General features: G+C 34.6%; 2 protein-coding genes and 1 pseudogene across 3 annotated transcripts; 1 reads left to right on the top strand and 2 right to left on the bottom strand.

The window, feature by feature from the left end:
• Window positions 1-10,533: 10,533 nt before the first annotated feature.
• Window positions 10,534-12,699, bottom strand: LOC138308073 (uncharacterized; annotated as a pseudogene).
• Window positions 12,700-14,152: 1,453 nt separating this feature from the next.
• On the bottom strand, window positions 14,153-92,588 carry LOC138308072 (interferon-induced protein 44-like). The gene is made up of 9 exons (XM_069249020.1): window positions 92,440-92,588; window positions 91,995-92,043; window positions 65,948-66,081; window positions 61,135-61,315; window positions 60,288-60,334; window positions 59,097-59,279; window positions 18,227-18,355; window positions 16,622-16,778; window positions 14,153-14,433 (listed from the first exon to the last, which is right to left on the bottom strand). The coding sequence occupies exons 4-9, from the start codon at window positions 61,142-61,144 to the stop codon at window positions 14,153-14,155; spliced, it is 807 nt and encodes a 268-aa protein (XP_069105121.1). The 5' UTR covers window positions 61,145-61,315; window positions 65,948-66,081; window positions 91,995-92,043; window positions 92,440-92,588.
• Window positions 92,589-92,772: 184 nt separating this feature from the next.
• Window positions 92,773-98,659, top strand: LOC138307525 (uncharacterized). 2 transcript variants are annotated; one of them, XM_069248321.1, is made up of 4 exons: window positions 92,773-93,059; window positions 95,932-96,123; window positions 97,218-97,275; window positions 98,037-98,659. In XM_069248321.1, the coding sequence occupies exons 1-4, from the start codon at window positions 92,972-92,974 to the stop codon at window positions 98,173-98,175; spliced, it is 477 nt and encodes a 158-aa protein (XP_069104422.1). In that variant the 5' UTR covers window positions 92,773-92,971; the 3' UTR covers window positions 98,176-98,659. The 2 variants fall into 2 exon arrangements, with proteins under 2 accessions (XP_069104422.1, XP_069104421.1); XM_069248320.1 differs by lacking the exon at window positions 97,218-97,275 and having other exon boundaries at window positions 92,802-93,059.
• Window positions 98,660-122,257: the final 23,598 nt, after the last annotated feature.

Genomic DNA, 122,257 nt, shown 5'->3' with positions numbered 1-122,257 from the left:
AAACGAAAAAGATTGTCTAGTTAAATGTAAATATTGACAAAGTGTCGGGTTCCGATTTAAACATAAAATATAAATGATAATGACAGTCGGCTTTATTTGGACACGCTTAATTATCACGCCTGATTGCACTCGAATGTCACAATTTAACGTACACAACACAAAGGGTGAAAAGACACGATATACGATTAGCTAAATGTAGCGTGCACTTCAGTTTAAAGTTAACAATTTTCAACACACACAGATCTCGCCAGATTATCCTTGAATGACCTCTGTTGAAGGTTTATGTTGTTTCACGTCCCATAGACTAGGGTAATTGCACGTGATAGACTATCCTGCCTTAATATTCCGAACTCAATATACCTATTATTTTAGTGCATTCCCTCTGCCCTTGTTTTATCTATATGGGGGAATAGTTGGTGGTAATGACGTGAATTAATTATTTTAAATACCTTTATAATCCCTAAATGAGTTTGTAACTAAACACAATTATTAAGATCAAACGTATCGGAGCAAAAAACGAAATGGACAGCTTTAATTCAGTAAAATGTGAAAAGATGTGATAAAAGTGTTTACAAGGTAGAGTTTGTTATTAACTTATTTATAAAGTTTCTCCCTTTACCAATCTTTTTCTTTGCATCTAGAAACTGATAGAAATATCGATATAAGTTATCATCGACAATTTACATAATGTGATAACAAGGGTATCGAGGACTAGGGTATAATTAAATTAAAATATTATTGAGATATTAGCAGACGCTTCTCGATTTAAAAGGTGTGGAACCACTGTCTGTCCGCTATCAGTGTACTATGTCTGGGTTGACGTGACTGTTCGATGCCTTCGACGGCGCGCTTCAGTGAGATAGTTTTTCTACAACAAGGAGACATAAGAATATACAACACCTCCCAAGACATTGACATTTACACACAACATCACGTTGCACAAATGGGAGTCTGCCCTTAATTAACCCTTAATCGTTTGTTTGATTGATTAAATTAACGTCCTCTTAACAGCCAGGGTCATGTAAGGACGGCCTCCCATGTATGTGATGTGTTGTGTGTGTAAACTAAGTGTGCGTTTTGGGAGACTGCGGTATATTTATATTGTATTCTCTTGTATAGTGGAAATCTTGCCTTTTGTATAGTACTATGTCACTGAAGCATTCCGCAGAAGACACCAAGCAACACACCCCACCCGGTCACATTATACTGACAACGGGCGAGCCAGTCGTCCCACTCCCTGTATGCTGAGTGCTAAGCAGGAGCAGAAACTACCACTGTTATAGACTTTTGTGTGTCTAGGACAGGGGACAGGAACCATAGCCTTCCTCACTGGGGCTAGCACTCATCCAAATGCCAAACGATGTGGTGTCAAGGGAGACGTTGGGAAAGAAGAAAAAAAAAAAAAGAAGAGAAAACAAAAAAAAAAAGAAAGAAAAGGTAAGGTCTTAAATTTAGTCGCCTTTTACGATCATGCAATATGGGCAGTAGGTACAATTCTTACGCCTTCTTGCAGGGCTGTACAAATCATCAGATATTTCCCATAATTATAAAGCTAATTTAACTTTTTACTGTTTATTGTATGCACCTATTTCTTATGTTTCATTTTACATTGTATATAATATAGATATTTCCCTGATAAAAGATATTCAAAGACAGAACTGAATTGACAAAAATCAGGTATCGTTTAACTACATTGAACCTTGTATTATCGCGATATCGAAGAAGACACGAACAAAGCATACCGATCAGGTTCCGAAGGGGCCACAAAAGTAATACGTAAGTAATCTTGGCACATGTTAATGAATATCTTAATCAAAATTAATAGAACAATACTCAATGCCATAAATGCATAGATACGTCTGTTTAAATGATATAAATAACATAAAAACAATAGCGACCTTAGTAGGGTAAAGTACGACACATTATGTTTTATCCTTATACCTGTAGGTTACGTCACATGTTATCACACACGCAATCTTTTGTTTTGTGATCCGCTATTGTTTGTCTGTATCGTCCCAGCTCTAAACAGTTAATTGTATCTCGTCCCTATGATGTGCACTCATATCCGCGCTGTAATCAAAGGGTTATGTCTGCTGTGGTAGTATGTTCTCGCATTGAAATTAAATCGATGGCTGATATGAGCCTGACAAACATGTGTATCAATACAATAGGTTACGGCCAATTTCAAGATGTGTCCGGCACATTAATATTACGAGTTTACAAAACGGTCTGGCAAAAATATATTACGAAAATGTAATTGTACCTGGCATTTAGTTTTATTGGGAAACGATGCTGTTAAATTACACCACTACACCGTTGTTTAAAATGCATGTAGAAGTTGTCAAACATAGGTAAACTATTTTAGATTTAAAGATGATTAGTCTTTCACGATATATCGATGTCCTAAGACGAGGTTACAACACCAAACAAATGCAGTACAGATATTTTATTTCCACAGCCAAAAAGTGATATGTATATATATTTGTGGTATAGCAACAAATATATGCTGTATTTTGATAGGGCAGCCAGGGCTCGGGCGTCCTAGGTTCAACTCCGCGAACAATATTGTCCTCACACAGGAGGGCTCTCGCACAGTATACACAAACATTAACAAAATTATGACCCAAACTAGTTCTAATGATTCCATTGTTTTTGAAGTATAATCATTAAATCTTGAAGGCTCTATTAATGAAGTATAATTAAAGGGACATAACTTTTGAAATATGAAAAAGCAATTGATATTTTGCTAGCATAATAATTTGCGATTGGTTGTTTTGGTTCAGTGTTTGTAGCAGAGAGAAGAAAATATTTGTGTAAGCAAACAAAAACTAGCACAAAAAGACACTCTCACACACACATCATAGACATTAAGTACTTCGACATAAATATGATAGAAACATTCTGATTGGCATGTTTCAATTTATCCATATTTGATCAAATTTCTCAATACAGCCATTTTTAATTGACAGCTGTTTTTCATCAGATATTTTGTATAAAAAACCTCAAAATACTTATGGGACTCATTTTAGTATTGACTCACCAAATAGTACTGCTTCTAATATAAATTCGACAATATTATCAGTATTTTTCATTTTCCCCCATATATTTCTCTTTTCATATCTTCCCATAATTGAAAGGATATTTAACAATACCAAAATATGTGTTTTGTGGTTTCAATTTCTGTATTACAGATATTATTTTCTGAAATATTTATGGTTTTATGTAATCATTCAAAAGAAGAATACGGTGTTGTAGTCGATACTGAAACCATTGTATGGATGTGTCTTTGTTAAATTCTTAAGGCATTGTTAATATCCATTCCTGCTCTGATGTTATCAAACATCATTTTCAAATAAACACAAATACATGTCTTTACATCCTTAATATTTTTAAATAAAAAGAATATGGCCAGGTATGAATGGTGTTTCTATTTTGTTCAACAATCTAAGGTTTAAGTTAAGATTTTTTTACACATATTCTTGATGTAATTACATATACTTAGGTAAAACAAAAACAAATTTTGATTCTATGCAAAATCTTTGAAACCATTAAATGAAAGGAACTTATTCTCATTATCTAATAAATCACATATATTTCGAACACCCTTATCAAATCATCTTTAGTTAAATCATATTAATTATCAATGAAAAAATAGGGTTGTACCGTAAAGGAATTCTTAAAAATACAGAGGAAGTTCTCACCTGTACTACTTCAGAAACCCTAACCTATGCCTGGAAATGTATTATCCGTTCTATAATTTTTGAAAGAATTAGTTCGTAAATCCGATATATATGAAATTAGGAAGTGATGTGCTTCATAAATAATAATCCAGCATTTTCTTTTATTTCTAAGTAGCCTTCGCATTCACGTAGACTTTGGAAAATCAACCATTATAAGACCATTAATTTCTTATGGTTGTATCAACTGGCGATTGTCAAATGTAATTAAATAATCAAGTATTCAGCTTTTGACTGAAAGCGATTCCAGGAGTAGAAATAGGTATCAAAAAATGATTGAAATTAAGTTTAATAATTGATTTCAAAACTACTAATCTTTCAATATGTGTCAGATTTCTGCTGACACATGACCTATGATTTTTTTGTTATTTTTGTACTTTTGTGTATTTAAGACTGGTCATTTCATAGAAGTTAACTGAGTAAACAATACTAAGCAAATTGAATTTTGTTTCACCCCATTTGCGTAAAATATGGTAAAAGTGAAGATTAATTTAGCATTTTTTGATGTCTTGCGTAGTGATTGTCTTGCGTAGTAATTGTCAACTAAGTTAATTAGGGCGACGCACGTCATGAAAATTAACAGTTAATTTATTTTCATACAATTGTTCAGAAGGTGTTGTAATTTAGTATTTTACGTTAAGCCTATGACTTTGCATCTCTACAAAGTTTTCAATTTCATTTTACATTTCCAATTTTAAAATAAAAAAAACAACATTTCTGAAAGGTAGTGGACCTTTTGGGCACTCCGGTCAAGTTCACTTTTGTTTTCGTGCGGCCTGATGAAGTGGAAGCAGTGAAAGTCCAAGAGTAAAATAACGTTACGACGCTGATATAATATAAGTAAAATACCTACATGTCTTATTCTGAAATTTTCACTCTCGTAACGTTTGCATTTTGCTGAACATATTTTATTCATCATAAATGCGGGGTGCAGATTAACATTGCCGTAATATATTTTTTCTGGCATTTTTTAAAAATTTTTGAAAAGGCAGTTTTGTAAACTTTGTGTCTACCAGACACTTTTTAAAGTATGCCTGCCATTTCTGAATGTGTGCTGCAGGTTTTTACCTGTCACATGTCTGCAACCGTGCGCCCTGTCTACAACTAATCGATGAATCAACATTTTGTTAAGTTACTTAGAGTGCAATGGTGTAATATAATAGTTTAAATATTATCGTATCGCCATTGTTTATGAGAAATATGGCAGTTAAGCATATTCTTTGGTATCGTGCCAAACAATCAAGGTCACCGGATGGGTAATAATTAAAAATAAACAATACTCGTCTTTCAAAGACTCAAATATAACTCGTTCCTATAATGAAAACCCAAATAATATCATATGTTTCTATCTGGTGTCTGAATGTTTTTTTCACCTTGAATACCCTACTAACATTATTAGATTTATAAAGAGTGTAACGTAATAAAACCTCACCATAGAGTTCCATGTTGAAACGCATCGATTGAGCGCAGTAAAAGTCAATCAATTATATAAAACAGAATTAGTTTCAAGCTACTTTGGAATTGTAATTATTTACGTTTTCAGCTACTATTGATTTAAAATCGGTAGCATAGTCAGACCAACGACGTTATATTCCATATCATGAAAAATAAACTGTGTTTTACTTAAAGGTCTTTATTCCTTATCTTATCCGAATTGTTATTTGCTTATTAGTCCGATCCCCTGCCGGTGAAACCGGAGGGAACTATAGTATTTGTTCCTGTCTGTCTGTCTGTCCGGATTTGGTTTCCAGATGATAACTTGAGAACAAATTGATGGATTTTGATCAAACTTCACACAATGATAGCATATGAGAGAATACAGCTTCGGTTGAATTTGGAGTCAAAAGGTCAACTACAAAGGTCACTGTTACTAAAATAGATTGTTTAAAAAAATTATCGTTTCCAGAAGATATCTTGAGAAAACATCAACGAATTTTGCTCAAACTTCACACAATGGTAGCATATGAGAGAATACAGCTTTGGATTGAAGTTGGGTCAAAAGGTCAACTACAAAGGTCACCACTACTAAAAATAAATTGCTTCACAAAATATTCGTTTCCGGGCGATAACTTGAAAACACATCAACGGATTTTGATCAAGCTTCACACGATGATAGCATATACAAATGTAAGTAAATACAGATAGGGATTTAATTTGGGGTCAAAAGGTCAACTACAAAGGTGTATGTTACTAAAAAGAGAATGTTTCAAAACTTGTAGTTTCTGGATGGTAACTTGAGAAGACACCAACAGAATTTGTTCAAACTTCATACAATGATAGCATATAATAAAATAGAGTTTTGGATTGAATTTAGGGTCAAAAGGACAACACCAAAGGTCACTGTTACTAAAAATAGATTCTTACACAAAGAATTAGTTTCCAGACGATAACTTAAGAACATATCAACATAAAGTTTGGTTAGGATTGGACTTGAACTTTTTGAGAAACAGAGCTAAGCGCAAAACTTTGAAGTGAAATGTTAACGACAACGCCGTCGCCGGCCGCCGGAAAAGTATCACCATAGTATTGCCTTCGCGAACTATCGTCGCGGGCGATACAAAAACGATCTAATACTAAATATGCATGGAATACCGCCGAGGTTCCACTGAAACTGGTGTGTGTACTAACCGCGTGTAATATATGTACATCGTTATGCTGATTTGCTAAATTTATAGACATATAAAAGTGACTGATTGTTTACGTGCTGGTCGCTTTCCATTTTCACACGACGAATATAAGTTGATAATTTAAAAAATTTGAGTGGTTTTGATATCATCAGTTTTAAGAATCAAGGTAAAATAAGTTAATTATGGGTATATTGGAAGTGTGCCACACTAGCTCGGGATTCATATTATTCATTATATATGTATATAAAAAGTATCAACTACATTTTTTTCAACTCGGTTTGGAGTGATGGCGTGTTATATAAGCTGTGGAAATTAGGCTTTTGCGGCAAAATAAGGCGATTACTCCGCGACTCGTTTAATATGGTAACGCCACGTGTACTGTTCAGAGGACACCTATCAAAACCCTATGACGTCATGCAGGGCGTCGGTCAAGGCCGAGTTATATCTGCCTGGCTATTTTTAGTAATGATAATTGACCTTGCTGAAGAACTCGACCTTGCTAGGAATGGACTTCTCATAGGTGATATCCACATACCGGGGCTATTCCTTAAGCATTAAACTGCTTTCCGAGCGGTTCATGTTATTTTCCTGTAATGCAGTGGTGGTTCAAATGCCTATGATCCGAAACGTAAAGCAGTTTAATACTTATATTTACATTTCAACCACTTATCGTGCATATTAAAAGTACAACGTTTATAAAATATTAAAAAATCCCGCCAGTAACGTCCTGAGTGATGATCAAATGGAACAGTTGACTAGCGCATGATCTAGTTTTTTCAATTTTTCAATTAAATTTATTTAGTTTTAATGTTTATCTTTCTCAAGTATAATTATTAAAACATAATTTAAACAATGTAGTCACATTCAATTGTTCATTAAAAAATTGATGAATTAACTCCGCGGAGGAAAGTCTCGGGCAATTCGGTCACACAACATTACATGTTGTTACCCGCTTACTGATTTAGGCCGGGATCTAGGGGGGGTCTACGTGCACCCCCCCCCCCCAACTTAACGAACCAATGTTTTTCTGAAGCCTTATGACCCACTGATAACGAAATCGAGAGGTAACATTGTATAAACTGGGATGAACTTCCGGTTATGACGTCATCAAGATGGCCGCCATCTCTCAAATTTCACTAAAGATTGAAATATAGTCATAACATTGACATTTTTCAACCGAAGAAGACAAATGAGGCATCAAAATGACCACAATAGAACAAAAAATACATATCAGGACCATATAATCCAATATATGTAGTTAGTTCTACGCAGGAAATGAAAAAAACGGATTTTAAGCTCAAAAATGGTAATTTTTTAGCAAATTTTTCATATTTGGCTTGACGCAGCAAAACTGTTTGCAAACAGCAAACTATTATTTCTAATCAGTTATTTGACCTCTTATCAATCAGTAAAAACAACAACAACAAAAAAAAACAATGTTAACATTGTATAAGCTCCGGTTATGACGTCATCAAGATGGCCGCCATCTCGAATTTCACTAACAATTGAAAAATAGTCATAACATTAACATTTTTCAACCGAAGTAGACAAATGAGGTATCAAAATGATCATAATAGAACATCACAGTCATATCGGGACCATATAATCCAATATATGTAGTGATTTCTACGCAGGAAATGAAAAAGATAGGATTTTAAGCTCAAAAATGATAATTTTTTAGCAAATTTTTCATATTTGGCTTGACGCAGCTATAATTGTTTTCCAACAAGAAACTATTATTCGTAATCAGTTATTTGACCTCTTGTCAATTAGTAAAAAAATCAACAACAACAAAAATATATAGAAATGCAAAAGAGAATTATTGTTATACCATCATTTGGTTTACAAAACATCACCGGGTGCGTATTCAGGGTATATGATTGCTGTTTTTTTCAAACCACTGACACTACAGTTTCCGGATGTCTTTGAATTTCCTGAAGATAACATTGGCAATTGACGATTCATATCTTAACACATTTGAATTTTAAGTTGGCTTAATATCTAAGTGGGACTTGACAATTTCCTAACAAAATCCATTTTCATGTTCGAAAGTTTGTAGACTAGTAGCGTCTCAAAATGAATTTTTACTGCACAACGCCAACTAATAGGGTATCAAATTAAAACTGAAGAAAGCTTTTGTTTCCATTAATACCACGACACTTTCCGAAGTTTGTTTCTTTTAGAAATAGCGCATCCACTGTTAACTTTATTTTTCTGTGTATAACGTAAGGAAATGTCAGATGGTTACTGCAGTATCACATATTTCTTTCAATAGTTCTTAATGATAAGCGTTATCTTTGTGCATGCTTTCTCGCCAGAGTGTCGATGAGCTGATGAGCTGATGTGATATTACATTACCGGTTTACCGTCGTGGTTCTAACTTATCAACCGTCCATGGCCAGAGATAACATCAAGAACATCGGGTTCGCGGATGTGGGAGCTCATCCTGTTTTCAACCTAGTGATTCACATATCGTATATGATGTTCCAGACCTCTCCGGTAGGATGGAAAATACACCAGAGCCACATTCTGCGAAGGGTTGAGTTGCATCTCCTTAATTCGTATGAAGCACAATTCCTCATTCTTGTAAACCCTCAGTGACCATAGATGGCACAGGTGAATTCTTTGAGGCCATAAATGAGGTCTACAGTGAAATTCCTCTCTTTGCCAAGTGTGGAGAGCACTGTAGAAAACTTTTTTCTGGAGAGTCTTCAATGGTGTATCCACGCATACACCAGATGCGACACAACCAGTGCCTTCAAGGGACATGGGAAAGTCTGACCAATGAAAAACATTTAACATTTATGACCTCATTAAAGACCTCGAGGATATCACCTGTGCCATCTATAGTCGCACGAGTGTCCACAAGGTTGATGAATGGTGCTTGAATCATTCAACCATTCGAAGAATCAGGATCTGGTGTAATTTCCCGAGAAGTCTGAAACAGCATATCAATGTGTTAGAATCTGAAGGAGATCCCACATCCCTGAACCTGTTGTTCCTGATATAAACTCTGGCCATGGATGGGCCATGAAAGATGTCAGGCTAGAACACCACTGTTAATGTAGTGACACATCATCTCATCGACATCGAAGACGACGCTCTGGCTTTCGAGGAATGGGATACTGATATTTCGATTACTCTGATTTGGACTGCATGTACCAGCTACCAGACATGCCGAGTCACGTCAGAGGATAGTGCAGTGAGGTGGGAAAGCACGCACAATGATAATGGTTATAATTGAGAACCAGTGAAAGAAATATGTGACATTGTGGTAACTATCTGACATTTTGCAAATAATATGCACAGGAAATAAACGAAACTGTGACTTGTCCTACACGAGGCTAAATATTCTGTCAACTTTACATTCATGTTTCCTACTTCGCTACTAAATCGCCAATAGTCAAACTTATTTAAGGAACTTATAATACACCAGGAAACTGTAGTGTCAGCGGTTTGGAGTTAGAAACATAGCATATACCCAGTACAAGCACCCAGTGATGTTTTGTAAACTTAATGATGGTATAACAATAATTCTGTTTTGTATCTCTATATATTTTATTGTTTTACTGAGTGATTAGAGGTCAAATAACTGTTTACGAATAATAGTTTGCTGTTGGTAAACATTTTTGCTGCGTCAAGCCAAATATGAAAAATTTGCTAAAAATTATCATTTTTGAGCTTAAAATCCGATTTTTTCATTTCCTACCTAGAAATCACTACATATATTGAATTATGTGGTCCCGATATGACTGTGATGTTCTATTATGATCATTTTGATACCTCATTTGTCTACTTCGGTTGAAAAATGTTAATGTTATGACTATTTTTCAATTGTTAGTGAAATTCGAGATGGCGGCCATCTTGATGACGTCATAACCGGAGCTTATACAATGTTAACATTGTTTTTTTGTTGGTGTTGTTTTTACTGATTGATCAGAGGTCAAATAACTGATTAGAAATAATAGTTTGCTGTTTGCAAACAGTTTTGCTGCGTCAAGCCAAATATGAAAAATTTGCTAAATAATTACCATTTTTGAGCTTAAAATCCGATTTTTTCATTTCCTGCGTAGAAATAACTACATATATTGGATAATATGGTCCTGATATGTATTTGTGTGTGTGTGTGGGGGGGGGGGGGGGGGGGGTAGACCCCCCTAGATCCCGGCCTAATTGAAAGAGAAGTTGCAGTTATTGAATGTTGAGCTTGTGAAGAAGCCAGGGGTTGACATGATATTACTGCTGGTTGACTGCATTGTAAATGCCGGTATTACAGATCTATTTTCTGAATTGGAGTCAGACGACACGGACACCGTGGCCGAAGCAGGTAACGTTATCGTTTGAGGAGGACGCGACGATTCTGTTGGCCTACAAATGGCGGAAAGCGAGTGACTTAGTGCCTGTTTCTGTTTAGACGACACGGATCTGTTATATGGTCTCAGAGAAGACTCGTTCTGTGGTTAGACATGAACATGATGTGTCTGGCCTGAAAACCTACATGATCAAGATGTTCAACAGCTGTAGCACGAAGGCAGTGAGGCGTGTATTTCCTTTGAACCCTGGCGGCTTTACATATGTTTGGCAACATCCTTTCAAATGACCGTTTCCCTAATGGTTTCGGTGTATACCAAATATCGGTCCTCAACGGGAGAATTGTGGAACTTTTGGATTATTGGTTGAATAGATGTGTAGCCTGGGGATCCGTTTTCTTTATCAAAAGTTTCAAAATTTTGACAGGGCAACATGTTATTTCTGGGTCCGCGTACATTCGTTTGTCAATTGAGGACGGCGAGGACGTCATGCCTCCCTGGTGATTTTGTTTGTTGTGTTTCGTGTTTAAGTGTTACGTATTCGCTTGTGTCATCTTCATGAAATTCAAATTAATTCAGGTGTAGTTGATGATGAAATTTCAATCCCCTGGATAAGAAGTGTACAGATAAAAAGTGTACCAGACGGACTGTCGAAGGATTATCGGATTCGAGCTGGACAAGTCAAGGTAAGCCGATATCTTTTTCAAATCTTCTGGCTCGATTATCGCCTTATGTCGAGTGGGTTCGGATTGTCCTAGTCGCGTTCTCTCCTTCAACAAACCATCTAACACTCCGTTAGAGGTTTTAAATTGTACATCTCGCACTATGTCAATGTTTCGTTTTAAGTCCGCCAAATACCTATTTATAGCGCCTCGTATATTTATGAGGGTATTTCTGTGATACAGGGATGTTGTGTCATTTTCAGCTTGGGCGGTGGATTTTGGTTTGGGTCTTGCGCTACAGTAAAATTTAGTAATTGCGTCTGCCAGTGTTGGGCATCTATTGTCTCCATATAAATTTGATCCCCATTGGTCTCAATACTCCAATCTGAGAACAAATATTGCAGTGTGTGAACAGAGTACTTTGTGTAATGATCGAAACAATTATATGCTTGCTTACTAAAATATACAACAAAATATTTGTTTTGGTGTTTATTCAATGTTACAGACATCAATTTTACACATGGTACTAGAATTTCAAAAGAAGATTTGTTAATGATTAGTCACGGTCATAAGTGGAATATCTTGTGTGAGTTTGGACTGGATTGGACCGGCGATGTCAGAGGAGATGTTGAAAATATAATTGTTGAAATTAGTAGAGGAGATCTGAAATTTCTATGGAAGCGGATTCTTAATGGTCGTACATGTATGTGCGATTTCGTCATTAATGAAGCTATGACGTCATGATTTATTCTGGATATCGTTAGGCTGCACAAGAAGTATAAAAATAGTAGTTTCTTTGACGATTTCTTTCTTTATGGAGACACGACTAGGAAATTATATTGGAAACAATTTGTTACAAACGTAATTCACTTCACCCAAGAGGAACAATCGAGGGCTATACTGAGTGAGCTGCATGAACTTAGTTTCTACTCAGATATTCAAACCAGCACCCGTTTTGGCAAGTTGGCGAAAAACATCCAAGGTTCATTTGGAAACTGGCAGAGATGATAAGGCTGTCGTTTTTATATGTCAACCAAATGATGATGTGTAAACTATGTGGACAACAAGGCAGTAATGTAATAGTTCATTTCTTACTTCAATGTTGCAAGATTTTTGAAACTAGAGATATATTATTCGATTTTGTCATCAACATACTTGTAACAACGGACTATGTTACATTCTGAGACCTGGACGAAACAAGCATGTCAAAAGTCATACTAGGCAGTAGACAATATCTTGATGTCGAAGATAATGTCTGGGAACAGTTCATGCTCATGAACAGTGTCAGAATTGCAGTTATGATAAAGCTATTATATGAGAGACTGTAATGTAAATTACATATCCTGGTAATTTCTATGGCCATGGTGCCATCAGTGTATAGTAATCAGTGACAATGATATTTTACATATAATGTTCTTCTTTTTCTAACTTAATTTTGAATTATTTATGGAGGAATAAAGATATCTATCTATCCGTAGACAAAAAGTATCAATTACAATTTTGGATTTAAGAGTTGTTTTGTAGAAAAAATGGTTTACTACGTGCACTCAATGGGACACAGAGAGTGAAATATACCAAGTTATTCCTTGTTCGGCTTCCTCCATTTATTTGTAATTGTAAGTGTCAGATAAGTATAACACTGAATGGAAGTTTGCTTTACAAGTTATAGCTGTTATTATTTATCATTTTTTTGTTGGTATATATATAGTCTATATATACTATAATTGGAATATATACTGGAATGGAACGTTATGGTTTTTATTGCGTCTAGGTCACATGACCTTTGGTGCATTTCTGTTAACGGGAAGTGTGTTGTAGTATTTCCTAGGAATCTGCGAGAATCAGAACACAAAGATCATACATGTCATTTTAATTACATGGTAGACTATGCTATGAGTTGTATGACCTGGTGAACCTTATTATCACACAACGCCATGGGTACAAATCAACGAACTTTATCTGTCCGAGGTGTGTTTAAAAAAAGTTGAGTTTTAAGAATTTGATGTAATTCACATTTGCCTCTTTACTACCTAAAACAGGAGGTGTAAACTCTTAGCAAATACAGGAATTCATATAATTTAACTAGGTTCTATTCATACTTATGGTCATGCAGACATAATCATAACAAAAATATATTAAGTGAATAGATGACATTGAAAAATATGTTTAAAGTTAATAGAAGAGATTGAATTTTTTCTCAGGACCAAAAGTAACAGAAAGAAAAACCAGCAGCTAAATTCAAAACACAATTTATTAATATATACAAAATTATACAGAGATGGTTTTCAATATCTAAAGTACTTGGTGGTGGTACAAGAGTAATACGATGATTTAAAGTGTTACTTATCTGAATGTGAATCTCCTGGTATAATCCTTGATTCCTCTAGGTTTCGAATTAATAATGATCACAAATCCACGAGGATAATGAAAGTCAACAGATGATTAATAAAGTTCCAGTCAATATGAATAAATTCACACAAAATGTTGTAATAATCCACAGATAAAGTCACAATAGCTCTCCCAATAGAATCTTATATGGCGCTGTACAATTCTTGATATGTATAATTACAGGTCTCATTACAGTTCTGATTAGCCTTGGACAGCTGGAGTATATATAGCTATACCCCAATTCAAGAATATTGGAGAAACTACTACTTCTAGAAATATCTAACTAAAACAGTAAACAAATAAAAACACAGAACTTTCTGGAAATATATCATTCTAGATCCCTGCTTATAATCAACATGTTAACAAACATGTATGTTTATACATGATAATATTCCAGAAAGTTAAAATTGAAAATATAGCTACAGGAGTTATGTTCTGTTGTAACTGGTGGTCCGTTTTTTCTTTTTCATATCTTCCAGTCTGTCCAGCATACAACGTACGGCATTTAGGAGAAGTATATCCATGTTGATGATAGTTTTATGCTCCGCTGAATAATTTTGTACTGGGTATATATTCATGACGTCAACTCCTGTCTTTCTTTTGAGAACCTCCATCACCTCCCGCAGTCTACTGCCGATATAAATCTCTGACAGTTCTTCGTTTTCTCCCAGCTGATCAATTTTTGTTAGCAAAATGACCATGTCGAAACCTTGATGAAATGATAAAAAATAATATACAAGATACTTTACATGCCATTATAAAAAAAAATACTGTAAAGGAACCTATTTAGTTTTTGGTTTCTGTGTCTTACGGTATTTAATTGTACTTATGCTAAGGGCATTTTTGCGACAATTTAGTTTGGCGGTTGTTTATCTGTCGCGAATTTATTTGCACGTGAAAATGAACTGGATTATCGTATTCCGTAAAGAAATATATACCGTATTTAATCCAATAAGTGACCCAAATTTATAAACGTCCTTTCCCCTTTTTAGGCCTTAATTTCACCTACTTTGAATAAGATGCAGACTGCAAATACGAAAATAGTGTAGGCATCCATGTATAGATTATTTTCTGAAATAATTTTAGAAAAAGCTTGTCCAAATTTGTGTCTAAGTCTAATAAGCGTCCTCTTGCTTGTTCATTTTCAAGCTTCTAGGGCTTTTCCTGGGTCGGTAATTATTACTTCTAACATTTTCACTTCATACACGCATCACACTACATACATGAGAGGCCGTCCTTACATAACTCTGGCTGCTAATAGGACGTTAATTTAATCAAACAAACAATTTAGGGTCAATTACGTAAGAGCAGACTCCCTTATGCGCAACGTGCTGTTGTGTGTGAATGTCTATGTCTCGGGAGGTTGTTGTATATTCTTATGTTTCCTTGTTATAGGAAAACTATTTCCCTTTTCATAGTGCTTTTGATGAAATATTTCTCATTTAACGTATTATTAGTGATTCCTTGTGCTTATCTTGCTAGGTGGATATTTTGACTTTCTACCACAATAAATAGGCGGTGTTATTCAACTCCCATGGTATCAAATAAACGATGCAGCTGTTGATTAACAATTTGTTTATACCACTACTTATTTCTCAGTGCAATGCCATCATTTGTCAACGTCATCAACAATAATCGAGTGACGTCATGTTTCAATGTATGTTGTGATCCCCGCCTGACGTTAATACTGCTATTGGAAAGCATACAGTATGCGTCGTGGTGGTGGTTGTGTCAAAAACGTGAGTTTTTATGTGAAGTATAATAATCTGTGTAACTCATTTTGACGGAAAATGATCTTAATACTGGAGAGTTTGGTAGGGTAAACTAATAAACGGACTTGAACTTGAATACTAAGTCCGACAATGCGTGTTATATTGTAAGTAACCTTGAAAAAAAATTAATAATACGTTAAATGAGAAATATTTCATCATAAAGTTGTTCCCAATTCAAAGACTTTTATATGAATGGTTCTTTATCAGAAATACTTTTGAATGTTAATTAGTGCCTTGTTGTTGATGAAAATATCACTACATATTATTTGCATATCTTGGCAAACACACGTTACCTTATCTTCGTCGGATTTCTATCGGCTAAAAACGGATATAATTGTGGTAGTAACAGTTCACACGACTCGTGGTTCGTTGGATATGAAATTTATTCCAAACTCGTAATTTATTTTTTAAAAGTTACTAAAGACATGAGCTAAAGCTCATGTCATTAGTAACTTTTAAACAATAACTCACTCGTGTGGAATAAATTCCATATCCAACAACCACTCTTTGTGTTACCTCTATGTATTCGTAGCTTTTTTATTTTCAAAAGTGTTATTATTATTATTATTTAAAAAACATGCTTTATTTACTCCTGTTAATGCATTTGCATTAGTAAAATATATATTTACTGTGGTGAACATGAGTACCGGAGCAACACATCAACCGGAACAGGTTAAACCGGAAGTACGAAAAAAAATAGGCATCCATGCATGCAGGTCATTGATCTCAGTATGTACTTTTCACGATAATGGGTACATCACGATAAAAGGTCGCCAGCCAGTATTCCATGTGATTGTTTAGCAACCATTACAGTATGATTCTTGGAATTTACTTCATGCATGAATCTTGAAAATTATACTATATTTACCGACTTCCACACAGTTCACACCTTTAGATTGGTACACGTCATAGAAGGGACGGACGGTCTACGTTAAACGTAAATTCTTATGGCGCAATGTCCTCCAATAAATACTGTTATAATTTGGAATATAAGAGTGGGTGTTTTCATATCGGGTTGCATATCTTGTATATATAAAAACAAACTATAGATGAACTTACAACGAATGGACTGAAGTGAACCAATACTATAGAGCACCGGTATCTTGATATTAAAATTTAACTGACCTAATCTCCTAGCCCAGATTCCTTGATCACGTATTCGATTGTAAAATTCAATAGGTAGTACGTCAGTGTCCATGCAGTTGTGAACATAAACAACACACCATGTTGCATTCTCCATGTCTCCTGAACCGTTGGCTTGTCCTGATTTCCAAGCTTCGAGCTAATAAAATGATAAAGTTGAAATGTATTCATATAGGTTTTACTAATGGAGAACTTTGTCTTCCCTATGATTGATATAACATTGTTTTTTTTTTGCCATAGATCAATATTATATTTACGGAAAGCTAGCAGTACATCTGCAAAGGATCTCCGTGCGGCTTACTAAGTAACACAAACTGTGCCGTATGTAGTTCTCCGATAGTGATAGGATGGACACATTATATTTTAAACTTAAGGTGTAACGGTACGGACTTAAGTCTTTCACAAATGTCCGTGTCTCTGCGCTGCAGGTAGATCGCAAGAAATGGTACCTGCTGTCCCTAAAGCATGATCGTAAAAGGCGACTAAATAGGATAGTATATTTTCTTCCGACATCCAATGTATGCGATGTACATGGAGTATCGAGGATGCGACCAGGGGGTAGAACCGAGCGACTACCTCATATGGGGCAAGCGCTCAACCGGAGGCCGAAAGTAAGACGGTGTTAAAGCCACACTATACGTAACTATCAACAAAAATTCAAATTAAATTCGACTCCGATATTGTTAGTATTTTTGTAGATGTAGTTAAAATTAAGATATATTAAAGAATATTCATAATGTTTTTTTAATAACTTTGGTACAGCAGTTGTTGAAAGTCGATACATGTAAACATGCCTTCATTTTAAACTGGTCGCCATAGAAGTTACGAGTATTGCCGAACGGAAGTCGGAAAGTTCATGACCCGTTTTCGGAAGAGTTCGGACAGACGTTACGTAGTTACGGTAGTCACATGACGTTCTCGGCAAAGACGTTACATTGTCGGCTAACTTCGGCTTGTTTGACTAAGTGGGACCCATCTAGCGATAGTTAATATTTATTTGATTTTTAAAAAAATATTACGAATCATTATCGCTCATCTTGACTTCGATTTAGTCCTGTCTCTGCATGATTTACAACAGGATTTTTTTTTTCAAAATTCTTCTAAATCACGAAAAAAAATAAGAAAGATACGGATATTGGGCCTTTAATGGAGACATTAGGAAGAAGAGACAATATAATATCCTAAATTTAGTCGCATTTTACGATCATTAAAACGCCTTAGAAATAAAGATTGCTGAACATCTTCTTTATCGAGAGATTAAACGTCACCTGGCCTTTCACATGTTGGTGTATACTTTATTCATATTAAACAGTCGAATTGTTGATCTTGCAATATATTATTGAATTGTATAATAGTATATTTCAGAAAAGATGGCGTGACGTCACAGAAAGTTTACATCCGGGTCCTCAAAGGTACAAACTCAGTATGGCGACTAATAAAACGTTAATAGTTACGTACATTCCTGCTACACAATCGATACTTTGACAAAAGTCACATTACTGTTTAAGATAAAGAGCAGGTGCGCTTAAACATGAATTATCTAAATTATCTTACCTACAGGCAGATACCAGAATGGAAACAACGTACCTCTGTCCCGTCAGGAACCATATTACCCATGATATCACGCATTATCAAGTCATCAGAAGAGTCCTCTCGGTTGAATCCTGGTACATCGACAATCGTGACAGGCAGGTCAGCAATCTTTATGTATGAGACCTTCAAAATATAAATCAGATGTAGAAATATCATCGACAGTTTGGCCCCTCTGACCGTAAAATGACTATCAAGGTGTTCATTTGAACAAACGTTCATAGCCATATCCTTTCGACTGGCGGTAGTATTTGAATTTGGCTCAATCTTGATAGTATGTTATAACAAATGCCATTTTGAAAGTAGTCTGCATCTAGATTTCGGTTTAATGATATTTGTTTTTGATAATAACAAACAGTACTTAGGATAGCAAGTAAAAACTTTCACATTGCACGGGTTTGTTTTTTTAATCTGTACTATTTTCACCTTCCTTTTCTTTCTATTTTCTCTTTCTTTGATATCTCCTCTATCGTTTATTGTATTGACAATGAAGAACAAACTAAAAAGTTCAAAGGTGATTTCTTACGTCACTAATGCAATGACCGAATCGATAACGACACGATATATAGTGATGTTAGTTCTCTAGGCAAAATATTTATTGGAAATAAAATGTTTAACATTCTACTCTAACATTGAATAGAGTAGGTTCGTTAAGAGGTAACTCATATATGTTGTGAATGAAGGACTCAAAAAAAGGAATAAAGATATTCAAGTTTATCATGTTTATGGAATTGTAGTACATGTATATACTAAGTATGCAGTGTTGAATTTTGGAGTTAAACAAAAGATATTTACGGTAAACCGTATTTATTTTGTAATATTTAAAGTTGTTTCAAGAACAATAGACTGAATAACTAATTTTCCTGAAATAACTGAAATGAATTGTATATAGAAATTTCTTATTTCTGAAAAAACAACTTCAACACCAATAAATCCAGTCGGAATCTGAGTGCCAGTTTTATAAGTACATGTAATTAATCAATTCTATATTCATATCAATTTTATCAATGTCTCTTCAGAGAAAAAAAAAAGAAAAGAAAAATAAGTTAATGTATCCATATCTTAATACCCACTTGATATTTAAGAATAATTTCGGAAAAACAAGAATTCCACGGAAGTGGATGTGTTGCCTGCACAGCATCACAAAAATAGTTATTTACAGTTGAAACTATTGTTAATAATTAGGTGAAGTTATCAAGTCCCGTAACTCTTGCAAATATTGATGGATTTTGACCAGTATCGAACCCATATAAGATCTTATTGATTATTAAGCATTGCAATCGGACAATAAATACTACATTTATCGAGCGGAAACCATGGATTTCACTGTTTTGACGATTTTAAAGTCCCGTAACTCTTGCAAATAATGACGAATTTTGACCATTATCGAACTCATTCGAGATCTCATTGATATAATAAAACAATTTATAAAATTTGGTTGAAATTGGACGATAAATATTTAAGTTATCGAGCGGAAACCATGGGATTTATTTGTTTTGACGATTGTAATGTCCCGTAACTCTTATAAATATTGACGGATTTTGACCATTATAAAACCCATCTAAGATCTCATTGCTATAAAGCAATATACCGAATTTGGTTGAAATCAGAAAATAAATACTAAAGTAATCGAGCGGAAACCATGTTTTGACAATTTTAAAGTCCCGTAACTCATGCATTTTGATGGATTTTGACCAGTATCGAACCCATCTAAGATCTCATTGATACAAAGCATTGAAATCGTACAATAAGTACTAAAGTTATCGAGCGGAAACCATGGATTTACCTGTTTTGACGATTTTAAAGTCCCGTAATTCTTGCAAATACTGACGGATTTTGACCATTATTCAACTCATCCGAGATCGCATTGATATAAAGAATACAAAATCGGACAATAAATACTTAAGTTATCGCACGGAAACCGTTTTCCGGACGCCGACGCAGACGACACCGACGCCTACGCCGACGCCAACATAGTGATACAATGTACCTTAGTGTCGCCCTGGCGTTGCAGGCGACACAAAAATAACATTAGAAATATTACCATTTCCGGATATTTTCCGATCAGTAGCATGATATATTTTGGTTTCCTTAACTTGCCTTTATATCACTTTGCTTTGCCGATTTTGACTTATAAATCATGTCCAGATGCTTTTGCCAAATGAAAGGTACGATATTTGGTAACGTACAACACTCAAATTTCTTTTGAATTCACAGTCGCTATAGTAACATCAAGAAAACATCATGCAATGCATCGGACTTCAGCAAGTCTTCGTAAGGCTACCGTACAGTGCACTGCATTTACAAGTTCATTTGTCCCTTTTAGTTGCTCGTACATATATATATCATTCTATTCTATTAGTTTATTTTCATAAATTTTGTCCTTATGTTTTCCTTTCAATATAACGCAGTTGTCGATTAAACAAAAGACACAAATCCCAGTGACAAAACAGGGGAGGAAACTCTTACTCCAAACTGTTAACCTTTACTGCGCAATAATATCATGAGATATAGTTCGTCAAAGTAACAAAAACAAAAAAACTTTATAGACGTTATAAGAACTTTCTCTTGCAATTACCTTCCTAACATTTGATTACGATAATCGATCAGTAGCATGAATTACGTAAAATTGAAATAGACATACACAATCCAAAATCGACCAAAAGTCTGCCGCGGAGGAAGACAGCGAAGAAGGCGTTGTTCGTTATATTTAAGAATACACAGATCTCGGGGTAATACAGAAATCATAGAGTCCCAACTGAACAATTATAACACGCCGTTCATGGTGCATATGTATGTACAAATTCAGTGTTTTGTATTTTTAATATTGGATTTTGATTTATTCATACCATCAAGTAATATGTGAAATGAACAAAACATCATTTAATTTACACCGCGGAGGTTTTTTAAGCTACCCCCCCCCCAAACAACAACTTTATTCCCCAGACATGGTAAGCATATATGACTGCCAGGGTTGGGACCATGGATTCAGCATCCGTACAGAATTGTTCTCTTGCAAGAGGGCTCTCATTCAACATTCATTTCCCTTTATTCTCTCTAATCTTCCAATCATTCACTTATTCTTTCTTATTCTTGATATTATTCATTGATAATTCATTTTGTGAATCTTTCATACTCATATATTACATTTTTTTCATTCTGAATTCATCCTCGCATTTTGTAGCTCATTTCATAATTATTAAATTTATCTAAAATATTCTTAACATAATTTATTGATAATTTTTTTTTCTTCGATTTTATAAACATTTCTAAATTACATAGGAATAGGTATTGGACTCTCTTATTATATATATGATCAACAGCAATTTCTATTTTGTTATACTTGGTATCATTTCTACAATAATGCTGTATTGAGAAGAACTGACAGATAATCAGAAATCCCAAAATCACAACATCTGATGTCAGCATCTCTTCTTTGAATTCCGGAATGGTTTTAAATATATGTACAGAACAGATATTCAGAATATTTCTGACAATACCACATTCAAAAAATAAATGTACAATATCTTCAGTTTGCGTTTTGCAAAAATGACACTTGCCATTCGAATTACCAAATTTACTTATTTTTTGATTGTGTATATATAATGTTGTGTATACACTTCCTTGAAATTCTATTACTTGATTTGTTGTAACGATATTTTGTATATTTTCCCATACTAATTCCCGATTAAACTGTTTTTGAAATTTGATTTCCCATTTTAATTTGCAGATGGCTAAATCTTTCGAAATTTGCCCATGCTTCAATAAGATTTCTGCAGAAAAGTGGAATTTTCGATGTGTCAATAGGACGTATGTCTCATAATTTACATAGAAAATAGGTTACTCTAAATTTTTCATCCATATAGCTTAACCAGTATTTACCTATTGCATTCCGTGAGTCAATATCATGTTGCATAATTTTATACAGTGTTTTTATTTGCTTACTGAAAATGAATTCTCTAATAAATTAATCTCCATTCCCCCATCTTCGAAGCTTTTTAATTATAAAAAATAAAAAAAATCTTTTTAACGTGTACACGTTTAAAATAGCTCGGAAGTATCCGAACTGTTCCGATCTATTCCGATCTGTTGAGCACAAGATACGGCTCGGGAGGTTCCGATCTATACGGGTATCGCCAATGTCGGTCACGTGATGCAACTCGGTTTTCCGATATTACCCGAAAGTTTTAAACATGGCGTTGACTGTGGCGGTTCTTTCAAAACGTGTGATATTTTATACGACTTTACCGCTATGTCAATAGTATATTGGTGTTTTCATGGATTTGAACTATCATATATAGGCATTTTTATTCACACATTGTATGTTTAATGTGAGTTTGTGATGGTGAAATTTACAAGAAATACAACTTTAATTACCAAACTCTTACCAAATAGTATTAAATTTTCTACTTGTTTTTGTTTTTCTTTCTATATGGAATTTTCATAGAAAACATATCCATGATGGACTCCTAAGTTTTCGACCAGGCTAGTTAATTTTTGAACCAGAAGCTGATTTGAATATACCTAAAATATTGAATATTTCTACAATTGAATGTTCGTCCCTGACGAAGAATTGTGTGTCGTCTGCTACATGTTAATAGTAGTTTATTCGGAAGTTTTATACCTTTAATATTTTCGCTTTGCCTTATAGAGCAGCTAATGGCTCAGCTTGTAGGATGTATAAAATCGGAGCGATTGGACAACCTTGCTTTGCTGATCTCGATATCGGGAAATATTTACTTACATACCCATTCGTTTTAATACATGTCTTTGAATCTATTAAAAACATTGTTATCCAGTTTTGATAAATGCGCCAAAATTAAAGTGTTCTAAGCATCTGTTAACCCATGACCCTCCTACTGTATCGAAAGCTTTAGATTGATCTAGGAAAATTATCGCTCCTTCTGTTTGTTCTAAATCCGTATATTCAAAAATGTCATGAATAAGTCTATTTTCATCTGAAACATTTCGACCAGGAACGTAATTTTTGATCCGAATGAATAATTTGTTTTGATAAGGTTTTATTCTTTTAGCCAGAACCTTTGCAATAATTTTAATCAACGTTAAGTAAAGTTACCGGTCTCCAATTTTGAATAAGTTCTCTTTCTCCCTTTTTATATAAAGTAATAAAGTAAGCATACCTTTAGACTGAGATTCAGATGTATTTGAAGCAAATATTTCTGTTAAAATTTCGAAGAATTCCCTTTTTATTACGTACCAGCATTATTGATAAAATTAGGATATAATGCCATCTTCGCTTGGAGATTTCTTTTTCATTTGACAAATGCTGTTATGTGTTTCATCTTCGTTTATGTCTCCTTTTAATTCGCCCCTCTGATCATCAGTTATTTTAGCATTGACGTTTTCAAGAACAGAGTTTGCTGCATCTCTATCCCAACCCTCAGAAGAAAATAACTTTTTATGAAATTTTGTTTGCTCATCTGAAATATCAGATATTCCTTCTATAATTACCGTCGTCTGTTTTAATTCTGTGCTACAACTTTTCCTTTGCCTTAGTTTTTTACCAAATTAGAAAAATACTTTGAAGGCGTTTCATTATCCTCATAATTTTCCATTCTACAAATTATTTTATAACCATTAACCTTGTGTTTATAATGAGCCTCAATCTCTCTAGTTAGTAAATCGATTTGATTATTCTGATATTCTCCTATTTTAATCATTTCTTCAAGCTCGTGTTCTTTTTTCCTTATTATCTCTTCTCTTTTATTCATTATCTTCGAAACGTGTATGGTTAGTTCTTTTATTTCAATTTTTGTCTTTCCAACCACACTGTATTTCCAGTATGACAGAAGGTTTCGGAAAAATCTTTAACAAATTCTGATTGTATAACTGATGCATTCATTTTCCATACGCCAGGACCAATTTTTGCCTTGTCTATTTTCAATTCCGCAGTCACCATATTGTGATCACTATATATAAACGCGGAATCATTTTTGCATTAACCATATAATTAAACAATTCATTGCCTACCAAAACATAATCTATTCTAGATAGTGATTTCCTCCTTTTAAATGTAAATTCTCTACTTTCGGGATTTCGTTCACGCCATAAATCTTTCAGTTCATATCTTTCAATAAGTTCCCTAAGTTATCGTGTGGTTGGATCATTAGTGTTTGTTGTTGGTATCCTATCATATGTATTATTTAACGTACAATTGAAGTCACCAATAACTACTTATTTCACTCTATTTCTGTTTTCGTCAATGCTGTTCAGTGTAACGTTTTTTCCGTGTGTGTGCTTATTTTGCCAAACCTTATCTGATTATCTTTAATCAGAATAAGGAGCACAAAACGTTTTTAGGAGATTCGTCCCAGACTAAGCGTTTCGACCAAAGGCAAAACCAGACTCAAGATATTTTGTTTTAAAGATATTTTATTAATTTGAAAACATTAAAATACCAATGATGAATCCACCAACTTTTTCTAGTAATTCAAATTATTATGGAGATTTGTCTTGTCTTTCTTTAGTGTATTAGAACCCATTCCCAGATTTTTCCAATTCTGGTGAAGTAGCATTACCATGGTTGCTCTTGGTGAAATATTCTGGTTCTGATAATGACTATAGACACTGAAATGAAATTTAGATACCACTTATTTTTGGTAAACATACATTAGCAATATGTATAGATGTACTGGTCAATTGGTTTAAAACCATATATAACCAATATTTATTCCTTTAATTTTAGTGATACCGGATCCGGTTTTGTTACCAGTACCGGTTCTGTAACCGATATCGGTTCTCTGTTAACCGTTACCGGTTCCCAAGTATTTTCAAGGAATTTTTACAAAGTAGATAAATTATATTAATTTCATTATTTAGAAATTGAACAAATACTGGTTATCTGGTAAAAATTACCAATACCATAAAAATTCCAATAGAGAAATTAATTCTCTAAGATAGTTTTTGTTGGTAACCGATACCGGTTTACCTGAGTTACCATTAAAATATTGGTAAAGAGTAAAACCACATATTGGTTCTAATAATAAGAGCAACCTTGGTGTAACAACTAAACCAGGATTGGAAATAAGACTCGTTTTCTATTTCCTTACCATTTCCGATTCGTTGTCAACCATTATTGTGGTTTTAGATCATTTGCTTTTGATTCCTATCAAGTCTGCGGGCTAAGCTCCGTCTAAGATTGGAATGCCTTGATAGAAGGGAGGCAACCGTTATTTATACTTTTCGCGGCAGCGCGTGCGATCGACCTTTTTCGGTTTCACGCACAGGAGAGTTCCAACTGTCGTTGTTGTTGACTGCCTTTCGTCGTGAGTGGACTATCATTAAAATAACCATCGGAAACTCTTTAAACAAGGTAAATACCATATGATTCGTTCAATAAGGTTTCCATGTATGTTCCGTTGCCGTAGTTATTGTATAATTGTCATATTTTACTTCGTTTTTACATCCGAAGCGTAAAGTAAGCAGACTTCAGGGTTTTGGCACCCTGCCAATTTACCGGACAGCTTCAACTGGATTTGACCTTATTTACTCACTTCAGACTTGTTAATACATGACATCCTGTATATGAGTGAATTAATTACCCCTTTTAACATTTGTCAGATGTATTAACTTCTCTTCCGTGGTCAATTATGGCATATAAACCAGATTAAATTTCTGCCATGTTATGTAACATGCGTACCGGTCAAAACCGTTACGTCAGTCAAATATTTCGATTCATTCACATTTCGACGACATTGTCTGTTTATTAAGGGAATCTAATATTCGTAACATCAGAAATGGTTTTCTCTCTGCACATGTGCTTGGTGCGTATATATTTATCATGCTAAATAATGGTACATCATCTTTATTGAAGCAACACTCTAAAAATCTACTATCTCTTTGACGTTTTGATTCAGTGATAGAAATATTGATCGTTGATTTGGTCAATGTTGCCGCCCCTCTTGACGCAGAAGTACTACCATACCATATAGATACATTCCCACCCAAACTCTTCCATTCTTTACTCCATATATATTCAGCTGCTTTAGTACAGTGAGTTTCCTGTAAAGCTATTACATTGAACTTCTTTTTTGATAACCATAAGAAAAATTCTTATCGTTTTGCTTTATCTCTTAAGCCAATGATATTAATAGATTCAATACATAGAGATGACATTTATATAAGATATGAATAAATATTTCAGGTATTTTCATAATTTAGAGTGGTAATTTCCCTATGAACTATCAGTTTTGCATATCTTGCAGACTGTGGCGTCGTTGATCTGTCGCTGACCGTTCTTTTTCGTGCGCCCGCGGGTTTACCAGGATCCACTCAAAATGGAGCCGTTAACTGGATTTTGGCATTGTCGATGTACTTTCGCACCATAATTGCGTATACCCGGTTCACTGACACGGTGGATACGCAATCGGAACACCTCGCCCACTTCTTCGAATATAGGCTCGGACCTAACTGTATGAATAGTATTGAATACACATGAAAATGATGTATTTTGTGATCCGCCGGACAATGGCCAAATTACCGCTACCCGTAGGACTATATCATAGGGGGTTACCTCCCTTGTGAAACATACAGGGTTATTTTTGTCTGCTTCAAAGCTCTATATATACCACAAAGAAGAACTTAAAACAAACTCCCTGATTTATACTATCTAAATTTGTGGTTTACAAGACGTATGAGATATATTTATTTGAATGAACATGAATGCTCGAACAAGAATCATCAGTCGAAAATATTTTCTTCTAACTACATATAAAATATAAAATTATTTTTAGAAAATTCATCCAACGGTAACCTTTTATGAATGGAATACATGACTTAATACATTATACTTCTTTGAAGAATGTTCATAAATTGTACCTCAGTTCGTGCGTTATTTAAACCATTAAAAATGCTATACCGCTGACCAATGGTATTTTTTCTATAGTATAAAAAACAGGAGCAGACGAATACAGTTTTTTTTTTCAGTTTCAAAAGTTACATATTTTACACCATTACCGTCATTGAAAAGTTTGAGCTTCTTATTTTACTTCAAAATAAAAAATGTCCAAAATAATTAATAACTTTCCTAAAAAGTCCATAGCACTATGACCTATATGGAATAAAGTAAGTTGATTATTGCGCATGCACCATTAAGCAAAATATACTATTTTACATAATTTTTGTGTTAATTAGACATACATTTGCATGAGTAAACACCTTTTTTGATAATTTCATAAGTTAGTAATCATGGTTTTAAAGAAGTTCATAGACTATGTAGAACTTTTTGAATGATATCCTCAATCATCATTTTAAGAATGCGTAAAGATAAAACAATTACATTTAGTTTTGTGTGACTAAGCCATATTAAATCTAGAAATATACCTGGCTCTCATATCCCTACGGCCCAACAGTCCGAAGGCCAGTTAGTCCTAACGCCCGTTAGACGTTAGTCCGAAGGTCCGATAGTCCGAGAACAGATAATGTATCTGGAATTTATGTGAACACGGTTCTCAAAATAAGACAAAATATTTTGTAGTAAACTTGCTAAGTTATAAGTGACACGGAAATTGATACTAAAAGACGAAATGTAGCGAACTTTAAAAATTGCGAAAAAGAGCCTAATTTTGAAATACGTAAACCTTTATGATGTTTAAGAGTATATACATGTACATTGCAATCACGTTTAACATTTTCCCAGAATGTAACATTATGTAACCATTTTCATCATTTAAATAGGTCAAAGAAAGGGGGAATGAGACGAAAATAAAAGTCGTTAGTTACTCGTTAGTCGTTAAATTGTACAATATAGCGACGTACAGTAACTTTCAAAAGCGGGACGCGTGGCAGAACGGACTTGTGTAAAAAACTTGCGTCTGGAACTGGTAGAATCAAAAACTCTTCATAGATAAATAGGTCTTAAGGACCTTTACAAAAAATGTGAATTATATGACCCTAGGGTCTCAAGTTTCTCCGTTGGGAGGGGGTCAAGTCTACTATAGTTTATATAGGAAAAACACTTATGAACATTATTTGCTTAGTTTTTATAGGAAAGTAGTCAAACTGGGTTAGAAATTATTAACCTGAAATAACATTTTAACGTCATATCCATATTGGTCCTGGCCGACGCCCAGGGGCCAGAAGGGCGGGACCAAAAGTGGTCAAAATGGCTAAAATTTCAAAAAATCTTCTTTTGAATTCACAGATTTGTTGGAACCAGATACTCTTCATAGAATAAAATATTTAAAGGCTCTTTAAAAGAATTGTGAATTTCATGGTCCTGTCCCCCCAGGGACCAGAGGGTGGGGCTAAAAGGGGTCAAATAGGCTAAAATTTCAAAAATCTTTCTTCTGAATTCACACACTGACTTCAAGGGCCTGATTGGCCAATATATAGTGTTTATATGTCTCATTCTGTATCCAATTCAGGTGACCGTTAAGGCCCATGGGCCTCTTGTTTCTTTTCTTATTTTGCAATAACTCGTCTTCGTCACCATAAGAAGTTTGAAGACATTACAACTATCGGACACTATTTTCAAAGAAGGGATACGTAAAGATAAAACACTTTATAACATATTTTCTCTACCATTACTCATAGGGTAGATTGTTTAAAGAGACTGTGCGAAAATTTGATTGCCTTGTTTACTGGATCCCCTCCAATGGACGAAAATGTGATCGACACATTTTTGCTAAATTATCATAGAACCGTTAGACAAAATTCAATTCTAGATATTTAGATATTGATACATGTACATGTATATACTTTTATATAGTATAACTTTGAAATATAGAACGTAAACGGTTGAAAAATGAATAAACAATAAAACCGTAATTATGTTTCTTGAATTTTAATAGAAACAGTACCATTAAGTGTAATTATTTTACATCATAACGGAACTGTTTTCACTGGGACCTTTTGAACTACTGTTTGACCGTACACTGCCCAAAAGGGAGCGACTGAATCATTATCAAAAATGAGGCAATTAATCAAATTCCTAGTTGTAATTTATATACAAAATAAAGATACCATCATCTATAACCCATGTATAGTAGATATATATGCAGTCGAGGAATAAATACCTCTTATCGCCAACTGATTACGTTGAAGCGTGTTACCATGGGCGCCGCCATTTTTTACAGAAAGTAGCCAAAATGGTTACTACTTAGGTCCGAGTCTAGTTTCGCAGAAAATGACGAGGTGATCCGATTGGGTGGACACGGTGATTTATCAACTTGAGGAAGTGATATTACCCGAGGCCGAAGGCCGAGGGTTATATCACTTTCGAGAGTTGATAAATCACCGTATCCACCTGAAAACAGGTCGATATCTGTTTTAGTATATGGCATTACATGATGTAAAACATTTGACTACATGTATATGTGCACTTATTTCAATTTCTCTTCATGATGTTGAGTAGCCCCTCTCCCCGATACTCAATAGTCATGTTGAATAATTTCAAAGAGAAAACTTCACGTAATATATTTTACTAATTATTTGAAAAATCTGACAACAATACACACACAAATATTGGCAGGGTCACATTGAATCCAGTAAACCAGGCCATCTGCTTTCCGCTACATCTCGCTGAATGATGACGTCCCAATATATTTTTGACGTCACGGAAATTCCCTTTACGCTATATTTGGGTACGACCTGGACCCATTGCAATCTTATATCAACCTATATTTACACTTGCTAGGGTTGTTCACTATACGCAAGTACTAGCCGATTTTGTTTACCATAACTGCATGGTAACATTGAACTTTGAACCTGCATATGAAAATGTTCTATGCAATGTACAGGGGAAACACATGGCTTTGTTTACATTTTGACGCAACATTACGTGTGTATTGTTGTTTTTCATAGAATTTTGGAAAAAATGTAAACAATACATATGTTATATATATAGGGATTGGAACGCGCCCCATATTGAATATATTCTTAGAGGAATTGCTCCATACAAGCATGGTTAACATAAAAACGAAATCCAATCCCTATATTTACACTCACACGACTTTTTATTTATATTTTATGCAATAAAATCGTCATTTGAAAGTGACGTAATTATTCAATAAAAGTCGGTCAAAAGTGGGAGGAGCTTACTCAATTGAACAGCGAATGATGACTCGTCACGTAAGATAGAATTATTCATCCGCGACGAAAAAAAAAATTCAATATTTTAGTGTAAAATAAACATGACAAACAAAGTAAATTTCAGAGATAATTCTATTTAATCATATCAAAACTTTAAATAGGTATTCAATTTTGCTAAAAGTTAATATATATATAACGTAATAACATAAAGTATTTGTACTCGGCCACATGTGTGAACTCGGTGACCGTTATTGTGCAGCGAGGCGAGGCTGACGCACGCTTACACACTGGAGTTTTCCGAAGTTGTCAAAACACAGATGTTCAAGTAGCTAAATTTGTTTGAGATTGTCGTCTGACTTGACGATATAACATCCTTCGGAGCCATGTGATTATATAAATCTACGCTTAGATCCATCGCCATCTATATAGATGGAACAACTTCACTTGTGTTCGATGGGTACAATGTATTTGTGGTGACGCGTAACTGTCAACACGTGGATTACTGGCGGTGCATGTTTTATAATTACACATGATTAAATTCTCAAAGAATCAAGACAAGAGGACATGTTAATAACTGACCTAGCTCTGTCAGACGGTCTCACGCCCGTCCACCCCAAAGACTCGATCGTAGGACATGTAGGAAATGTAAACATTACCTCTGTGTCTGTGTTCGTCCTGCGATCGAATCTTTGGGGTGGACGGCGTGAGACCCTCTGATAGAGGTCAGTTATGAACATGTCCTCTTGTCTTTGTTCTTTGAGAATTTAATTTTCATTTCTGTGGATACATACATGTACATCTCAAAATCATATAATTATGAATATATGTAATTTTACAGACAATATTGAAATTAAATTTATATTTAGGATACACTTGTAAGTAATACTATGGTAACACTCCAATAATGAGCAGGTATAACAAAGCATGTTATATATATATATATACATATTTATGTATACCAATGTTTTGTTTATAGTTAAAACGTGGATATTGTATAGGCAGATAATTATACGTTGAAATTTATATTGTATTCATATCAGTTCAATATATACAGTTCCTTGATTTAAATCAGTTGATATTGATTTGAATTTAATTTGAATTTTGATCCCTCAATATCACTCCCACACAAGCCATTCCTAGTGACCGGGCAGTATTATAAAGTCCATAGTGTTACCACTGAGTACTGGTCCTAGTCAGGAATGTCCAGAGAAAGAGTCATGCTGAGGGAGTATATTCAAGCATATGCATGTAAATTAATTATAAAATTGGAGAAAATGGGTTTATAATATAAAAATATGAGTGTTATAAGGTTTACCTATGATCTACTCCTGTCAAAGAACTTGGTACAGACAAAGGATTAAACTTATTATTATAATATTATATCTAGGTAATTCAGTATACTAAAATGTGATATCAATAGTTCAATACAAATTTGAGAATCAAATGGTTGAGTTATGGTATGGATATATTTGAGAATAGTAACCAATGTATACCTGCATGACAAAATAGTTGAATATATATATATATATATGCTAGATAATGAAAGAAAATAAAAACGCTTGTGATTCACCAAATCCTCCAATACTATTCATTCTTCATATTTCATGAAACAGTTAGATTATGTTTGTATAAGAAGTCATAAACATGTTAATATTCATATAATATTGGATAGTACAATATGGATTATTTTGCTAAATTTTAATATATACATGTATATGAATAGATCACAGTTTAATATTATAGTGACTTGAACTTGTGTAATGACTATTCACTACTTGTATAGTATGAAAAGCACTGAAGGAGTCTTCATATCATATACATGTACACACATGTATATATACCAGTGTATATAAATTGCATGAATATTTATGTTTTCTATACATGTACTTGATGTTTTACAAATAAGAGACGTCTTACTGTTATTATGTTAATATAATAGTTATGGTGGGCTCAAAGTCTGCCAGATGATTCAATAAAGGTTTGGACACAGGAACATAGGTTTGAATTTATCTCATGGCTAAGGTGATTACTTCCCTTTGTTAGAATGTCAACATTCATATGTAAATGTTGAGAAAAAATTTAATCGTGTGTATTATAAAACGTGCACCGCTAGTAATCCAAGTGTTAACAATAACGCGTCACCACAAATACAATGTATCCATCGAACACAAGTGAAGTTGTTCCATTCATCGATGGTGATAGATTTAAGCGTAGATTATATAAGCACATGGCTCCCAAGGATGTAATATCGTCAAGTCAGACGGCAATCTCAAACACATTGAGCTATTTGAACACTGGTGTTTTTGACAACTTCGGCAGTGTGTAAGCGTGCGTCAGCTTCGCCTCGCTGCACAATAACGGTCACTGAGTTCACACATGTGGCCGAGTACAAATACTTTATGTTATTACGCTATATATTAACTTGAATATATAATTAAAATTTCTAATCTGATTAATTAAAATTATCTCTGAAATTTACTTTGTTTGCCATGTTCATTTTACACTAAAATATTGAACTTTTTTTATCGTTGCGGATGAATAATTCTATCTCACGTGAAGAGTCATCATTCGCTGTTCAATTGAGTAAGCTCCTCCCACTTTTGACCGACTTTTATTGAATAATCACGTCACTTTCAAATGCCAATTTTATTGTATAAAATATAAATAAAAAGTCGTGTGAGTGTAAGCTAACGCACCCAATAGAATATATTCTTAGAGGAATTGCTCCATACAAGCATGGTTAACATAAAAGCGAAATTCAATCCCTATGTGAAGTTATTGTTACGTCATTTTACATGACGTCACAATGCAAGATTTCTATATTTGGGTACGACCTGGGGGTTCTGGAATTTTATATCAACCTGGGATGACGTCACAATGCATAATTCGGAATTTTCTGGTAGATATCGTGTTGTATCGTGGCGGGAAAGTGTAGTTTCAGCCAATCAGGAGCGAGCAAAACACACAGCCATATAATAATAAAGCATGGTGTTACCGTATTATTGCATCACGTCCCCATGTTATAGCATTATGTCATCGTGTTATTGCATCGTGTCACCATTGTTATGTATGACACTAAATACATGTAGTTATTAGATAAGGGAGATAACTCCTATAGCTATATTATCAATATATCCTATAAAGTTAATATCATTAATTTAGGTTATGGAACTTTCTAGAATATTATCATGTGTAAACATACATGTTTGTAAACATGTTGATTATAAGTAGGGATCTAGAATGATCTATTTCCAGAAAGTTCTGTGTGTTTATTTGTTTACTGTTTTAGTTAGATATTTCTAGAAGTAGAAGGATATCCAATATTCTTGAATTAGGGGTTAGCTATATATATTCCAGCTGCCCAAGGCTAATCAGAACTGAAATGAGACCTGTAATTAGACATATCAAGAAATGTGCAGCACCATATAAGATTCTATTGGGAGAGCTATTGTGACTTTTTCTGTGTGATCGGGTGGTGCAATGGTTAAGCCGCTCGCCATTCACCTAGCCAGCCGGGGTTCGATCCCCGACACGGACGTGAAAAGGTCAGGGGTCACCTACCCGATCACGTGGGTTTTCTCCGGGCACTCCGGTTTCCTCCCATACTAAGACCCCTCGCGCGCTTACATCCGGGCCATCGAGAGTGATTTACATAAGTTGTATAACTTGTTTCTCAATCGATGTAAAACAAATAAAGTTTATATTATAGTTTTTCGGTTGAATATTACAACGCATTGTGTGGATTTATTCATATTGCCTGGAACTTTACAAATTATCTGTGGACATTCATTTTCCTTGTGGAGTTGTGAATATTGGTAATTAGAACCTGGAAGGATTAAGGATTATACCAGGACTTTCACATACAGATAAGTAACACCTTGAATTATCGTATTACTCTTGTACCACCACCAAGTACTTTAGATATTGTAAACCATCTATGTATGATATTGTATATACAAATAAATTGTGTTTTGAATTTAGCTGCTGGTTTCTCATTTCTGCTATTCTTTCTTGAAACACCATGTTATAGCATGATGTCACCGCGTTATTGCATCGTGTCGCCATGTTATAGCATTTTATTATTTTTCTGGATTTTTTGTCACTTCTCATTGGTCAAAAACACGCCACGTGATCACCGATAAAAAAACTAAATTGCACGATTTTTCCGGAAGTAGTTTATAGAAAAAGTATATTGCACGGTTATTTTTAGATAACGTTATCGTCTACGTTTAGTGTTCCTGGTGCTTTGAAACAAACGCTTTGAAACAACCTGTGTACGCCATTGTCGCATTGGGACCATATATGCATGAGTTTTTGTCCTGAGTGCAAAAAAAAAAAAAAAAAAAAAAAAAAAAAAAAAAAAAAAAAAGTTTGAAGCGTAACCACAAAATGTGACAGACGACGTTGATTGTTTCGGTTTCTAACAAAGATGATGATGACTTCCAGCTGATGACTACAGTTTAAGCTTTTAAAGTTTCAATATAAACACGGTAGGAGAGTAGGAAATAATCGAATAACATTCATTAAGCGTCTGGAGCCATTGAATAGTGAATACGTTTGATATTTATTTTTAAAATTCCACGATTTTTATTTTACGGAACGGAGTACTAAGCATAAGATAATGTATCTTTATGTCAATCTGAATCTTTTAATATGTGTTTGACATCGAAGTGTATTATTTCAACGGAGGACAAACTATACATTTAATTGACTGTGTCCTTAAGGCATGGAGCTACATGTATAATGGAGTACATGTACATGTATGCAATTTACAAACACGCATGCACCTGGTTCATGTAATAAAAGCTTGAACTGCATCAATTGATACTGTTTTCATATGTTGTTAATGAATTATACTTGTTACAAAATCATAGGATTGTAACTGTCATCACGAAGCAGAATTTACAATGTGATGCTCATTTAGTTTCACACTCATTTCAAAATGTAAAAATAAAATTCCAGAAAAATAATAAAACAATTATAGCATTTTGATTTCGGTCAATACATGGTTATATCGACCAAAGAAAAAATATCGCCCTCGGACTACGTCCTCTGTCAATATTTTTTCTTTGGTCGATATAACCATGTATCGACCTCATCAAAATACTATATTTGTATAATGCCATCGTGTTATTGCATCGTGTCGCCATGTTATAGCATCATGTCAGCAACTTATAGCATCGTGTCGCCAAGTTATTTAGACGTTTTCTATTAAAGATGCTCCACCGCCGACAGAGCATAAATGATATTCATCATTTGAAGAATAATTGGTGTTTAATCGTGTATATAATATTCTAATTAACACAAAAAATAATATAAAATAATTTATTTTGCCTTTAGTACATGCGCATTCAGTAGTTCCTTCCATATAGGATATAGTGGTACGGAATTTTTTCGGGATGCAAATAATTATTTTTCATATTTTTAACTTGAAGTAAAATTAGAAGCTCAAACTTTTCAATAGTGGTAATGGTGTAAAGTAATTAACTTTTGTAACTGAAGAAAAATACTAAATCGTCTGCTCCTGTTTTTAATAGTGGAAAAATACTATTTGTCAGCGGTGGAGCATCTTTAAGACTACTCGGAATGCATTTGGATTTTACATTACAGTCAAGCGTAAAGACGATCCCGATTACCATCTGCTAGCCCAATCGGATCACCTCGTCATTTTCTCCGAAACTAGACTCGGAGGTAATTAAGTAATAACCATTTTGGACTACTTCGGGTAATGCTAGGTTTACACTATGTTCCCGGCGACCACGGTAGCCCCGTTTGCCCGAAACGTGACGCGCCGTTGAATTTTGGCTATTTTTTCTTCTGCATTCAAGTTGAGCTAGGTCTTGTGCAGTTTTGCCACGGTCTTTTACGGATTACGTGGTGGACCGTGGATATAGGGGAAAGTGCTTTTCCCGGAGGTTAAAGGCACACTACGGCTTTAGCACGGTCTATCAAGGATACCACTACGTTCTCTCTAGGCCTGTTACGATCTGATGAGGTCTGTTACGTTTTACACGTTTTGATCAAGCTCAGATTACGTTTTTCACGGTTCGCCAAGGCTAACTAGGGATGAAAGTCTGATGACGGGCTTTTTTGGAGGAAATGAAACAATATCTATTGCCGAACATGTCATTTCAAACACGTTTTAATTACAAAATGTGTTAAAAGAAAAGAAAATCTTAACACGAAGTGTTTCTACGCAAATATTTTTTTTCTGTAATGGTTCTCACTTAAACTGCCTCTTTGGTATAATTTGATGGTTTAAATGTGTTTGATAATGACTATTTCTATTTATTAATACAAATAATTCGAAAAAGTATTTGCAAATATGTACCAGGCCAGGCAATGATACTCTATCATATATTGCTTGCAACGTAAGACCGTAATAAGACGTAAACACGCCGTATCACGTCGGGTTTTCAACCGCTACGAGCCGTGATGTGCCTTGACAGAACGCATCAAAACGGCTATCATCCACCTTGGCTTGCCGTCAAAACCTTGACAAACCTGGACAAAACGGCACAAAACGTGCAGCCATTCTGCATCAACCGTGATAAAACGTGGAAGAAACGCAACAGAACGTCACAAAACTTGAAATCACCGAGAGATTCCGGGGAACGTGCTTGATACCCGTTCCACCACGGACCGTCTGGAAGTTTTGTTACGGCCTTGTACGCGCTGTTACGTTTTGTTACGTCAATCCCGTTTTGTTACGTCCTGTGGCGTTCACCATCTGTACCGTGACTGCCGTGGCAAATTTTTTGACAGTTTAAAAATCTGGCACGGCATCCACGGTAATCACGACCGCTCACGTTTGTCTATCACGTCTTTCTGCGTTGTCTCACGTTGTCTCGCGGTCACCACGTTTTGTCCACGGTAGCCTGAAACGGGGCTGCCGTGACCGCCGGGAACATAGTGTAAACCTAGCATAACAAACCATTTCCAATGGTAACACGCTTCATCGTAGTCAGTTGGCGATAAGAGGTGTTACGTCTTCGGCTGCATCTATGTCTACTGTACATGATATTTAAATGATGGTTCAATCATTTTGAATATAAATTACAACCAGGAATTTGATAAAGTACCTTGTTTTTGATTATGATAAAGTCGCTCTCTTTTGGGTGGTGTACAGTCAAACAGCAGGCCTTAGTTTAACAAGGCCCCACAAAAACAGTTCCGTTTTATGATTACACACAATGGTACTGTTTACATTAAAATTCAATTAACATATTACGACTTGTTGTTTATATTGGACAAGGAAGTAATTCCAACCGTGTGGATAAAGAAAATTGTCAAATTTTCGAGGTGATCTGCCCTTTTATCAAGACATACAAAACGAACACGATTACATAATAGGATACAAACAGTAATGCGGGACAAAGAAGACAAATATTATTAGTTATATAGTCAGTTACTGACCCCTATAAAGGCATAGAGGGTCAGTAAGATTTATAGGGGCGAGGGCGTAGCCCCTATAAATCTTACTGACAAAAAGGGCTCACTAATAAATTTGATGTTTAGTCCATTATAGAATGTTGGACACAAAAACATTGTTGCACACACTAAAATACCTACATCACATATTTAAGCATCCTATTTTTTTTTAATTGAAATATTTTATTCAGTTTCGCTGATCATGGAGCACTATGATGTGAACGGACAATCATAATTTATGGTGTTGCAGTTGGCAAAGAACATATTTGTATTTTTTGCGTTTCGAGCAATTTTACCTTTTATTATGGATTTTTCTTGAGTATGCCTGACAAAAAGGGCTCACTAATAAATTTGATGTTTAGTCCATTATAGAATGTTTGACACAAAAACATTGTTGCACACTCTAAAATACCTACATCACATATTTACTTTTTTTATTGAAATCTTTTATTCAGTTTCGCTGATCATGGAGCACTATGATGTGAACGGACAATCATAATTTATGGTGTTGCAGTTGGCAAAGAACATATTTGTATTTTTTGCGTTTCGAGCAATTTTACCTTTTATTATGGATTTTTCTTGAGTATGCCTGACAAAAAGGGCTCACTAATGAATTTGATGTTTAGTCCATTATAGAATGTTTGACACAAAAACATTGTTGCACACTCTAAAATACCTACATCACATATTTAAGCAGTTTTTTATTGAAATCTTTTATTCAGTTTCGCTGATCATGGAGCACACTATGATGTGAACGGACAATCATAATTTATGGTGTTACAGTTGGCAAAGAACATATTTGTATTTTTTGCGTTTCGAACAATTTTACCTTTTATTATCGATTTTTCTTGAGTATGCCTGACAAAAAGGGCTCACTAATAAATTTGATGTTTAGTCCATTATAGAATGTTGGACACAAAAACATTGTTGCACACTCTAAAATACCTACATCACATATTTAAGCAGTTTTTTATTGAAATCTTTTATTCAGTTTCGCTGATCATGGAGCACTATGATGTGAACGGACAATCATAATTTATGGTGTTACAGTTGGCAAAGAACATATTTGTATTTTTTGCGTTTCGAACAATTTTACCTTTTATTATCGATTTTTCTTGAGTATGCCTGACAAAAAGGGCTCACTAATAAATTTGATGTTTAGTCCATTATAGAATGTTGGACACAAAAAACATTGTTGCACACTCTAAAATACCTACATCACATATTTAAGCAGTTTTTTTATTGAAATCTTTTATTCAGTTTCGCTGATCATGGAGCACTATGATGTGAACGGACAATCATAATTTATGGTGTTACAGTTGGCAAAGAACATATTTGTATTTTTTGCGTTTCGAACAATTTTACCTTTTATTATCGATTTTTCTTGAGTATGCCTGACAAAAAGGGCTCACTAATAAATTTGATGTTTAGTCCATTATAGAATGTTGGACACAAAAACATTGTTGCACACTCTAAAATACCTACATCACATATTTAAGCAGTTATACCACTTTCCAAATATCTACATCACTTGTATGTAAACAGACCACATCATACCAAAACTGGTGGTGTCATCGACTGCGCATACCAATTATTGCGTACACCGAACTAAAACGCCCCGTTCTGTGAATTCAGTGATTTCTTACAGTGGAAACAGGGCAAACATTGTTGGATAGGTTATTTTACAGGATCCTGTCTATCACACGGCTGTTCTAACGAACTACAATTTCACATTCAGCCAAACAAAGTCCTGTACCATGCCCAGGTGCTGTTTTCAGCGTGAAAATCGCGTTGTTTTTCGTCAATAGATTTTTATTTAAGTAAGGACAGTAATTATCTCTTGCATTTTTAGAAACTGCAATCATTGCATGAAGCATAGAAGAGGCATGAGTGATTTCCCAATCACGATTGACACTCGAAGCGGAGCTTTCGACGCCATATTTGCTTCGCATACCAAGACACGTTCGACATACCAAGACACGTTCGACCCCCTGATATAGGGAATGTCCATTAAACGGATAGACATTATAACTAGGTATATCTATTACATATTTTGTTTACACCAATTTGTATTTGAGGAAATATAATATTTTCAACTATTGTCCCGACTGTTCAATGAAACCTTGTTATATTGCACAGTCCGAAGTTATATTGCACGCTTCCATGGAAACGTTATTGCACTGTTCTATATGGTATATTGCACGGCTTTATGAACACATCGCTGTTGTTGTCTAGTTCTCAAGAAAACTTCCAAGGAATCGCGCATAACAGTGAGTTAAGTTATATGACGTCACAAAGGTTCACGCTCAATTTCGCGCTAGCTTTATAGATCTCGAATCAAGCACAGCATGTAGACGTTTATCGAGTAGAGGACGGACACGGCCAATGTATTAGATTAACTGGCTGCATACAGGTCTAATAATGTTAGAGAAGACAATAAGACATTCAAACCGGAGTTACAACGTGACATACGTAGGTAATACGTCAATCTTCGGTACGGTGCTGTTGATTTTGTTAATTGATTGTCGTATTCGTTTTATAAAATATTCAACTAGAAATAGTGATTATGTAATAAATTCCCTATTAACAAATATTTCATGGGTCACTGTGCTCTAGTTCATTAGTCCGCTAAACATGCCTATATCATTAGTTTTTCCTTATCATAAAATTGATATATTAGGCCAATTTAAAAAAAAACTAATAATATTGGCAGGTTTAATGTACTACGTACTAGTACCTAATATGACATATGAAAATGAAATAATGGTAGAAGCAAGTATAAAACCATATAATATAATGAAAACTCTTCTTTATAGCTGCAAAAACCTGTACAATATATGAATATTTACACTTAGAAATATTAGATATAACACAGAAATTAGGAACTTGTAGTCGATAAATTGGTGTTTTCAGTCGATAGCCGATATGTCCTTTAGACAGATGAGATTTCCTTCGGTGAATGTTCCCACATCGCGCATGCACACAGGGATTGTTTACCTCGCCGAAAGATAATAATATGAAATAGTGACTAGGTCGTTTCTATTTATTTTCAGTTTTTTCTCCATTTTGAACAAAATGGTTATACAAACTTTTAAATTTTGTTATTAACACAAAGTACACAATTTTTACAATTACTTTCAGTTCTATAATTCGTTTTATCTTTTATTACATGATTTTTTTTAACGATTTAGTCCCTTTAACAAAATCATAATTAAATTAAATTATGATAATAAGTTTTATAGATGCCTATAGGGCCTAATCTAGCTTTATTAAAATGTACATCGAAACCGAACACACGTTTGTGTTACTTGATGAGGCCTCCCACAGGGTGGCTCGACAAAACTTGTAAACAAATGAGCGTAAACACAAAACATGCCATGTCGTTACCTGCTATATAGATATTACACTTTGTTTCTTTTTATAATAATACAACGATGTATACATACATATACATACGAAGTCTGGTAAGCCTACATGTTCTACTCCATCGAAGACCGAACATAAGCTTAAGCTTAGACCAGTGTTTGAGACAACGGGGTCAACGACGATATCGGCATTATCGGATATATATCCATGACAAGTGATCATGATCATGAATTACTAACTGAGTACAATCCACATTGTAGCATAAGATGTCGTCCTATGGATGGCTGTGTTGGTCGAAATGACGACAAGGAGTAGGGTAGAAGCTTGTTGACGACTTTTATTCAATGTGAAGTGTAGACAAGAGTTCTCTCTTTCTCTCTCTAATATATGGCCCTAGAGGAAGCGGTGACGTAGGTGGATGTAAGTGTAACGAAGCTGCGGTGCGCTTCGTTGCTATATTTTCCGGAAATTATATTAACCGAGACTTTGACGGGATTTTGCTGTGCTCGAGATCTCGGGACTGCGCCGAGACGTTCAGTTTTCTACCGGGCCTTGAGAGGTGAGGGTTGTGTTTTTGAATCCCATGTAATTTTTATATATTTGTCGCCCATCCTTTCCCTAATTTGCTGTTATCGTATAGTATGGAAATGCATTAACATTACTGTGTGTGTATTTTTCGCTGTCAGTCGATATTTTTGCTATATTTTTGAGTTTGAAATACTTGTGAAATTGTGCAATGTCGGACTTGGCATGTCTCGCTTTTAGACGGGTTTCGATAGTATTTAAAAGTCTTCACTCTTGAGTTGAGAGCCGTTGGTAAGCTGGAAAAGAGTGGGAGCCTCCTGTGTTGAGTTTCGGGGTTAACCGTTAAGGAGATATTTTGAGAATCTTCGCTGGAGAACGGTGTTTGTGAAATTGGGGGTTAAACTATCGATAATCGGCCCGGTGTGTAGCGCCACGTGCTCGGTCTTTCATTGATGGGTAGGAGTTAATTCTGATAGCGAAAACGTGAGAATATTAGCAGCAAAACTGTCCATTACACACTACTTCCCACTGAGCCACGCGGGTATTTTCTTGTTGTCGCCTTTACACATGTTAAATATTAATAAACTGTAAAATGAATTTGATGTCGTCCATTGTCCATACTCACTAGTACCTTTGAATATTGTAGCGAGACATAGGAATCTGCAAGCTAACGCGGCAGTCGAACCCAGAGCAAAACAAATTAATTGTATCATTCTTACTCTACGCTAATGACTACAGTCGTAGCGAAACAAGTCGTTACAATTTGGAACCTCCGGCGGGACCCTAATTAACTAATTAATTGAATTTCGGATCGTTGACTTGCTCGTTTATTTACTACGCGGGGTGACGTGTCCCTGTGGTTGTGAAATTTATACAGGTGTACTGTTTACGTTTCGGTTGAGTGGTTACGCTTGTGTGTATAATTTCTCATGTGTGAGCTATTTATAGCTTGCACTGTGTTTCTCTTTTATATTCTGGACCTAGCCTTGTTGGCTTGATTAACGAAACTTGTGTAGGCGTTTCACATTAGTACTGGTGAGAATATGGACAGTGCGGATTTGGGAAATGAAATATAGGCTTTACAGTCCTGTGTAAAACTTTCATTGCGAATGCTCATGGGAGGTGTCGTGCAACAGGACATGGGGGAAGGATGGGCGACAGTATTACTGGGGAGGCCGCTCATGGGTAAAGGGGACTAAGTAGGATTTATTGTAGTAACTGATATGGGGTTAGAGTGAGTTAAATTCCGAAACTGATAGGGCCAATACTGAAAATACAAACTTGTAATTAAGATATAAGAGGGGTTGTTATTGTTTAGTAGTATTGATATTACAATTTGATAGGACTAACATTTGTTGTTCAACTTGTTTTTCATGTTTGTTGTGTACTGGTGCCCCTGACCTGGGGGGAGGAACTAAGGAAGAGGACCCAGGCCCCTGTGTCATTGCTGGTGCCACAACGTCAAAGCGGTTTGGGGAAAACTCCTAGGGCCCTGCCCGGACCCAGACGTCCTTATTGTTATTCCGGAAAGTGTGATATAAAGTGCCCGGAGGAACTTTGATGTGATAAGTATCGGGACATTGGGGTGTTGCTTTTGGCCATGGTAACAAAAAAAAACCCTGTACATGATTCCAGGGAATTTCAGTGTTACACAAGGAGAACATTATAGTTTGGGCCCGATCGGGCAGGGTAATAAACCCGAACCGCGCAGCACAGGGGTCTGGAGGACACCGTATCGACCCCTGAATATTCCCCCCAGGGGGCATCAGAACTTTAAGGAATAATACGCATAGTGAGGAGCATTCAATTTATTCAGACCTAGTATTGATGAGTAGTTTCAGTATGTTCATGTATAATCTGGGGATGTATTTATGACCTGTTTTTATATATATATTCTTTTCCTTTTGTATGTTGTAGGTATATATACCTGAAATTCTCCAGTCTGCTCAGAGGTCACTTGGCATTGTACATACGTCAGGTGGTAGTACAATATATATATATGAGGCATCTGCAGTTGATTGCTAGGGCTGTAAAACAAGTATACAAAGAGAAAGAAATACAAAAGAAAAGGAATGAAAAACAACCATGCCCTAAGCTATATATATATAATCACTACTAAACAGATGTGATTGATGTCCTCGTAGAGAAAATTAGTGATATTACAGGTGAGCTGAGTATTGAATTTTGCTAGCCACCAGCTACTACCTATATCAAGGGCACGTAACTCATGTGACTCTCTGAGCTGTCTGGGGGTTTCATAGCTTGTCTCTGACAAAACTACATTTAATAAAACCGGTTTGCTTATAGTGGATGTTTTCGGGTACATACCAGTGGTGTTACAGAATAAAGATGTTGTAATAATTAAATAAACAAAAGATCGGAAATATTACTTGTGTAATTGGTTGCAAATGGAAATTTGTAGATTTGCACAGGATTCCTTGATGAAATGTAATGCTTTCGTTGTTTAACCTTTGATGCACTAGCATTGTGGTTATTTAGCAAGAATATTAATATTGAACGTCGTAGGGATAATTAATCGGTGATACTTGTACATGTTCTATACTTGTGATGTGATATATTTGTGTACTGGCATTGGGATGATTGTTATTTTTTTTAAATCCCAATACCACTTCAGTATAATTGTTATATAGAGAGTCCACCTCCTTTGTTTTTGGTACCTTATTGTACAATTGTTTATTTTGTTGTTATGATTGTGATTTTGGCCAGTGAGGGATTATTTAAAGATAATGACATGTTCTATCTCCTGTTTAGAATGGCCGCGGTATGTTGATGCATTTCCGTCCTCTGTAATTGTAGGAAGGTCTTACATTATTTTTTTTTATTTTATTTTTTCCCCTTCTTGCAGTAGGTTTTTGTGGCTGCGGGTCGCATCCTGTCTAGGTGGTTGGCGGGACAATATACGAACTTGGTTTTTTTTTCGCTTTTTTTCTTTCTTAGCTGAGCTTAAGGCATGTTTGTCTATGTGCAAAATTTTGGGTTTTTGTTTTTCCTCGGATTATCTCCCTTTATTAAGAGATGTTCGACTTTGTGAACTTAAGGTTTTTCTTTCCCTAAATTACCTCCCCTTGATTGGTTGTTTAAAATTTAGTTTGGTTTTCTCATTCTATTTTTTATTCTAGTTCGAGTTACTTCCAAATTCGAAATTTGTGCATCTTACTTTTGGCTTTAAATGTTTCAACTTTTGTTAGGATGTTTTTGGTTTATTTCTTTCTTTTTTTTCTCCAAATTATCTCCCTTGGATCAGTTTTACGGCTACGGGTCGCAGTCTGTCTAGGTGGTTGGGGGGTATGTAACGAAGCTGCGGTGCGCTTCGTTGCTATATTTTTCGGAAATTATATTAACCGAGACTTTGACGGGATTTTGCTGTGCTCGAGATCTCGGGACTTCGCCGAGACTTTCAGTTTTCTACCGGGCCTTGAGAGGTGAGGGTTGTGTTTTTGAATCCCATGTAATTTTTATATATTTGTCGCCCATCCTTTCCCTAATTTGCTGTTATCGTATAGTATGGAAATGCATTAACATTACTGTGTGTGTATTTTTTCGCTGTCAGTCGATATTTTTGCTATATTTTTGAGTTTGAAATACTTGTGAAATTGTGCAATGTCGCTTTTAGACGGGTTTCGATAGTATTTAAAAGTCTTCACTCTTGAGTTGAGAGCCGTTGGTAAGCTGGAAAAGAGTGGGAGCCTCCTGTGTTGAGTTTCGGGGTTAACCGTAAAGGAGATATTTTGAGAATCTTCGCTGGAGAACGGTGTTTGTGAAATTGGGGGTTAAACTATCGATAATCGGCCCGGTGTGTAGCGCCACGTGCTCGGTCTTTCATTGATGGGTAGGAGTTAATTCTGATAGCGAAAACGTGAGAATATTAGAAGCAAAACTGTCCATTACACACTACTTCCCACTGAGCCACGCGGGTATTTTCTTGTTGTCGCCTTTACACATGTTAAATATTAATAAACTGTAAAATGAATTTGATGTCGTCCATTGTCCATACTCACTAGTACCTTTGAATATTGTAGCGAGACATAGGAATCTGCAAGCTAACGCGGCAGTCGAACCCAGAGCAAAACAAATTGATTGTATCATTCTTACTCTACGCTAATGAATACGGTCGTAGCGAAACAAGTCGTTACATAAGGTGTATGTGTACCCAGTCTCAAACCTCAGTTTCAGTCTTCAGTCTAATCTCCGTCTGATTCCGGTCTGATGTCCGTCTGACTGGGGCCTATTGCAGCCCTCTATTTATAATGTTTGGGTACGTGACTTGTGCACGTGCCGTTGGGACAATGCTTGCCCCAAAGGTTACCCAGCTCATCATAAACTGTCAAAATTTATTATTTTTTTATTTCAGAATACAGCCTTACCGGCGCCTGATGCAGGCTTAACAAAATAGAAATGTTTTGATTTTCTGACTGGACTTGGTTGAGGCTGGACAGAACCGCCTGTTATATGCACGTTTTGCACAAACTATACTGCGCAGTTAAACAGGTGTGTGGACTACGTGATGTCCTGTCATTCCTTCCAGAACATTCCACGTAGTCCCTACCATACCCATACCTATTCGGTAACAATTTACTAATCGCTGAATCGCTGAAATGACATCTTTGGTAAGCTTCTGGGCTTGTTTGATGTACGTTGATGCTTTCTTCAACTGGTATAGTACTATACATATGCGTACTATTTGTTAAAAACTTCCGGTTGCGTTAAAAGGTGTCTATATTTGACACTTGATAATCGTTCGTTAGTTCCTGTAATATTGATTATGTACATATACGGTACATCATGGTGACCCTATTGGGTGTTAAAAATAACCTCTCCATTTAAAATGTTAGTGGTTGTTTAACAGTTCATACTACCACTACACTGTTCAGTTGACTAACTCATTAGTAGAACGTTGGTCGAAATTTGGTTGGGTGGTTGACCCACAATTTGTTCAGTCTGGATTTGAAGCAGTTAAGCGTTGGTGATGTAACCACTTCCTCTGAGAGCGAGTTCCATGTATTAATTACTCGATTACTGAAGAAATTTCCGGTTGAGTTTAGCCTAAATCGTTTTTTGAAGAGTTTTTTCGAGTGTCCTCTAGTTGCTATACCCGTTAGTTCTCTGAACATAGTTGTTTGATCCAGAATGTCTATTTTGCTAATAAGTTGGTCACCTAGTTTAACACGTGCATATACCGTGCGATGTCCTGTCATGCTTTCCAGAACATCCCACGTAGTCGCTACTAAGTAGGTGCCGTAACAATTTACTGATATTTCGGTCACCTAGTTTGGCCATGCTTTAAAACAACAACCTAACTCTGGCTGCAAGCATGAGTAAACAATTCCGCGTTACTGACCTTTAAATATACTACACATCGGTACTAGGTCTAAGCAACATTATACACACCACAATAATGCACTATGAAATTAAACACAGCCTAATAAATATATACATGGTTGTTATTTAATAACTAATACTTGTACTCTTATAATATACACTATAATTTAACTCAGCCCCGCGATCCACAATTATACACGGCTAATTAACATGACAACTTCTGTCAAGGTTCAACAGGTACCCTACTTCCTGTTTACCTAGCGGGAATATTCAAATATCATATCTATTAATGATATTCATGGGGACTTAAGCAGGGCTACTAGCCTGTTTCACCAATAATATCATTGGGGCCTAAGCAAGGCTACCAGCCTGCCTACCTCTATAGAGTTACAAAGATTATTATTATGAACTTTGTAATTACTATATGCAGAAACATGTATACATAATATATGTTTATGCGACATGTAAAGATACATGTATATGAACCACGTGCACAGGTGTTTGGCTCTAGACATTTTTCTCTGTCTCTATATATATGTAATACTGTGTCAATATATATATAGAGAAAAACACCTGTGCATGAACCATATGCAGGCCTATGCGATTCATATCATCTCATAATTCATTGCATGCACGGGACAGGAAAAGGAATGCATGTACAAAATGTAGAATAGTTTGGCTTGTTTGAATAGTACTAAGAAATGGAGTATAAAAACAGTTCGTTAATGATTTCTATACAGTTCATCAAATGAAGAAGACCTGGTTGAAATGTATAATAAAAAAGCTAAAGAAAACCTGGATCAGTCTTTCATTAAAAGAAGAGAAAATGGGAAAAATATCCGTTTTAATAAGACTGATAAAGTGCTAGTAGGCATCACGAACTAATTTTTTCTTACATATTTTTTCTAACCAGACGAAACGTAATCGAGAAACATTTAATCAGAAATGAAATTTCGACAGGTATCGGTATATAGCCCCCCGGTTGGAATATACACCAGAAAATGTTTACATGTATAATTGATAAAAAATAAATAAAGGATGTAATAACATAGGTATATATGTCAATTAAGTGCTGGGTCCTAACAAACACATATGTGTTGGGTACATGAATACTGAGAATAGATATATATAGATGTAATATACGATATGTATACATATATTTACAAATAACGTATACATGCAGTAACCGTGTTGATCATGAGCAAAGTAATATAATACAGATATGTCTCAACATATAGATTGACGTATCTCGACTAGCGCCGATTCCAGTGATCTTTCATCTACATGTACTATCACATATTTCATAGACATAAGAATATCGTAAAACAATACCTAAAGAAGAAATAGAAAGCAGTTTTAATACATGTATATAGTAAGCTATTAGTCCAGCTCTTTACAAATGCTCTAAGTATGCTCTCCTAGCTCTCAAATTATGAATAGATCAGTAGTATCATGATGTTTATTTATTTATACATAGTAAGGGGTAAATACTGTATTTATCTCAAATTATTACACGAGAGGAAAGTTAAAATCAACCGTTCATCACCAAAATTGACACGGCCAAGTGTTTATATTTGTACGATAAAATACCCCATCTGGTGCCCCATGTATGCATTCCATTATTTACATACACTATTTTTCGATTAATACGTATTTTGTATTAAGCTTTATATGAACTATATGTAACCTTTGACAGGACACATTTATAATCTGTGAAGTCTAATATGTATCATATACTAAAACAATTATAGAACATTGTATTGTTCACCGTTTGCTCAGAACTGCCCTCTCTGTCGGCCATGCTTTGTTTACTATCCGGGTATCGAACATATATGTATACACGAGGTATTTTTAACTATGCAAATCAACCCGTTCTATTTTAAGAATTCTTTACTAATTGATTATTGCTTAATTATCTTCATTGGAAAGAAACCAAATGAAGAACCTTTCATAAGGGATGTTAATGTATATTTTACACAATGCCATATTCCAATCCAGAAACTGTATAACGACATTATGTGTCCTTTTCCCATTGTTTCAGTGAACCACCAATGTTGCCATCGTTTCAGGTAGGGCGTTAGAATTGCACCGGCTATACACACTGCATGATCGTAAAAGACGACTTAATGTGGTACCTTTTTTTTGCTGGCGCCAATCAGACGAGGCGCTTTATGTCTCATTTTACCTTTAGTAGCATAGGGATCGCGAAATAATACCACCAAAGAGTTTGCCAGGTACTGATAACAGCAGTTTTTTCTCATCCAACATCCTGTATGAAAGTACATCCTTCAATGGCCATTGCTGTCTAGCAGCTTCATTTTGCTAGATATTTTAGTCTAACTTCTTAGAACAAAAGGAGACCAATATTCCTATATCTATTAGTTTTTAATTAAAAATGGTCGGTCAATGTTTATATTATTTAAAAAAATAGATTGTTAGTAAATTAATTCTGAAGCACCGTAGAATATATGAAATGGCATACACGGGATGCCGACCTTAAATGACTATAGCTGTAGTAGAACGTCAGTAAAAATCAGCGAATCAACCAGACCGATTCCTGCATTGTAGATCAGATCAATTCCTGCATTTGTTACTCGTTTTCATTGCTTGATTAAATCAACGTCCTATTAACAATCAGGGTTATGTAAGGACGGCCTCCCATTTATGCAATGTCCTCCGTGTATGAAGTGCGTAGTGTGTGATATGGGAGGCTGTGGTATATTCATGTTGTGTTATCTTCTATAGTGGAACTCCTACCCAGTCACATTATACGGACAACAGGCGAGCCAGTCGTCATACTCTCTTAATCCTGAGCGCTAAACAGGAGCAGAAACTACCACTTTTATGGACCTTGGTGTGTCTCGGCCAGGGGACAGAGCCCAGAGCCTTCCTCACAGGGGCGAACGCTCAACCAAAGGCCAAAAAGGGAGGCATCGTCAATGAAGACGTTATATAATTAGGAAGTAGAAAGTAAGTTGAAAGAAGAGAACAGATAAGATTCTAAATTTAGTCGCCTTTTACGATCATGCAATAGGGACAGCAGGTACAATTCTAATTCCCTACCTGCAGAACCGCGTCTTCATTTTAATGCCATTAGATCATTTATCCCGAAGGGTCAGGATGACCTATAGTCACCATGCTTCGTCCATTGTCGTGCGCTATTCGGAAAATAAGAGGAAAACTGGAAATTGCAAGAAAACCCCAACAGATATGATGAAGTATTGCATATCGTTGAAAAGATAATACAAAATGCTATGTTATTACACCAAAACAATTTATCTTTGGCTTTTGCATGCCTTAATATGATACATTAAAGGCGCACAAGTAGGAATCGGACCTTAAACTTATAAAAGGTGGCGCTGTATTCGTGAGATTAATCTATTCATGAAATAAGTACTGTTCCGATACGTATTATGTAGCGATTGATACACTCGAAAAAAAAAAAAAAAAAAAAAAAAAAATAAAAAAAATCGATCGTGGGCGGCCATGCAACACCTCCTTTGAATATTTTAAGTGATTCTGTACATGGACTTTATATATGGATGGAACACTTGATTAAATTAAAAAAAAGAACAATGTTTCAGCAATAGCTGAATAAAATCATTGTGTATGTTGTGTCAGTCTCTTATTAATATGTCCAAACTTTTTGAAATGAGACTATAAATGTAAAATTTTTAAATTTACCATGAATATTTCATCTTCTTTTCTGGATTTTTGTCTTGCTTGTAATGATCAGTTACTGGATTTTGCTACCAATCAGAAGTTTGCATGGAAGATTAGTGAAACTGTTTGAAATCTGCAAAGGTAAGAGCAAACATGTTTCTTAAGGTCAATTAATCAGTGATAGATCAAGAGTTTGTTTGTGGGCATTTGGAAACTTCCATATCCCCAGTTTTTTAGGTCACCTGAGACGAAGTCTCAAGTGACCTATTCTAATCGCCTTTTGTCCGTCGTGCGTCGTGCGTCGTCCGTCGTGCGTCGTATGTCCGTAAACAATTTACATTTTCAACTTCTTCTCCAAAACTGCTGAAGCAATTTCAATGAAATTTTGCACAAACCTTCTTAGGCATAAGGCCAATCAAAATTGTGAATTATATGGTCCCCATCCCCCAGGGTGCTGTGGGAGGGGCCAAAAGGGGTAAAATTGAGTAAAATTTCAAAAATCTTCTTCTCTACTCACAGATGTGGTAGAATCAAATACTCTTCATAGATAGAAAGGTCTTAAGGTCCTTTACAAAAATTGCGAATTATATGACCCTGGGGTCTCTAGTTTCCCCCTGGGAAGGGGGTTAAGTTTACTATAGTTTATATTGGGAAAACACATTTTTGCAGATTATTTGGTCATTTGTAATTGGAAATGAGTCAGATGTTGTCAGAATTATCAGTATGAGATGGCCATTTAATCCTATTAACAAATTTTCTATGACTGACTCAGGGACTTAAGGGGCGGGGTCAAAAGGGGTCAAATAGGCTAAAACTTCAAAAATCTTCTTCTGAAATTCTGGAAATGGTAGAATCAAATACTTTTAATAAATAGAAAGGTATTAAGGTCCTTTACAAAATTTGTGAATTATATGACCCTAGGGTCTCGCGTTTCCCCTTGGGGAGGGGGTCAAGTTTACTATAGTTTATATAGGGAAAACACATTTATGAGCATTGTTTGCTCAATTTTCATTGGAAACGAGTCAAACTTGGTTAGAATTATTAGCCTGAGATAGCATTTTAATATCATATCCACATTGGTCCTGGCCGACACCCTGGGGGCAGAGGGGTTGGGCTAAAAAAGGGTCAAATAGGCTAAAACTTCAAAAATCTTCTTCTGAAATTCTGGAAATGGTAGAATCAAATACTTTTCATAAATAGAAAGGTCTTAAGGTCCTTTACAAAATTTGTGAATTATATGACCCTAGGGTCTCGCGTTTCCCCTTGGGGAGGGGGTCAAGTTTACTATAGTTTATATAGGAAAAACACATTAATGAGCATTGTTTGCTCAATTTTCATAGGATATGAATCAAACTTAGTTAGAATTATTAGCCTGAGATAGCATTTTAATATCATATCCACATTGGTCCTGGCCGATCCCCTGGGGGCAGAGGGCGGGGCAAAAAAAGGGTCAATAGGCTAAAACTTCAAAAATCTTCTAAAATTCTGGATATAGTGGAATCAAATAATTATAGATGGAAAGGTCTTAAGGTGTTTTATAAAAATTGTGAATTATATGACCTTGGGGTCTCACGTTACCCTCTGGAGAGGGGTCAAGTTTACTTTAGTTTATATAGGAAAAACATATTTGTGAACATTATTGCCCAATTTTCGTAGGAAATTAGTCAAACTTGATAAGAATTATTAGCCTAAGATATAGCATTTTAACATTCATATCCGTCCTCGAGGACCCCTTGGGGGACCAGAGGGGCAGGACCAAAAAGGGTCAAAATTATCAAAATTTCAAAAAATACCTCTAAGTTCACAGGTTTGATGGAAGCAAATACTCTTCATAGTCTAAAAAGTGAAATTTATAAATCACTGACCAACTTCAAGGACCAGCATATAGTGTTTATATGTCTTTAATTTGTTTCATTATATATTCTAACTCAGGTGACCGTTAAGGCCCATGGGCCTCTTGTTTTATAATACCACTTTTACTGTCATGATCCCATCTTGAACTTTGGACCAAAAGTGTCTCTTTATTAGTCTTTATTAGATCTACTTTAGAGAAGTGTAAATTTCTAAGCACTATTGCATTCAATACGAGCAAGATTTAAAAAAAAATGTACATGTATTTATACCATACATTTAATTTGATCATTACATATAGAAACAGGGACTGACATTCAAATGATATAATTCAGTAATATGATTCTGGATGTTTTTTTTTACAAAGTGTTGTTTTATTGAAAACTTACAGGTACATCAGTTTGGACTACATGTATATGGACATCAGTGGGTGACTACCCTAGGAAGACGCAATCTCGTGAGGTCACACTTAATAGCGACAAGAAACGACAAAACGTTAAATACGCAGAAAAGTTGACAACACATGATATGTTATTCAGTACATTAAACTAAACATTTCTACCAAGTTTTATGAAGATTTTTGCAAAGATGAAGTAATTAGAGCGATTTGAATATTCTGAAATCGGCCGCTGGTCAACGATAGATCAAGTGACAGAGGTGTGCCGTGACGGTATACCGACAACACATCGTAACATCGAAAATATTTTAAAAACCTAACGACAACAGAAATTATGTTATTTGTCATACCAAAATGTATCTCTGAACAAAATTTCATTTAGATTAGAGTAAAAATGAAGACTTTATAGCTGTTTCAATTTTACGAGATCGGCGGCTGGTCAGGTTTATATCGTGACACTTATGTCCAGTATTACCGACAACATATCATAGCATTGAAAATATTTTGAAAACCTAACGACAACATCAGATATGTTGTTTGTCATACTATATTATCACTGTGATTACAGTTCGCGATTGTATTTATTGCTAAACATATGGTGTCACAATACTTCACCTGTGTTATCTTTAGAAATACACACTAATAAAATAATAAATAATCACTTAGGTATCTTAAATACTACATTTTCTCCGAGGTTACATTGTAACTCAGCAAATAGCAAAAATACGTGATTCCCCTTGATGATACCAATCATTTTCCCACCCTAAAGTTGCGTCACAAACTAAAACAGTGAAACTTTTAAAACTCCGTTTTCCAAAGCGTCCTAGATATCGTACAAAGTTCAATCTCAGTGATGATGATCAAGACTGAGGTACACTTTCAAATTACGAAAGTAACCAATCTTGTTCAGACTCCGTGTTGAACAGGAGTATTGAATCTACATGCACTTTTCTGCATAGTGATTCAGATCACAAGTTCGAAGAAATCCATGACTTGGCGAGCGATGTTCTATACATGTATCTGACTTTTTGAGTTCTTTCTATTTTCATTTATAAAGTTGTGAACTTTAATACACAAGTTATTGTTTAAACAAGAAGCCCACGGACCTTAACGGTAATCTGACTATATAGTCAAATTGATCATATATAGTGAAATGGTAGCTACCTTCGATTTGGGATAAACCAGAGATCATGTCAGGATCATTTCATTCAAGTTTCAGCTAAATCGTACTTGTAGAACTTGAGAAGATAAAATGTATTTTGAAGATGGCGGATGTGCCGGCCATCTTGGATTTCGGATCGACCCGATAAATAACAGCACTTGGTCGGGACCATGTCAGGATCATTTCATGCCAGTTTCAGCTAAATTGCACTGGTAGAACTTTATAAGAAGTTCAAAATGTGTTTTCAAGATGGCGGCTGTGCCGGCCATCTTGGATTTCGGATCGACCCAAAAAAAAAACCAACACATGGTCGGCACCATGTCAGGATCATTTCATGCAGGTTTCAGCTAAATTGCATTGGTAGAACTTTTGGATTTCGTATCGACCAGAAAAATAACAACGCTTGGTCGGGATCATGTCGGGATCATTCCATGTGTTATAATCAGAAACTATTATTATTTGAGTCATTTGGTTGTACCCCATACATTTTTCAATTACCAATGATGTAGAATAGCTAATGTTAAATGGTACCACGTAATCGGAGCATCAGTGGGGAAAGAGGAATAACTCGCAAGGTTGCAGCAGCAAAATATTATCGATCGGTTGTCACGTGACTTTGTAAATAATTATGGAAATAATTACTGTTTATATTTTATTCATATATTCACATATCAAACCCTTATTTGGTAATGGAAATCCACATAAGAAAAGGAAGATTTTTTTTCCTGTAACAGATATTCCGTTTTTGGCCAGCTGATTATATTGGAAGGTGGTCTATCACTTGAACGCTTGCAAATAAAGAGCAATAGCACTGAGCTTCTGCCAGATGAAGATCACGTTTGTCGGATCATGAAAGCGTTTGAACTGCGCCCTTATAAATATTATTTCTGAAAATTCAATAATAGCAACAAGTCAATTGAATTTTTAGGTCACCTGAGACGAAGTCTCAAGTGACCTATTCTAATCGCCTTTTGTCCGTCGTCGTGCGTCGTGCGTCGTGTGTCGTGCGTCGTGCGTCGTATGGCGATAAACAATTTACTTTTTCGACTTCTTCTCCAAAACTACTGAACCAAATTTGTTGAAATTTTGCAGAAACCTTCCATAGCCAAAGGTCAACCAAAATTGTGAATTATATGGTCCCAGCCCCCCAGGGCCCTGAGGGGTTGGGCCAAAAGGGGTCAAATAGGCTAAAACTTCAAAAATCTTCTTCTGAAATTCCAGAAATGGTAGAATCAAATAGATTGAAAGGCCTTGAGGTCCTTTACAAAAATTGTGAATTATATGACCCTGGGGTCTCACGTTCCATCCTGGGGAGGGGGTCAAGTTTACTATAGTTTATATAGGGAAAAGATATTTATGAGCATTATTTGGTCATTTGTATTAGGAAATAAGTCAAATGTTGTCAGAATTATCAGTATGAGAAGGCCATTGAATCCTATCAACAATTTTTCCCCGACTGACCCCCAGGGGCCTGAGGGGTGGAGCCAAAAGGGGTCAAATAGGCTAAAACTTCAAAAATCTTCTTCTGAAATTCCAGAAATGGCAGAATTAAATACTCTTCATAGATTGGAACGTCTTGAGGTCCTTTACAAAAATTGTGAATTATATGACCCTGGGGTCTCACGTTCCTCCCTGGGGAGGGGGGGGGGGTCAAGTTTACTATAGTTTATATAGGGAAACACATTTATGAGCATTATTTGGTCATGTGTAATAGGAAATGAGTCAAACTTTGTTAGAATTATTAGCCTGAGATAGTATTTTAACATCATATCCATATTGGTCCTGGCCGACCCCCAGGGGCCAGAGGGTGGGGTCCAAATGGCTCAAAATGGCTAAAAATTTCAAAAGTCTCCTTCTGAATATACAAATTTGATGGAACCAAATACTCTTCATAGATTCGAAGGTCTTTTTAAGGCCCTTTACAAAAATTGTGAATTTCATGGCCCTGGCATCTCAGACTTTCCCCTGATTAGGGGTCAAATCTATTTTAATTGATATTGGAAAAACACATTTATGAGCATTATTTGCTTGATTTTCAATAGGTCAAACTTGGTTAGAATTATTACCCTGTGATATAACATTTTAGCATCATATCCATATTGGTCCTTGCCACCCTCCAGGGGTAGATGGGCGGGGCCAAAAGGGGTCAAAATGACAAAAATAAGGAAAAAAAATCTTCTGAATTCACAGATTTGATGGAACCAGATACACTTCATAGATTGAAAAGTCAGTTATAAAATCACTGACTGGTTTCAAGGGCCTGATGGGCCAATATATAGTGTTTTTGTGTCTTTGTTTCATTCTGTATCCGAACTCAGGTGACCGCTAAGGCCCATGGGCCTCTTGTTAACTTAGTCTTAGTGATACACCTTTGGTGTAATCTATACTAATTTATATTGGTATTTTTGTATCAATTCATTACTACTAGTCATGCCTAGTTGAAATTGTATTAGTGTCATTTTATACATCTTCGGGTCAGATGACCTAAAAGAAAGCATGACAAACATAATGTATAGATACATACACATTGATATTTCATATTCATAGTCAAACCAATTGTAAAAAGTGTACTGAAATTAGAGGGAAGTATATGTAATTCTTATCAAACATACATGTATATTACAACCAAAACCATCAAATACATGAGCAGACGAATTAATGTTTTTACAGAAAGTCTGAACTTTTTTCTACTTCTAAATAAAAATATAAAATAATTTATTACATCCCGAGAAATGTCCATGCCACTGTGTCCTATATGGAACACATTCACCAAATGTATTGTACATTACTTTAATTTTTTTTCTTCAATATATATGTATTTACATGGCTAATTATTGTTCAAATAATGAAATTCGGTTTTTCCTTGTTAGTGGTGGAGCATCTTTTAACATATTGTAAAAATTGTAATACTTATCTGACAGTAATTTCTTATGCTTTATTTTAAGCTTATGAGACTCTCCTAAATTATTGTGTAATTTCTGTTAACGAGATGCTATTTCTATTTTCTATTGATGGATTTTATGTATTGTACTGTTATTCAGGCATAGCCTGTTGCCCAATCCTAATTGTAATACTACAATAAAATATTCTGAAATGAAATGAAAGGCCAAAGATACAAGATACATGTATTTATCTACAAGTCAGACAAGTCACAACACACACGTGAATGTACATAGACACCACAGGCCTTTGGCTCTATAGATATATGGACAACTAGAGGTGTCTAAAGCCTGTGGTAGACGCCATGTGTCTGCAATATGATCAAGTCAACACACATGTATATGTTTGTAGATACAGCAGTGTATCTATGAAACGGACAAGACAACACAAATGTACCACTGCATGGTATATTCAATATGGTCAAGACACATCACAAATATATGTATATCACCGATTATGTATATCACAAATGTACATGTATGTATATTTGTATATAAGGGGATTTAGTGGATTGGGCTCCTGCCCTATAAATCAACAGCTTCTTTCCTTAGTTACATGTATAAAGTATATAGACAGAGCATTGTACACATGGATATAGAGCTCACACAACGAGTGGCTGTTGGATATGGAATTTATTCCACACGAGTGAGTTATTATTTAAAAGTTACAAAAGACACGAACTTTAGCGAGTGTCTTTTGTAACTTTTAAAAAATAACTTACAAGTGTGGAATAAATTCCATATCCAACAACCACGAGTCGTGTGACCTGTTTCTACCACCACAATTATATCCGCTCTTAGTCGATAGAAATACGACGAGGATAAGTACGCTATCCAACAGCAGTTTTGGCGTCAAGCGCCGATCACAGCATAGCATGATGCCACTCGCTTATTGATGACGTTGACAAATGCTGACACGACACCCAGAAAGACGTAGTTCGGTCAAAGTTCACCGTGTCAACCAATCAGAATGCGCACAGAGTTTATACCACATGTGGTATAAACAAATTGTTAATCAACAGCTGCATCGTTTATTTGATACCCTGAGAGTTGAATAACACTGACTATTGTGGTAGAAAATAGATGTAACCCTATGAAACATTAAAATGTGTACAGATATTTATGCTCTATGTCCATGTACAGTCAAAATGCATAATTTGTTTCCATATACATCTAAGTCCCTGACTGTTACAAACTTTTGCTTTGTCAACATTTATTCTGTTGATGGTATTGATAATTTTGTGTCGAAGTATAAGAAAAAGGTGTACATTAGGTCAATTGATAAATTAGTTGCTTTGGTAACTAACAAATTACTGCAGTGTGCACACATATGAAGAGCTGCATTGCAATTTTGATTATATCCACATGTAAACCTATTCATCTGAACATCTTGATTTTCAAAACACATACACTTTCGGCTTACTATATAGTTTGACGGAATAGGGAAGACTTGATGTTCTGAATAGTATACATGTAATGTTGAGTATTGTTGACATTCCAAAACTCATCTAAAATAATAAGACCCGTGCATAAATATAAAATATGTAATGTTGTTAGCAGTTATAGTCAAACAAAACGTTGTGCGACATAATAAAAATATCTTTCCATATTTCATTCGACTGGAGACCCACATAAATGCAGAAAAAAATTTGTGTAGGCACTCTTTCAGTTGCCATGGTAACATTTAAGTGGCAAAAATAAACGATTTGTCATCAATTTTGACCATGTTCTCTTCGATATGCATGAGGAAAAATAACCAAAATAAAGCCTGACAAATGTAGCGCTAAATCAAAGCATTTTCAAAAATCATCGATCGGTTGTGAATATTTCTTTGTAACCATGGTAACTACCAAAACTATACTGAAAATGTGATATTTACATTTAAATCACTTTCATCGGCTTTAAATGTAAGAAACTTTAACTTTTTATGAAAGTCTCAAAGTCCAGTTCCTATGGTAACGTCATTCACGCAAAAACATAGAAAAAAAGAGTGTGATCTAAAGTTTCTTAATATATATGGGTTGTTTACCAAAATTGTTGATAAAAAAGGGTGAAAAGTCACTTTTGAACAAAATTTTGGATTTTCGTGAGTTAAGGGTTAATGGACATCACAAAAGAGTATTTGAATAAGACATTGTATACCTTTGTCGTAGTAGTACTCATACACTGGCCCTGTGGTGTAGGTAATGCTATTCTCCCTATCATAGCAGTTTGTACAGAATTAATGAAGCTCGATTTTCCTGCTCCCCTTAATCCACACAAAATGATCCCTTCACTATTTGTCGTAAAAGGTGCCCTCCGAATCCTTGTCAAGATGTTGTCTTTCTGAAAATTTAGGTTTTCTGATTGTTACATCTTTATTTTGTAATTATAAAAATTAGATGGACAAAACAGTATGAGAAAAATTATAACTTTGAATGCAGTTGTTAACTGATCTGAATGAAACTCAGAAGCTGATCATGACCAGTGATATATCACGGAGACAGCTAGAGAGGGCTAGAGAGAGAGGGAGCTATCGCGGAGCACACACCTTGTGTGTGGTCCCATTTTGGGCTCCTGATATAATGTACAATAGATATTGCATGCATATTGTAAAATGCACTAAGAAAATAAAACGTCGACACAATATTGGTCTCTATCATCATTGAGCCACAACAAAGACACCATACCGGCCAATTACAGTAACAACGCCAGCATCACCAGAAACAACCCGGACATCTGTATACCAACAAGTTTTCAAAACTCATTTTATTATATTAAGGATGAACGAGACAGCTGTAGGACTGTCAACTTACACTGTGTCAATTGCAAACGAATCAGCTCAAGCTTGTCCTGCCTGATCTCGGGAGAGGGATATATTGCGGGTCAAAGATGAGTTATTGTGTACACCAATACACAGTTCACTCGTGAAAGACCCCAGTTGACAGCGTCACAATCAAACATGATGCCATGATGTCCCAATCGGGTCCACTAAAATTACAGTCCAAACTGCTAAGATACCTAGAACTACAAAGCCAAGTCCTGTGAAGTCTCCAGCACTTCTGCCACAAAACACACAAGCCGTCTATTTACACAATTGGCTAGTAACGCAAACCGACCAGCAACCACTCTGTCAGTGGTGTGGCTGTGGGCGTACATACAAATGTAATATACATTATAAAACACGAGGAAAAATAATTAAAGCCTTGGGTTCACCAGCCAAAATCTTACACTTGGTTTGAGATACCCCTGTCCCTATGCAAGGTTATATTAATCCGACACTCTAATGACCAATCTGATGCAGCCTTTAGTTATGATAGAATGTTACTTTACAATTCATTATTGGATACAAACCTGACTCGGATCATTCCAGTTGAATGTTTCCATAATACAGATCACTTCTGAAAGTATGGAAAAATATAGAATTTAATCACAAAAATAGTCTGGAATAGCCTCCACGTTATAGACTGATTAGATGCAATGGCTGTTTGAAGCATTTTAGTAGGCAAATAATATCTCAAATGATTCCCATTTGAAATAAGAAATAAGTTGGTAAGACATACCAAATATATCCCTCAGACATCAATTATTTTTGATATACTCTTATACATAACTGTTTAGAAGCTATTCATTGTTTCGTGATGAATAACTGTTATATTTCATTGAGTGGGGTAGAAACTTTGATATTTTTCACGATTGCGAAGTGCGAGTGAAGCATTTCAAAAGTGTCAACCTCATGAGATGAAATATAACTGTTATTCAACAAGAATCCAGGAATATTATATTTATTACAATTTTTAGGCCAGCTGATATCAGGTACATGTATTTCAATCAACCACGATTTCCACTCTTACTAGTTCTACACATCTGGGCACACATTTTGAGGAAAATAACATTTGATAATCTAATGCATTGCATTTATGCCCTAACAATTACAAATAATTTTTTTATAGGAAATGGGCACGTACTATTATATTTTGGTTTGATATTTTAAAAAAGGTATTCTCGCCAAAACATCATTGTAAATGCTGTGTTCTGCTAAAGTTCTTGTTATTTGTGATCACAACACGTGCCCAGCAGAGCTAGTGATACACTTATAATATAATGAAACTTTGAATTATATGCTTTGTTGACAAATTCCATTTACAAATACAATAACACTGAAAAGGTTTCATAAAACCTCAAACAACTTACTTCTTACCTAATTTCATTTCGTCTCTACTTGTCTGTATCGTCAAGCCACTCCTATTAGTCACCTCACACGTGTATGTACCCTGGTCTTCATCAGTAACTCTCCGAATCTTCAGGCTCACTGTATCCGGGTTATTGGTGTATTGATGTTTCCAAGAATCTTTTAATGTGATTTCTCTATCTGGATTGTTCTGTTACATGATAAAATGATCACATCATCTATTTGTTATCTTATTAATAATTTGCAATTATTAAAGAAGCTTTAACGCCGACAGAGTATAAACAATATATATATTTATTATTTTTATCAATAATTGACGATTAATCGTATAATATATATATGACATTGTCTACTTAACACAAAAATACATATTTTTCGGATTTTTTCGGGATGCAATTAATCATTTATAGGTAGATTTCGTAATTGGAATGGAGTCGGCACCACCGTAGAATATCCCTAAGAAATAAAATTCATAGGTGGCATGCAGCGAAAAAAAGAATCTGGTGCGAAGCTTGTCCGGATTCTGTTGGATTCTGTTTTATTGATACGGCTTCGTGTTGGAAAAGGACGTAAAATATGAAGCTCAAACTTTTCAATTATGGTAATTGTGCACAGTACGTAAACTTTGATACTGAAAACAAATACTAGAAATACGATCTTTCTAACAGATAAACCTTCATACACTTACTTCAATTTAGCTTCCCAATCGCGCGTTATGTTCTCACCCAATGTATTAATTTTAATTCTTTGATGTTAATTTCCGTGTTAATTACTTATAATTGAATCTTCTTATTAATTTTTACCACTGGGGAAAAGACCTACTTGGATCTTTAAGTTTCTTATTTGTATTAGGAATTTTCACCTTTTGTCTTCATTAAGTTTCACTTTAACGTTTAAGAGACACTGCCAAATAACAGAATGGTATAAGTATTTACAGTATGGTGTAGGGCAGGTCTGAAGGTGTCAAATGAACAATATAAAGTATATCAAAAATGCGATGTGACTGCTATGATCACACACCGGTTTTAAATTACTGTCATTATCCCGTTTAGGTCTTGACGAATTTCTTTCACTTTTGGATATACTTTGTAGAACCGAACACGGAGCAAACAACTTATCAAACACTTTTTTTTTTATAAAACGTCAACTTCCGGTTGGAAAAAAAAAGGGGTCAAAATTTAAAAATTTCAAAACATCCAGGTCACAGGGGCCAAAAATCCTAAAATTGTTTTTCAGGTTTAAAGCAAGTGTTCAAGCTATTGATCTCTTGCGTGATCGGAAAAGGCGACTAAATCTGGAATGTCGATTCTAGTTCTACCTTGATCAAAATATATTGGATTTCTGTCTCAAACATCATATAGAATGTTTCTTTTCAGGAAGACTTTCCTGTCACTCATCTTAAACAGATCATGCCAAGATCCAAATAAAGCTCTACACGTCACTCTAAAGCTATAAAACCGTTGACGCAACAAATTATTTTCATTTAGGTAACGACAAAATTAAGATTCCAAATTTAGCAGCCTTCACGATCATGCAGTGTGGACAGCATGCACAATTGTAACATCCTTCCTTCACAGAAGCTCTTGCTTGAAATAAGCTCATTAAAGTATTAATGATTTAGAATCCTGTTCTAAACATGGGGAAACAACAGATGCTAAGTGGACAAATGATACCATTCGTATGACCTAATTTATGCATGTGACCTAGCAAATGTGACCCTAGGATGTAATCATCTTAAGCAGGTCTTGTCAAGATCCACATGCAGAACTATCAATCTCAAGTTATCAAATCGCTGAAAAATCTTAGTTTTCAGCAAAACATTTGTCACGGTGTTTAAATTCACCATATATATAATATGTATCATATATAGTGTTTTAACTACATGCGCTGTGTATTGTCTGAATTTACATGTCCCTGTGTCATGTAATGTCCTGTACACGTAAATCTGTGTGTATGCAAGTTGTTATGATGACGTATGAGAGGAGTGAATGGATTGGCTGAGTGTGTCACATTGACCCTAACTGACCCTGTCCTTGCACATGCACGCCCACCCTGGTGGAAGCGTGTCCGCACATTACGTGGAAAATAGGCATGGGACATACACGACCTATAGCTACATGTAGAAGCCTGTACATGTGTGCTTTACGGCCACAGTACTGAAAGGTATGTTTATTTAATATATAACTAGAAATACAGTAATTAACTTATTTTTCACTATGAAATATAATCAATAAACTCTATAGTTTTCTGTTATAATAACTTGTCCATAAACCTCTATATTATGTATATGTATAACAAAGGATCGCACGTGGTCGGTGAGGTTAGGGCAATGCATAGAGTCAAGTGACTATAAATTAAATTTAAGTTGCAATTATGCTACAATTCTACTTAATAAATGGTAAACCATAATATAATACACAAATTTACATGCTAAAATAGAACAAACACTGTGACCTACTTTTGGAATTTTTCATCAGTTTTCTGAACAGAACTTCGCCAACCCAAGATTTGCATACACCGCTGAAATTATCATGAGCCCACAAAACATTGTGTATTATAATTAAAGCATATAATATGCAGCTGACCTTAAGGAATCTTCATGCAAAATAGTTTGCTTATCATTGAGTGGCCGTAAAACGGCCCAAAGTAAAAGCCCATCTTTAAAAATATACATGTATAATTCCACGATTGAACAAACCCCCCCCCCCCAAAAAAAGAAAAAAAAAATGAAATTACTTTCGTCATCGCGGAATATTTTTCATAGCTAAATTCTGCTTTTTATTTCCATCCCTAAAGACCATGATAATTGAATACATTACAAGGACAAATAATAGTAAAGCTTCGTATCAAATCATGTTTTTTTGTTTCTATCGTTTATTTGAAGTATGTCCCTTTCTTAGGTTCGGGAAATAGACAAATCTTGGACAGCAGACCGGGCTATATCCCTCAACACTTATAAATACGTCTACCGATATACTTTAACAGTACAAGTTACCATTTTAACCGTATACAAGTTACGGACTATTTTAACTGTATACAAGTTATACGGACTATTTTAACTGTATACAAGTTACGGACTATTTTAACTGTATACAAGTTACGGACTATTTTAACTGTATACAAGTTACGGACTATTTTAACTGTATACAAGTTACGGACTATTTTAACTGTATACAAGTTACGGACTATTTTAACTGTATACAAGTTACGGACCATTTAACTGTATTTTCTATTTTACTGTTATACAAGTAACGGACAATTTTAACTGTATACAAAGTTACGACCATTTTAACTGTATTTTAAAGTAACTGTATACAAGTTACGGGACTATTTTAAACTAATACGGACCATGTATACAAGTTACGGACTATATTTATTTACTGTATACAAGTTAACGGACTATTTTAAACTGTATACAAGTTACGGACCATTTTTAACTGTATACAAGTTACGGCCTTTTTTAACTGTATACAAGTTACGGACTATTTTTAAACTGTATACAAGTAAACGGACTATTTTAACTGTATACAAGTTACGGACTATTCTAACTGTATACAACGTTACGGACTATTTTATACTGTATAAAGTTACGGACTCGATTTTTAACTGTTATACAAGTACGGACGCATTTTAACTGTATACAAGTTACGGACCCTATTTTAACGGTATACAAGTTATTTTATACAAAGTTAGGGACCATTTACCTGTACAAAGTTACGGACCATTTTAACTGTATACAAGTTAGGGGACATTTATGTATTAACAAGTAGGGGGGACCATTTAACTGTATACAAGTTACGGACCATTTTTAAAACTGTATACAAGTTACGGACTATTTTAACTGTATACAAGTAACGGACTATTTTAACTGTATACAAGTTACGGACCATTTTAACTGTATACAAGTTACGGACTATTTTAACTGTATACAAGTTACGGCCTATTTTAACTGTATACAAGTTACGGACCATTTTAACTGTATACAAAGTTACGGGATATATTTTAACTGTATACAAGTTACGGACCATTTTAACTGTCTATACAATGGTTACGTCCTATTGTAAACTGTATACAAGCTAACGGACCATACAACTGTAACCACAAGTGGTTAGGACCTTAGTTAAACTGTATTCATGTTACGGACCTGTTGTCGAAAATGTATACAAGTTAGCGACTATTATAACTGTATACAGGTGTGTAAACGATACATACGGTATCTGTGGCACGCGGGGGGGGGGTTTAACTGTGGGGGGGAGTGGGGGCCTTTTGTAATTGGATACAAGGTGGACGTTGACGCCAGGTTAACTGTATACAAGTGACCGGGACTATGCTCTGTATACATCTTTCGGACTGGATGTTCTCAACTCATCTGTAAAAAGTGGACTGCTTCGTGATCATGGTGTGATGATGGGGTGTGACCTAGGTTAACTGATATTCTAAGAAGTGTTCGAGATGTGACAATTAACGCGGGACGCACTGAACCGTGAACGGTGGACGTTGCACGGATGGATAGATGAACTGATAACGCCAGTATGATAATCATCATAAGTGTATCAATGCCTCCCACATCCCATGTTGGAATTTTACATATGTTTTGTATCTATTAAATTGTTTAAATGTATACCTAGGCCTCTGTTTTCCACTCGCTCAGATTCAACCAATAGTACACCAAGAATAAGATCCCAGGACAAAATTAAAACTAGTATTTGTCCACTTTTGGACAATGATATTGTTAATACATATACGAAACAATACCTATAATACCTCCCCCCACCCCCCCCCCCCCACCATTCCCCCCCAAAAAATAAATATAATACTTTACCTGACTTCAAAATTTCCAAACAGAATTATGGACATAACAAACATCACATGTCATTTCTACCGTTGAAAGCTTATGGATTCTGTAAAATCCTTCTCTTGCTCTGATTGTCGGTGACGGGGGTAGGAAGTAACTATCTGAAAAAAATGAATCGTGCAACACCGTATTTCAACTGTTTAATTGGTTGTAATATTACATATTACACATATTATTAATACAAGTTGTATCTTTAACTCAAGATGTACAGAATATGGACTTTTCAACTGTAACTCTTGTTTAACCATAACTGTAATACAACCATTACGTCATAATGTTGTTTTTAGTAATCTTAACTGTAAACACACCGTCATTAATGTTGTTTTTTGTAATCTAGATAAACACACCGTCATAATGTTGTTTTGTAATCTATATAACACACCATCATAATGTCATCGGGAGTTTTTTTGTAATCTAGATAAACACAAGCCCACCGTCATGATGTTGTTTTTGTAATCTAGTTAAACACACCATCCATAATGTCATCGTTTTTGTAATCTAGAATATAAACACCGTCATGATGTTGTTTTTGTAATCTAGTAAACAACACAACATTAATGTCTATCGTTTTTGTAATCTTAGATAAACACACCATCATAATGTTGTTTTTGTTAATCTTGATAAACACAACCAGGCACAATGTTGTTTTGTTTAATCTAGATAAACACACCGTTACATGATGTTGTGATTTTGTAATCTATAAACACACCGTCATGATGTTGTTTTTGTAATCTAGTTTAAAACCACACCATCATAAATGTCATCGTTTTGTGTAATTAGATATACACCACCGTCATGATGTTTTTTGTAATCTAGTTAAACACACATATAATGTCATCGTTTTTGTAATCTAGATAAACACCACCGTCATTAATGTTGTTTTTGTAATCTAGTTTAAACACACCACATGATGACATCGTTTTTGTAATCTAGATAAACACACCGTCATAATGTTGTTTTTGTAATCTTGATAAACACACCGGCAACAAAGTTGTTTTGTAATCTAGTTAAACACACCATCATAATGTCATCGTTTTTTGTAATCTAGATAAACACCACCGTCATAATGTTGTTTTTTGTAATCTAGTTAAACAGACCAACATTTTAATGTCATCGTTTTTGTAATCTAGATAAACACACCGAGTCCGTCATAATGTTGTTTTTGTAATCTTGATAAACACACCGTCATGATGTTGTTTTTTGTAATCTAGATTAAAACACACCAACATAATGTCATCGTTTTTTTTGTAATCTAGATAAAACACCGAGTCAATAATGTGTTGTTTTTGTAATCTTGTTATCAACACACCGTCATCGATGTTGTTTTTGTAATCTTTTTGTAGATATAGACAAACACCCCGGGGGGGGCCCCATTAATTCATCATCGTTTTTGTAATCTAGATAAACACACCCGTCATGATGTTGTTTTTGTAATCTAGTTAAACAACACACCATCATAATGTCATCGTTTTTTGTAATATAGATAAACAACACCATCATAAGTGTTGTTTTTGTAATCTAGAATAAACACACCGTCATTATGTTGTTTTTGTAATCTAGTTAAACACAACGTCATGATGTTGTTTTTGTAATCTAGTTAAACACACCATCATAATGTCATCGTTTTTGTAATCTAGATAAACACACCACCGTCATGTTGATAGTTGTTTTTGTAATCTAGTTAAACACACCATCATAATGTCATCGATTTTGTAATCTAGATAAACACACCGTCATAATGTTGTTTTTGTAATCTAGTTAAACACACCTAACATAATTGTCATCGTTTTTGTAATCTAGATAAACACACCGTCATGATGTTGTTTTTTGTAATCTTGATAAACACACCGGCACAATGTTGTTTTTGTAATCTAGATAAACACACTCCGTGATAATGTTTTTGTAATCTAGATAAACACACTCGTACCGTCATAATGTTGTTTTTTGTAATCGAGATAAACACACACCGTCATAATGTTGTTTTTGTAATCTAGTTAAAACACACCAACATGATGACCATCGTTTTGTAATCTAGATAAACACACCGTCATAATGTTGTTTTTGTAATCTTGATAAACACACCGGCACAAAGTTGTTTTTTTGTAATCTAGTTAAATAACACACCATCATAATGTCATCGTTTTTGTAATCTAGCAGATAAACACACCGTCATAATGTTGTTTTTGTAATCTAGTTAAACAGACCAACATAAATGTCATCGTTTTTGTAATCTAAGATAACACACGGCACCGTCATAATGTTGTTTTTGTAATCTTAATAAACACACTTTACGCACCGTCATGTATGTTGTTTTTGTAATCTAGTTAAACACACCAACATAATGTCATCGTTTTTGTAATCTAGATAAACACACCGTCATAATGTTGTTTTTGTAATCTTGATAAACACAACCGTCATGATGTTGTTTTTGTTGTAATATAGATAAACACACCATCATAATGTCATCGTTTTTGTAATCTAGATAAACACACCGTCATGATGTTTGTTTTTGTAATCTAGTTTAACACACCCCATCATAATGTCATCGTTTTTGTAATAAAGATAAACACACCATCATAATGTTGTTTTTGTAATCTAGATAAACACACCGTCATTATGTTGTTTTTGTAATCTAGTTAAAACACACCGTCCCATGATGTTGTTTTTGTAATCTAGTTAAACACACCGTCATAATGTCATCGTTTTTGTAATCTAGATAAACACACCGTTGATGTATGTTTTATGTTTTTTTTTGTATCTAGTTAAACACACCATCATAATGTCATCGTTTTTGTAATCTAGATAAACACACCGTCATAATGTTGTTTTTTGTAATCTAGTTAAACACACCAAACATAATGTCATCGTTTTTGTAATCTAGATAAACACACCGTCATGATGTTGTTTTTGTTAATCTTGATAAACACACCGGCACATGATGTTGTTTTTGTAATCTAGATAAACACCAATATGATAATGTTTTTGTAAATCTAGATAAACACACCGTCATAATGTTGTTTTTGTAATCTAGTTAAACACACCAACCATATTGTCATCGTTTTTGTAATCTAATAAACACACCGTCATAATGTTGTTTTTGTTATCTTGATAAACACACCGTCATGATGTTGTTTTTGTAATCTAGTTAAACACACCCAACATAATGTCATCGTTTTTTGAAATCTAGATAAAACACACCGTCATAATGTTGTTTTTGTAATCTTGATAAACACACCGTCATGATGTTGTTTTTGTAATCTAGTTAAACACACCATCATAATGTCATCGTTTTTGTAATCTAGATAAACACACCGTCATGATGTTGTTTTTGTAATCTAGTTAAACACACCAACATAATGTCATCGTTTTTGTAATCTAGATAAACACACCGTCATAATGTTGTTTTTGTAATCTTGATAAACACACCGGCACAATGTTGTTTTTGTAATCTAGTTAAACACACCATCATAATGTCATCGTTTTTGTAATCTAGATAAACACACCGTCATAATGTTGTTTTTGTAATCTAGTTAAACACACCAACATAATGTCATCGTTTTTGTAATCTAGATAAACACACCGTCATAATGTTGTTTTTGTAATCTTGATAAACACACCGTCATGATGTTGTTTTTGTAATCTAGTTAAACACACCATCATAATGTCATCGTTTTTGTAATCTAGATAAACACACCGTCATAATGTTGTTTTTGTAATCTAGTTAAACACACCAACATAATGTCATCGTTTTTGTAATCTAGATAAACACACCGTCATAATGTTGTTTTTGTAATCTTGATAAACACACCGTCAAAATGTCGTTTTTGTAATCTTGATAAACACACACCGTCATGATTGTTGTTTTTGTAATCTTGATAAACACACCGTCATAATGTCGTTTTTTGTAATCTAGATAAACACACCGTCATAATGTTGTTTTTGTAATCTTGATAAACACACCGTAAAAATGCCGTTTTTGTAATCTTGATAAACACACCGTCATGATGTTGTTTTTGTAATCTTGATAAACACACCGTCATGATGTTGTTTTTGTAATCTAGTTAAACACACCAACATAATGTCATCGTTTTTTGTAATCTTGATAAAACACGCTCGCCGTCATAATGTTGTTTTTGTAATCTTGATAAACACACCGTCATAATGTTTTTTTGTAATCTTGATAAACACACCGTCAAAATGTCGTTTTTGTAATCTTGATAAACACACCGTCAAAAATGTCGTTTTTTGTAATCTAGATAAACACGCCGTCATTGTTGGGTTTTAAATCTACTAGTAGATAAACAGGTCGTCATAATGTTGTTTTTGTTGTAATCTACATAAACACTCTCCCTTCATGTCATTTTTGCAATCTAGATAAATACACCGTCATAATGTAGTTTTTTTGTAAATCTACATAAACACACTCTCTTATGTCATTTTGTTATCTAGATAAATAACACCGTGTTATTGTCGCTTTTGTATTCTGCCGTCATAATATTGTATTTGTAATCTAGATAAATACACCGTCATCATGTTGTTTTTGAAATCTAGATAAATACGCTCCTTTTAATGTTGTTCTTGTAATCTAGATAAACACGCTTTCTTAATGTCGGTTTTGTAATCTAGATAAAACACACAATCATAACGTCATCGTTTTTTGTAATCTAGATAAACACACCGTCATAATGTTGTTTTTGTAATCTAGTTAAACACACCAACATAATGTCATCGTTTTTGTAATCTAGATAAACACACCGTCATAATGTTGTTTTTGTAATCTTGATAAACACACCGTCACAATGTTGTTTTTGTAATCTAGTTAAACACACCATCATAATGTCATCGTTTTTGTAATCTAGATAAACACACCGTGATAATGTTTTTGTAATCTAGTTAAACACACCAACATAATGTCATCGTTTTTGTAATCTAGATAAACACACCGTCATAATGTTGTTTTTGTAATCTTGATAAACACACTGTCATGATGTTGTTTTTTGTAATCTTGACACACCGTCATGAATGTTGTTTTTGTAATCTAGTTAAACACACCATCATAATGTCATCGTTTTTGTAATCTAGATAAACACACCGTCATAATGTTATTTTTGTAATCTAGATAAACACACCGGCATAATGTTATTTTTGTAATCTTGATAAACACACCGTTATAATGTTGTTTTTGTAATCTTGATAAACACACCGTTATAATGTTGTTTTTGTAATCTTGATAAACTCACAGGCATAATGTTGTTTTTGTAATCTTGATAAACACACACCGTTATAATGTTGTTTTTGTAATCTATATAAACACAGCGTTATAATGTTTTTTTTTGTAATATAGATAAACACGCCGTCATCAAGTTGGGTTTTAAATCTTGATAAACACGTCGTCATAATGTTGTTTTTGTTGTAATCTACATAAACTCATTCTCTTAATGTCCTTTTTGTAATCTAGTTAAATACGTCGTCATTATGTTTTTTTTTTGTAATCTACATAAACACGCTCTCTTAATATCATTTTTGTTATCTAGATAAATACACCGTGTTATTGTCGCTTTTGTATTCTGCCGTCATAATATTGTATTTGTAATCTAGATAAACACACCGTCATCATGTTCGTTATGTAATCAAGGAATACACACCGTCATAATGTTGTTTTTGTAATCTAGATAAATACACCGTCATCATGTTGTTTTTGTAATCTAGATAAACACGCTCTTTTCATGTTGTTCTTGTAATCTAGATAAACACGCTTTCTAAATGTCGGTTTTGTAATCTAGATAAACACACCATCATAACGTCGTTTTTGTAATCTAAATACTCATATGTCATTTAACAACATTCAAATATGGAACATCATAGCTACTTATTTTTCATGTTATATGAATTGATGTTTTTTATAATATTATGATTGTATAATTATATGATTTTACTTTATAAATATATTTATATTCAACAGTAACAAAACAACATTTGTCAGTTTCAGCAAATATACTGAAAACAGTCAATACAAACATCAATGTATTTGGTAATTTTCCAGCTTTATGTATTAGGGAAATCAGCTTTTGTTTCACTGTTTGTTCGTTTTATTTAATGTAAGTTTAATGAAAAATGAGAGTCATTTATAACCGACCCCTTACATCCGTTATGTGGTGTGGGTGAGAAGTACATGGTGCATGTTTTGGGAGGCAGTTGTGCCTCCTTGTAAATGAAAGAGCCCTTTCCCTTTTATAGTGATATCTCATTGAAGCGTGCCGCCGAAGACAGCCAACAAATACATTCCATCCAAATCACATTATGTTGACAAGGGACAAACCAGTCGTCCCAACCCCTTTATGCTGAGCTGTATAGACGGTACGGACAACCCCTTTATGCTGAGCTGTATAGACTACGGACAAGCTAACGGAATAGAAATCAAAGCCTACGTCACAGCAACAAGCGCTCAAGCGAAGGCTAAAGTCCTACCTGCAGGGCCAAGCAGCTTTTGAATTACAACTTGATACAATATGATCGTTGATGGCTGTTTTCAGAAGACATACTAGATTTGATCGCGATCAAAACACGGGATTTGTATACAGGAAATTAAATTAGTAATGTTATTAAACATATTGTTGTTTAAATACGTTTAATCTACAAACCGATGGTCCAAAGCATAAATTAAATATGTAAGTTATCCATTAGCCCCTCGGTAAAAAAGATGTATGGACTCGAACATTCCAATGCATAAGAAAACAACAAACATGGCTGAGGTCCAGCATCATTTAATCAACAAACCGATACTGACGACCACGTGACATAATGCATGCTTTGCCTTTCACTGGAATGACGTGTGATGAATAATAGAATTATATGGATGAACGCACACTGTTACTATTTTCAGGATATTTTATCTACATGGTTAAATAGTGTAACTGCTTTGTGTAGTAGGGGTTTATTAACAAAAGAAACTTCTTCGGATTTTAAATTAGAGATAAGCCTCAAACAGTACCACATATGTTTATGTCATCTCAGTTTCGTAACATGGATCAAAGTGATCGAAGCTATGTTAGCTGTAATCAAAGGAATAATAATGGAGAAAATATTTTTTTATTAAATGTCATTTATTAATGACTTCTTCTCCAACATTTAAGTTTGATAGATAACATCATGTGTTATTGATAAACAGCAATAAAAAAAGATTGGAGAACATATATGACATGGTAAAGCGCTCGGCCCTAACGATCATATCGGGCCTTGTAGCTGTACCCTCTCGCACATGCATTACAGTTTACAGCTAATCGAGTTGCAATTGGTTGGTTATAGTCACGTTTGGTACATATTTTGCCGATTCAATTGAGCTGTCAATCAAGCCGTCCGGATACCGCAAGTTATGCGAGTTCGAGACGTGGTTACAACAACGCTATTTAAACCATGGGCTAGGAGGGTCCCACATACACCCCCCAAACCTCCGAGCCCTTATGACCCACTGATCACAAATCAAAATAATAACATTGCATTAGTTTGGATGAACTTCCGGTTATGACGTCATCAAGGTGACCGCCATGTCGAATTTCACAAAAATTGAAAAATAGTCATAACATCGACATTTTGCAATCGAAGTAGACAAATGAGATATCAAAATGACCACAATAGAACAACAAATACATATCAGGACTAAATAATCCAATATATGTAGTGGTTTCTACGCAGGAAATGAAAAAAATAGGATTTTAAGCTCAAAAATGGTAAATTTTTAGCAAAATTTTCATATTTGGCTTTTTTTTTTATTTAAACATATTTTAATGTGTAATTTTATATACAATGGGATTGGGCACAAGTTTTCCAACTTATATGAAGCCCTCTCCCTACAGAATTATAATTGATTATATAACAAAGAAAACAAAAATGGCAAAAATATACATATTTACATATTTGCAATATTTTAGAGAGAGAGAGAGAGAGAGAGAGAGAGAGAGAGAGAGAGAGAGAGAGAGAGAGAGTTTATTTTAATAAATGTATATAATTACTTAATTTATTGAAGTGTATGTATTTGTGATCACTCCCGATGCTGACGACCGAAGTTGTACTGATCGCTGTTCTTGTCTCGCTGCTTTACTTAAAGTTCATCACATCCCGTGCCTTGGTATCTTTCTCCTGTCAATCTGTTGCTTTCTTAATTACGCTTCTCTTCGTTCGCCAGCATCGGAAGGATATTAAGAAACATTTTTTATTACATGTAGTTCATAATATAAATAGGAAACGAAAGAGGAGGGGGAGGGGGTTAAAACCTATTAAAGTCAGTTATATACTGTTGAGTGCTGTGACATATTGTAATGTTATCTTCAAGAGATAAATCTGGACTTCCATGTAGTAGTAGCTGCATGTCTAAAGGAATGAAGTTGTTTAATGTTCGAAATAATTGAATTCTCTGGTCTGCGTAATTATTACATGCAAAGAAGAAGTGATTGGCATCCTCAAGGGGATGTCTGTCACGGAAGCATGTATAATTGGGACTGTATATGTATTTATTATGTTGTTATTTTGTTGTATATGTTGTATTTATGTTATTTCATGTCATATTTCATATGTATCATGTATATTAACTTGTGAGCCTGGCACAGACATCAGACTGTAGTACTCTTTCTACCTTACTTCTATTCTGTTTTAGTTGGTATTATTGTATTGAACCTGATATTTACGTGTCAGACAATCTAGGTATCTGTGCGCTCCAGTTCTCCAGTCGACCGTGACTATTGTTTATCGAGTAGATTGAAATATGTTGTATTTATGTTATTTCACGTCATATTTCATATGTATCATATATAGTAACATAGTAAACTTACTAAATGCATGTGTTTGGTAACTATATATGCAATTTATCACTATGTATCGAGGGTTTCACTCGATTATAAAACTTGGGAAGCCCAGTTCTATTGTTATAACGGGAAAGCGTAATGTATGCACGCGCGGGTGCAAAATGTATGGAAGCCGATGAGAGCAACTCTGAGTGTTACACCTGTTTATAGTATTTTTTTTGGTTCATTTTGGAGCCACACATTAGTGGTTATCATTGTATAATAGTTTAATATATTATTTAGCAATTGGTTTACATCTTAATAGTAAAATAATTAGTTAAATAAGTGTAATTTTAGTATAGTTCTATATAGGATTGTGTATTCGGAATGTATGGAGTTTGTGTGAAAAATCGAAATAATAATTGTTAATAAATTACTTGTAGCTTCACATAATGGGAGTTGGAAGCAAGCCCACGGAACGAACAGCCATGACCAGGCTTTAGATATCCCAGCAACATTTCAAGCAACTGGACCGACCGGGAACATATATGTATTCTCCATCAAAGTCAAGGTCAGCTATGGTGAGCTAGGGTGGTCTTACAGCGAAGGTTGTTTGTGAACAACGTAACTTATATATCTGTCGTGTCTTGGACACTCGGGAATGGAGTTAGCTATTACTCTATGGGCCCTGGATTGAGCTGGGTGGATGGTGGATGGATGGTGTTCATCTTCCTTAACTCTTGACTGCAAACTGCAGAGTCTCTAGATTCAGTGTTTTTTCCTCAATAGCTAGTTGTCACCTATTTGTCACTGGAACTTTATGTGAGGCTACATAATCAAGACATTTTAGGGAAACTGTCTGAATGTGTGCGTGTTAGTGAGGGTGTATGGCTATTTTGTATAAATTTATTGCATATGTCGTTTATTCCATTTGTAAATAAATATCATCTTTGTTTTGTTTTCAATATTCTCCGTTTTCATTTCCCGTATAAGCAACCGACGCTTGTCCCACGTTAACAATGTCCACATTGGCATTGCTAGTAATCTATTAAATTAGAGCGGAATAAATCATTTTTAGGGTACTGCATCTATTTTTTTCCATTTCAACCAATTTTATTGCAAATAATATGCAAATGGATTTGGCAACAGGCAAAGCCTATATAAGCCATGTCCAAACAAATCCGGTATAGTACAATTATCAACAAAATATTTTAACATTTAACATTACATTATGAATGAATAATATTATTATTAGTGTATCTCGCCAACCTATCATAGTAGACAAATCTAAAAAAAATCATCTTTTAGTTTCAGATATATATTCTGATATGCATTGCAATAAACATGTATTTTTTCTTCATCACAATTGTCACAGCCATGCAGTAGAGTTTTTGTGTTAAAATTTGAGTGGGGAATATTAGAGTTATGTATTTTGGTTCTGAATGATGATCTTTGTTCATTAAATAAAGGACATATGAAAAGATAGTGTTCGGCTGTTTCATCACCAAGGCCACAGGAACTAGTTGGAGAACTCTCAAATGATCGCGAAATAGGTCAGAATTTAGATTGCTAGAGGAATTTCTGAGCTGGCACAGAGTAATATTCATAATTCGAGAACCTTTGTTTATAAAGGTATTTGTTATATCAGGTTCCATTTTATTATTGTAAAAAAGGAGTGTTTTAAATTGTGCAACAGTATTAACATTCGATAAGTCAAAGTTTAAAGCGAAAGAATTAAATTCTCTAAAGGTACTTGGAAAAAAACTAGTACAGTAACTTGCAGTTCTGCACAAAGGAATATTAAAATATCTTGTCATCCTAGTGGATATCTCTCATTTTCAGGCTGATGTAAAAATGGTTGTACAATTTCAATCAAATGCTTTGGAGCAAAGCCACGGAGTATCTTAAACATAAGAACAATGTGTGCTTTTGACGCCGATCAGAGAGAGATTCCCAAGCTAGTTCTTTATAAAGTATATCATGGGAGGTACGTATACCTCTGCGGAATCCCGTTATAATCCTAGCGGCTTCTAAATGAACAGACTCTAACAGATGTTTACATTGTTCGGTACAGTTATCCCATAAAACATCAGCATATTCTAAAATAGGATAAAATATAACTTTTATAAATGTTTAAAAGAGTTTTACATGACACTTTTTAAAAATGTTTTTAAAATATTTATCCTTTTAAATGCTTTCTGGTATACATAATCTATGTGGTGAGTCCATTTAAAATCGTCAGAAAGTAAAACTCCTAAATGTCTATGTGTGCTAGCTGTATGAACCGTGTTATTGTCGAAGTATATATCGGGATGAATGACGTTTCGTTTCCTTGAAAATATTAATGATTCAGTTTTAGTGGGGTTAAACTTTATGTCCCATTGCAGAGCCCAAGTACTTATATTCGAAAGATTTGGTTATTATCAATTACTTCACTAATCGAAGTGTCATCTGCAAACAATTTGCAATCACTAGTAACAATATTAGTTATGTCGTTAATATATAATAGAAATAAAAAAGGGCCTAAGGGGGACTCCAGCATTAACAGTTTTAAAGGTAGAGAAAATGCCTTCAGTTAAAATACGTTGCTTCCTATCAGTAAGATAATTTCTAAACCACCCTAATAATTTCCCTTTAAAACCATAGGATTTTAATTTATTAATAAATAATAGTCCATCATGCCACACTCTATCAAAGGTTTTACTTATATCACAGAAGAAAACAGACCGAACTTCTTTTCCTTTGTCTAATGAGTCAGTGATATTATTGTATATCGAAAGAAGTTGGTTCACATTGAATCACCGGGAATGAAGCCGGACTGATGTTTGGTGATTACTTCACAATCACGTAGGTAATTATAGAAATACTTAAAAATTACTTTTCTATTATTTTACTGAAGCAAGAGGTGACAGAGATGGGTCGATAGTTTACATCACCTTTCCCTTTGTATATGGCATTGATGTGTTAGCAGCATTCCATGGCAAGGGAATACAACCGGTTTCCATAGTTTTATTGCAGAGAAGGGTAAAAGGAATAGAAATAGAGGGTGTCAATAGTTTTATGAATTTTGGGACAATACCATCAGGTCCCGCAGGTTTCTTTTAATTAAGATTAGAAAGCTGATCTTTGATATCCTGTTTAGTAAATACAATATTGTCAATCTTAAAAGGAAACTAGGGAGGAGGGGGAAGAGGATCAAGATCATTAGAAGAAGTGGAGATTGAAGAGAAGTATGTATTTAGGTGTTCCGCTTTTTAAAAAGGATGTTGGAGAAAAGACTCATTATATTTTAGAGGGGAGATAGACGTTTGCTTATTAATAATTTTCAACAAAGATTTAGCAATTTTCCACCATTTATCTGGAGACAAGCTGTGATTATTTAACGATGAATTAAGTTTCGTGAACTAATTTTGTTTTATTTCTCTAATTAGGTTAATAGTTTCATTTCAAACTAATCTGTACTTTTCCCATTGAGTAGGGGAATTTGAATTAATAGCTTTTTTATGGATGCGGTTCCTCTGTCTAATTTTTAATCTAATCGTGTTTGTAAACCAAGGCTTATCATTCGGTCGCACTGTAACTATTTTTTGTGGTACATGGTCATTTATTTGTGTGATAATTGTTTCAACTAAAATATTATTAAATTCGTTTACATCATTATTTTGTGAGATAGATATCCAGTCAATATTACTAATGTTATCATTAATCCTATCAATATCAGCACCATCATATTCATATATCATTTTCTTATATGCAGTTTGTTTAAATACTGAATATGATATACAAAAGTTAATAAGACAATGCTCACTGCAAATTGGAGCAAGAACATTTGTATCCCTTATAAGATGATTCTTAATCTGGCATGCAATATATTTGCTTTTCTATTTCCGATAGAATAATAAAAAGGTACTTTCGTAAGATTATTTAGAGACTTTTTCAAAATGTTATATGAAACACTATTTCTAATATTTATATCTAGCTGGTTCCAAAGTCGGATAGTGGATGGAAAATTAGATACGTTTGAGAGCTGGAGACGGAAATTAGGTAAAGTAGTTAGTACTTCGAAGATTATAGGAAGAATTTTCTGAGACTAGTGAGGGTAATATTGAATAGAGGTAGTTGGGTGTAGTTTTGTTATTTATTTTGTAAAATATTGTAGTTTCCTACGGGAACGACAGGACGTACGTGGTTCTAGACCGCATTTCCAAATACAGTGAATTTCTGCTAGCATAAGACGGTAGACACGAAGCAAAAATATTTCCAAACGCAAACTATTATTTCTTATCAGTTATTTGACCTCTTATCAATCAGAAAACCAACAACAACGAAAAAAACAATGTTAACATTATATAACTTCCGTTTATGGCGTTATCAAAATGACTGCCATCTCGAATTTCACTGAATAGTCATAATATTGACATTTTCCCCCCCGAAATAGACAAATAAAGTATCAAAAAGATCACAATAGGACAACAAACACATATCAGAACCAAATCATGCAATATATGTAGTGATTTGTACTCTGGAAATGAGACAATAAGACTTTAAGCTCAAAAATGGTAATTTTTTATACCATTTTTGACCAAATATTTCATATTTGGCTCGACGAAGTAAATATGTTTCCTAACAACAAACTTTTATTCGTAATAAGTTATTTGACCTCTTAACAATCAGAAAACAACAACAGCAGCAAAAATATATAGAAATGCAAAAGAGAATTATTGTTATACCATCATTTGGTTTACAAACATCACCGGGTGCGTATACAGGGATGATTGTTATGTTTTACAAACCGCTGACACTACAGTTTCCTGGTGTCTTAGACTTTCCTAAATATAATATTGGCTATTGACGATTTATATCTCAACAAATTTGAGTATAAAGTTGGCTGAATATATAAGTGGGACTTAAAAATTTCTAAACATAATCCATTTTCATCTTCGAAATTTTGTAGACTAGTAGCGTCTCAAAATTAATTATTCCAGCACAGCGTCAACTAATAGGGTATCAAAGTAAAACTGAGGTAAGCCTGTGTTTCCGTTAATACCATGACACTTTTCGAAATGTTTTATGTTTTTTAGAATTAGCATATCCATTGTTTATTCCCTGTGAATAACGTAAGGAAATGTCAAATGGTTACTACTGTGTCACATATTTCTTTCACTAGTTCTTAATGATAATCATTATCATTATGCGTCCTTTCTCGCCAGAGTGTTATCTTCGATATTGATGAGCTGATGAGCTGATGTGACATCACATGACCAGTTTACAATTGTGGTTCTTGCTTGTGAACTGTCCATGTCCAGTATTAACATCAGGAACATCGGGTTCAGCAATGTGAGAGCTCCTCCTGTTTCCAACCTGGCGATTCCCATATCGTTTGTGATGTTCCAGACTTCCCCGGCATTTCATTTCAACAAATTTTATTGACAAAGATGTTACAAGTCAAATGGATTAAATAACAGGCAAAGCCTATATAAATTCTCTCCAATGGTGGCAAAAGTAATAGTTTAAACTTACATCAATTATAGATATTATATTTAAGTTTTGAAATGAAATTTTACAACAGATAAAGGGAGATAACTCTTTTGCATACTCCATTCACACAACACACATAATACAAATACAGCTATTATTTTAATACAAGAACATGTTATATTACTAATTAGACCAAATGTTACTCAGATATTGACAGACAATGACCAACAGTCCATGTGTATATATATACACTTGTCATTGCTCTCAATACTGTTAAATTTCCTGAAAATAATTGAAAATATACATGTATATACTTTTAATAAGATAAGTGTATGCTGTATATAGAATAAAACAAAGTAACCGTATTAAAACAACCATGCTCAACAAAATACTCCAAGTATATCTTTATCAGAGGATAATTAGAGTAGAATTTATACAACGTTTATTCAAATGTTATTGGTTTTTTTTTTTTTTTTTTTTTTTTTTAAAGAGAATCTTTAAATTTCAAAAGCTTATTTCAAAAACTTATGTCAAAAACTTATGTCATGGCTAATTTAAATCATATAGAGATTAAAACGTCTAGATTTACCTATATATAGGTGAACATCATGAAGTAACTGTCTGTTTATAGTTTTATCACAGTCAGGACAGCCTTGAAGAAGAATATTGATATCAATATGGTTATGATTTGCATAACTACTAATGGAGGTGAACAGGGAAAGTCTATGTTGGTCATATAAAGGACATTCGAGAAAATAGTGGGATATAGTTTCATTTTCAAAAGAACAAGCACAAGATGTATCATCAGCTAGATGGTCAGTATATAGGTGGGAATTAAGATTACTACACAAATTTCTAAGTTGACAAAGAATAATATTAGCTCTTCTATCACCTTCTGTTTTAAAAATTTGGGTTGATTCAATTACAACTGGGACATCTTTATTAAGTTGGTGTTTAAAGACTGAGAGAGAAGGAGAGTTAAAGAGATTGTTATCAGAAGTGTTTATAGTGCGACACATTAGTGGGATGAAACTATCAAAATAATTATTAGTTCTGCATATTGGTGGATTAAATATTCTTGTTTGTCTGAGAGCATAGCCATTATTGTTTTGATTGTTAATGTTATTGAAAGGATTTAGGATATCTTGTAAGTATTGTGGTGATAGGCCATGCATTATTTTGTACATCATTATTAGTTTGTGTTTGTGTCTTCTTACTGATAGTGTTTCCCATCCAAGTTCTGTATAAAGTTTATTGTGAGATGTTCCAGACCTAAGTCCTGTAATAATTCTGGCTGCTTCTAATTGGACAGATTCTAAAAGGTCTTTTGATTGTTGTGTGCAATTATCCCATATTATATCTGCGTATTCTAAGATTGGCCTAATAAATGCTGTGTAAATTTTAATTAATGACTGACGATTTACTTTATTTTTAATGTAACGAAGAATGTTTAATCTACTGTATGCTTTTTCATATATGTTAAGGATATGTTGTTTCCATGATGCATCGTCCTTAAGTGTAAGCCCTAGGTGTTTGTGTTCAGATGTGTCAGTAATTTGATTGTTTTGGAAGTTTATTGGGGGGGGGGCTGTTTTTGTTATGTTTTCTGGAAAATAGTACTGATTTAGTTTTGTTAGGGTTAAATTTGATGTCCCATGTTTTTGCCCATTCACTAATGTTAGAGAGGTCAGTTGTTAGTGCTTGAGCTGCTTGTGCTGGGTTTTCATCTATAATTACGTACAAGGAGGTGTCATCTGCAAAAAGTTTGATATTAGTTGAAAGATTATCAGTGATATCGTTGATGTAGAGGAGGAAAAGAAGAGGCCCGAGTACTGATCCCTGGGGTACCCCAGCATTTACAACCTTAAACTGTGAATAGTAGCCTTCTGTGGTCACTCTTTGTAATCTATCAGATAGGTAATTGTCGAACCATAGAAGTAAATTTCCATTTATTCCATACATCTGGAGTTTATGTAAAAGACCTTTATGCCATACTCTGTCAAAAGCTTTACTTATATCACAAAAAATAAATCGAAGTTCCTTACCCTGGTCCATATTGCTAACAATTTCATTATAAATAAACAATAGTTGATTAACAGTGGAATCACCTGGTATGAAGCCAGACTGATGCTTAGATAATATAGAGTTGTCCATAAGATAGTTGTAGAGATATTTAAATACTATTTTTTCCCATTAATTTACTGAAACAAGAGGTTATCGAGATAGGTCTATAATTTTTAACATCATTAGATGACCCATTCCCTTTATATATAGCATTTACATTTGATTGTTTCCAACTAATTGGAATTATTCCTGAATCCAGAGTTTTATTAAATAGAAGACTGAGAGGGAGAATAAGTGAGTTACACAAATGTTTTACTATTTTAGGAACTATACCGTCTGGTCCAGGGGGTTTATTTACATTAAGATTACTAATTTGGTCAGATACATCTTGTTGAGTGATTTGAATATTAGTAAGTGAGTAAGGTATATAGGGCTGTGCTAACTGAGGTAATTCAAGGTTTGGTGAAGATGTAGAAATATTACTAAAATGATTATTCAGGATTTCTGCTTTATCAATAGGATGATTGATGGTTTGATTATCAGATTCAAGAGGTGGAATAGAAGAGGATTTATTAGTGAAGTTAGTAATAGATTTTGCTATCTTCCACCATTTGTCTGGAGGGACTGAGTTTTCATTTAGACAATTTTCAAGCTTTTTGATGTAGTTTTTTTTAGCCACACGGATCAAGGCAATTGTTTCATTCCTAAGATAACGAAATCGTTCCCAGTAGTGGGGGGTATTAATTATTTTAGCTTTTCTATGTATTCTATTGCGTTGTCTCATTTTTAATCTGATGGTATTATTCATCCAGGGCTTATCATTTGGGCGCACAGTAATAATTTTGGTCGGAATGAAACTGTTGACTTGTTCGGTGATTGAGTCTATAATAAATGAGTTAAATGTGTCTGGGTCTTGAAGTGTTGATAAGTTCAACCAGTCAATATTAAGGAGAGCATTATTCATACTTTCAAAATCAGCTTCGTCATATTTTAATATAGTTTTTTTATAAGTCACCTGTTTAAAAACAGTAAGAGAAATTTGAGCATGAACTGATGAATGGTCACTACAGAATGGTGGTGATACAAAAGTATTAGTTATTAGGTTGGGGTTGTTTGTAAGGATAATATCAATGGAAGTGGCACTATCAGGTGTTATTCTTGTAGGTTCATTGATAAGGCTAGCAAGGTTATGTTTAATAAGGAGTCTTGATAAATGATCATTTAGTGGTAAATTTAGCATATCAACATTAATATCACCTGTAAGTATAACATCTAGTGAAGTATCAGTAGCTCTAGTTAATGTATCGTCAAGTTTATCCCAGTAATCAATATTACTATCAGGTCTATATATACAGCCAAGGAGAAATTTATGATTATTTATTAGAACCTCTAACCAGAGTAACTCAACATCATCTCTTTCCAAATCCCTTCTTCTCTTCAACACGACAGTATTTTTATAATAAACAATAACCCCACCCCCCGGCCCAGTTGTTCTATCCTTTCTGTAAGGAGCGACATTAAATGGTTGCATTTGAATGTCATTATCAGATATCATAGGATTTAAGTGAGATTCAGTTATACATACAATGTCATTATCTTCTAGCTCTACTTCGATCAGAGAGGTTTTATTTCTAAGTGACCGTGCATTTAAGTGAACAAGATTTAGATTCTGTAATGGTCCAGGATTACTCTCTATGTCATTACAACAGGATAATATTATAAGAAGTGAAATCAGTAGATAAAAAATGTTAATAATATAAATATTTATCATTAAAAAATTAAAGTGATAAAAAAAGCCATGACATATTTCCTTAACGATATCTTGGAGTTTAGAGAAATGCCAGCGATTGAAATAGATCGTAGTCCAGAAAATCTGGACATCAATAATATTTACGTTACCCATTATCGATGATGAAAGAGTGGATAGGACAGGACTGATCAATCACCCGGCTATTAGAAGATTCCTCTGGCAGGACATAGAAGCAACAGTTGAGCATGGATGTAGGATACCAATATGAAAGACAGGACAGTACAACTTTCACACACACACACACAAAATATAAACACATTATACAACAATAAACGGAAACGGAAGTGACTCATCAAGGTGCTTGAAACGCTTGAAATCATAGGATCTCGACGATGCTTCATATTGTTTGAATAAATATTATTGATTTGTTAAATTTTAGTTTAAATATTGTTAAAAAGTTACAGGTTTGCAAATATTGATGTGATTAAAGTATAAGACCCACATATAGTGGAATTGTAAGTGAAAAATATAGGGTTATACATGATAATGACGTGACGAACACTCCAAGCCCCTGTGATCCTAGTCTGGTCGCCTGTCTTTAGCTATATTAGGCGATACATACAAAATACAAACGTGAGCTACATATTTATCATAGAGGAACAATTTTGTTAACCAGAGAGCTGAACAAGTGACACTATTATAAATAAAAGCTAAGCCGGACAACAAAAACAGCTCGGCAGCGTTGTATTCGCGCACGCAAAAAGTGATTGTTATGATGAGCTAGTGCCCGTGTACATGTGTACTTGCCATTTATGTGAGAGGGAAAGTATGTTTAAAACGGATTATGTGTATAGAAATTACAGGATTTATAAAATTCGTTTCACGGTGAGTTACATCTGTACATATGTAATGTACCTTTTAAATATTGTTTAAAGGAAAATAGAAATAACTGCAGGTCACGCCCGCATTACAAATGTAGTATAGTTTGTAATCATAGCCCGGGGAAGAATGGCGAGCTTTTTTAATAAATAAAAATAATTGAGTAAATCAATATAAATTCATAAAACTCGTTTTATGCTTCATGGAAGCGTTTTTTTTTTTTTTTTTTTTTTTTTTTTTACCATTACACACGTATATAATGAAGTACCGGTTACAATACAATATTTGAGGTACATGTAGATAAATTGTATATATTAGTGAGATGACAAAAACACGGGGCATTTATCTAGATTCCATACATAAAATGGTACAATGCTATATGGTATACCATTACAGAGAAGTTTTCGGATACATTTTTTTGGTGATATGATAATGTATAAGTTAATATTAATATATCCTTATATTATTTTACAATCATATACACTGTATGTATAATTATACAGTCTGTTTGTACATATAAATATACACTTGTCTTGTAGATGTGTCGTCATTTACACCAATATACAATACGGAATATGTGTACCTTATATATTTTACCTACATAAAATACGCCATACATGAAATGATGTATACTGCAAGTACGTTGTATAAAAACATTAAATGTTGAGATATTCTCAGCTGACACAACAAATAATTTATAGATTTAGTGATTAGTCAACTTATATACATTTGTATTTCTATTACTGAAATACAGTCTTTATGTACATGTACATGCATACTCAACATTTGCGAATTATATGAGACGCACTTTAGAAAAAAATGCACCACGTCTAACGGTGAATATATATTATATTATGCAGGTCAATAATTTGCATTGAACAATTGCTATCATGAGTAGTAAGGGAAATTTTTGGTTAGTTATTGGGTATATAAATATATCGTGAGCTCATAAAACCCGTAGTATTTTTAGAAGAATTTCATTAAACATCAATAATTGCATCAGAAAGATAGGAGAGAGCTGTATATACATATATACACATATATATTCAATCATATATTGTATGGACCATTATATACATTACATTAGCAATACTGTATCTTCAAAGAATGACACAAAACAGACTTATATCCATACCAAGTATGTACAGATTTGAATAGATGCTGAGAATTATAACAAGTACAAAAAGAGATGCATATTACATATACTATGTAAAAAGACAGTTATTTATCCTTGGAGAGAGAGTCAAACCGATTAGCTGAGGTGGTTGGAGCTGGGGTACCAGACCTAGGATGATGTTTAGGTTTACGCTGTCCCTGTTTGGAGGCTAATGTTCTAATATGGGATAGCTGATCATGATCGCGTCGCTGGTCCTGTTGAGGAGGGTCCGGGTAGGAATCTAACTCACTAAGAAGACTTCCCCGGCATGATGGAAAAGACAACAAGTCCACATTCTGCGAAGGTTTGAGTTGGTTCACCTTAATTCGTATGAAGCACAATCCCTCATTCTTGTGAACCCTCAGTGACCATAGATTTTCAACAAAATTTTATTTCAACAAGTTAAAATCGAACAACAGGCAGTGCCTATGTAAGTTCTCTCCCTGGTAACAAAATATATATATACAAATGACACAAAGGAGTATTTGAAAGCATTTGAAAGTATATGTTTCATAAGTCATGACAATATATCATATATTATTAATGAGATTATAGATAGTAATTTTGTTTTTCAAAAAGTATAATAATAAAGAAATGAGAATGCAGCAGCCATGAGGAAATTACCTTCACCCACCAGATACAGACCAGAAAGTCCATGTGGCTAATAAGCCGATGGTCATCCACCAATGGGATTAAGAAATTCCACCATGGCTGCTGCATTCATGTATATGATTTAAAAGATAAAATGTTGCAGAATATTGAGATAAAGTTTGGTCTAAATTTATACTTGTCATGACACATGCATTAATTTTAACAATTACCTAAACAGATATGTAGTTAAGATAAATGTATCAATCATATATTTTAAATAGTATGACAATTTATATAATAATACGTAAAATTTACAACTAATAAATGATAAATGATAAATGCCCATCGGAACAGATGCTATTATAGAAGTGTTTTTCAGAACACTAATTTTATTAATTAAGGTATGGTATCTTTAACCACGATTAGTTAATCAATTCTTCAAAGTTATTGATGAATCATACAATTAGAAGTACAAAAGGAAGAATCAATAAGTAAAAACAATTATGATGGTGGTTATATGTTATGAAATCTATTAGTAGCCCTTACAAAATCTAGTGTACACTGAAAGATATTCAAGTTTGTTTCATTATTACAATCATTACAGCCAGACAATAGTATTTGAAGGTCAAAATGGTTATGAGTAAAATTTATTAACTAATTCTGGAGAGTTCTGCGCTGTTCATTGTATTTACTACAGGAGAAGAAGTAATGTTCAGTGGTTTCATATGCATTACCACACTCGCACAATGGTGATTCTGCTAAGTGATCATTATAAAGATCAAAGTTTAAATTACTACAGCAGTTCCGTAATTGACATATCAGAATATTATCTTTCCTTTTGCCTGAATTTAAAAAAGTTTTGTACTTAGCATTATCTGTGGGTGTGATATCACTAATATTCTGGTTTAGAAGTTTTTTTTAGATTGGTTAAAGGGACAATTCACTCCGGCTAATTCTTTTACATAACCAAGAAGCAAAATATAGCATAAACGTATTGTTCTACATTTCTTATGAAACATATAACGTAAAACATTGACCAAATCCACGACATTGTTAAGTATTTTAATTAATATCGCTGAAATATCAAATCGTGGATCAATACGATTAAGCAGGTACAATATGGACGCTGTACCCATACCCGAGCCAAAGTCACGCACGTTAAACAAATGAACTACATAACCACTGAGAAGGTGATAAAATGATTTTTTAGGCAAGACAATTCACCTAATAAGGTAAACATACTACTGTCAGAGCGATCTGAGCAGTTTTAGACAAAAGTTGCATTACTCTACGAGCAAGGGACAGGGTTCGGCATACAAGAAGTTCGACCACAGTGTGTAATGGCGGACAGCGAGCGAGTTTGAACATTTCACACACATGTCACCACCATTGGCTTTTCAGGCATATCACAGTAAAACCGACTGGTCTAATTTCCATTAGAACTGAGTTTGTTCCGAAATATGTACAAATTTTAATGTTCTTTAGACTGAATTGTCCCTTTAATAGAGGAAATATGTACAAATTTTAATGTTCTTTAGACTGAATTGTCCCTTTAATAGAGGTGATATTGGTTAAATCAAATCTAAGTGCAAGTTCATTATATTCTTTCAGAGTTTTTGGAATAAAACTATTAGCATAAATGGTAGATCTACTAAAAGGAATTGCAAATAATCTTTCATTTCTTAACAAATATGGGTTTTCATTATTAAAAAAGTGTTGTTCAATTAATTCGTTTAGATAGGAGGGAGCAGTTCCTGATAAAATTTTATAAAGAAGGACAAGTCTATGTTTTTTGCGCCTTGTGGCAAGTGTATCCCAGCCAAGTTCTGAGTAAGGTTTATAATGAGATGTTCCCTTACGCAGTCCAGTGATAATTCGGGCAGCCTCTATTTGAATAGATTCAAGAAGTAATGCTTCCTGTTGTGTACAATTATCAAACAAGATATCACCATATTCTAATATTGGTCTAATATATGAAACATAAATATTAGTTAAAGATTTTCGACTCAATTTATATTTAACAGTTTTTAAAAGGTTTATACGATTACAAGTTTTTTTGTATTTGTAGTGAATATGGTGGTGCCATTTACCATCCTCAGAAAGAAATAAGCCTAGATGTTTGTGGTTTTTGACATTTTTGATAACCTCATTTTGGAATAAGACATCTGGACATATAATATTTCTTTTGCGACTGAAAGTAAGCGATTCTGTTTTATCTGGGTTGAATTTAATATCCCATTTTTTAGACCATTTATCTATATTTTCAAGGTCCTCAGATAAACTAAAGCAGAAATGTCTGTGACCTTAAAAAGAGAGGTATCATCTGCAAACAGTCTTTTATCATTTGTTATACAATCAGTTATGTCATTTATATAGATTAGAAAAAGAAATCATAGTGACCATAGATGACACAATTCTTTGAGGTCATAAATGCGGTCTGCATTAGAGATTTTTTTCTGGAGAGTCTTCAATGGTGTCTCCAAGCATACACCAGATGTGACAAAACCAGCGCCTTCAAGGGAGAGGGAAAAGTCAGACCAATGAAAAACATGAACTCATTAATGATCTCGAGGATATCACCTGTGCCATCTATGGCCGTACAATTGTCCACAAGGTTGATGAATTGTGCTTCATACGAATTATGGAGCTATGTGCTAAGGAGAACCAATTCCACCATCCGAAGAATGTTGATCTGGTGTAATTCCCATTATGTTGGAGAAGTCTGGAACAGCATATACGATATGTTAGAATCTGAAGGAGATCCCACATCCCTGAACCTGTTGTTCCTGATATGGCCACGGACATGTCATCAAAGATGACTGGCTAGAACAGCACTGATAATGAATTGGACACTGATATCTCGATTACTCTGATTCGGACTGCATGTACCAGCTAGAGTCATTTTAGTGGATAGAACAATGAGGTGAGAAAGCACCCACAATGATAATGGTTATCATTGAGAACCAAGGAAAGAAATATGTGACATTATAGTAATCATCTGATATTTTGATAATGCTATGCATAGGAAATAAACATGAACATGGATTATGTTGGTAAATTTTGAAGATAGGGAGCTAAGATTTGTCCCACCTAGATATTCTGTCAAATCTAAACTCATGTTTTCTACTTATAAATCGCTAATAGTCAATGTACTATCTAAGGAAATCATGATACACAAGGAAACTGTAGTGTCAGCGGTTTGGGAAACCTATCAATGATATGCCCTGTATACGTACCCGGTGTTTTGTAAACCAAATGATGGTATAACAATAATTATCTTTTGCATTTTTATATGATTTTGCTGTTGTGTTGTTTTGACTGCTTGATAGGTCAAATAATTGATTCCGATAATAGTTCTATTGTGATCATTTTGGTACTTTATTTGTGTACTTCGGTCGAAAAATGTCAATGTTATGATTATTTTTCACTTTCAGTGAAATTCGAAACGGCGGCCATTTTGGTGACGTCATAACCGGAACTTATACAATGTTAAACATTGTTTTTTTCGTTGTTGTTTATTTCAATGATTGATAAGAGGACAAATAACGGATAAGAAATAATAGATTGCTGTTTGGAGACATTTTTGATGTGTAAAGCCAAATATGAAAAAAATTGCTAAAAAATTACCATTTTTTAACTTAAAATCCATTTTTTTTTCATTTCCTGCGTAGAAATCACTACATATAATGGATTGTTTTGTCCTGATATGTATTTGGTGTTCTATTGTGGTCATTTTGATATCTCATTTGTCTACTTCAGTTGAAAAATGTCAATGTTATGACTATTTTTCAAATTTTAGTGAAATTCGACATGGCGGCCATCTTGATTATGTCATAACCGGAAGTTCATCCCAACTTATGCAAGCCTCCTAGCTAATGGCCTAATTTAGCAGTGTAACACACGGAACAACACACAGACATTACAGCGCTGAATTCGTTTATGATATAGACGGCAGATAATGAACTGATTTATTGTCGACAAGTGATCATTGGAACGATACAGCAGAGCAACCTTGTGGGGATATTATGTATGATAACGCAATGATAGAGCAGCATATATTGTATAATGACCAGTTTACAATGGAGACAACCTACTTCACCGGAAGTGATATTGGGCACACAAAAAAATGAAAAAACGCCCGCTTCAAGACAAAAATCAATACAATCAATTACATAAAAGCAATACATCTTCTTAATCTATCGTGCGTCAAAGACAGTGTATTGTTAGAGAATCTATGAAGCTATTAGATATCGTCAAACTAGCTCAGATAATGTAAACACCTCGACACAATATTTTTCGACAACAGGGATATCGGTCACATTTTATTCACCAAAACGTCAGAAATAATGTGTAATATGTAATATAACTAATTTATAATTTCATTCATTATATCTGCTATTGGAGAATCATAGACAGTGCTTTATTAGAAATTATAAAAGTCAAAACGGTCATACTTAGAACTTTGCGGGTAACGGTCTCATCCAAAGTTACGAAAACTGAATATTGCAGTATTGCAAATGTAGTCGTTATTTACGTTTACATGCAACTCCAGTGGATACGCCGCAAAATACTTTTATTGAATTTATCTGATCTTGAAAGACGACTTTTGAACCCACCATCAGCAAATGTTAGGCGAGCTATTCAAATCGCCTTTCATCCATTACTCGTCATCCGTCTGGTCTTTGTTCCTGTTATTTATTTATTGAACATGTTTGTTTTTGTTACTATCTCAGAAAGAACTTAGGGGGTTTAGCTTCCTTCAGTTTAACTTGCAGTGTCATTTTGGTTTTGCATATCCATTTTGGAACAAATCACAGTACAATTTGTATATCGTTGGGTTCTATTTTCATATTTCAATATGTTGCATTTTCTTTAATCTTGGTTCATTTCGCATGTTTTTTTGTTGTTTAAACATTCGTTGTAATTCGCTTTTGCTATTCTTTTCTTTCGCCTTCCTACGAATGCCTAGAATTATAACTGTTAAAGATTACAATAACAGTCGTAATAACGCAAGTCTCTCGGCGCGCGTGCCTGGTACTCCCAGTTCAGAAAAATAACACGGCCGTCAACTGAAGTTAGACTTTGAAGGGATAAAATTAGAGATTACATATAGGGTGGAATGTATTTCGCGAATGAAAAATAGTCATTTTTATATAAGATTGTATCTCCGCAATTCCATTGAAGTCAAACAGAAGGTTTGTTTTACTTCTCAATGTTATTTTTTAAATCATGGAAACGAACAATTTTGTACTTATATTTAAAGCTTACAACTTTGAATCCGGAAGCTGTTAGATAATATAACCGAAGCAAGGTACTCACATGCTTGGCCCATGTCTTCTGGATGTTGAATGTGAACCAGATTTTATAACTGTCCAAAATACAATAATGATAACATATGAACATCTATGTTCCCTAGTTCAAGACGATAATTCTATTCTATCTTTTGCATACGTAAAGATTTGTGAAGAAAAAAACCCGGAATTTATGAAAAAATATTACATTTAGATTAAATCATAACAAGTCACATCATTGTCCGATTTTCATCAAATTTTTGAATTTAAAAAAAAATATAGCAACAGACATACTGTTCAAAGTGTAAATGCAAAATTTCAAAAATTCCTTCAAAAGAGTGAGTCTGGAATGACCAATAATAATATTTATAAGTATTATATTTAATCGTTAGCGGTGGTGGTTGACAAGGCTTTGCTATTTCAGCCATCCAGCTTACATTATACCACAACATCTTAGAATGACGTCTACTTACATTTACAGAAAGGAACCAGCGATAACGGAATAATCCTTAATTTCAGAGGGGATCTGATATCACTGTATGGTGTGTGATATTACCAGGGATGATATCGACTTATAGGAATGTTGATCATAACGCACATCCAATACTGGTGATGTAAGTGATATCATGTGACTGATAATACAATGTATGTAATTCCACCTACCTGTAAAGTTTCAGAAAAGTACAGCATCCAAAACAGATGGATACAACTAGAGTAAAATATTATTATACAGTTAGATATCAACTGCGTTGGTATGCTATTGTGAGCCAGTGTTTAAAACCCCATTGGACTCCGTTTATCAGACCACAACACAGTGTTGACTGATTACGTGCCTAACAAACGTCATGGTGCCGATGGGGTATTGTAACACCAGTCCTTTGAATTATTAGCCAATGCAAATCACTGATAAACAACGAAGAAGAAATGTTGTGTGCTAACGTTGTACTAGTCTGAGATCCATATTAGCATTTCCAAAAAAGCACATTGCTTAACTCCTCATGCGATATGGTAGTACGTGACATTCTCGGGATGAGCCGTTGGATATGGAACAACTGTTTGATGCCTATATACAACTGGCGGATCGAAAAAGAAGGTAACTAAACTATTATACACTACCTGAAACCTGAAACTAAAGAGTGAAATCCTAATTTAATTAACTAACATTATGATAACAAATAATACAATGTTGTTTTTAAATATTAATGACCTATTTTGTTTTGATGAATGCTCCACAAAGTAAACATCGATATTCTTATGCATATATTTTTAAGCGTCGTTCAAATATTCAATTTCCACAAAAAATCACCTTAAATATATATGAATAGAATACGTCAACGTGCTTGTCTAAAAATACTCCCAGTCTGTATATCCCCGGATGATCACCAGGTAAACCTGACCGACACCGCTAGGGAATTAGGTTTATTTGATATTAACAATATTCATTATAATAAATCAGGTTGTCTTTCGAAAATACAAACGTACTACTTTTATAACTAGGTACTCCATTTTGACAACTTGAAGCACGCATTTGTTCGCAAAAACCATAAAATAGCATAGCATCAATAAGTGGAGAATACCCTATAGATACCTCTGAAACTAGCTGGTGTATTTCGCCATTTTGTTAGCTGCATTATTGTAGCTCAATCGACGTCTAAACAGATAATTGTATTGTCTTTAGAACTACAATTGGTGAACCACAGAGATGTACTGACAGAAACATTGACACGTAAATTAATACCTTTTAATATACAATTGTACATTTTGAACTTTTAAATATCACTTATGCTCGTTTTATTTCAGTGAAAAAGATTGATAAATAATGAAATATTATATTATGAAATAGCGGTTAGCTTGTACTTATTTTTAAATTTCATAATATATACCAATCATAAAAAATACTATTCAAGTTATCTTGAATATCTTCTGAAACCAGAATGATTTTTAAATTTTTCAACGGAATTAATATATTGTAACTTACTTACTTTTTGAGAAAATCAACTTTTTGTGTCCCTGTTTCCTCATACAAATATTCACTGTTACCATACTTGGAAGGTCTTTATCACTACGGTGTTTTTATCAGTTGAAAACAAGCTTTCTAACGCCCTTCGCAGGGTTAAGTTCATTTTCCGATTTTGGAATTAAACCAATTAATTTTCAGCATTACTATCGACATTAGTGGGACATAGAGCTCAGTACCAGACAATAAGAATATACTGCGACAGGAAAATATTACGATGACATTAAAACAATGTTTAATTTCTTTATTTGTTTCCCAATTCTTAATCTGATGATTTGACCCAGAACCATCTAGTGACGTCTCTTTTAGTTTGAGTGAATTAAACGTGAGTCAGTCCCGCCAAACATATTGAAATTGCTTCATTTTTACGATATTAAAACTCTCGTATTGAAGTGTCGTCTTTTTCTTGGCATGTGATTGTATTGCAAAATCATTTCTTGATTGGTACTTATTGTTTTTGTGTATTTCTATATTGCTTCGGTGATATTACACATTGAACAGAATTACAGTAACTGTTTGTGAAGGTTTTAGTTTGGCGCGAGACTTAGGAAAGCTGAGATGACTCGGCAAATCCTCGTCATATAGGCCTAAGTATATTATCATATTTCCTAAGTCTCGCGCCAAAATAAAAACCTGTATTGCATGATACTAATCATGTATTCTCTATATATCCGTCTACATACATGTGCGAGCACTAAACGTAAACACCGTAAGTAATGTATCTTTGATCAAAACAATTTATATATGTCTTCATTAGCAATCAACTAGTTCATATATTTTAAATTATCAAACAGTGCCTCTAGAAAATTTTGATTGTCATTTAGCCCCGCGTTGGCACCTCGTCATTTTATGAACAATTATAAACGATACATGCATAGATGTCGATTACAGCGAAAGAAAGAGGTCGAACGAAATGGAAATATATGTTTGAACATTTATCATTTACATCAACCAGTATTTAAAACACATTATCTACTTAATCTAAACTAATAATTCATTGCAAGTTCCATACACCGCATGCAAGTAGACGTCCTAGATCTATCGTTATTCACCATGCACTCGATCGTAGTCATGTATTATGTACCTAGATATAGCTTTATCTGTTTTCGACAGTTATATTTCTACGAAAATTTGTAATGAACATGTGTACATCATAAAAATAGTCTCAACTACTATTCCGGTACCTTCAAAATGTAATCTTGATCACCTCAATCAAAGCACAGTTGTGTGTGTATGTGTGTGTGAGGGTGTATGTGTGTGTGAGGGTGTGTGTGTGTTATTGTTTTTTAATTAACTAATTAATCATTTAATTGACTAATTGATTTATATATTCATTGGTTTATCTATTTTGTTCTCCCTTGTGTGTATCTTGATTTTTCCAATAATGTATTTTTGTCAAAGAGGTGTATGCATATACATATATTACTGTGCTTGTTCAGATTGCCATTGTTATAATATGTCACATTTATACCTAATACTACACATCGATTATATGTAGGTATATAACAAATTATTATAGTATTTTTCCAATCATACTTTTCTAAAACTCATGTATCACCAGGTTTCCTATTTATAAGAGTTAATATGATTATAATTATCAACCATTCAAATTAAAATTACATCATTTCACATCTGAGAGTCTGTGTTGTTTTTGTTGTTGTTGTTGTTGGTGCTATTTTTGTTTATTTTCTTTTCTTTTTTCTTTTGTAACTGTCTTTTTATCTAATTGTGTGTTGCGTGTGTATGTCTTGTAATATATTTTAAAAATCAATAAAAAAAACAATTAAAAAAATATGTATATAGTGGACACAAAAATTATCAAATTACTTGTGCATTATGGTTGTTGTGACAGGTGAATGTTAAAGACCTAAAGAAGGCAGTATCTAACTCTCTTTATACTGCATTAAGAATACACTGCATGATTCATCTCTGTATTTCTTTCTTTCAGTGTACTTGACCCCCGTTTTGACGGAGGAATCAACCATCAGATCATTATGTGAACCACTACAGTTATTACTTAAAGAAAATAATATTAAAGTCAATGTCAAATTCAATGACGGAAACCATCCTGTTGGTCATGAATGGTTTGCGTATTGCTGTTCTGACAGAGAAGAGGCGGACATACAGACACTTCAAAAATGTAAGTGAATATGCTCTCTTCATGAATTGTGATACAGAAATCCTTCTGTAAATAATTTGTATTAATCGATTAAAGGCCCACTACCTTTCCGGAGCAAAATAAAAAGGTTTCTTAAAAACATTAATAACATCAGAAAATATATGCCGATGGCCTAAGATGAGGTTACAACACCAAGCATATGCAAGATTTCCTGCGTATTATAAGATTACAGTGGAGAGTCATTTCGCTGCTTTGCCGTCTGGAGCAGTGATAGTCAACTACCGCGCGGTATTTAGGACGACGGCGGGAAACATAAGACGACCCGCGTTATGAAAATTATCATTTCATTTAATTTAATCGAATTGTTCAGAAGGTAATACGTGTAGTATTAACGGTAAGTTAATAACTTTTGCGACACTACAAAATTATCTATCTCGTTTTACATTCCCATTTTAAAAATTAAAAGCCGTTTTGGAAAGGTAGTGGGCCTTTAAGGTATTTTCTCTATATCAGCATGACATAACATTACTTTGATACACAATGGTTCTTTATCTGTCCCATTGAAAAAAAGGTTTTAAATGTAACTTCAATTCATTCGCAAATGTCTGATAAAACATATGGTATGACATGAAAGCGTCGAATGCTGACGGCGTCACATTATTGTAGTTTTATAACATCACAGTGTATTGTTCCTAATTCATATATTTAACAATTAAAACATCTTAATTATATCATACTATATAATATAATGTCAAGAAATCAATTCCGATACCGAGTTTTTAATACTTGTACTAAGGCATTGATTGGCATGTATTGGTGTTTAGCATACGTTGGCTGGTCTAGCATTAGCGCATCAAATGCAAAAACAAACATTGTACATTTATTACGATGCGCAAGTGCAATAGTATAAAACACTAACCAATAAGTGTTATTTTGCTTTTATGACAACTATTTCTAACGCAGGCGATATCCTTCCGCGTCGCCAATATCAGCCATTTCGGCACACCTCTGGCAATTGAAACAATTAATACGAAATAGTACAGGTACGCTGTTTAACTGACCTTTCGGTACTTTGAACATCCAAATTCTAAGTTAATATGTTTGTTTTCATTTAGATGGAATTTGTGAGTTTACTTGGCATGTATTAGAGATTTCATTGAACACTATACAAAAGTAAGCAAATTTCATACATTAGAACCTGTTTTGAGAAGAAAAATGAAATACTTCAAAATCTTTGGCAAGCATAGTGAACGTTAGATATGTTGGCGAATGCATTAACTATTTCGTATGTTGATTGTAAATCACTTATTCAATCCCCCTTTAACATTACTTTTAGTAATAATGCTTGTCAACATTTATATCAATGTCCATCTGATATTCATGTCATTAGTAAAATTTTGTCAGTAACTAGTATCAACGTACAATGTAATAATCGGTCATATGGTGTTATATCGTCTTTGTAGAATTTAAAATAATGACCGAGGGATTCTACGCGAGTGATATAACACCATATGGATCTCAACAAAGGTCTAAAATTCATATGTATTATATTACATTTTAAGTTACCAAAATAAGATAGAAGATTCGCTTTACGTATTCAATCTTAAAATAGGCATCATCTGTGAATAATGATCCATCTCTAAAGTCTGAAGGAACTCGATATGATGTTCTCAGCAAAATCATAATACTGGATTATCCTCAGTTCGAAAATCTTGAATCAGATATGGCGTAGAGACAGTAATAATCGATTCAAAATTTAGTGATGTTAAAAAAAAGAGACTGGTGTCAAGTCTACATTCATTTGTGTTCTGTCATCGATTTGAAATGCTGAAAATTGAAAAACGTCCGTAGTGTACGCAACATGTTTGTCTTATACATGTTTACACTTTATGATGACAGCGTACAATACTTATGGTTTTGTTTTTGTTTTCCAGATCGAGAGACAAAGCGTTTAGTGTTGTTCTTCAGAAGAGAGGAAACAGAAATGGACACGAACAACTGTCTATCTGTTATATACTATTGGGAAGATGGTGGCTACAAAGCCAAGTTAATGGGATACAAAAGGGACAGTAACGACAAGTTCTTAAAGGGTGAACCGAAACGTTATATTTACTTTGCCTGGGTGAACAAACCCGTTTTAGGTGTTCTGGTCATTGTCATTTTGTCTTTTTGTTATTTCTGTAGGAGTACCATTTTGTCATTACCAGTTGACAGATTGCACTTCTCGCCGCCAGTTGAACCCTGACCTCCACAAGGAAGATCATGCTTTCTGCTCCCTGGCCAAGACACACCACAGTCTATAAAAAGTGGTAGTTTTGAGTGTTTATTATATATTACTTTTCGTGTGTACATATCTATCTAAATGTACTCGCATATCTTTTAATAAGACAAGACGATGGATGTGAACGCATTATTTGTAACGTGTACAAAGGTGTGGTCAGATTGTATCAAAAGATAAAGGTCTAAACACCAATAATCATCAATTTGTAGTTTATAAGACATTTTGTTATAGCATATGTTTCTGCTGTAAATATGTAAATAAATGTTTTGTAAATTATTCGTTTGTAGTTTGTATAAAAGCGGTGTATATCTAGTTCGTAGTTTACATAATTGGTGAGTTATAAAGTAAAGTTCAACAAGATTTTATTGATTTTACATACATCGAATGGGATGGACATCAGGCTACACCCATTTAAGTCCTTGGTAACATACATGTAGTTGTAATGCCTTATACATTCTGTAATCATTACATTATTATGTATAAGATTCCAAGCGATATTGCCCGTAAAGTAGTTATGTACAGCGACCCATACATTTGGAATTCAGCGTCACAACTGCATTTATTTTATTGTGAAAATAAGTAAAAACACATAAAATGCATATTAGTGCATCACTGGGTTTTATTCAAATTAAATCTATGAAAAAGAATGTCCGTCTGTTTTTGTGTATCTGAGTAAAACCCAAAAATATTATTTAAAGCTTAAATAACATCACTGAATAAATTGCCACCCATGGAACTGTGAATTTACGGTAAATTATGGATTAAATCTTAAAGATTAACTTGAATCAATAGTTATGTTATCAAACTGAAAATATCAGACAACTCTCTAAATAAACCATCTTTACATCGTAACCACTCGACTTCCGCGGCCATCAAAGTCTTTGTTTGTTTGATTGATTAATTAACGTTCTATTACCAGCCAGGGTCATTTAAGGACGGCCTCCCATGTATGCGGCGTGCAGCGTTAATGTAGAGCGATGTGCGTGTTTTGGGAGACTGCGGTATGTTCATGTTGTGTCTTCTTGTATAGTGTAACTGTTGCCCTTTTTATAGTGCTATATCACTAAAACACGCTGCCGAAGACACTAAGCAGCACACCCCACCCGGTCACATTATACTAACAACGGACGAAGCAGTCCCACTTCATGTATGCTGAGCGCTAAGCAGGAGAAGAACCTACCACTTTTATAGACTTTGGTGTGTCTCGGCCAGGGTACATAATCAAGAGCCTACCTCACAGGAGTGAAGCCATCAAAGTCAAAACAACAGCAAACAATTGTAATTATAACAGTTCACATTTCAAATTTATCAGAATAAACAATCTACAATATTGTCTAAGATATAGCGGTAGGCATCAAGAGGAATCTACATATGAAAACTTTAAATTGTATATAGAATCTGTTGTACATTTTAAGAAATAGTGATTATATCAACAAACTTAAATTGTCAAAAATTTGGTAGATGACTTCTTGTTCTTAGTTTAACTATGTCGATTTTGTTAATGCAAGGGTGTAGCACCAAATGGACACCGAATATGAAAAATTGTCGATATACTATTTGTTTGTTTGATCAGTTAATCTCAGTAAACTGTTATGAGAAACGTGATTACAAACTTCAAATGTCAGACTCCAGATGAATGCCTTCGGTAATTTTGTTTAGATATCTGTTGTTTTATATTTTTTAAATATTGCAATGTGCATATAACAAGTAACTAGAAGAATACCAACTGACGAATTTGACTTCTTGTTCTTAGTTTACTATCGATTTTATAATGCAAGGTGTAGCACCAATGGACACCGACATATGAAATTCATCACCATTTATTTTGGTAACATGACACAAGATACTACTCATAGATCGAGTTCCTTTTACCATAAAATTGTTGTTGTACTAGATTCCACTTTCTTAAATCAGAAAGAAGTGTTTTGGAATTGGGTAACAAAATAGAGATTAGAGAAAAGGAATTAGATTACCCGATTGTACTAGGAAAATAAACTGCTGTAATAACTTATCTTTCGTGTTTCGTGTTGAAATAAAATGATTGCACAACTTCGCCCATATGTTGTTGAGACAGGCCTTGGAGTATCTTAAATATAACTATAAATTTGTGTTTTTGATGTCGTTCTGAGAGAGATTTCCAAGGAAGTTCTTTATAAAGTGTATTATGGGAGCTACAATCCCCTTACATTATATAACCCTGGCGGCATCTAAATAAACATACTCTAGCAAATGTTAAGGCTGCTGAGAACAGTTATCCCATAAAACATCTGCATATTCTAAAATAGGTAAAATATATATTATTTATCCCGCAACTGCTGCACATACTGACGGATAACTACTGCTGGATAAACTTGTGCCTTATTCGTCAATACGAAATGCTTTATCTGTCAATACGAAATGCTTATCCGTCATTACGATCACGCGAATTTGTTCCACATTTTTCTAACTTGACCCTGAATATTAATCCTCCGGTTAATGAAATGTCATGCAGTCCTGCTAAAAAGTGACGTCACATTCACCGGAATGACGTAATGACGATTTCGTCTTTTTCTTGGCTCATGACAAAGGCATGTATTGTAAAGTAATTATTTGAAGGGTAACTATTGTGTTTGTAGTATTTGCATATTGTTTCAATGATAGTACACACTGAACACATTTACTGAAACGGTTTGTGAAGACACACATATATTTCCCACAGTAGTAAAAAGGAGTACACTCTCATTCGGTTTAGTGACTGCATCTTTTCCTGTTCATCATAGAAGCGTCTCGCTTCGAGCAAAATCAAGAAAATAACTTGCAATTTGCTTTCGTTTTTAATTCATCTGCAAGGAAATAGTTGCGGGATAAACAACATAAACGGTCAGTATCTTACAATACAAGGTTTATTTTAATGCGATACTTAGGAAAGCCGAGATGACGAGATAAACATCGCATCTCGGCTTCCCAAAATCTCGCACTAAATTAAACCTTGTATTGTAAGATAATAACCGTGAAGTCTCTCTCTCTCTCTCTCTCTCTCTCTCTCTCTCTCTCTCTCTCTCTCAATGTATATATATAAGTATTACGTGAAAGTTTTGATTTTATTGGTTTTTTATAGCTTTCAAGTGTGGCGACAGAAAGCTACAATTTGGCTGGAACGCTTAAAATCATTCTACATGTACAATCCCCGGTCACCGGACGCAATGGCTAAAATCATGCTTGGTGTATATTCTACGCCTAGTCGTAAGGTGTTACTAATGAAAGTATGAAGTGATGACAATAAATCAATAATATATTACCTTGCATCTTTTTATAGTAAATTGATGTCTCAAATATACTGGTTTTAATGTCATCTAGCTTTCCGAGACGGTTTTTGACACTGATAATTTAGCAGAGTCTTAACAATTATTTGCTTACCGGTACATGCAATACTACACCTCTGAACAAACTAATTGAATAAAGCTAATATTAATTTTCATAACACTAGTCGCCTTATGTTTCCCGCCGTCGTCCTAATTACAAAGTGTAATTGACTATCACTAGACGGCAAAACAGTGAAATAAATCTTCATTTAAATTAAAGATTATTGAGGAAATATTGCATTTATTTAGTGTGGGTTAACTTCATCAACGGTCATCGATGGAACATTTTTCTCGAGTTATTATTGTTTCTAAGAAACTTTTAATTTTTGTTTCGGAAAGCCAGTATGTCTTTAAAGTTATCTGCGCCGTAATGTTGATACACATAAGAGCATTTGATATATTATTCACCAGCATCGTTACCCCAACATTTTCAGATTTACTTTACACTTATTATGCATTAGTTTTGATTCTATAAAGAAAAAAATGAGCTCAAAATGCATAACAAGCATATAGGGAGCAGTACAATCATCATTATTATTAATATGACAGTTAAAGCATCTAGCAAAAACATAATAAAACGTAACAAAACTAACTTTATTCTAAAAATCTTTCCCATTTTCTCCAATCATTGACAAATGTTATTATATGTGTTTCACCGTTGGAAGTTGGAATGTATTTTAGTCTTGTACTTAAAAAGAGTTTAAAAGATTCATTGTTAAACGCAAATGGGATTATATGCATCTCTTATATGGATTCAAAATCTGATAGGAACAGCTGAACATTTTCAAAGTCCCATAATGTATGTGCTATAGTTGCAATTTAGGTTTTACACTGATGACAGTAAGGAGTATATACAAGGCCTATTTTAAATATAATCTGTGGTTTAAATGTATTGATTAATTCTAAATTGAAACCACTGCGATTTCTTGCTTCTGGTAATAATAAAAGGAATAATGTACTTTTGTCTCTATTTAAGATTGTCAAATCCTAAAATATCATCCCAATTGATTTTGGGGATGAGGTAATTTAAAATCTTATTGATAAGGAGGGGTATCACCTACGGCATACATTAGGGTCAGCTGCATATTGTATGTTATTAAGAATATCCGATTTTTTACTGCGCTCATGGTAATATCAGAGGTCAAAAGGTGAAAATTAACATTTCCATTACTTCAGTCCTAATTAATTAAATAGTAGAACAGAGAAAACTGACGAAAAATAAAAAAGTAGGTCACAGTGACCTAGTTAAGCATTTATTCTATTTTAGCATTAATTTTTTAAAAATATTTTTGCTGAAAACTAGGAATTTGCAAAGATTTCATAGCTTGAAATTGATGTTAAGTAGTGGATGTGGATCTTGACCTGACCTGCTTAAGATAATTACATCCTAGAGTTACATTGGCTAGGTCATGTACATAAATTAGGTCATATTCAATGAATGGTATGAATTTAGAATGTATAGAAAACCTCAAGTTGCTTCCCTCAGGTTATACACAGTGCAAATAATACACAGGAAAATGTAATGTAAAGATGAGTGATACTTCACTTTTAAACTACAATTGCACAATAATTATCGATTGCTTAAACAAAGTTCTAGAATTATGATAGTTTTTGTCAAAGCATGTTTTAAAAACGAAACATTCACAATAGTGTAATTTGCTCAATTATGACATTATTTTTTTTATAAAAGAAACAAATTATTTATTACGTAGTAAATATGTTTTTATAAATGTAATACGATATTTTATATTAAATGCATTATGTATACATTGTTACAATATATTGTGTATGTAATTCCACTTATATTAAAAGTTTCAGCAAAATACAACTTTTATCAGATTGGTACAATTTAGATATAATAACGCTGGCATACTATGATGATATTCGTGTATTGTAACACTGATTTAAATTGCCCCTTGAATGACAAAAACTAATCAGCCAATAAAAGATTGCACTAGAGCACCAGTCTTACAGTCACATTGTAAAGTTAACGATTCCAACACATTACATATCGTCTCTCTTCACTGGATATGCCAGCCATTGTCTGGATGTGTGGTTGGATATGTTTGCTGACTGTATGTAATGTTTTATATTTGTGTTGTATGTGGATATGGATAAACTGTTGGATACCTATATATAATTGTTTACGTAATTGCTGGGGTCGAATTCGTCGCCTAGATTTGTTTTGTATATGGATACGGAAAAACTGTTTAATGATTATATGTGATAAGTTACGTAATTGCTGGGGTTGGATTCGTCAACGCCTGTGCTGTATCAGAAACAGTGAAGGTAAGTAACCAAAATTACACTGCAATAAAACTGAAGCTTAAAATCAGTAAATAACAAATATGACACATTTTCCCCAACTGATAAACATATCTAAATCCACCACTGAAAAGGCTACAGAAAAACAGTCACTACAGATTGAGTTTGAGGGTTTCGTACCAGCCAGCCAGTATATATACATGTACTAGATATATATTAATAAACAACATACCTGTATTGGACACATATATGTTTTTTACTTTGCATTATTTAAGACCTATTTATGTCAATATATTTCTGTGATGTATATTTATATAATTATTATTATTTAAAAGAATGTTTCGATGAGGCTTTCAAATAAAACGGATAATTCCAGAAATAAAAAGATAACTCATGTAATGATACTAATATTGAAAGTAATATCGTATGCATTATCTAATTACTGACTCGACATGGCAACGGATTACCTGTGATATTACAATATCCGTCAATGTGCGTTTGTAATATATGTATTGAATTCTTTGTTTTCGTCGGCTTTGACGTTGTAACTGTATAATTCCACACCCTTAAATCTGACTGTGCATTAAGATATGAAAAACGTGTATACAGTGTAGTATATCTCAGAACATTTGTGTGGAATTCTGTCTATATCAAAAACACTATTCGGAACAACAAGTTGATTTATTTTCTTTTTCCACTATTTATATTTTGTAAAAAAGAAATGATCATATTTTACTTTTATAATAAATTTCTTTCCTGAATATATAGATCGAGAAAAAAAATCTTGCCATAATCACAATCTAAGACTAAGTAGAGAATACTGAAGATACTTCTGTAAACATTTTTATATAAATAACATTTCAATAAATCTCCAACACAGTGGCACATGTTTTGTAGTGTCTTTGAAAGAAAAAAATTAAGAAGAGCAAATGTATCTGCTTCAGTGATACAATGTCGCCTGCCCGATCACGCTGGTTTTCTGCCACTCTACTTTACAAAACTTTACTCCCACCCCTCGTGCGCTTTCATCAGGATCATCGAAAGTGATTTATATAAATTATATAACTTGTTACCCATTCGATATCATATATTATAAATCTCTTACATACGGGTATATATATATATATGATAGAGGTATTCCACCATCGGGGTAAAAGCCGAGGGTTGTCTATCCTATATATATATACATATGTGAGAGTATTTTTCTGTCATTTCCTGGTCTAATATACAGAATAAATCTGAGCGTCTCACTTGAATGATACACAATGAAAGACGCCATATTGATGAAATATAATCATTTTATTTCATGATTTAACGAAAATTAACCTAGAGTATAAGCAGTCACTGGAACGAGTTACAGAATGAGATTGTACATTCCATCCATCGCACGTTGTGACATAGTCACGGACAAGCTATAGGTCTAATTGTGTGCACATACGCGTCGAAATAAAGTGCGGTTGTGAATGATAATGTCACACTCATAAAATGTTCCTAGGGTATGGATCATGTCACACTTGTGATAAAGTACCAAATTATAAAAAAAAACAAATACATACAGTCAACAGTAACTACTGTATCAAAACATTTCCCGATCTTATGCGTACGACACAGCAGTAGAGCAACACGCGTGTTAATTTGATCAGGAGCCTGTGTATCACGTACCAGGTGTCCATATCAATCGTTGTCACTTCAATGACATAACACGTTGACGAGGCACACCGTTCCTGGGAAAATGAAAGTTAATGGAACAGTTTTTGATAAAAGATTCGTCAAATAGCTATTTCAGACAGAAACATGGACGGATAACAGGTGTTATGTCGACTTATTGAACTTAATTATGGTTAGGGTTAGGACTGGTTGAAATGACACCCGTTGATCTACATTGATTAACACTTAGATAACTAATTGGTGTGTGAAGGCCTTTGTCGTTGGGTGATGGTCGTGTCGCTGTACATGTTGCAGGAAAGGCACTCGGAATCGCTACATAGTAATGGTTGGTCAGACACCAAGCTTGAAATTGCAAACTTGTGCTGATCATTCAGTGATCTATAGTTATCTAGATACTGGAGATTTTGGTGTCCTGTGATATACATATGAAGATTGTCTGGCATATTAATATAAGTCATTTCGTACATGTGTTTTCCGAACATTAAGGTTTGTTAGTTTTCCCCATAGTTTTCATTATGACTGAGAGTTTATTTTTGCCTATAGGAGATCAAAGGAACCACCTGTCTTGAACACAAGGGTTTTTGTCATGTGTAACATTAGCCAGTTAGAAAGGATCTTGGATTACAGTAACCTTTGGGACGTTTGACATGGTAGAACATATACAGTTGCACTGGACATCGTTCAGTGTCACATGAAGGGGGGGGGGGGGTGTTAGAAAGGATCATAGGACCGATAACCATCTAACCAGTTGAAAATGCAGACACAAATAGCCCCTTTGTCACACTTATGTCACCTGCTATGATAACACACAGCCTTTCCCTAAAGAAGGTTGTATTTAACTCTCTTGAAACGGCATTACGAATACACTGATTCATCCCCGTATTTTCTTTCAGTGTATCCCATAACACTTCTAAATAATATATACAAAACAGCATCGGGAACATTAGCAGAACGGTTCAAAAGCATCATTTAATAAATTAACAAGTATCAAAAATATTGTATATAGTAGACAAAATTATTTATCAATTTGCTTTTGCATCATGGTTTTTGTGACAGGTGAATGTGAAAGACCTGAAGAAGGCTATATCTAACTCTCTCTTTAAAGTGCATTAAGAATACACATGATTCACCTCTGTATTTCGTTCTTTCAGTGTGTACTTGACCCCCAGTTTTGACGGAGAATCAACCATCAAATTATTATGTGAACCACTACAGTTATTACTTAAAGAAAATGATATTAAGGTCAATTGTCAAATTCAATGACGGAAACCATCCTGTTGGTCATGAATGGTTTGCGTATTGTTTGTTCTGACAGAGAAGAAGGCGGAACATAGAGACACTTCAAAAATGTAAGTGAATGTGAATCTTTTCATGAATACGTGACGCAGAAAGCTTTCTGTAAAATAGTTTGTATTAATTGATGGCGGTTTTTTCTTTATTATCAGCATCTTATAACATTACTTCGATACATAACGATTTCTTTATCTGTATCCGTAAAATTCTTAAACATGCTTTTGATGCCTATTGAATTCATTCGCAAATGTCCTGATAACACATATGGTAGTGACATGAAAGCGTCGATTGCTGACGGCATCACGTTATTGTAGTTTTATATAATCATCAGTGGTATCGTTCCTAATTCATATGTTTACCAATCAAAACACCCTAGTCTTATCATATTATACTATGTTATGTCATAAATACCCTTTTTAATACCTATTGATTGTCACATTTTGACATGTATTGGTGTGTAGCATACTTTGGGTGGTCTAGCACTCGATGCAATTTTTATATGATCTAACATGCTAAAGGGAGTTGATTTTCGCTGAAAGATAGGTAGATCTTACTTCTGATTTAACAATAACTGTAACGTAAGCCCAACAGTGTATGGGCAAACAGCTTCAACTCCAGCTAAAGCTAGGTTTGTTTAATGGGACAAAACAATTTTCTTCGGTATAATAAACATTTTATAGCCCTGGCTCGGGAATACGTGGCGATTTGTTTACCCATGGCAGATTATACTTCCATCCTTTACACTTACTTCTAAAAATATTGCTTGTCAATAATTATATGCAATGCTCATTTGACATTCATATCATTAGTAAATTCATTTCAGTAGCTAGTTTCACCGCACATTGTCATATTCGGTCTTTTTCTTTGAAAGAGCAATTATTTTTGATTTTTTTCTCACCATTTTGCAATTTAGTTTTTTTTTATGTTAGCATTAACAAGTACGAAAGTTTGTGGTATACGCTCAGTTTTCACTTGGATAATGGATGTCGTTCTCTGAGCAAAGTATATTACCAAAATAAAGATAGAAAATGCGCTTGACGTATTCGAACTGAAGATATTCATCATCTGGGATTACGATGCATCTCCAAAGTCTGAAGGAACTCCATATGATGGAAGTGTTGCTATCAGAAAAGACGAATCATCGACAAAATTGTTTTAATTGAAAGAGATGACAAAATGTATGCTACAATGTGTTTAGACTGGCCAAAGTTTATCGATTTGGTTTTCTCAACAACATTATAAAACTTCAGTACTAGTCTATCCCAGCTAGAATCAGATATGTCGTAGAAACAAAAAAATATCAAGCCAATTAATGAATAAAATATATTCTAGAGCCTGGTGGCCAGTCTACATGTACTTGCATTATGTTCTATCACAGTCATTTGGCCTCTTTCAATCATACTGATAGTGTAGTATAATTGTGTTTTATAAATAACAAAAACCTTTAACACGCAAGCGCTATTTCCGTAACCACACTACTAATTCACACGACAGCGATGGTAGCTTACATACAATTTATTTACTGGGCATATCTAATAATAAGTAGTGACTGCTGGTCGGTGGTTTTTCTCTGGGTACTCCAGTCTTTACTAGATATGATATACATACATGATGACACTGCAAATACCAACACAAATTTCGACACATACATGTATATGTAAAGTCATAAATATGTTAATGATTTTGTCTTATACATGTTTACACTTTATGATGACAGCGTACAATACTTATGGTTTTGTTTTTGTTTTCCAGATCGAGAGACAAAGCGTTTAGTTTTGTTCTTCAGAAAAGAGGAAACAGAAATGGACACGAACAACTGCCTATCTGTTATATACTATCGGGAAGATGATGGCTACAAAGCCAAGTTAATGAGATACAAAAAGGACAGTAACGACAAGTTCTTAAAATCTGTAGTTTATGAGACAAAATTTATAGCATAGGTATTGCATCAAATGTATAGTTTCTGTATATATGTGAATAAATTTAAAATGTTTTGTACATTATTCGCGTGTAGATTGTATAAAAGCTCGTAGTTTATATGATTGGTGACGTAGTAAGTAAAGAACTACATTATCAAGTTCAACAAGATTTTTTTTTTAATTTTTTATACATTGGAACATCAGGTTACACTCATTTAAAGTCCTTTCTAACATAGTTGTAAATGCCTTATACATTCTGCATTCATTACAGTATTATATATAAGATAGATGCTTTTGTAATACTTAATTAAATTGAATAATTCCAACTTCAGTGTTAATTGGAGAAGATATAATATATCAAAATAATTTGAAATAGTTATCATGATTCCTATATAAAAGTTCCCGTTTGATATGGAAGCAATGCCCATTAGTTAACATACTAACATACGATCCAGGAAATATTGCGCAATAAAATCAATGTGTTTTATACACAATTCCCCATCCCTTTAGAATTCAACGTCACAACTGAATGTTTGTCTATTGTAGAAATAAGTAAAGAGAACGAAAATGAATGCCTATTAAATCATAATATTGAATTGGCAGTAAGTAATAAAATTGAATAAGGATCAACTTGAAACTTATAGTTTTGTTATCGAGCTTGAAGTATCAGACACCTCTCTAAATACTACTTGAATGCCACGGTCAAAATAACATTAAACAATTTTGATTATCAAAATAGTTCACATTTCAAAATAATCTTAATAAACAACCTACAGCCGGAGCGATAGGCATCAAGAAGAACCTACATAAGAAATTTGAGCGAAACATCTTAATCACTGTCGGAGAAATATCGATAAACAAACGGATCTACTAGCAGACTGCAGAGAAAGGATGGAAGGCACGGCTGTTTGCAGTCGAGTTGCATGCAGGGGTTCCAAGCTGAATCATCGAACAGACTTCGGCAACAGTTAGAAGCACGACGGAAGGTAATGTCATCGGCCTTGATGAAGCTGCTGAGAAAGCATCTTGCTTGTTATGGCAACGTCGGGGCGAATTGGAATGGAAGTCAGGATTCATAAAGTAGTGGATTGGCCACCACTACTGACCCAACAACTGGAGGATGTTGTGTTTTAGGGTTGAAACATCTGAGGATAGTGAGTCACTGAACTAGTAAGTTTAATTAAATCTATGCGTAGGATTTTGACTTCTTGGTCTCGGAAACATTTAAAGTTATATGTGCCGTAACTGGGCGATAATTTTGACATGCTATTTTTTCATCATTAATTTATCAAAAAAATACCATAAGGTTTGATGAATAAAGCTGTAAAAATCATTCAAATGGCTTCAGATGACTTATAAACGTTAGTTATAACACAGAAATTTTGTACTGTAAAATTGTTGTTTTTATGCCTTAAATATGTTTAAATGAAAACATACCTGCAGAAGTCACTTTACAATTACTAAAAACATTGTAAAAATGTGTAATGAAGTTGTAGACCACAATTTGGCTTCATGGTCTCACCGTATGTACTCATTTCACTTAACTATTGATGTAAATAAGAATGAATTTTGTGCAGTACTTGTGCCAAAAATCATTTTCAGCTCTTATTTGTACATGTAAAATTAAAACCTATGCATTGAAATAGCACTGTGAATTTATCAAAATGTTTGGTTAATTTTTTGGTGCTGAATAACATATTAAAAGCTCATCTTGATCTCGTGAGTATGAAAAATACGACATATATAACTTTAACAATACAGGACCACGGGCTACATACAGCTATTTCATCATTGTTACTTTGAATTGAAAATGAAATATTTTAAAAATATAATGTCCTGAACTATGACAATATATTGTGGAATGATCCTGGGAGCTATTTTCTCACTTTCGTTGGAAAAATGAAAATATGTTTATTTTGTTTTAGCTTGCAAATTTCAAGCGTTTCGTCGAAGTTAAAATATATACAGATTTTAATAAACGGAACTATGAACCAGATCAAAGTTCCGTTTAACTTAAACGGAACTAGGAACCAGACCCGAGTTCCGTTTAAGCTTATACGGAACGAAGGAACCAGAACCGAGTTCCGTTTAACAAACATACTGGCCAACGAGCGGAAGTTCCGTTTATTACGATTCCTACCAACTAATTGCATGTTCAATTACATATTATATACAGGAATCGAACTTAAAGCTTCCATGAATAATACAGTCACAGAATTACTCTCCTTAACACAAAATTTCCTAAACAGATCTGACAACCTTAGACTCCAGTTCCGATTAACTTAAACGGAACTAGGAACCAAACCCGAGTTCCGTTTAGAGCTTAAACGGAACTAGGAACCAGACCCGAGTTCCGTTTAACAAAAACATACTCGGCAATCGAGCGAAGTTCCGTTTATTAGGATTTCCTACCTCTAACTGCATGTTCAATTACATATTTATATACAGGAATCGAACTTAAAGCTTCCATGAATAATACAGCACAGAATTAATCTCCTTAACACAAATTTCCTTAAACGGATGTGACACCTAAACTCCAGTTCCGTTTAACTTAAACGGAACTAGGAACCAGACCCGAGTTCCGTTTAAGCTTATACGGAACTAGGAACCAGACCCGAGTTATCCGTTTAACAACAAATAACTGGCCAACGAGCGGCCAGTTCCGTTTATTAGGATTCCTACCTCTAACTGAATGTTCAATTTACATATTATATACAAGAATCGAACTTAAAAGCTTCCATGAAAAATTACAGCACAGAATTAATCTCCTTAACACAAATTTCCTTAAAACGGATCTGACACCTAGATTCCAGTTCCGTTTAACTTAAACGGAACTAGGAACCAGACCCGAGTTCCGTTTAAGCTTATACGGAACTAGGAACCAGACCCGAGTTACGTATAAGCTTATACGTTCCAGACCCGAGTTCCGTTTAACAAACATACTGGCCAACGAGCGGAGTTCCGTTTATTAGGATTCCTACCTCTAACTGCATGTTCAATTACATATTATATACAAGAATCGAACTTAAAACTTCCATGAATAATACAGCACAGAATTAATCTCCTTAACACAAATTTCCTTAAACGGATCTGACAACTAGACTCCAGTTCCGTTTTAATAACTTAAACGGAACTAGGAACCAGACCCGAGTTCCGTTTAAGCTTATACGGAACTAGGAACCAGACCCGAGTTCCGTTTAAACAAACATACTGGCCAACGAGCGGAGTTCCGTTTATTAGGATTCCTACTCTCTAACTGCATGTTCAATTACATATTATATACAAGAATCGAAACTTAAAACTTCCATGAATAATACAGCACAGAATTAATCTCCTTAACAACAAATTTTCCTTAAACGGATCTGACAACTAGACTCCAGTTCCGTTTAACTTAAACGGAACTAGGAACCAGACCCGAGTTCCGTTTAAGCTTATACGGAACTAGGAACCAGACCCGAGTTCCGTTTAACAAACATTACTGGCCAACGAGCGGAGTTCCGTTTATTAGGATTCCTACCTCTAACTGCATGTTCAATTACATATTATATACAAGAATCGAACTTAAAACTTCCATGAATAATACAGCACAGAATTAATCTCCTTAACACAAATTTCCTTAAACGGATCTGACAACTAGACTCCAGTTCCGTTTAACTTAAACGGAACTAGGAACCAGACCCGAGTTCCGTTTAAGCTTATACGGAACTAGGAACCAGACCCGAGTTCCGTTTAACAAACATACTGGCCAACGAGCGGAGTTCCGTTTATTAGGATTCCTACCTCTAACTGCATGTTCAATTACATATTAATATACAAGAATCGAACTTAAAACTTCCATGAATAATACAGCACAGAATTAATCTCCTTAACACAAATTTAACTTAAACGGATCTGACAACTAGACTCCAGTTCCGTTTAACTTAAACGGAACTAGGAACCAGACCCGAGTTCCGTTTAAGCTTATACGGAACTAGGAACCAGACCCGAGTTCCCGTTTAAACAAACATACTGGCCAACGAGCGGAGTTCCGTTTATTAGGATTCCTACCTCTAACTGCATGTTCAAATTACATATTATATACAAGAATCGAACTTAAAACTTCCATGAATAATACAGCACATGTAATTAATCTCCTTAACACAAATTTCCTTAAACGGATCTGACAACTAGACTCCAGTTCCGTTTAACTTAAACGGAACTAGGAACCAGACCCGAGTTCCGTTTAAGCTTATACGGAACTAGGAACCAGACCCGAGTTCCGTTTAACAAACATACTGGCCAACGAGCGGAGTTCCGTTTATTAGATTCCTACCTCTAACTGCATGTTCAATTACATATTATATACAAGAATCGAACTTAAAACTTCCATGAATAATACAGCACAGAATTAATCTCCTTAACACAAATTTCCTTAAACGGATCTGACAACTTAGACTCCAGTTCCGTTTAACTTAAACGGAAAATAGGAACCAGACCCGAGTTCCGTTTAAGCTTATACGGAACTAAGGAACCAGACCACGAGTTCAAACAAACATAATGGCCAACGAGCGGAGTTCCGTTTATTAGGATTCCTACCTCTAACTGCATGTTCAATTACATATTATATACAGGAATCGAACTTAAAACTTCCATGAATAATACAGCACAGAATTAATCTCCTTAACACAAATTTCCTTAAAACGGATCTGACAACTAGACTCCAGTTCCGTTTTAACTTAAACGGAACTAGGAACCAGACCCGAGTTTCCGGTTTAAACCAAGCTTATACGGAACTAGGAACCAGACCCGAGTTCCGTTTAACAAACATACTGGCCAACGAGCGGAGTTCCGTTTATTAGGATTCCTACCTCTAACTGCATGTTCAATTACATATTGATAAACAAGAATCGAACTTAAAACTTCCATGAATAATACAGCACAGAATTAATCTCCTTAACACAAAATTTCCTTTAAAACGGATCTGACAACTAGACTCCAGTTCCGTTTAACCTTAAACGGAACTAGGGAACCAGACCCGAGTTCCGTTTAAGCTTATACGGAACTAGGAACCAGACCCGAGTTCCGTTTAACAAACATACTGGCCAACGAGCGGAGTTCCGTTTATTAGGATTCCTACCTCTAACTGCATGTTCAATTACATATTATGTACAAGAATCGAACTTAAAACTTTCCATGAATAATACAGCACAGAATTAATCTCCTTAACACAAATTACTTTAAACGGATCTGACAACTAGACTCCAGTTCCGTTTAACTTAAACGGAACTAGGAACCAGACCCGAGTTCCGTTTAAGCTTATACGGAACTAGGAACCAGACCCGAGTTCCGTTTAACAAACATACTGGCCAACGAGCGGAGTTCCGTTTATTAGGATTCCTACCTCTAACTGCGATGTTCAATTAACATATTATATACAAGAATCGAACTTAAAACTTCCATGAATAATACAGCACAGAATTAATCTCCTTAACACAAAATTCCCTTAAACGGATCTGACAACTAGACTCCAGTTCCGTTTAACTTAAACGGAACTAGGAAAAAACAGGACCAGACCCGAGTTCCGTTTAAGCTTATACGGAACCTGAGGAACCAGACCCCGAGTTCCGTTTAACAAACATACTGGCCAACGAGCGGAGTTCCGTTTATTAGGATTCCTACCTCTAACTGCATGTTCAATTACATATTATATTACAAGAATCGAACTTAAAAACTTCCCATGAATAATACAGCACAGAATTAATCTCCTTAACACAAATTTCCTTAAACGGATCTGACAACTAGACTCCAGTTCCGTTTAACTTAAACGGAACTAGGAACCAGACCCGAGTTCCGTTTAAGCTTATACGGAAACTAGGAACCAGACCCCGAGTTCCGTTTAACAAACATACTGTGCCAACGAGTCGGCGTTCCGTTTATTAGGATTCCTACCTCTAACTGCATGTTCAATTACATATTATATACAAGAATCGAACTTTAAAACTTCCATGAATAATACAGCACAGAATTAATCTCCTTAACACAAATTTCCTTAAACGGATCTGACAAACTAGGGACTCCAGTTCCGTTTAACTTAAACGGAACTAGGAAAACCAGACCCGAGTTCCGTTTAAGCTTATACGGAACTAGGAAACCAGGACCCGAGTTCCGTTTAACAAACATACTGGCCAACGAGCGGGAGTTCCGTTTATTAGGAACATCCTACCTCTAAATGCAAGTTCAATTACATATTATATACAAGAATCGAACTTAAAACTTCCATGAATAATACAGCACAGAATTTAATCTCCTTAACACAAATTTCCTTAAACGGATCTGACAACTAGACTCCAGTTTACCGATTAACTTAAAACGGAACTAGGAACCAGACCCGAGTATCCGTTTAAAAGCTTATACAGGAACTAGGAACCAAGACCCGAGTTCCGTTTAACAAACATACTGGCCAACGAGCGGAGTTCCGTTTATTAGGATTCCCTACCTCTAACTGCATGTTCAATTACATATTATATACAAGAATCGAACTTAAAACTTCCATGAATAATACAGCACAGAATTAATCTCCTTAACACAAATTTCCTTAAACGGATCTGACAACTAGAACTCCAGTTCCGTTAAACTTAAACGGAACTAGGAACCAGACCCGAGTTTCCGTTTAAGCTTATACGGAACTAGGAACCAGACCCGAGTTCCGTTTAACAAACATACTGGCCAACGAGCGGAGTTTTTCGTTTTATTAGGATTCCTACCAGATCTAACTGCATGTTCAATTACATATTATAACAAGAATCGAACTTAAAACTTCCATGAATAATTACAGCACAGGAATTAATCGTCTTAACACAAATTTCCTTAAAATCGGATCGGTGACAACTAGCTCCAGTTTCCGTTTAACTTAAACGGAACTAGGAACCAGACCCGAGTTCCGTTTAAGAAAGCGTATACGGAACTAGGAAACCAGACCCCGAGTTCCTGTTTAAACAAAACATACTGGCAACAGAGCGGAGTTCCGTTTATTAGGGATTCCTACCTCTAATTTGCATTTTCAATTACATATTATAAACTAGAATTCGAACTTAAAACTTCCATGAAATAATACAGCACCAGAATTAATCAAGAATCCTTAACACACAAATAGAAATCCAGTACTTAAACGGATCTGACATACCGAGACTCCAGTTCCATATGTTTCCTTTAACTTAAACGGAACTCGAACTCCTAGACCCGAGTTCCGTTTTAAGCTTAAACGGAACTAGGAACCAAGACCCGGTGTTTTAACAAACATTAACTGAGCCAACGATGCGGAGTTAATCCCGTTGAGTAGGAATTCCCCTACCTCTAACGTGCAAGTTCAATTCCTTCTTAAATACATGGTAACGAACATAAAACTTATGACTTTCCCAGGAGATTAATACAATGCTAAGAATAAAACGCCCCTAACAACACACAAATTTCCTAAACCGGAGACTGACAACTAGACTTCCCAGATCCGTATAAATAAAACGGAACTAGTAACTAGAACCCGAGTTCCGTTTAAGCTTATAACGGAAACTAGGAAACCAGACCCGTAGTACCGTAAAAAGCTATAACAGAACAAGGAACAGTTTACCCGAGTTCCGGTTTAACAAACAAACTGTGCCAACTGAGCGGAGTTCCGTAATATTCGGTGTCATACCTCTAACGGCATGTTCAATTACATTATAATACAACCAGAAACCGAACTTACAACTTATCCCATGAATAATACCGGCAAGATAGAAATAGAATCACCTTAACGACAGAGAATATACTTTAAACGTGAACTGACAACTAGACTACAAGTTCCCGTTTAAACTCTTAACTGGGTCACTAGGAACCAGGACGCCGAGTTCCGTGTAATGCTTAATACGGTAAGCGAAGGTAACCTAGACCCGATTTCCGATATAATCTATAATACAGAACTAGGAACCAGACCCGAATTCCGTTAACAAACCAACTGGAGCCAACGTGCGGATATCCGGTTATTAGGATTGCCAACACTCTATCCTTCATGTGTCATTTACAAATTATAAACAAGAATCGAAACTTAAAACATCCGATGAATAGATTACAGCAAAGAATTAATCTCCTATAAAAACAAATTTCCTGAAACGGATCTGACAACAAGACACCAGTTTCCTGATATAACTAAAACGTAACAAGTAACCAGAACCGAGTCCGTTTTATAGCTTATACGGAAACTAGGAACCAGACCCGAGTTCCGTTTAACAAACATACTGGCCAACGAGCGGAGTTCCGTTTATTAGGATTCCTATCTCTAACTGCATGTTCAATTACATATTATATACAGGAATCGAACTTAGAGCTTCCATGAATAATACAGCACAGAATTAATCTCCTTAACACAAATTTCCTTAAACGGATCTGACACCTAGACTCCAGTTCCGTTTAACTTAAACGGAACTAGGAACCAGACCCGAGTTCCGTTTAAGCTTATACGGAACTAGGAACCAGACCCGAGTTCCGTTTAAGCTTATACGGAACTAGGAACCAGACCCGAGTTCCGTTTAACAAAAATACTGGCCAACGAGCGGAGTTCCGTTTATTAGGATTCCTACCTCTAACTGCATGTTCAATTACATATTATATACAGGAATCGAACTTAAAGCTTCCATGAATAATACAGCACAGAATTAATCTCCTTAACACAAATTTCCTTAAATGGATCTGACACCTAGATTCCAGTTCCGTTTAACTTAAACGGAACTTGGATCCAGACCGAGTTCCGTTTAAGGCTTATACGGAATTAGGAACCAGGACCCGAGTTCCGTTTAACCAAACATACTGGCCACGAAGCGGTGTTTCCGTTGTTTAGGATTCCCTACTCTAACTGCATGTTCAATTACATAATATGTACATGAACGGAACATAATAACTTCCATGAATAATACAGCACAGAAATAATCTATATAACAGATTTATTCAGGGGTTTTGACACCTACTAGACCCAGTTGCCGTTTTACTTAAACGGAACTCGGGCACCAGGCTCGAGTTCCGTTAACACAATTACTGGTCAACGAGCCGGGTTCAATTTATTAGCGATTTCTACCTCTATATATGCATCTTTAATTTACCATTGTAATAAAGGAAACGAACTTAAACGTCATTCCATGAATAAATACAGCCACCTGAATCAATCTATCTAACACGAGAATTTCATCAAACGGATTCTGACCAACCTAGACTCCAGTTCCGTTTAAACTTAAACGGAACTAGGAAACCAGGACCTGTATACAGTTAAAGTATGGGGTTGGAGGGATATAGCACGTTTCCGGTTTCCCGAGATTGTTCCATCCCACCCCCCCCCCCCCCCCCCCCCCCCCCCCCCCCCCCACCCCTCCCCCCCCCCACCCCCCCCCACACTTTTTTTTTTCCCCTATTTTTTTTTTCTTCTCTATTTACCGAGGGGGAGACGAGGGAAATAGGCACAAGTTCGTGGGAAACCGGAAACTTGATATATCCACTCAATCCCATACTTTACTGTTTTAATATACCGATACATACAAAAGCTCATGATTAGACTAAAAATATATTTCTCTCATACGCTTATATATTCCTGTAATCGAGTACGGCATGGTCATTAGAGACTGACGAGGAATTTGCGACATTGCTCAAATGGACTCTACGTAATCTTTATCTCAAACATACAATTACTCGAGATGCATAAATATTGATGATTTCCATGTCCGTCTTGGTTTGCTTCTATTCAAACCCGCAGAGTTTTAAAATTTGATTCAGACTATGATTTTGATCAATATTTCAACATTTATACCACTAGACATAATACTAAAATATAAGTACAAGTATTGTTGAAATTCCGAGACATTAACCACTTACAGGTAGCCTAAATATATACATAACAACTGCACGTACATTGTACATGTACATATAAAAGGTAAATCCTCTGACCCCATTGCATTTTTCACAATCCTCTCACTTACAAGATAAACATGACGACGTGTTCGGCAACAGATTCCGATCGATACTAACGTCGTCTGAGTACGTCAACGGAGATGGCGTGATCGGAAACTAGCTCCGCCCAATTGTTACGTCACCTAGCAACTGATGGCGTGATCGGAAACAAGTCCCGCCCACCTCGAATCTGATTGGTTACAACCGGAAAATAGCCGAGTCCGGGTATGTGCTAGCTTCCAGGGTGTGCTAGTTCGAAGACTAGCACACAGCTGAGTGAGGGTTTTGGAAAAAAGTAGGGAGCTAGTCAATTTAACCAAGTAACTTTTTTATAGCGTAAATAAAGTAGAGGTATATTAATTCCGTTTAAGCTTATACGGAACTAGGAACCAGACCCGAGTTTTCTTAAATTTGAGGGAAAAAAGTGATTATATGTATTGCCTGCCTGTATGTTCTTCAACCCGATGTTTCAATATTGTCGAAAAGAACTGAACAGGAATGTGTTTATTCAAACGGGTCTTGTCTATGTAAAAGATTTTACTTACGAGGTACTTCCAAGTTTACTTTCAATATAATCCATATTTTAATAAGTCCATGAATATAATCCATATATCCCAAGAAAATATGTCATCACTGAGTATGTAAAGGTAATCCAAAGTTTTCTAATACACTTAGCAAAAAATTATTCTCAATTACTACTGTTATGACAAAATATGTGCCTTAGATCCCGTTGTTATGCGGGTTACTTGTTGCACTACAGTTTTAGGGTTAAGTAGCTTTCAGGACGAACAGGGTGAGCGCGTATTTAGTATAATCCATGCCCCAAAATATCCGGTTTAAGTAGTGGAAGTGCATTTTAAGATTGCCTATAATTCTATATTTACGCGCAACAAATTATTTAGATGCGGAATTTCGGATACGAATGTATGTCCTGTCTGTAAACTAACAACGAAACATTTGGAACTTGGTTTTAGATTGCCTCAAATTAAATGAGTTTTATAGTGTTTTTAAATGATGTTCTAAAAAAGTGTTTTTTGGTACTAGTGTTAGAAATAGAAATGATATAGATTGGCATCGTTTGATCGTGTTTGGGATTTATGAAGAATGGAATAATGTAAATCATTATGTAGTTAATTTTGCCTTATGTTTTGCCCGATTTTATATTTTTAAACGAAAGAATATTATCATGTGCAATAAAAGAAATGTGGATATTGTTATTTTTTTCAAATTCACATTCAAACGTTTTGTTCGATATATTTTCATATAATTTCAAATTATTAAGTACGCAATAAAAGAGCTTTTTTCATAAAGTATTTTATCTCTTTAAAAGATATTATCGTGCTAGATGATTGTGATTTCCCGACATATTACCACAAACTATCCACCTCTAGGATGCGAATTCGAATCCCATGTGGGGCAGTTACCAGGTACTGACCGCTGGTCGGTGGTTTTCTCCGTATACTATGGCTTTCCTCCACCAACAAACCTGACACGTCCTTGGTTTTTAATTGGACTATCGTGGACAAAAATGACTCATATAGATACATATTACATAAGTCATAAATGCATTTATAATCTGTAGACACCATACAAAAATTGTGGTATTATGATATTGTTGCTTCGTAATTGAAAACAAGTTCCTGATTCTTCCAGTGATTATCCAGCTTATTCTTAAACGAATTTACAATAAATGCTGATACTAAATGTTCTGGAAGTTCTTTCCAAAATATTTACAGTTCTTATAGCGAAATAGTTCTTTCTGACTTTACTGTATGTATTCTAAATATGAATAAATAAATATATTTGAATAAAATGACTACGATATATGGTTGAGTGTGTAGTGTCTTTAATAGCCATCAGAGTTTTCCTGACGAAATAAAAAAATATATTTAAACATTGTGCAATTGTAATATAGATTTATTCTTCAGATTATTCAAACACAGACTTAGGTCGGCATGCTATTAATTTAATATGTATGTTACCGTAATTGGTTGATATAAGCCGTCTATATCAATGAATTCATCCTTTTTGAAATTCATTCAGACCATTCAAATGAAGCCAAGCAAAACGTAATTTGAATAAAGATCGATCTTGAGGTCTGAGGTCTGAACATGATTACTGTTATTAGCTGATATGATCAACATGGAACAGTATCATCTGTATTCACGAACTATATTTAGTGCATGTTATTCTAATCAATTTTACCAATCTGAACAATGTAACAATACCCTCGATAAACTAGGCCTAGGCTCACAGAAAAGATGTATTGTAATTCTAGGTACGGTAGTTTATCTCGTACATGTCCTTTTATATATTACATGACGTTGGTGTTCAGCGGAACAGATGAGGAGTAAAATGAGGATCAAATAAAAGTGATAACATTCATGAGTTGATTGTATTGTTTATAAATAGTTGTTATTGTTATACTGATAAGATATATCAATAAGGATTTAACGAAAAAGAATATTACTTGGATACAGCTTTAGACCAAATGATGAACTCCAATGTAGTACTTTGAGGGGCAAACTTATCTCAAGTAAAGGCCCCTGGGTAAGTACTGGGTTTTGTAGAACTGTTCACTCGCAAACTCTAATGGTTGCTGAAGCAGGGTATTTTACATTAAACATTAAAATAGCTTATAAGAATTGGCATAACCTTTTATTCGTATTAAAAAACATGAGTTAAAATAATAAAAATAGACTTGGGAAATGTTGAAATGATGACGAATATCTTCAGTAATTTATCGTATACATGACACGGTATGAAATTCGTTGCAACTTTATAAACAACCATAAATGATATTGAACATTAAACTTTAGCGCGGGATGAATCCATGGCGGTGCTGCGAGTCTCTTGTGGATTAAGATATGTATTACTTTAAACAGAGGTGCTCTTTACCATTGAATAATCTTGTTCCATCTTAAGTCCGTATTGAACCTTTTAGATTGTGGTATACCTTTGAACGCAATCGAGTGTGACAACTATACAGCTAATGACACCTAAACAATGGGCGTTTTAAACGGATAATTATAGAAATCATATTATAATAATATCAGTTTCGGAAAATCTAACTGATGTAATACATTATCATCTATATCAAATATTTTGAAAACTGAGTTGAAACTCTAAAATGAAAGTCTACTGAATGGCATTATTCAAAATTCAGTCTTGACGGGCTTAGAACAAATACTGAAGCTGTGCTTGTAACCAGAAAATAAGTTTTTTCTATGGATCATGAGCGATACAGGCCATCTGGACTTCTTTCTCATGCTTCAGTGCGAATCTAACTTTACGTAGACAGTATCAGTTCTTTCACTTATCAAATTAAATGGTTGTGAGGTGTTATTTATAATTTGTGATTTGTAAAGTGTCGGGTTCCGATTTAAACATAAATAAGAAATGATAATGACAGTCGGCTTTATTTGGGTATGCTTGATTATCAC

This window comes from Argopecten irradians, chromosome 14 (genome assembly GCF_041381155.1).
Source record: "Argopecten irradians isolate NY chromosome 14, Ai_NY, whole genome shotgun sequence".
NCBI classification, from domain to species: Eukaryota; Metazoa; Mollusca; class Bivalvia; order Pectinida; family Pectinidae; genus Argopecten; species Argopecten irradians.
Note: the sequence above shows the minus strand (reverse complement) of the source record. Positions and strands in the feature narration are given on the sequence as shown.

What these genes read in the sequence shown, in the direction of transcription:
- LOC138308072 (XM_069249020.1), bottom strand. An exon ending in ACTGGAATGATCCGAGTCAG is followed by an intron (nt 59,280 to 60,287) that starts GTTTGTATCCAA and finishes CTAAATTTTCAG; the next exon opens with AAAGACAACATCTTGACAAG. An exon ending in TGAGTACTACTACGACAAAG is followed by an intron (nt 18,356 to 59,096) that starts GTATACAATGTC and finishes TATATTTTGAAG; the next exon opens with GTCTCATACATAAAGATTGC.
- LOC138307525 (XM_069248320.1), top strand. Translation starts at nt 92,972, where the DNA reads ATGGTAGTACGTGACATTCTCGGGATGAGCCGTTGGATATGGAACAAC. An exon ending in CTGGCGGATCGAAAAAGAAG is followed by an intron (nt 93,060 to 95,931) that starts GTAACTAAACTA and finishes TCTTTCTTTCAG; the next exon opens with TGTACTTGACCCCCGTTTTG. An exon ending in CATACAGACACTTCAAAAAT is followed by an intron (nt 96,124 to 98,036) that starts GTAAGTGAATAT and finishes TTTGTTTTCCAG; the next exon opens with ATCGAGAGACAAAGCGTTTA.